This window comes from Salvelinus namaycush, chromosome 31 (genome assembly GCF_016432855.1).
Source record: "Salvelinus namaycush isolate Seneca chromosome 31, SaNama_1.0, whole genome shotgun sequence".
Taxonomy (NCBI): Eukaryota; Metazoa; Chordata; class Actinopteri; order Salmoniformes; family Salmonidae; genus Salvelinus; species Salvelinus namaycush.
The window spans coordinates 25308051-25432102 of NC_052337.1; the positions used below are offsets into that span (position 1 = coordinate 25308051).

The 124052-nt window shown below is 42.9% G+C and overlaps 6 protein-coding genes and 1 long non-coding RNA gene across 9 annotated transcripts; 5 read left to right on the forward strand and 2 right to left on the reverse strand.

The window, feature by feature from the left end:
* The first annotated feature begins 3839 nt into the window (after nt 1-3839).
* On the forward strand, nt 3840-6025 carry LOC120026340. Of its 2 annotated transcripts, XR_005473080.1 has the most exons (4): nt 3840-4030; nt 4780-4958; nt 5183-5434; nt 5590-6025. It is a non-coding gene; the product is annotated as an uncharacterized LOC120026340 (long non-coding RNA). The 2 variants fall into 2 exon arrangements; XR_005473079.1 differs by lacking the exon at nt 3840-4030 and having other exon boundaries at nt 4683-4958.
* A 23436-nt stretch (nt 6026-29461) lies between these two features.
* On the forward strand, nt 29462-31121 carry tmem141 (transmembrane protein 141). The gene is made up of 5 exons (XM_038970781.1): nt 29462-29630; nt 29897-29963; nt 30085-30168; nt 30321-30428; nt 30597-31121. Exons 1-5 carry the CDS (start codon nt 29577-29579, stop codon nt 30662-30664), a joined length of 381 nt encoding a protein of 126 aa, XP_038826709.1. The 5' UTR covers nt 29462-29576; the 3' UTR covers nt 30665-31121.
* Nucleotides 31122-37029: 5908 nt separating this feature from the next.
* On the forward strand, nt 37030-37847 carry LOC120025532 (suppressor APC domain-containing protein 2-like). The gene has a single exon (XM_038970096.1). It carries the CDS (start codon nt 37119-37121, stop codon nt 37845-37847), a length of 729 nt encoding a protein of 242 aa, XP_038826024.1. The 5' UTR covers nt 37030-37118.
* Nucleotides 37848-60258: 22411 nt separating this feature from the next.
* Nucleotides 60259-65618, forward strand: LOC120026286 (suppressor APC domain-containing protein 2-like). 2 transcript variants are annotated; one of them, XM_038971113.1, is made up of 5 exons: nt 60259-60538; nt 62806-62952; nt 63629-63733; nt 64042-64161; nt 64437-65618. In XM_038971113.1, exons 1-5 carry the CDS (start codon nt 60380-60382, stop codon nt 64563-64565), a joined length of 660 nt encoding a protein of 219 aa, XP_038827041.1. In that variant the 5' UTR covers nt 60259-60379; the 3' UTR covers nt 64566-65618. The 2 variants fall into 2 exon arrangements, with proteins under 2 accessions (XP_038827041.1, XP_038827042.1); XM_038971114.1 differs by having other exon boundaries at nt 64045-64161.
* A 6867-nt stretch (nt 65619-72485) lies between these two features.
* On the reverse strand, nt 72486-75292 carry LOC120025909 (zinc finger protein 260-like). The gene is made up of 2 exons (XM_038970627.1): nt 74982-75292; nt 72486-74760 (listed from the first exon to the last, which is right to left on the reverse strand). Exons 1-2 carry the CDS (start codon nt 75178-75180, stop codon nt 73145-73147), a joined length of 1815 nt encoding a protein of 604 aa, XP_038826555.1. The 5' UTR covers nt 75181-75292; the 3' UTR covers nt 72486-73144.
* A 2677-nt stretch (nt 75293-77969) lies between these two features.
* LOC120026408 (PH and SEC7 domain-containing protein 4-like) lies at nt 77970-90295 on the forward strand. Its single transcript, XM_038971268.1, has 14 exons — nt 77970-78105; nt 79351-80042; nt 80383-80443; nt 83986-85318; nt 85497-85577; nt 85707-85875; nt 86009-86098; nt 86230-86273; nt 86488-86660; nt 86859-86929; nt 87036-87181; nt 87560-87704; nt 87986-88132; nt 88248-90295. Exons 2-14 carry the CDS (start codon nt 79506-79508, stop codon nt 88530-88532), a joined length of 3282 nt encoding a protein of 1093 aa, XP_038827196.1. The 5' UTR covers nt 77970-78105; nt 79351-79505; the 3' UTR covers nt 88533-90295.
* Nucleotides 90296-103992: 13697 nt separating this feature from the next.
* LOC120026134 (paired box protein Pax-8-like) lies at nt 103993-115408 on the reverse strand. The gene is made up of 11 exons (XM_038970953.1): nt 115387-115408; nt 110185-110350; nt 109746-109943; nt 109463-109539; nt 109089-109214; nt 108552-108721; nt 108240-108360; nt 107393-107629; nt 106844-106945; nt 105008-105094; nt 103993-104063 (listed from the first exon to the last, which is right to left on the reverse strand). The coding sequence occupies exons 1-11, from the start codon at nt 115406-115408 to the stop codon at nt 103993-103995; spliced, it is 1377 nt and encodes a 458-aa protein (XP_038826881.1).
* Nucleotides 115409-124052: the final 8644 nt, after the last annotated feature.

Consider the following 124052-nt stretch of genomic DNA (forward strand, 5'->3'; position numbering starts at 1 on the left):
TCAATGACCATTAAAAATAATTCCCAGTCGGAGCTAGTTTTTTTCTGACTTCGCAGTTGTCTTGAATGCACTGAAGTCGGAAGTCTGAGATTTCCCAGTTGTTTTGAATGTGGCATTAGTCTTCCTGTTTTCTCTTAGTTGATGATGAATCCTGACAAACATTCACAGATCTAGCATGTAACAAGCATACAGATGTAATACATGCAACACGTTGATTGTTAGTTATGTATGTAGACCGGTTCATAACACTGCACTGAGTTGTTTTAACATACCCCACTATTATCTATTTTTAGAGGGAGGGAGAGTTTGGACCATTGGGTGTCTTTAATTTTTTTTTTTTTTAATGGTAAAGGAAAAAGCATTAATCAGAATAAAGACTAAAGTTGGGGATAACTGTAAAATGAAATAAAATGTTTCTCATTGATTAATGACCCTTGTGGGAGTTTAAGGGACCCTCTTGGTATGACACCACAAAAATGTCTGTTTTTCACATACCTATGATTTATGATGTTGGTTCATTTAGATACAGTGCTTTCGGAAAGTATTCAGACCCCTTGACTTTTTCCACATTTTGTTACGCTACAGCCTTATTCTAAAATGTATTAAATATTTTTGCTCCTCATCAATCTACACACAATACCCCATAATGACAAAATGAAAACAGGTTTTTAGAAATGTTTGCAAATGTATTAAAAATAAAAACAGAAATACCTTATTTACATAAGTATTCAGACCCTTTGCTATGAGACTTGAAATTGAGCTCAGATGCACCCTGTTTCCATCGATCATCCTGAGTCCACCTGTGGTAAATTCAATTGATTGGACATTATTTGGAAAGGAACACAACTGTCTATGTAAGGTCCCACAGTTGACAGTGCATGTCAGAGCAAAAACCAAGTCATGAGGTCGAAGGAATTGTCCATAGAGCGCCGAGACAGGATTGTGTCGAGGCACAGATCTGGGGAAGGGTATCAAAAAATGTCTGCAGCATTGAAGGTCCCCAAGAACACACTGGCCTCCATCATTCTTAAATGGAAGAAGTTTGGCACCACTAAGACTCTTCCTAGAGCTGGCCGCCCAGCCAAACTGAGCAATCGGGGAAGAAGAGCCTTGGTCATGGAGGTGACCAAGAACACGATGGTCACTCTGTCAGCTCCAGAGTTCTTCTGTGGAGATGGGAGAACCTTCCAGAAGGACAACCATCTTTGCAGCACTCCACCAATAAGGCCTTTATGGTAGAGTGGCCAGATGGAAGCCAATCCTCAGTAAAAGGCACATGACAGCCTGCTTGGTGTTTGCCAAAAGGCACCTAAAGGACTCTGACCATGAGAAACAAGATTCTCTGGTCTGATGAAACCAAGATTGAACTCTTTGGCCTGAACTCCAAGCGCTACATCTGGAGGAAACCTGGCACCACCTCTACGGTGAAGCATGGTGGTGCAACAGTTTTTCAGCGGCAGGGACTGGGAGATTAGTCAGGACCGCGGGAAAGATCAATCAAGCAAAGTACAGAGAGATCCTTGATGAAAACCTGCTAAAGAGTGTGCAGGACCTCAGACTGGGGCGACGGTCCCTAGGCACACAGCCAAGGCAACGCAGGAGTGGCTTCAGGACAAGCCTGAATGTCCTTGAGTGGCCCGGACTTGAACCTGATCAAACATCTCTGGAGAGACCTGAAAATAGCAGTGCAGCGACGCTCCCCATACAACCTGACAGATTATATTTAATCAATTTTAGAATAAGGCTGTTATGCATCAAAATGTGGGAAAAATCAAGGGGACTCAATACTTTCCAAATGCACTATATTTACGAAACGGTCAATCTTTCATTTAGCATACTATAATAGTTTTACAAAGGGGCAGTTTGAAGGTGCTGCATATAAGGGTTAGGCTCAGAAAATGATAGCAGGGAATTTATTGTGGAGCTTGTAAAATCAGATCGTTAACTCTTGAAAATGTAGGCTATTGCCTACATCTATTTGCAGGTGTGAATAAACTAGAGTAAAAAGGGGACAGTATGCAAATGTACAAATACACGAGCCTGGACAGTTTAATGTGTGTCTAAGTAAAATGGGATGAATAACCTTTACTCAACGTCAACATGGTGATCAGTGGGCTGGTCTGGTACTGTGCAGCTCTCTGGGACAAGAGATAGGAGCATAAGGAGCCTGTGATGTTTATCCCCTCCCTCTCCTTGCCCAATCGAACCCAACCCAGGTAGAGAAGTGAGAAACCCTCACTATTGAATTAGGGCCTATGTGAAAAAGCGGTTAAAGGATCAACATTTCTTTCTGGAAAAACACTGCGACTGCTACTAGAAAATGTCACAAGTCTATCTTAGTTGCGGTACAATTTGCCCAGAGGCTCGAATGGTGTTATCGTAGCACTAACGGACAGATTGCAATGCTTTCAACAAAACAATATTTTTGCACACCTGAGCACAGTGGATATTTAACTGGACTTAATGGACAGCCTTTATGGATTTCAAACATCTGTATCTGAGCCACAACTCTCACTCAGCACCGACCCAGTGAGTATTTAAAGCTTATGTTAATAGAATTAAATGGGTATTATTGTAAGACAGACTGCATCTTGTTGGAACGCTACACAGGCAATCATATCCAAATCATTAAACTTAGACTCCATTTTTATAGGGCTCCCGAGTGGCGCAGCGGTCTAAGGCACTGCATCTCACTGCAAGCGGCGTCACTACAGTCCCTGGTTTGAATCCAGGCTGTATCACATACGGCTGTGATTGGGAGTCCCATAGGGCGGCGCACAATTGGCCCAGCGTTGGCTGGGGTAGGCCGTCAATGTAAATAAGAATTTGTTCTTAACTGACTTGCCTTTTTAAATAAAGGTTACATTAACCACAAAAGGCACTAAAGTCCTGAAATAATACCACACATGACAACTGATGGCCTGTCCTGACCCATGTCACACCAATAAGTGATATGGAGGCTGGAAGCTGGCTTCCCTTGACTACGCCTGAGTTTAATGTGACTACTGAAAATAATCATGTTTACTGCTACTGTTTGTAATTTGTATAACCATGGTTCTGAGATGCACATACATAATCTCTAAAGCATATTAATGTCAGGCTTTACAATGTGACAGCTCCTGACCGGGGGTTATTGTTTTTCCCCCTGCTCATTCAGGCTTTGCAGTACTGCAGCCTATCTTTTTGGAGTCCCGGTGGAAAGAGGTTGTGCAGCAGCTGCAGGCCATGGCTCCAAAGTGCAGCAATGGCCTTGTTGGGACTCTAGGGCAACTCCTAACCAGACATGATCCAGACATTGTGATGAATGCTGCTGGTGCCTTAGCCTCTTTGGTGTGTGGGTGTGGCAGCCTTACCAGTAACCCTCTGTCTTGAATCATCCCTCTCTCTCAGGTTGAGAGCTCGGCTGGGCGTGGGTGGCTACAGAGAGACCAGGCTGTGTTTGGGCAGGTCTTGACCAGCCTGTTGACCCTGCTGGACCAAGGATGGGAGAACAGTCAACTCTGCTGCCCTGATCCTGGCCAGGCTGTCCCTGTGTAAGGTGGCCTGCCAAGGCTTGTTACACCACCCCTCAGTCCCCAGCACCTTAAGCCACCTGGCACAAAGCCACATCGGACAGAGGCAAGGACACAGGGGGATAAGGTCTTGTGTGGCAAAACACAGCGCTGCCATGATACTGCGCTATTGATCCCAGAATGCCATGCCAGTAGGAATTGTGTTATTGCTTCACTACCTCAGATTGTTTCATCAAATATTGACACTGACAGGTTATCTTGATTTTGAATCCACACCAAGCTCTGTTATTCAAAGGGGTATTGTTTTGTTAATCTCTCCAGGTTCACCGTCTACAAGCCCTGATGAGTGAGGTGGCTGAGCCAGAGGCGGGACAGACGGCCTGTTTTGCATTGAGTTGCCTAGTAACAGAAGATGGACACGATCTGGTGCTGGGTAGCCCCTCCTTCCCCAGTCTGCTTGATTTCCTTCTTTACCGCTTACAAACAGAAAACCAGGACAGTTCCTGGTTCGCTGCCATGTATGTACGTCACTCTGTCTGACACCCTAGGGCCTGGCTCATTCTGTCATCAAGAAGCATTCATCTCGCTGTCACTGTACCATTAGAGAACATGGAAAATATTTCACAATCTATCATAGTGTAGCCAGATAGATACCTGGCTGAAGCACAGCCCCTCACCCTTTCTATCCTCTCTCACAGGGCAGTGAAAGTATTGTCACGAACAGCTGGAATGTTACACGTGAGAGCACAGGTTTCTCGAGTAGCAACTGAAAATTGGCTCATTACAGTACTCTCTGGAACATCTCTGTTGAAGTTATTCCAACAAACCTGGAATGCCATGTATGCTTGGTTGGTCAGTTATTACATAGCTTGAAAAATAGGCTAATATCAATATGATGTCTATTACTGTATTGATCATATTACTATAAGTTTGATTATATATCAATATCTATTAGTTATCAATTATTGGTGGTATAAATACAGTAAAATGACAATGGCATACTCTTTTCAATAGGGATAAACAACACCTGAACCAATGAAATTTACATTTTGTTGTTACTTGCATTTATGTCTCAATCAAGGGAGGCTGCTGAGGGGAGGACGGCTCATAATAATGGCTGGAACGGAGCGAATGGCATCAAACACATGGAAACAATGTTTGATGTATTTCATACCATTTTGCTCCATCCATTACCACGAGCCCATCCTCCCCAATTAAGATACTACCAACCTCCTGTGGTCTCAATCCCATTATGACTCCCCTCCAGTCTCTCTCCAGCTCTCCCTCCATTGGCCAGGAGCTCAGGGAGGAAGTGAACTCATGTCTTAGGAACCTGTAGCTGTTTTCCAAGCCATTGCCCATGACAACTAGACTCCTCCCATTGGGGGCCTGCACTGTGTCCTAGGAGAAGTGTTTCCTTGAGAATGGGCTAGAGATCACATACAGGTCAGCTGACTGCTAAATAAAAATGAGTTTTATTATAGGGACCTTTAAACCAAATAGACCCACTCCAAGGCTCATAATATTTTTAGAGGAAACAAATGAAAAAATAAAAATTGTTACATGGACAAGCAACATTGTGTCATTCAATGTAGAATTGGAAATAGTCAACCAATATCAAAAGGTATCATTGTGTAAGCCGTTGCCTGATACTCTTTTTCGGTCCTCAGCCTTCTGGACAGAGACTGTTCTCTATCTTGGAACCCTAAGTCCTGTGACCTTGTCTGTCTTTATCCTCAAACATGGACATGAACTCTGACTCAGACTGCTCCACTCTACCTCTGATGGGGGCACCTGCAGTGACCCTGTGCTATTGGCCATAGAATCAGAGGATGGAGGGACAAGGCCTGGTCCTCCACAGGAGCTGCGTGTGATTGGATCCACAGCATCTCATGTGCGACGGAGTTGGGTTTCACTGGCGGGTAAGCTAAAGCCCAAGGTGTATCAACTGTATCGTGGTCAAGCGCTAATAGAGCTGGGGTAAATTATGCTACTCCAGTCAATGCAGATTTTACTAACAGCAGCCTTAAACATTTACCATAACACCAAATGTCTTTTGTACATTTCTCTTTGCTAGGGCTATAGTGTGTGGGCTGTCCCCAGGAACCCTGTACCAACTGAGTGTGCGCAGTGGGGCCTGGGGAAGAGGTTGGCCCCTGTGTGGCGGTGAAGGTCCGTACAGCCGAGGCCACCAACACAACATACCACCAACATACCTGTACTGTAACGGCCATCACTTCCAAAGGGCGCTGTTAGAGCCTGCCCATCACCAAGAGGACCGACAGGACGAGAAGTCAAACAGGACAATGACCCTAAGCACACAGCCAAGACAATGCAGGAATGGCTTTGGGACAAGTCTCTGAATGTCCTTGAGTAAATGAGCCCGGACTTGAACCCGATCGAACATCTCTGGAGACTTGAAAATAGTCGTGCAGCAACGCTTTCCATCCAACCTGACAGAGTTTGAGAGGATCCACAGAGAAGAATGGGAGAAACTCCCCAAATACAGGTGTGCCAAGCTTGTAGCGTCATACCAAATAAGACTTGAAGCTGTAATCGCTGCCAAAGGTGCTTCAACAAAGTACTGAGTAAAGGGTCTGAATACTTATGTAAATGTGATATTTCTGTTTGATTTTTTTAATACATTTGCACAAATAAACCTGTTTTTGCTTTGTTATTATGGGGTATTGTGTGTAGATTGATGGGGGGGGGGGGGGGGGCAATTTAATCACATTTTGAATAAGGCTGTAATGTAACAACACGTGGAAAAAGTCAAGGGGTCTGAATACTTTCTGAATGCACTGTTGGTGAGTATCAGAGCATGTTACATATATCATATCTAATTTTATTTGTCACGTTTTCATAAAAAACAGGTATAGACTAACAGTGATTCTTACTTATGGGCCCTTCCCAACAATGCAGAGAAATAATAGAAAAATAACGCAATAAATAAATTCCCAATGATTAACAATAACTCTACTATATACACAGGGTACCAGTACCGAGTCGACGTGCAGGGGTACGAGGAGGAAGATGTGTACATAGAGTGTACAACATATTAAGAACACCTGCTCTTTCCATGACTGTCCAGGTGAAATCTATGATACCTTATTGATGTCACTTGTTAAATCCACTTTAATCCATGTATTTTATTCGGGATCCCAATTAGCTGTTGCCAAGGCAGCGGCTACTCTTCCTGGGGTCCAAACACATTAAGGCACCTCACACAAAAAAATTACAAATAAAACAGATCATATAACATTACTACACCACTACTTATCCACAACACAAAATGCACAATACCACCATACAACAATACCATTATGTGTGGAGTGCATGTGCTAGCTAGCATGTGTCTCCTCACAGTTTGTTGTTCCATAAGGTGTTTTTTTCTTCAATCTGATTTTACTGCTTGCATGAGTAACTTAGTGTGGAATAGAGTTCCATGTAGTACTGTGTGTTTCCCGGAGTCTGTTCTGGACTTAGGGAGTGTGAAGATGAAGGGGAGAAGACGGGTTAAAGAAGGATTTTTTTAAGACTTGAGTCAATTGAGACATGGATTGTGTATTTGTGCCATTGAGAGGGTGAATGGGAAAGACAAAATATTTAAATGCCTTTGAACTGGGTATGGTAGTAGGTGCCAGGAACACTGATTAGTGTCAAGAACTGCAATGCTGCTGGGTGTTTCATGCTCAACAGTTTCCTGTGTATCAAGAATGGTCTACCACCCGAAGGACAACTGTGGGAAGCTTTGGAGTCAACATGGGCCGGCATCCCTGTGGAATGCTTTCAGCACCTTGCAGAGTCCATGCCACGATCAGTTCCATTGTCTTAGTGACGTTGAGGGAGAGGTTATCCTGGCACCACATTGCCGGGTTTCTGACCTCCATGTAGGCTGTCTCATCGTCGTGTCGTGTATTATGCTTTGAAATCCCTTCCTATAACAATAACCCTCTCTGTGTCGATTTCTGTTGTAGGACCAGGCTTATAACAGCACCAAGAGTACAGAGCGAAATCAGAGGAAGCCATTCTCTGACAACAAACTTGACCAAACTTTATGGGGACTGAATGCTGAGTTAAGGCTGCCAGGCTTGCTAGGACAGACCAGATGCAGCTTCAATTAGCACTGGGGTGTGAAGTGAGAGGTGTTGAGGCCTTTGTGCCCAACAAGTGCAGGAGTCTTTCGCAGCCTGCCCCACCCAAATCCAGAGGCCTTTGAAGCCCCTTCCTGCTGTTGAGACCATCCACTGGCATTTTCTACAAGAAGTCTGCCTCCAGAAATAAAAGCTTCTCCCAAGTGGGTGTGACACCTACTCCCGTTGCCTGCTGCACTGCTGCTTGAATTCCACCTGGCGATCTGTTCACCTTCTGTCTTGGCCTGTCTCCCTCTGTCTGGTACAGGTACCCCCGCCCCCCCCTCTCTCCCAAGCTTTCGCTCGCATCGAGCACACACGCACTGTTGGGGCGAGTGACTCTGAACTTACAATGGCTAGCCCCAAGTCGTTATATATTTAATTATTTTCTTGTGCATTTTGCTATTTTGTTTTTTGCCTCATGACTCCTGCATGCTTTGTTGACTATGAACTTTCTTGTTTACCCAACCGTGGGACAGACTGTTTGTTCCCACACTCAGAATTCTGACTCTCTATTGGTTACACTGACTTTTGGCCTTCCATCCTATTCTAACCACCTCTCTCCGGCTTTGTATTCATGTTACTGAAATTGCTGTACAATATGATCTTGTTGTCATCTAATGCACATTCAAATGTCATAAATCAACACTGCAGAGCAACACTCCCCAAACAATTTGATTTGCTGGTTTTAAGTATTAAACTTTCAAATAGCTCTTTGTTGACTGATGCTGGGTGCTATCGTCCTCCTCCAGCACCGGCCTGTACCCTACCTGCCCTAAGCTCTCTCCTGACCCCTTACACTAAGTATGAATGTGTCCTGCTAGGTGACCGAAACTGGGACACGCTTACACCACCTGACCAAGTCCTAAAGCAATGGGACTCCATAAATCTTTCTCAGATTATTACCAATCCTACAAGGTATGACTCCAAACACGCAGAAAAGGCTACTCTCCTCTACGTTATCCTCACAAATAATCCTGATGGGTATCAGTCTGGTGTTTTCTGTAATGACCTTAGTGATCACTGTTTTACAGCCTGTGTTCATTATGGCTACTCAGTGAAACGAGCTTTCCTGATTTGTCATAGACGCGTGCTTAAAAAACTTTAATGAGCAAGCCTTCATGAACTGTCCTCTGTAAAATGGTATAGAATCAGCTTGAGTCCCCTGTCGAAGACACTTGGACCTTTTTTTATATTTTAGTGGTATTGTTAACAAACAAAGAAAATGAGAATTAAAAACAGGTTCAGCCCCTGGTTCGACCGTGATCTTGCGGAGTCACACACATACTCCGGCTGACTGGCTCTCGTTTAGACAAATGAGAAATAAGTGCACTCAGGCGATCTGGAAGGCCAAAGTTAGTTACTTTAACCTCTAATTCCTCCCAAACCCGGATCCGGGAGCACCCCCATCAGTAAAAAAGCTGACTAGCATAGCCTAGCATAGCGTCACAAGTAAATACTAGCATCTAAATATCATTAAATCACAAGTCCAAGACACCAGATGAAAGATACACATCTTGTGAATCCAGCCATCATTTCTGATTTTTAAAATGTTTTACAGGGAAGACACAATATGTAAATCTATTAGTGTCAAGTTGTCTAGGTGTTATAATTATTCCAGCTCTGCCCAAACTTGAAAATGGCTTGCTCAACACGTGAAGGATGCAAAGGGACAACTCAATTCCTTTCCAGTGTTTTATTATGGGTTTGATGCCATTTGTTGAATATGTTGAAACAGTTGATTTGTTGAATAGAGTAGTTGAATGACAGAGGAATAAGGAATAGGAATAGGTTGATAACCTTAAACAGAGAATAAACATGCATTATTTTACACTAAACAATGCATGACACAGCAACAAAGCATGGCTTTGAATAAAGTAAACGTTTAAACAATTTAATCTAGCACTTCTAGCAATTACTTCTGCAGTCAGAAAATATCCACAACAAAAGAAGTCACCACTCCTACCAGAGTTAAACATTTAAATTGTGCTAAGCACTGGATGCAACATAATAAATAATTCCAAACATTACATACCAGTTGCGTCTTTAGGGTTGAACAATGAGCTGGGTGTATGTTGAGGACCAAACATTTTATACCCATGCTTATCTGCCAGGTGCGCATGTAAAAGTAGTCCCTCCAGAAATCCTGGCTCAACTTTTTAGTTCCACCCGTGTTTTTGGGTTATCTGCCCTCTTGAGGCCTGGAGTTCTTTAAAGGAAAAGCTGCCATTGTGCTCATGTTTTGAGTGTTCTGTTTTTTGACGCAACACCTCCCACTTGACCTCCTGGTTCTTGAACCCAAGGAGGTCACACGAACCTCGGTGTTGGGGCAGGTTCGATTTCAGCTATCAGGCTCTTCCTTCTTCAACAGGAAGTAAAACAATGATGCGTCTGACATCCCTATGAAGAACTGTAGCAGGTATTTTAGTTGAGAGTTTATTTTGACTTCTCTTGAGCAGGCTTCACAGTTGGGACTGGGAACCTGGGAAAAGTTCTGACATGCACATCTCTGACGATGCCCTTCTTGTCAATGTTGACACTGATGACTCTGGCTAGTTTGTAGTGACCCCTCCAGGCATTTTGGTCAGCCAGCCAGACAACATCTCCAACAGCCACATTCCTATGTATTGTGTGCCATTTACTCCTCACGAATAGATTGGGCCCAGCTAACTGACTCCACTTCCTCCAGAACCGGTCAACTTCTGTTTGAATAGCTCTCAATCTTTTGTATGGGTAGCTTTCAAAATCAAAGCATCCAAGATCTCCTTTGGGTCCAATCCGTCCAAGCAGAAGGGAATTTGGGCTGATGTATTCTATGCAGTCCTCCCGGCTTTGAGTTCTTGCATCTATGGGCCTCTCATTGGCAAGGTTAGCAGCCATGTAGAGAAACGTTTGAAACTTACTCCATGTGAAGAGTCCTTCTCCTCCCAGGTTGTGCAAAGCCCGCTTCACAGTACGAACAGCTGCTTCTGCAGCTCCATTCCTGTGAGGGGAGTCTGCTGGGTGGATTTTCCAGCTCCATTCTGTCCCATGCTTGGAAGCTTCATTTTCAAGCTCAGATTTACTTAGTTGATCCAAGAAGAGGTAGAGTTCTTTGAGGGCAGGTCTGGCACCCACAAAGTTCTTTCCAGGATCTGACCACAATTTCTTTGGGTGCCCTCTCAGTGCCGTGAATCTTTGGTAAGCCAGTAGGAAGCCTTCAGTCGACTGGTCACTGACAACATCTGTGTGTATAGCTCTGGATACCATGCAACAGAAGACAATACCCCACACCTTGAGCTTGGTTTTCTTTTTCACCTCGTCCTTGACTTCATACGGTCCAAATAAGTCCACTGTTGTGTACTCAAATGGTCTGGCTGGTGTTATCCGCTCGGATGGAAGGTCACTCATGATCTGTTGGCACTTTCTGGCCCTGGCCTTTCTGCACACCACACAGTTGTCAACTCTCTTTTTAGCCAGCTTCCGGCCTTTTATCACCCAGGCTTTCTTCCTCAGCCGGAGGAGTGTGCCTGCTATTTCTTCATGGTTTGCACCATGGGCCTCTTGAGCTAGGAGAGTGGATATCCATGCCTCATATGGTAGCATTGGTACGGCAGTTTCGTCCTCAAAGATCTGGAACCTTCCTCCACAAACTAAGAGCCCAGTCTCTACATCTCTGTAAACAGCGAGTCTGTTGAGAGTGGTGTCTTGAAAGGTTATACCTTCTTGAGCTGCAAGGAACAAGTCTCTTAGTGCATCTTCACACTCCCCGACAGTGAGTACAGCTTGTTTGGCTCTGGACCTCCAGTTTGTTGAAAGAGCGTCCTCCCACTTTGGTTTATCTGAGGCTGAATTCTTGGTCAACATTTCTTTCCATCTCGTTGCGGCTCTCCAAACCCAGGCAATGACTCGGATCAGCCTGGTCAGACTGCTGAATTTCCTGATGTCAATCAGTATGGTTACCGCAGAGCCGGCTGGTGATCTTCGGATCCGAGTCTTGGGTTCATCTGGGTTATTTTGCTGTGCATCACTCTGGTTTCTCTTGGCCTGCGCTCTGGTCAGTACTGCCGAGAAAGCTTTCCTTCGAAGTTTGTTTATGCCTTCCTTGGCATACGCAGCGATTTCTTTGGCTGACTTATGTGGCCACTCTTTCACAGGTTGCCTCAGGAATGCTGGTCCATCCTGCCACATGGAATCTTCCTGGAGGTCTTCTGGGGCTGCCCCTCTTGTTATGATGTCAGCACTGTTCAGGCCTCCTGGGATCCACCACCAGTCTTCTACGGATGTAGATTTCTGGATCTCTCCAACTCTATTCGCAAAGAAAGTTTGATATCCATAGCAGTCTCTCTGGATTGCTCCCAACACAGTTTGACTGTCCAGTAGATGGAGCCATCGTTCAATTTCTATTGGACTGTGCTTTTCAACGTACTTTCGAAGTCGTGCTGCATAGACAGCACCACAGATTTCAGCTTTTACTGGTTCTCCCTTTTGGTCCAATGGTGTGAGCTTTGCTTTGGATTCAACCAGTCTGACTTTGATGCCTTGCTGGGTCCCCCATCTTAAGTACATTACGGCTCCATAGCTCTTGTCACTTCCATCAGAGAATGTTATTCCCCAAGGTTTTCCAATCCAGTTGACTGGTGTGAGGCTCCTGTGAAAGGTGATTTGGCCAAGACGTGTGTATTCCTCAAAGAATTGGATGGCTTCTTCCCTCAAATTTTCAGACAAAGGTTTGTCCCAAGTGTCTCGGGTCAGAGTTTTGCCTCCAGCTTCCTGAAACGCCTTTCTGACAAGAATGGCGCCCTTTTGTTTGGCAGGTGTGACGAGGCCTATTGGGTCATACAGGCTAGCTACCTGGCTCAGCAGTTCTCTCCTCGTCAGTGGGTTTGGAGTTTTCCCTCTCACCTCTTCATCAAGGAGATTTTGGCCGACTCATTTTCTTTTTCCTCTTTGAGAAATTGATTGAAGTCATGAGGTACAGTTTATCCTCCTCAACAAGGTATCCAACTCCAAGGGCTTTATTGTCTCCTTCCCTCATTTGGTTTGGGAGAATGAGTGCTGTGCTTGACTGCGTTCCTTGTTCTCCTGGTACGATCTCCTGCCTCCCACTTTGATTTGACCGGACCCAGGGCTTGAGGACGAAGCCGCCTGCCTTCAGGATCTCTTCAACCCTTTTGGTGTTCTGGTCCAGCTTTTGCAAGTCATTATGGGAAGTCAGGATGTCATCGACATAGGTATCCTCTTCAAGGATCCTACGTTCCTCCTCCAGGTGAGCAAACATGGGCAGTTTGGCTGTCTCTCTCATAGCCAATTGCGCAATGCACCCTGCTGATCGATCGCCAATGTTGACTCTGGTGATCGCATACTCTTCAATCTCTTCCTCCTCAGTGTCTCTCCAGAGAAATCTGTGGAGGTGCATCTCCAGGTCTTCCAACCACACAGAATTGTACATTTTCTTAATGTCGCCGAGGGCAGCATGGACGCCTCTCCTGAACCTGAGTAGTACTGCTCGGATGGGATTGAGGACATCAGGCCCTTTCAGCAGAAGGTCATTCATGCTGACCCCTCTAAACTTCTGGCTGCTGTTCCATACCAGTCGCACAGGTGTTGTGAGAGAGTGCGGGTTTGCCGCCACCAAGTGGCCGACATACCATACTGGCCCCTTCCAGCTGGCAATGAGCTCTTTGGTGAGTTTCTTCGCTGCTCTTCTCTCCACCATTTCATGGACTTGAGCTGTGTATGCTATTCTCCACTCTGGCTCTTTTTTGAGTTGCTTTTCTGTTCTCAAGAAGGTGGCTTCCACCCCACTCCTGTTGTCAGGAAGGGAACTTGGATCTTGAATCCAGGGGTATTTTGTGTCCCAGTGGGGTTCATCACTGTGAGCATCTGCTTTGATGTAGGTGAGGCCTTTCCTTATGATCTCCAGCTCTCTTTCCTCACTCAGTCATTTCTTTGCCTCCTGGTTGACAGTTGCCGCACCGGCATCCTCCACACTTTGGGTCGCAAGCTGCTCCAATGCTGTCCCATTTCCACCAATCCAAGAACTCTCTGTGAGCAACTGTGCCTTTGGTTTCAGCTGTGAACAGCTTAGCTATCTCTTGATACTTGACAGCGGTTGCTCTCATGGATCGAGCAAAGTGTGTTTCAGACCTGTGTGCGGCTATATCCACTTCTTCAAACAGATCTGGGTGTGCTCCACCAACAGTCTTTCCTAGCGGGCCTTCCCACAAGACAAGGTCTCCAATCACCTTCACTCTTTGCGGAGCAAGTCTTCCTTCGCGGTGGCTTATCAGTAGCTCAATACTCTCCGGTCTACTCAGATCTCCTAGATTGACTTCTGGGAAGAACTTCTTGAGTTGCTCAGGTTTGATGACTCTGTGGATGTTGGCAATTTCATTCAAACCATAGCAGATAAGCTCATGAGCTCTTTCCGTGCCCATGGGCGTTTTGACCCTCACTCTGAGGAGATATCTTCTGGTTCTAACCTTCATGGCCATTCCTCCGACTCCATGAACGACTAAAGTGATGTTTTCACTTCGAAGATTTAATCTTCTGGCAGCTCTGTGAGTGATGTAGTTTGTGTCCGATGCCAAGTCGATCAGGGTTCCAATTTTTTGTCCTGCATTGGCAGTTACCTTGAGCAGCATTAGAATAACTGGCAATTCTTCTACTGCACTTGACTCAGTCACTCCCAGCTGATTCTTTTCGACACAGTTTGTTTTCGCAGTGATGTTGGTGAATGCTTTCTTGAATTTCTCTGCCATCTCTGGGGAGAGCTTAGATACCAATTCCTCCTGCTCCTCTGTAAGCATATACCTTCTCACATTGGATTGTCTTCTGTCTGAGTCACTCCTCTTGAAATCTCCATTCAGACAAAGAAAGAAATGATGGTCTTTCTTACAGTCTCTTTTCCTGCACAGGTAAGTGTCTTTGCATTCATCATCTTCTCCATGACAGACCAAGCACCTCTTGCAGGCCCCCAGCTTTTCTACAGCATCCAACCTTTCCACAGGCTTCAGTTCTTTGAAACGCTTGCAAAAGAAGATCTTTTCTCTATGCTTTTCATCTCCACAGACAACACAGCCGCCTTTCCTTGTGGAACGTGTGGACGCATATTTTCTCTCCACACAAGCATATTTCTTTTCTGGCTTTTCACTCACTCCCAGCTGCTCTAATTTTTCAAGAATTTCCTCCTGTGTTTTCAGGAATTTAAGAAGGTTTTCAAAGTGATTGTCCGGCGTGACATTATTCCTCGGGTTAACCATGAAGACAAGCCAATCTCGCTTGATGTTGTCAGGTAACTTGCTTTCTATGGATTTGATCACTAGAGGGTTGTTGATGGCTCCTGTGCCTCCAAGCTCTGTGAGATCATCCAGTGCCTTCTCTATAGCTTGGATCATGTCGATAACTTTCCTTGGCTGATTTGCTCTTAAAGCAGGAATTTTCTCCAGATCCTCAATTATCTCCAAGGCAATTGTAGACTTGTTTCCATACCTGTTCTCAAGCACCCTGAACATGTCCTCAGCAGTATTGTAAGTAGACAAACGGAGGTCTCTGCACATTCTCTCATCTACACTGTCAAGGAGTTGGATCTTCTTTACTTCGACTGAGCCTGTTGGTTCCCCCTGCTTCTGTAGACTCTCCCAGTCTCTCCTCCATCGATGGAAATTCCTTTTATACCCACTGAACCTGGGTAAACAGGTTGGTTTTATTCTCAGTGTCGGCTGTGGAGCTGGCACGGGCATCTGCGCTCTCCCTCTGTCTTTATCCTCTTCTGCAATTCTTTGCGCTGTGAGAAATCCTGCCCTCCTTGCTTCAAGGTTGTTTCTGAATGCTTTCAGATCCTTTACTCTGGCTTCCAGCTGTTCTTTTTCTGCTACTGGAATCCACATCTCCCACTCTGCTAGGCTTGTGATTGCATCTTGGACTTGTGCCTTCGCACCATCCCACCGTAGCTCGAAGCCATCTCTATTTACAGCAATAACAGGTATTTGAGCAACTCCATCACAGGCGGTCTCAGCTTCTTTGATTGCAGACTTCACCTCGTCCTCCCCGTATCTAGGCCATAGGTTGGACTGGATCATCCCCCTGACCTCATCCAATCGTACTTCGCATTCTTGGAATGTCTTCTCAAGTTCAGTCTGCTGCTGCTTGCTCAGGTCAGCTTCTTCACCCTCATCGGTTTCAGCTTCAATGTCTGCCAGAAGTCCAGCCCTGTATTCATCATTTGTCTCACTGACCTTCCTTGCCTCCGACGTGAGCTTCTTGAACTCCTCTCGCAGTTCGCTCTTAGTCATGTGTTTTGCACCTCTGCTAAGGAAGTTTGCTTGCTTGGTAAAAGCACTCTTAGCCAAAGTTCTTTCTTGCTTCAGCTCCTTCACGGTTTTCCCAAGAGTTTCCTCCGCCATTTTGAGATGTAAGCCAATCCTCCAGTCGCACAGGTGTTCCTCTCTGCGACGACAGCTTTCCTGACTTCAGGCCGTTAATCCTTTTGTCTTCACTGCCACGCTGGTTATCAACTGTCAAGTTGTCTAGGTGTTATAATTATTCCAGCTCTGCCCAAACTTGAAAACGGCTTGCTCAACACGTGAAGGATGCAAAGGGACAACTCAATTCCTTTCCAGTGTTTTATTATGGGTTTGATGCCATTTGTTGAATATGTTGAAACAGTTGATTTGTTGAATAGAGTAGTTGAATGACAGAGGAATAAGGAATAGGGAATAGGAATAGGAATAGGTTGATAACCTTAAACAGAGAATAAACATGCATTATTTTACACTAAACAATGCATGGCTTTGAATAAAGTAAACGTTTAAACAATTTAATCTAGCACTTCTAGCAATTACTTCTGCAGTCAGAAAATATCCACAACAAAAGAAGTCACCACTCCTACCAGAGTTAAACATGTAAATTGTGCTAAGCACTGGATGCAACATAATAAATAATTCCAAACATTACATACCAGTTATCTGCCAGGTGCGCATGTAAAAGTAGTCCCTCCAGAAATCCTGGCTCAACTTTTTAGTTCCACCCGTGTTTTTGGGTTATCTGCCCTCTTGAGGCCTGGAGTTCTTTAAAGGAAAAGCTGCCATTGTGCTCATGTTTTGAGTGTTCTGTTTTTTGACGCAACAATTAGCTAACCACGTTAGCAAAAGACACCACTTTTTTTACTCCACCAGTTTTTTACTCCATCAGTAGCTATCACAAATTCGACCAAATAAAGATATAAATAGCCACTAACCAAGAAACAACTTCATCAGATGACAGTCTGATAACATATTTATTGTATAGCATATGTTTTGTTAGAAAAATGTGCATATTTCAGGTATAAATCATAGTTTACCATTGCAGCCACCATCACAACTCTCACCAAAGCGACTAGAATAACTACAGAGAGCAACGTGTATTACCTAATTACTCATCATAAAACATTTCTTAAAAATACACAGCGTACAGCAAATGAAAGACACAGATCTTGTGAATCCAGACAATATTTCAGATTTTCTAAGTGTTTTACAGCGAAAACACAATATAGCGTTATATTAGCTTACCACAATAGCAAACATCACAACAGCATTGATTCAAGCCAAACATAGCGATAACGTATAAACCACCAAAATATATTACTTTTTTCACTAACCTTCTCAGAATTCTTCAGATGACAGTCCTATAACATCATATTACACAATGCATATAGAGTTTGTTCGAAAATGTGCATATTTAGCGGCACAAATCGTGGTTATACAATGTGATTAGTGGCCAAAACTTCAAGCAATCTGTCCGGCGCCATCTTGGAGAGGCACCTAATCTAATCGAAAACTATTCATAAACTTGACTAAAAAATACAGATTGGACAGCAAATGAAAGATAAATTAGTTCTTAATGCAATCGCTGTGTTAGATTTTTAAAATTAACGTTACTGCGCAATACAGCGTGCGCTAAAGCGAGACCGCACCATAATTCATGGCGGAATTATTATTTGACATTTGTCAACATAAGTACAAATTAACAGCATAAAGACTGCTTACTATTTGCTGAGCTTCCATCAGAATCTTGGGCAAGGTGTCCTTTCTCCAGAACAATCGTCTTTTGGTTGAAAGATGTCCTCTTGTCCTGTCGAAATAGCCGCTAACGTTAGCCACCCACTGGAGAGGTGTCCAACTCGTGAAAGCGCATCACAAAGAAATCCAGGAAAATCGCAATAAACTGATATAAACTGCTATAAGTCGGTTTAAATTAACTACCTTATGATGTCTTTAACAACTATAACGAATAAAAACATGACCGGAGATACAGAACTGCTAAAACGAAAGCTTTGCAGGAGGCCATTGTGATGTCCCTGATGCGCCAAGGGCCCCGTTGAAAAGAACGGTACTTCCGTTCCACGGTCTTATATAGGGCCCCAGATTGCGCAATCCACTCCATTCAAATTCTCCCCGCTTACTGACATCTAGAGGAAGGCGTATGCAGTGCATGTAGCCCGATGGCTTACATGGGGACTTATAAACTGACCTCAGAACAGGGACCTCGATTTCTGAAATCTCACTCCCTGACAGGAAATGTGCTGCAGAATGAGTTCTGTTTCACTCAGAGAAATAATTCAAACGGTTTTAGAAACTAGAGAGTGTTTTCTATCCAATAGTAATAATAATATGCATATTGTACGAGCAAGAATTGAGTACGAGGCAGTTTAATTTGGGAACTAATTTTTACAAAGTCGAAATGGCGCCCCCCTAGTGTCAAGAGGTTTAAGGAGCAGTTCTCTCTTTGTGGGTCTAACCCCAAGAAGTTCTGGAAAAGGGTTAAAGACCTGGAGAATAAACCCTCTTCCTCACAGCTGCCCATTTCCCTTAATGTTGATGATGTGGTTGTTACTGACAAGAAGCACATGGCTGAGCTCTTTAATCACCACTTCATTAAGTCAGGATTCCTATTTGACTCTGCCATGCCTCCTTGCCCATTCAACATTTCCTCATCTCCCACCCCTTCTAATGTGACTATCCCCGATGCTTCTCCCTCTTTTCCCCCTGCCCCGCTACAAAGTTTCTCCCTGCTGGTGTAGCGTGGTTCATTCTGCGTTATGTACTTTTAATTAGGACGCTGCCACAACTGACAGTCTGCTAGTGGAATTATTTTTATTTGCCCTGCACACGAAGACACAACACACATTATGTTAACCCTTGGCGCAGTCCTAGCTCTCAGGCACCTTGCTAGCCGAAGGTCAGACAAAAGAGAGCGTCAAAAGGAAATAACATGTGCTGCGTGCACACATTCAATGCACAACAGCACACCATACAATACCATACAAGTAAAATGATACAGAACATAATTCGGACAAAATAAGACATACCTGCAAACAAAGAGAAAACACACATTATGTTAACCCTTGGCGCAGTCCTAGCTCTCAGGCACCTGCGCAAGCACATGGACACTCACTCAAACACTGTCCCAAGTACTCACAAGTTACAATAGATACCCTAGTTAGCGAGCTTTGTGAAACTTGTTAACATAAATCTTTATATTATCCACATTGTAACAAACTTATGGTAGCATAACAGTACATTGTGTAACATTATGACGGTTTTATATTAAACAATTTCGGAGCCAAGGACAACATACCTTGCTAGCCGAAGATCAGGCAAAAGAGAACCATAAGGGGGCACGGAAATACAGATAATCCGCGATGGGCCAAACCAAAATATACAAAACTTTTACAATCACATGTATGTACAATTTGATATGAAAAAGTGTTTGTACACCAAAGAAAAACATTAGCTATGCAACTGTAATTAAATAAAAAAATACACTGAATTATTATTATTATTATCAAATTATTAACATCCCCTCTTGACCTGGCCTATTTGAATTGGTCCTTGTGTGCAACTTGGTGCATAATCTAGGGGAACAACATCACACTGCTACATTCACCCCCATTGTTTTACACTAGATTATAGGCACAAAACAAAACACATTACCTCGAAGGTAACAAAGCAAAGAAAGAAAACATTTCACACCCACAGGGCGACAGAGTAACCCAGTGTAGTCCCTTAATTCTAGACCCACAAATGGTCGATCAGCTGAAAAGCTATCCCGCGAAGGATTAGGAAAAATAAGGGGTAGCTAGTCCCTTATTCAACCGTATACAAAAAATTCCACATACATTTTATGCCGATGGACTACACATAAAGTTACATGAATTGTCAAATATATTAGACAAACCAACAAATCATTCTAAGACACGCTTAGATTACTACATATATATATATAAAAAGAAAAGGTAGGCAATATCCTACCGTCACTGAGAAACCAAGAACTGTTTCATTTCCTGTGTAGACATAGTTTGGATTAGCCTATCCACTGGCTTAATAAGTCTACCTAGTCTAGTCCGAACACCCTCACCCAAAAACCTAGCAGGAATGTCACAGACAGCACTAACCCTGCTCAGAGGTCTGACCTCAGGATGGGGAGTACTACAGATCCTTATATTCGGAGCCAGCACACTTTCAGTTACCGACTCAACACTAGTAGTGTCAGACGACTGTTCAGAATCCTGGTAGATTGTCACAGACCACACTGACGAAGCATCTTCAACCAAGGTAACATCATCTGTCACAGCATCATCCACATTGAATGGAGTTTCGCAATCAGAACTCTTGTAGGCTTCGGGGATATCTCTCTGGTCCACTTCTGCTGAGCACACCTCACTTAAGGGGACTTCATACGGTTGTTCCACCTTACTTCCATCAGCTGGGACTTCACCATCCTCTTGGAGTATCCTCCCAGAAGACTCAGGAAGGCCTGCTACCCAGTTGACAGTCCTGGCGTCACTCCCATCCATTTGGCTGGACTCTGCAGACATCTCAGAGATCACGTCACCACTCAATAGAGATCCGTGACCCTCAGCTCCTCCCACAAAGGCAAAGGCAGAAAGTTGACTTGCATAATCAGGTTCCTATGCACAGTTTTGATGCGTCCAGTGGTAGGGTGTTGGATATGATTTGTTCAGTGAGCTGTTCTTCGCAACCACTATGTACACCACACTCTCCCAGCGATCAGCCAGTTTCTTCTTGCCCCTCTCCCCCTTGTTAGCAAGTAGAACTCTGTCTCCCTTCTGCACCGAGTGACCCTTAGACCGTCTGTTGTAGACCTTGGCTTGTCTCTTTTGTTGCTTACTGGCATGCTGCTGGGCCAATGTCATGGCTTCTCTCAGATCCTCACCCAGAGACTGGACATACTTATCCACATCTACTGTGTTCTCATCCAACAGCACACTTTCAAATATAACATCTACCGGCAACCTAGGGGTGCGTCCGAACATCAAGAAGAAGGGTGGAAACCCAGTAGTCTCATGAACAGTGCAGTTATAGGAGAATGTCAATGTGTTCAACATCTGAGGCCATTTAGCCTTGGACCTAGCTGGCAGAGCTCTAATCATCCCACCCAGTGTGCGATTCAGACGTTCTGCTTGACCGTTACCCATGGGATGATAAGGTGTGGTGTGGGACTTTTCAACACCAGATAACTGAAGTAATTCTGCAATAAGTAAACTCTCAAAGTTAGCACCCCTGTCAGAATGGATTCAATCAGCGAACCCATAAATGCAGAAGAAATTATTCCAGAGAACACGAGCAACAGTCTTAGCATACTGGTTTGGACATGGATACGCACAGGCCAGCTTAGTAAAGTGATCAGTCACTACTAACACATCAATAGACTTGTTGTTTGAATCTTCTGCAGTCCAGAAATCAATACACACAAGTTCTAAAGGTGCCGTTGTCACAATGGAGACAAGTGGAGCTCTTGCTTCAGGCTCAGGTGCTTTACTCAACACACATCTCTTACAGTGGGCCGCGTATTCCTTGACATCCTTCTCCATAGATTCCCAGTAAAACTGCTGTCTCGTGAGCCACAATGTGCGCTGCTGACCCTGATGACCAGCATCATCATGAACTCCCTTCAACACAAGGCCTTTCAAAGACACAGGTACGACATACTGGAATATTTTCTTCTTACTCACTGGGTGTTTTGAGACACAATACAGAATCCCTAACCGCGTGGTAAGTTTTCCCCACTGTCTTAGAGTATAAACTGTTTCTTTAGCTTCAAAGACTCGCTCTCTCCTAGATGGGCGCCGGCCTCTATCTACAAAGAACATGACTCTGCTGATGATAGGATCCAGTGACTGGTTATCATACAGCTCCTTGTGTGTAAGGACAGGTAAAGGGCTCTGACCCATGGCCATCAACTTCTCAAGGTGCTGCACATGTGAAACGGCCCTCACTGTGGCACCATCATCCCATCGGCGATGGGCATGGAGGACAGCAGACACCTCTTCACAGGAAACCAACCCACTGACATCGTCACCAGCTCTACTCAACTCACTCCCAGGAGCCATAGACGTTCTACAGCCAGCCTCGGGCTGCTCACAGGAGAGACGGAACATGTCTTGTACATCATCCACTCGAAGACCTCTGGCTTCCTCCAGCAGGACATCATATGGAATTCTTGTCAGTCGGTGCAGAACTTTGGAGCGGACAAATGGCTCTCTGCTCAAAGCATCAGCAACGATATTCTTGGGCCCTGGTATGTACTGGATATCAAAATCAAAGGGTGCCAGCTTTGCAACCCATCTCTGCTCGCATGCATCAAGTCTTGGCTTTGTAAGAATATATTTGAGTGGATTGTTGTCGGTCCACACAGTAAACTTATGCCCTCGCAGCCAATGGCTGAACTTATCATGAATGGCCCATTTCATGGCTAGAAATTCCAGCTGGTGAGCAGGATACTTGGATTGTGCATGATTAAGAGATTTACTAGCAAAAGCTATTGGCCTGGCTATGGCCTTCCCATCTTGCACTTGGGATAGTACAGCTCCCAAACCACTAGTAGATGCATCAACAGAAAGTAAAAATGGCTGAGAAAAATCTGGATGAGCCAGCAGTGCCTGGTCAACTAGTGCTGCTTTCAAAGCTTCAAAAGCGAGTTGACATTCGGCAGTCCAGTCTGCAGCAGTGAGCCTGCGAGAGGGACCAGGCCTCTTTCTGCCCTTGCCTCTCCTAGGCTTCTTCTGACCTGTAGTCAGCTGAAACAATGGCCTAGCAACCATGGAACAATTCTCAATGTAGTGTTGATAGTATACTACCATACAAAGGAAAGAACGGATTTTGCTAGGAGACGGAGTGACACCATCAGCTTCCATCATCTCACTCTCAGTCACATTTAAAATGGTTTGAACCTTAGCAGGGTCAGTGGCTACGCCCTCCTGAGAAATGATGTGGCTCAAAAACTTAACAGACCTCCTCAAAAACTTGCACTTAGACGGAGACAGTTTAAGATTGTGCTCCTGCAACCGCTGAAAAACCATCTCAAGTCTCTGCAGACTCTTTTCCTCCGTCTTAGCAAAAACCATCAGATCATCCAAATAGCAAAGGAGACTTAGAAAGTTTTGGTCCCCAAAGATGGTCAGCATCATTCTCATAAAAGTAGCTGGGCTGTTGCAAAGGCCTTGAGGTAAACGATTGTACTCGTGCAGACCTAAAGGAGAGGAAAAGGCAGTGTATTTCTTATCCTCTTCATGCAGTGGCACATTGTAGTACCCTGATTTCAAGTCCATTGTGCTGAAGAAGGCATTACCACCCAGCGCAGCCAGTACATCAGCCTGATGAGGCAGGGGATGAGCATCCTTTACTGTGCGGGCGTTTAATTAACCACGTAAAGTCAGTACATAGACGCAAGTCCCCATTCTTTTTCCATACCAGCACCAATGGTGAGGCATACTCGCTGCTGGATTTTCTGACGATTTCCTTTTCCTCCATATCATCCAGTGTTTCCCTGAGTTTTTGGTAATGAGCTGGAGAAAGCCTACGATAAGGTAATCGAAATGGGCGGTCATCAGTCAGCCGTATGCGATGGCAGAACTTTTGCCTCTCCACAATCCAGGCTATGTCTAGAGAACACGGTGTCATACTTCTCAATTAAACCGACAAGTTTGTCTTTCCAGAACTGTGAAACTGGACACTCCTCAACAGACAGGCCTTGAAGTCCAAGATTGCTCAGTATACTGTTGCCATTAACTACACTGCCACCAACTGAACTCTTAGCTGTAAGACTGCCATGTGAGCTGTCACATTGTACTTTTGCCACGTTCTGGTAAGCTGCTTGCTGCTTGACATCATCAAAATCCTCCAATGCAATGCAATGCAAGGGTACACATCTGCCACTTTAGCATTTCGCCTCAGGGTAACTGGCGAAGTTGTTGGATTCACAATCTTCACAGGGAGCCATCCATCACCCCACAGAGGCATAACTACTCTCCCTACTAGTATGTGTCGATTCACACAACGAGACGTGCTGGGCTCGACAACAACAGTACTGCCCACAGAGAGTTTTGTCTTTGGGGGTAGGCGGCCCCACACCAGATGCTCACTCATGGGTTGGAGCGTTACTGCTCTCTTCAACTTAATGGTGCCCACTTTATCTGGGATGGAGTCTCCTCTTCATCTCTCCAGATTTGATAGGAGACGCAGGAACTGTCTGTCATCACACTGGCCAGAAGGACCTGGCGTACCCACCACCCGCCAGTAGCTGTCATTTGATTTGAACTGTCTAATCAGAGACTTCAACACGTTAGTGCCCACAATGAGTTCATCAACCTGCCCATCTACAATAAGCACTGGGACTACATAACTGAAGCCATAAAGCTGTAGTTTTAAGTCACACATGCCCACTGGGCTAGTTTGCGTCCCACCACAACCCACCAGGATGATGTCTGAAGGAGCTAGAAAGTTCCCCTCTACCACTCCTGCCTCCCTCAACCGAGGTACAATATCTGTGCGCAGAGTAGTAGTCATGGACCCACTATCTAACATCCCCTTCAGCTCAACTTTATCCTGTACCAGCATGGTGGTGTAAAACAAACTGTCATTCTGAGTAATTCTCATTGTGTTCTGAAAAATTACTGTGTTGTTCTTGGGTACTGACTCACAAAAATAAGAATAAACAGATTGGATATCATCATCAGTGGAGGAAAAATTAGACTGCCCCACATTGCCCTCAGGATGGAGGCTTTCTAGTTTTCCAGACCTGCCAGTCTGTCCACATCCAGGGCTCTTTCGCTTCCCAGTCTCACTACAGTCAAAGCTCATGTGGCCAGGAGAGAAGCACTTGAAACACAGCTGGTGCATCTGACAGTGAGCTTTGGTCCAGTGATTAGTGCTTCCACAGACAGCGCACTCGCGCTCACGTTTGGGCACTGTTTACGGGGCCCTCTGTTCACAGACTGAGTATTGCTGAGAAGAGCCTTCTCTAACATACTCAAAACATTCTCTAATGTCCCACCCTCAGATACAGATGGGGCCTGTTCTGGTTCACGGCATGTTCTACATGCTTTACGCTCCCTTAACAGTTCATCCAAACGATCCTGTAGCTCACTGGCAGTCCAGTCACAAAGGGATTTGCATTTGAACACTTGGGCCAACTCTTTATCAGGACAGTTGCGTACAAACATGACTGCCAACTCTGAGCACTGATTGGGCAAGGTTCTACCCTCACTTACAAGGTACTGTTCAGCTGCCTCTGCAGCTTTGTTAAGCCTAATCCAGAAATCTAGTGGACCCTCATTAGCATATGGTTTCATTGAATAGAAATCAGCTAATGGCATACCTGAGCAGACAGTATCCCCAAAGTGTTGCTTGAGAACACTGAACACTGCCTTAACATCTGTGACAACAGGGTTGTTACGCATTCAGACTTTGGTCACATCCCGTGCCCTCCCCATGAGCCTAGACATCACCTCCCCAACATTCTCAGACCCAGTGTAACCCCTCTGCTCTAGGTAGACTCCCATTAGCTCCTCCCACTCCAGTACAGAGTACTCATCTGAGCCATCACCCCTAAAGAAAGGTGGAGCACTAACATCTGACTTCACAACCAGATTCAGCTTGGACGCATCAATACAAGTTGACCCACATTGCTCAGGCAGGGGAACTGCTGGGGTTGGTGAGGGGAATGGGCAGGAGAAAGACTTGAAGCCCCAGGCTACAGTAAACTCGCTCTGATAGATTCTCCTATCTCTGAACCAATCTGCTTAATAAGGTCACTAAGCTGACTCGGAGGTGTCCCATTATTCTTGAGGACTGGGGATGATGGTACATCAAGAGACAGAGGTGGGATAACCTGGTCAGGTGGAGTAAACAGCCTACCCCTCCCAGTGCTTGTAAACTTAGGACTAGCAAACACTCTACTCCCAGGAGCTGACTGTACAAATGGTGTAAATGCAAGGACACCCCTTCCTCTACCCACACTAAAATCGCCAGCATAACTCATCTTATGGACTTGAGAGTTTTCCATGGCTCAATAGAGCACTAAAATACAATATAATTTACTGCATACAAATACAAAAAAAAATGCAATAAACAAATTCCCGCAAAACATGCAAATAAACACCAATACCCTTATCTAGTGAATATGCTACATTCACCTTCACTATTTACAGTATACATTCACTTATAGCAAACCATCCACAAGTGCGCACGCGCAGATCGCGCATCTCCTCCACAGCTCCGGTGGAGCTGCCACAACTGATGGTCTGCTAGTTTAATTATTTTTATTTGCCCTGTACACTAAGAGACAACGCACATTATGTTAACCCTTGGCGCAGTCCTAGCTCTCAGGCACCTTGCTAGCCGAAGGTCAGACAAAAGAGAGCGTCAAAAGGAAATAACATGTGCTGCGTGCACACATTCAATGCACAACAGCACACCATACAATACCATACAAGTAAAATGATACAGAACATAATTCGGACAAAATAAGACATACCTGCACAGGAAGAGACAACACACATTATGTTAACCCTTGGCGCAGTCCTAGCTCTCAGGCACCTGCGCAAGCACATGGACACTCACTCAAACACTGTCCCAAGTACTCACAAGTTACAATAGATACCCTAGTTAGCGAGCTTGTGAAACTTGTTAACATAAATCTTTATATTATCCACAGTGTAACAAACTTATGGTAGCGTAACAGTACATTGTGTAACATTATGACGGTTTTATATTAAACAATTTCGGAGCCAAGGACAACATACCTTGCTAGCCGAAGATCAAGCAAAAGAGAACAATAAGGGGGCACGGAAATACTGCAACACAAGCGGTCACTGAGTCCGAGGTGCTAAAGGAGCTTCTTAAAACTTGACCCCAAAAAAACATCTGGGTCAGATGGTTTAGACCCTTTCTTCTTAATTAATGTTGCTGCCCCTATCATCGCCAAGCCTATCTACAAACATTTTAACCTGTCTCTCCTCTCTGGGAAGGTTCCCATTGCTTGGAAGGCAGCCACGGTTCATTCTTTATTTAAAGGGGGAGATCAAGCTGATCCTAACTGTTATAGGCCTATTTCTATTTTGCCCTTTTTATCAAAAGTATTGAAAAAAACTTGTCGAATCAACTGACTGGCTTTCTTTTTTTCTTATTTTTTTACCCCTTTTTCGTGGTATCCAATTGGTAGTAGTTACAGTCTTGTCTCATCGCTGCAACTCCCATACGGACTCGGGAGAGGCGAAGGTCGAGAGCCATGCGTCCTCCGAAAAACAACCCAACCAAGCCGCACTGCTTCTTGACACAGTGCACATCCAACCCTGAAGCCAGCTGCACCAATGTGTCAGAGGAAACACCGTACACCTTCGGTGTGCCCTGCGCCCGGCCCGTCACAGGAGTCGCTAGTGCGCGATAAGACAAGGATATCCCTGCCGGCCAAACCCTCCCTAACCCGGACAACGCTGGGCCAATTGTGCGCCACCCCATGGGCCTCCTGGTCGCGGCCGGCTGCGACAGAGCCTGGGCACAAGCCCAGAATCTCTGGCGGCACAGCTAGCACTGCGATGTAGTGCCTTAGACCACTGCGCCACCCGGGAGGCTTGACTGGATTTCTTAATGTCTAACGTATTCTCTCGTGTATGCAATCTGGTTTCCGCTCAGGTTATGGACTGTGACACTGTAACCTTAAAGGTCCTCAATTATGTTACCATTGCCCTTGATATTAAGGAATGTTGTGCTGCTATTTTTATTGACTTGGCCAAAGCTTTTGATATGATAGACCATTCAATTCTTGTGGGCCAGCTAAGGAGTATTGGTGTCTCTTAGGGCTCTTTGGCCTGGTTGGCTAACTACCTCTCTCAAAGAGTGCAGTGTATAAAGTCAGAACATCTGCTGTCTCAGCCACTGCCTGTCACCAAGGGAATACCCCAAGGCTCGATCCTAGGCCCCACACTCTTCTCAATTTACATCAACAACATAGCTCAGGCAGTAGGAACTTCTCTCATCCATGTATATGCAGTTGATAGTCATACTCAACTGGCCCCTCCCTGGATTTTGTGTTAAACGCTCTACAACAAAGCTTTCTTAGTGTCCAACAAGCTTTTTCTGCCTTTCACCTTGTTCTGAACACCTCCAAAACAAAGGTCATGTGGTTTGGTAAGAAGAATCTCCCCACAGGTGTGATTACTACCTCTGAGGGTTTAGAGATTGAGCTAGTCACCTCATACAAGTACTTGGGAGTATGGTCAGATGGTAACACTGTCCTTCTCTCAGCACATATCAAAGCTACAGGCTAAAGTTCAATCTAGATTTTGTTTCCTCTATCGTAATCGCTCCTCTTTCACCACAGCTGCCAAACTAAACCGGTTTAAAATGACCATCCCACCCATGCTAGATTACGGAGACATAATTTATAGATCGGCAGGTAAGGGTGCTCTCGAGCGGCTAGCTGTTCATTACCATTCGGCCATCAGATTTGCCACCAATGCTCCTTATAGGACACATCACTGCACTCTATACTCCTCTGTAAACTGGTCATCTCTGTATACCCGTCGCAAGACCCACTGGTTGATGCTTATTTATAAAACCCTCTTAGGCCTCACTCCACTCTATCTGAGATATCTAATGCAGCCTCCACATACAACACCCGTTCTGCCAGTCACATTCTGTTAAAGATCCCCAAAGCACACACATCCCTGGGTCGCTTGTCTTTTCAGTTCGCTGCAGCTAGAGACTGGAACGAGCTGTAACAATCACTTAAACTGGACAGTTTTATCTCAATCTCTTCATTCAAAGACTCAATCATGGACACTCTTACTGACAGTTATGGCTGCTTTGCATGATGTATTATTGTCTCTACCTTCTTGCCCTTTGTGCTGTTGTCTTTGCCCAATAATGTTTGTACCGTTTTGTGCTGCTGTCATGTTGTGTTGCTGCTATGCTGTTTTGCCATGTGTTGCTGCCTTGCTATGTTGCGGTCTTTGGTTTCTCTTTTATGTAGCGTTGTGTTGTCTCTCTTGTCGTGATGTGTGTTTTGTCCTATTATTTTATTTTTAATCCCAGCCCCTGTCCCCGCAGGAGGCCTTTTGGTAGGCCATCATTGTAATTAAGAATTTATTCTTAACTGACTTGCCTAAATAAAAGCTGACTATGACCAGTAGAGTAAAGCATTGGATCACACTAAAAAATCGTACATGTTCAGAGAAGAAAATAATCAAGACTGTGACAAGCATGTTCTATTGTAGTTTTGATTATCGGTCTTTAAAAAAAAATTGTATGCTAAATCTTAAACTTTTGCATAATATAGAAATTACAAATGTTTACACAGCAGAAAATAAACTATACCAATACCACTAAGCAAAACGATTTATCTACCCATAAAAGTGAATACAGTAATGCACACTTTATGCCTCTCAACAGTCATTAGTTAAGAGCTGCACTGACGCCCCCACACCACGAGGCGTCGTGAGTCATTTAGTATCACAGAAACCTTCATAAAATTATACTCTTCGGGATTTGTTTTACTCTATGCGGAAGTTGCAAGTTTCATAAGAGTTATGTACACATCGGCTTGTATATGTTGGATATTGTAGTGGTATAATAAATACGTCAACTTAATTAAAGTGTTTATTTACGAAATGGTCAACCTTGGACTCACAAAAGTGGACGATGCGCTTGCAGCAAAACATCCGGTTGGTCCTTTCTCTTTCTACTGCTTCAACATTTTACGCAAGACACTGCTGAATGGTTCCTATAGCTCAGTTGTAGATTACACGTGCTTTGTGCTTTCACGTTTTAAACACGATTATATACATTTGCTAGGTTTTACAGTCTTCCTTGTTCTTCCTTGCTAGTTCTGTTCTCAGATTTCTTACCAGAGCTACCTAACCTGGGACACATATTGAACATCAAATAATCTCTCGTATTCAACCCATTTGCGATCTTTCTTCTCTCTCAGGGTTTACAGCAGTATGCTGCCTGTCAGTCTCATGCCTTCATGAAAGGGACAGGGACCTTTATATTGGGTGAGTGACAGACACTCCCAATGCTTTGTTTTCACTTCATATAATAACTATTTATTTATGCATAAATGCATCGTGGAGCCTCTTTCATGTACCCTAACATTTCCTGTACTCTCTATTGTAGGGACAAGTGGATTATTTCTCATACAAAAAGTTATTCAGAAGAGGCTTCCATATCCTTTGCAGTGGAACCTGCTGATTTCAACAGGTGAGAGTGTGCCTGTGTACTCAAATTACAGAATGTGATGTTTAGCTATAACTTTCAGTAATATAGAGTTTAGAATGATTGTCTAAACGTCAATCATGTCTAACGCTTTGTCTCACCTTGTTCCTTTCATTGCCCCCTCTACTCCGCTTCAGCGGCTTCGTCAGTGGGCAGCTATGCAGTGACACGCTGGGAGACAATGAAGTGCACTGACCTATGGATGCTAATAGAGACAGGGAAAGTACCAGACAGAACACCACACAGTGAGTATAGCAGTGGTTCTACTCTATTCTATGCCATTCTATACTACGTGGAGTAAATCTCAATGCTGGTTGTGAAGACGGACACAAAATAAGAGGGGTAGACATTAGGTCAGCGGTTTATTCAGCTCTCAGGTCTCTGACATCGCTCTGTGTTTGTCTGTATTGCAGTAGCAGAGCCTGCCCCTGAGGAACCAGCTGGGCCGAAGAAGACCCCATATGGAGATGTGATGGAATGACCACAGGACATACTCATGTACAGGCAACCCCAGTCCTCTGCTTCACATCTCACCCACTCAACCCTATCAATAAACACATTTATTTATGTATTATGGTTCAACTGTGTCACCATTGGACAATGTTCTGCCATGCTGGACTTAGTTTCACGCGGGTTCAGTGATTGAACCCTTTATATAGATCAGAAAACCGTGTAAGGGTTTTAGTTGATCATGGCATTTTGTCAGATTGGGCCACCCTGACTTGTGTCCAGATGAGTCCTGTATAGTGCATAGTTTATTTAATATATGGAAAAGGTAAGGGAAAAACATTATTATATGTTATAGAGTGGTCCTTGGGGCTTGAGGGTTTAATAAACAATGTCCATTTGATCACATCCTGTAAATACTTCACCTGTTGTATTCTGCGCATGTTGTATTCTGCTCATGTGACAAATAAAATTTGATTTGATTTACTGGGTTTAATGCAATAGAAATCATGTATATCATTAAGCTTTTATCTCCTCAAAGGTAAACCACTGTTGACACATGAGTAAGGGTCAGATTTCCAGACCAATAGGCTGTGAGATTTGGATTTGGAGCGCAGGGTTTTTTCTGGATTAAAAAGGGGGTTTGGTAGGGGGTGTGGCAAAGAGCGTGGCTACATTTTCTAACACATTTTAGAGGCTCCCATCTTGGAGATGAGAGCCTAAAGCTATTTATCTAGGGCTTCCTGAGTGGCGCAGCGGTCTAAGGCAGTGCATCGCTACAGACCCGGGTTCAATCCCAGGCTGTGTCACAGGGCGGCGCACAATTGGCCTAGCGTTGTCTGTGTTAGGGGAGGGTTTAGCCAGGGCGGGCTTTACTTTGCTCATCACTCTCTAGTGACTCCTTGTGGCGAGCCGGGCGCCTTTTGTCATGCATCTGAGAGATAATGTTGCAGTTTAAAACTTCTTCGGGATCGGTGTCCCTTCCACGGGATGGTAGAGCTAACGTAGGCTAAATCGATTAGCATGAGGTTGTAAGTAACAAGAACATTTCCCAGGACATAAACATATCTGATATTGTCAGAAAGCTTAAATTCTTGTTAATCTAACTGCACTGTCCAATTTTTAGTAGCTATTACAGTGAAAATACCATGCTATTGTTTGAGGAGAGTGCACAATTTTGAACATAAAAAGTTATTAATAAACAAATTAGGCACATTTGGGCAGTCTTGATTCAAAATTTTGAACAGAAATTCAATGGCTCATTCAATGGTTCATCTGAAATGTTGCACATACACTGATGCCATCTAGTGGCCAAAATCTAAATTGCACCTGGGCTGGAATAATACATTATGGCCTTTCTCTTGCATTTCAAAGATGATGTATTATCTTTTACCAGATCTATAGTGTTATATTCTACTACATTCCTTTCACATTTCCATAAACTTCAAAGTGTTTCCTTTCAAATGGCACATCCTTGCTTCAGGGCCTGAGCTACAGGCAGTTAGATTTGGGTATGTCATTTTAGATGAAAATTGAAAAATGGGCTAATCCTTAAGAGGTTTAATGCTAATTTCCCACAATTCTACATATTCTGCCATGGAGCTGAGGATTTTCTTTGCAGTTTTAAAGCTAGTTTCTTTTGCTCAAACAATAAGAAAAATTAATACTGCTAAATTGTTTTGGGAATTTTCCTTTCTCCCTGCAGTCTAGTTTTTATTTTGGTGATTGTTAGTTCTCAGAGATTATATTATTTACAAATATATAGGTCCATTATCTTTTCTACATACTTTATATCTGGTTTTAGTCGTTTAAGTTTACACTTAGTTTTATTTATTTTTACACTGTTTGCACTTAGGTGACCCGAAAAAACGCTTAGGCGGCCCGCCCAAGGATTACAATGGCAGAAAAATCCCTGGAGCAGGATACGAGGGCAAATGTTGTTGCATTTTGACAGAGTTCCACAAAAAAAAAAAAACTTTTTGGGGGGGATTCAAATTTTAAGCTCATGATCCTGTATTATTTTTTATGCCTTTGTTGGCATGCTGTACGGCTGAAACGAACCAATAGTTTCCTAAATTGCCACTAGTGGTTAGTATGGATCATTGAGGTCTTGTAGAATTCCTGCGCATTTAACACAGTTTGGGACAGGTTATACTAGCAGCATAACATACAGTATATCACTAGGTATAATGCTTTGTTTCTCTTTCATTCAGAATTGACTTTATTTAGCAACTCCTCAACTTTACTTTGAGTCAACAGAGGGTATGAGCAGGATGCCTTACAGGATGCGAAACTGTTTGACAAAGGTCTTCTAGGATTGCATTGTAAGGACTGTACTGTCTGTATTCATCCACTTGGTGAATGTGTCTCACACTTTATGTAGGCTAATACTACATCAATTTATTTAGGATATTTTATGATTATAGCTTTTAATCCTTAGTGGATTTTTTTTATTAACACATTTGTGAGTACTTTGCATGATTTGCCTAATTCTGTTCAATTTAAAGTCAATGGAATTTGCGTTGATGAGAGATGGCAAAGAAGTGATGACCGGAGGGAAGGGAAGTCCACACAGACGAGGGTACGCTAATGTGAAGATGTCTGTAATGATACATGACATAATGTTCATTGAACTGAAGCAGTTTAAAATGAATAGGCTAAAACAGATTAGCACAATGTGTTGATTTCCTGTTAGTGATAAGCATTAGTGTTAACGACGTACAGGATTTACCTCTGAAACATCCATTAAATAGATCATGCTTGCTTTTGTCACTTACAGTATATATATATAGTAAATGCTGTGAGTCTGGAGAGGGGGCTTTGGTCACCATTATTTAGACATGCCACCACTAGCTGGCTCACGTATATGTAAAGCCACTCACATCTCGTGCGAATTTGCTCATTTGGTTGAAGAAGAGGCATGAGAGCGTGAAACTGTGACTATTTGACACTTCAAGTCAGTGTATTCTACCTCATGTCCGGTCTCATTGCAGTAACGGCCTATAGTCTTATGTGTGTCTTAATCTTCTCATGTCCCAAATGACCAGCTTAACTCATTCTATTGACTCTGACTGACTTTTCAGGACATTCAAGACAATGTGTACGTCCCACACAATGCATTAGCTGATAATCCAAAAATTATAACACCAAGCTTGATCCGGTGTAGTAGTGGCCACGACATCATTTTGCTCCTCCCTTCCTATAGGTATACACTTTTACAAGCACTTTGCTACACCCGCAATAACATCTGCTAAACACGTGTATGTGACCAATAAAATTGTATTTGATTTGAAGATCGTCAAGGATCTCAGCCACCCGAGCCACAGCCTGTTCACCCCGCTACCATCTAGAATGCGGAGACAGTACAGGTGAATCAAAGCTGGGACTGCGAGACAAACATTCTCTATCTCCATGCCATCAGACTGTTAAATAGTTTCACTAGATGGCCTTCGCCCAGTACCCTGCCCCGAACTTTAGTCACTGTTACTAGCCTTCTCTAGAGTAGAGTTTGTAAGGATTCAAAATATACTGATGCTGGGTAAAACATGAAGATGTAGTATGGTTCAAGCTCCTTTTCTCAAGGCCATTCAAAATCATACCTGAACTAATGCTAACAGGCATATTGGAATTGGTCTGATATTTCTGTCTTCATACATACTAGAGGCACAGTGTGTCATTACTATGTAGGTTGGTATTTACAGTGATTAACAATGCTTCCAAGAACAAGGAAACATTATTCCATAAGCCCCCTGTCACATAATGAATTCAAGACATGCATTACAATCTATAAATACATACTGCATGTATTTATAGGAGTCTGAAGGATTTGGCTAAGATATCAGTCCTTTGCATCATTATTGTTATAAAAAACACAGGATCAGCTTCATGGGTGGTAAAAATCAGTATGGGTGTAAATAGAACACAATGCGATTGTATTGTATCTAAAACCCTACCGTGGCACCATTTGCATAACTGAACTAGTTTCCTTTTCAAATTTGTGCAAATATGTGTTTTTCTCACTTAATGGAGGCCAGTGAAACAATGGAGTCTTTTTACACATAACTATCCGGAGAAACTAGGTGACCAAAGTCCATTACCTTAGGCACCCAGAAAAGTGCTTAAATAAACCCTCTTAACAATACTAGGCTCCAGAAACTCCAGAAAAGCAGGAACAGAATGAAGGCTTGGAAATGGGGGATACCTAGTCAGTTGTACAACTGAATGCCTTCAACTGAAATGTGTCTTCCGCATTTAACCCAACCCCTCTGAATCAGAGAGGTGCGAGGGGCTGCCTTAATCGACATCCACATCTTAAGCACCCAGGGAACAGTGGGTTAACTGCCTTGCTCAGGGGCAGAATGACAGATTTTTACCTTGTCAGCTCAGGGATTTGATCCAGCAACCTTTCGGGTTACTGGCCCAATGCTCTAACCACTAGGCAATCCTTGTCATAGATGAGGATTGGTTTCATTATTTGCGAATAGACATTCACAGTCTAATCTGAAGGCTAAATGAGAGAAAGACTTGGCACTATCTGTTCCCTCCTTTAGCCTCCATCGCTTAAATGTACTTCCACTTTGTCTTCCATTGTGACTCAACTTTGGATAAAAGCCTAAGATTTGAAGCACTTCCCGAAAATAATGCGGTGACCCAGCTCTCAAATGGTTTGCCACATGCACAGTGATATTGCTGAAGGGAGAGACAGAGATACAGAGCACAAGTAAAAAAAAGATATAATGTGTGTGCGTTTGAGCGTGTGAGTTGGCCAGTGGGGTGAGGGTAAACCTATGGTTCTAATAAGTAAGATAAACAATAACAGGGTCAGGGATAATTCCCTCAGTGCACTCATGGTTTAGCTTCCACTCATGAACTGTGGGCACTGTAGTGTGTGTGTGTGTGTGTGTGTGTGTGTGTGTGTGTGTGTGTGTGTGTGTGCGCGCGCGCAGGCTTATGTGTTTGTGTGACTGTGGCGGTGTATGTGCGTGACAGGGAGAGAGAGACAGAGTGAAAGGAAAAGAAGGAGGGGAGGGTGGCTGGTAGAGAATTGAGGATTAAATTGTCTGACTCTGTGAACCTGCCGATCAGTAAAAGAACACCACTCACATTGGCAGTGCAGCCTATCTCTCTCTGTCACGTGCACACACACATGAGCATGCACACGCACGCACACACACCATCTTTTTCTCTAGCTATGCTACTACATAGGAGCGTGCACTAGCTGACCCCGGTGGAGTAGCCAAAGAGGGTTTACTGTTAGGATAATTCCCTCCATTAATGACCAAAGCCACTGTGTGTAGGACTTTCTACTGTATGCAATTGTCAAATCCTTTACTATGACAATCAATTTGATCTCACCCTCAGGCATTCAGTGATTCTGTTCACAAAATCAATATGTTATCAATAATGACTAGTACTGTGTTGGTTGGTTTACAGTGAGAGGAGAGAGTAGAAACAGGGATACATCATAAATGTACCCTATATAAGTTGCAGCATTCCCTGTGACAGAGTGAAACTTAAATTACATAAAATTAAAAGTTGTCCTTAAGGGATGAGAGAAGAATTCAAGTCTGAGCAAGCGAGGCTTGAGGATGAAATGGAAGTGACTTCTCTAATGATGTATCTACATGGAGGAAAGAGGAGATTGCTGTGACTTGTGTTAGTTATAAGAACCTTTTTTCTAAAGATATTTTATGATATGTTTGGTCATATAAAGCTTACAAAGCCCGATATGTTAAACATTCTGAAATATAAGTGGCTTAGTCAGTTAAAACACTTTCATTTATGGAATATAGCGGTAATACAATGCTCTAATCTACAATGTATCACTCGTAGGCTACAATGTATCATACGCCTATTACTACGTATAAACATTACTGTAAACATCTTGGGTAAAGACTGCCTCTCTTTTTTTTTAACAATTACACCCACATGTAGGGTAAACACACATATTGCCTCACTCATAAAGTGGGCAGGGTATGAATCCTTGGGCGAATAACGTCCGGCTCTATGAATAACAAAAGCACAACTCAAACTTCTGCCTTCCACAAGCTCCTACCAATAAGCGCACGGCAATTCTGACGATGACCAATGGCTGCGTCCCTAGACAAATCTGCGCAGACGTTTGAAGGACTGTCCAGTTGAAAAAAAGTATCCTGGAGCTGCAAATGCGGAGAGGGAAAGCAGTGTTTCGTCAATGGAAGACATAAAGAGAAGTTGGTAGAATTTCTATTCAGTTTTGAATAAATATAGTAGGCTAGGCTACTTATTACAAACGAATATTTGTTGTATCACGCGCAAAGTAATAAGACTTTATAACCACGTTATAAGATATATCTTGGTGAGGTTTGAGTTTGCCATTATTCAGTTCAACGATTGACAAATGAATGGCTCTGATAGTGACTGATCGGAGCTGCACATTGAATTGGTCATCGACAATTTACGGTAGGATTGGCACAAGAAGAGAAGGCAAGACAAGCAGAAGCGGTAAAATGCAGCCTAAAGACACGGAATATTCAACAGATGGATTACCCAAAGCATTTTTACAAAGTTTGAGGACACTCTTTGACATCCTTGATGACGGGAAGAGAGGGTATGTGCACATATCGGAGATTGAGAGTCGATGGCAAGGGGCAGATACTCATGATTTGCCCGGCGGGGTGCTGGAGTGCCTGAGGCGGGTGGCCCCACCGCATGGTTGCCTGACATTTGAGCGCTTCGTGGCGGGGTTGCGATACTCCATGCTGAACCCGGACAACAACAACCAAATGAAGGGCCAGTCTGCCGTGCACACGGAACACCCGCACTCTAATCAGCACCATCTGCCAGCGCAAAAACCAGCCCTGCTCTCTGCCTGCTCTGTCGGAACTCGGATTGAAAACAAAGTTATTCCACTGGATTCGAGCAACGGGACCAACAATACGCATCACAACCGCGCGTTCTCACTTCAGAGTCGGTCCAGACATGAGGAGGGGAACACTGGATACCCAGTCACCTCTGCCGCAGGTGGCCCCATGCGGTACACCAATGCGGGTTATGAGAGATCAGGCAGAAGTTTGGAACGGATTCCTATTGTGCTCGAAAGCGGTTCGTATCGAGCAGATTCGGCTCGAATGGTGAAGCAAGCGCATCCACAGCAGAGTCGGGTGAGGTCCATAGAGTCCCTTGCGCTCGAGTCACCAAGCCTCCAAAAACCAAGTAAGTTTGAATGTCACTCTTGATTGATTTCACATTGTGATAAATTAAATAAATATCTGAATGAGTATTGAGTGGGTCTGCAGGAGAGATTAATTATCTAAGATCAGGACCAGTCATCCATCTCTCTCTCTCCCGCTGTCTCTCTCCATGGGTGTATTTTGTTTCTCAGTAGGGTAAGCGATCAGGAAAGACTCAAGGATGTAAAGCTCATTGATCGTCACTCAGTAATACGATCAAGTGGGTTGTAAACCGGTCAGGACTATTCTGCTGCCTCAGTCTCATTGACCCAGCTGTGGACATAGAGTATGAAACACACACACGAGCATTTATCATCGCTATACCAGACACACAGACATCCTCTCACTAAACCTCTGCAGCACAACAGGTTACGTTCCAGGTTACAAAATGTTTAGCATCAAACTAAATCAGTGGTGTTAAGTACTTAAGTAAAAATACATTAAAGTATCTACTTAAGTTGCTTTTTGGGGTATCTGTACTTTACAATTTATATTTTTGACTACTTTTACTTTACTACATTTCTTAAGAAAATAATGTACTTTTTACTCCATACATTTTCCCTGACACCAAAAGTAGTCATTACATTTTGAATGCTCAGCAAGACAGGAAAATGGCCCAAATCACACAATTATCAAGAGAACATCCCTGGTCATCCCTACTGCCTCTGATCCTCTGGGCACACTAAACATGCTTCGTTTGTAATGCTTCGTTTGTAAATTATCTCTGTGTTGGAGTGTGCCCCTGGCTATCTGTACATTTTAAAAACACTAAAATGGTGCCGTCAGGTTTGCTTAATATAAGGAATTTGAAATTATTTATACTTTTACTTTTTATTTTGATACTTAAGAATATTTTAGCAAATACATTTACTTTTGATATTTAAGTATTTTTAAAACCAAATACTTTTAGACTTTTATTCAAATAGTATTATACTGGGTGACTTTCACTTTTACTTGAGTAATTTTGTATTAATGTATCTTTAATTTTACACAAGTAGGACAATTGGGTACTTTTTCCACCACTGGACTAAGTGTCAGCTGCCTTCTGAGCTCTTGATGCATGCAGTCTCGCAGGTTGACATTTATTGTCATGAATCTTGCCCTGGAGGCAGAACTGAGTGATTTCCTCTAGATGGGCCAGCTGCAAAGTCAATATTGGCTATGTGTGATCCACCGCCTCCATTCGGTCTTATGTAGACTAGTAACATTTTAAATTGCTTTTGTTTTTTTACATTGGATAAAAGTAGAGATTCAGAGCTACAAAATTGTATATCATACACTGCAGTTGAGAAACAATGAGAAAGTAATTCTGCTTTGAAAGTTGATAAACTTGTAACCCCACTTTTGAGAAAATGTCCCTTGAATATTTTGGTACACCTACTGGAGAGCTCGTCTTTGTCTACACCTATTCAGCATCGTTCACACACCCTTAAGCCTTAGCCCCACCTATCTCTTTCAAAACTTCAGGTAAAAATACACTTCATCTAGTACTTGGCCTATATCCTAATCTGACTTTGAAAGTGTCCAGATAAAAATATTTTATTTATATTTTATAATTAGCTTATTAGATGATGCTTACCCAGACACTTGTCTAAATTGATGGGTCATGTGAAAGAAATGCTATAACCACCCCCAACCACATCTAGAAAAGTGGATGGGTCGCTGTTGTCTAGACATGTACAGTACACATGTTCATGATATACAATAGATGTCCGTAACCACCCCCAGACATACCTGGCTAACTTGATGGGTCATGTAATCATTCTCTTGCGAAGTAGAGTCTTTTGTTTAGACATGTAGCCAGCTAGCTAGCTAAACAATGAACCATAATCCCAGCCCATAGCTACAGTACAAATGGATTGTCATAGCTAGCCACTATGCATGAAATGCTAGAGTATGAATCTGCAGCTAGCTAAAACTAACCAACTAGGGTCAATGTTAGCTTTCTGAGATACAAATAATATTACTACACAGATCATACACGTAATGTTAGCTAGCGAGCCAGAAAGCTAATGTTTGCTAGCTAACTAACAGTCTTTTTTATTTAATTGAACCTTTATTTAACTTGGCAAGTCAGTTAAGAACAAATTCTTATTTACAATGACGGCCTACTCCGGGCAAACCCGGACGATGCTGGGCCAATTGTGCGCTGCCCTGGCTAGTGGAAAGATTCCTGATTCCTGTACAATCTAACAATTGTATTCATATTTACAGATGGCATACACGTTTGTTATTAAGGCACATGAAAGTTTGCATGTTTCAGAAGGCATTTCTGTAAAAATAAAAATGCATTTTGATAAAATTAAAATGCCTCTCCTGTGAAGTAGTGACTTCTGACATTTTTTATTTAACCTTTATTTAACTAGGCAAGTCAGTTAAGAACAAATTCTTATTTACAAGGACGGCCTACGAACAGTGGGTTAACTGCCTTGTTCAGGGGCAGAATGACAGATTTTCACCTTGTCAGCTCGGGGATTTGATCCAGCAACCTTTCGGTTACTGGCGCAATACTCTAACCACTAGGCTACCTGCCGCCCCAAATACGCCTCGATTATTGAAACGAGTCACATATTGTAACAATTCATGAAAACAAACATTTCCTTTTTGGTCGTAATTTAAGGTTAAGGTTAGGCATAAGGTTAGCAGTGTGGTTAAGGTTAAGGTTAGTGTTAGGTTTAAAATCAGATTTTATGACTGTGGCTGTGCCAGCTAGTGACCACTATGCAGAGCTGCCTCCAAGGCAAGATTCATGACAATAAATGCCAACCTGCTGCAGTCTCATTCCTGCCTTAGTCATCCATATAAGTTCCAGGCAGTTTGTGGTTATACAGTTTGTTTTTGATTTGTTGATCTTGTCAGGCTGATTAGGGATTACATTTTCTTACTTAAATATATATAAGAAACAACTTTTCAGTTATAGTCACAATTCTCTTAACCGTTAGGTTACCTGCCGCATCAGCTCCATACCAATTCCATCATGCATTGCACAGTGGAGTGAACACACTGTAAAAAGTGACTATTTGAATTTAAAAAAAATTGTGTCAACTGGTTACAATTACATGAGTTAGGTTTTCTCAATTGAAAAAAACTACATTTGTTGAAACCAAATATATGACTCAATGCCAACTGTTATATTTGATTATTAACAAACCTACTGTATGTTTCAAGTTGCAACCTGTTTCTTTAAATACTCAACTTACTAAAAAATATCATAAATGCAAATGATTACAGTATATAAATAACACATTTTAGTTGATTTTTCACTTTGGAATTACCCATCTACATTTCTTCAATTGGGTTACAAGCAGTTACATCAATTTATTGTTAATCAAGATATTAAGTTGGTTCCATAACATGAAATAATGACACTTTCTTTGCATAAGACTCTCAAATTAACTGGTTAAAATAATGTAATCCAATGGTGACCATCTCATTAGTCTACTCATATCCACTCATTTTGCATCATGATGATGATGTGGCCGGTGACACTTTGCTTCTTGAAAGTCCAATATCTTAAAATCTTGACTGCTGACATGCAAAACATTTTGGGACTGTATCAACAGTGGACTAATGAAAAAGATACCAAAAGTTAGTTTTTGAGTGGATTTTCCATTTAAAATTCAGTGCTGGCAGTCAACATATAATAATAAAATAATAAAAACAGAACACATTACCTGGAATGACATTCACTCTCACAGGTGGCCAAAAATAACAAACTGAAAGCCACAGACCCAATAGGCCACGCCTCCAACTCTTCTGATAGGCTGCTGCCACTACATTACACGCACTGCTATGCAATGTGAATGTGCATGACGTGTTGAAAACAATTTAGAATCTTTCATTCAATAAAAAAAATCACATTGATCTGTCAAAGTCGTTATTTGATTTCAGACTAATATAATAGGTTGAAAGAACCAAAGCGTGATTTTGGGTCATACCAATCAGAAGAAGCACTTCAGATGAAGAACTGTACCGTCCTACTTTTTACATTGCAGGACAAGTACTGTGCAATAGGCTCCATTTTGAGTCAGCTAACTGATTACCAGCAACGGATCTTTTGATCACATCCTTTCTTTTAGTGTGAAGGTGCCTAATCTGAGCTTGTCATCACAGCCTTCTAACTTCTAATTTGACCTGACCTACACACATGCTAACACCAAACCTAACCCTACACTACACACATACTGCTAGTGTCAGTGTTTATGGACAGCGCTCTTCAATAATTTAGCTGTTTGTTCTCTCCCTCTATGTGAAGATGATAAGACCAGCCACACCGCTGCTGTACATTTTCTAGCCCTGGAACCATTGGAACCACTGCCAAATTGCCACATTAGAACAGAGAACCAGAGCCCACAGCTAGGGGCCACAGCTAGGGGTCAATCCTTCCACACTCGCTGGTATTTTACTAATGGGTGAGCTCAGCTAACTAACCACCATTATGTCAAAGCCCTGGTATGCCTTTTAAATCTCTCCGCTCCAGTGAAGAGTGTGTAATTGAGTAATTGGCCTCCAACTTGTCCAGCGTGAGTCACAGATCATGTCTCAAATTCCTCAGGATGCTTAGCCAGAGTTTAGACTGGGGTCTGGACTGCTGCTAACGGGATCATCAGCCCAACCTTTCCTGGTCCTTTCCTGGTGCCCTCATTAGACTGGCCTGTGTTCACCGAGGTCGGGAAAGCCATGGAGAAAATCCTGCTTTGTCACATGCATCACGCAAGCACGCTCACACACACGCACACACGCGCTTTCTCACACACTCACTCTCTCTCTCTCTAATGGCCTTGCTAAATCCAAGCCTGTCTGTCTGTATAACTGGGAATGTCTGAAGCTATAACTGTGACATGTCCATGTCCGTGAAGAAGCAGCATGGAGGCCCTGGCTAGCGACTTACGTCAGTGCCACAGAGCCACTCTAGAGGAGCCTGTACATGGGATTGGAAAGTGTGGTGAATGGTGATGTTAACTCCCCCAGCAAACCCGCTGGATTAGCGCAGATTACCACACGCAGGGTAATTGAGGCACGGCAGCTGTGAAATCCTGCTCACCCCTGAAGAAGCGGCCATTACCCTGCACTCCCTCTCTCTCTCTGGCACCCTATTCTCTACATAGTGCACTATATAGGGAATAGAGTGACATTTGGGATGCAGTCTCTTCTTGGGGGATGTCCAAAACCATGGATAGAGGTCACGGCTGCCCCTGTGGTACTCAGTGAAGAGGCTGATGTGGTATTGGAGCAGGGTAATGGGCCAGCGGCTGGTGCTGGATTGTGGGCTATGGTTTACAGAGCTACTGACCCCAATGCTTTAGTGTCCTGCCAAGGTTATGCTGAATTAAAGGCATAATAACAATTATCACTCCTCTGGAGCACTGGAAAATAATTCACACACTTTTAAAGGCAGCTTCTGGACAGCATCACTGTGTGGGTGAAATGACATCCATGCTATACGATGCTCTAAACATTAGGAAAGATTTAACATTTTTCATGACTGCAGATCCTGCTGTTCTATCTCTGTATCTGAGCAGTGAGCTGTAGGCAGCCAGACAGGCAGAGGAGGCTGTTGGAGGTTGGACAGAGAGAGAGAGAGAGAGAGAGAGAGCCTGTCAGAGCTTGCCTTCCTGACCCGTCTGACTGCAGATTAGCTGTGAGGTGTGAGGAACAACTCACCTCAGGAAAAACTGGCTCTGGAGCCAGACACAGACACACACAACAGGGGAGGCGCAGAGTACAGGAGGGACATTCTTTGTTAGCCGTTACTGCTCAAGACAACATGACATCACCTGTGGATGGATGGAGCAATAGAAACTGCTATAAAGACGTCCCTCAACTGCCTGGAATGTTATTCATTCACAGCACAACAGAGTTAGAAATGTAGCACAGGCATAGTCAGTGCCATATGTGATAATGTCAATATTTCCATCAACACTGAGTTAATAATAGACAATGCTACAGTATATGTAAAACTATTGTTAGCCTTATATCCAAGCGTTAAAGAGACTCTATAATGAGTGCAAATAAAATGAGCTGAGTCTAGATCAGTTGAGTGTGATCGAATAAGCCTACAGGTTCCCCCGTGGGTCACCATCTTATCTTCAGCTGAGTCTAGATCAGTTGAGTGTGATCGAATAAGCCTACAGGTTCCCCCGTGGGTCACCATCTTATCTTCAGCTGAGTCTAGATCAGTTGAGTGTGATCGAATAAGCCTACAGGTTCCCCCGTGGGTCACCATCTTATCTTCAGCTGAGTCTAGATCAGTTGAGTGTGATCGAATAAGCCTACAGGTTCCCCCGTGGGTCACCATCTTATCTTTAGCTGAGCAGCATTCATGTTCTGTTGGGCAGATTCTGACCCTGATATGATGATTTCAATACTAACTAACTATCTTTCTTGCTGTCTCTCTCACTGTCTCGCTCTTTCTCTTCTCTATACTCTCTCTCACTGACTGGCTCTTTCTCACATGCTCCCTCAACCTAACCTCTCCTCTGCTGTACAATCAAAATAGTTTTTCATCACAATTTCTTGCTGCTGGAATGGAAAACAGTACATGTACCTGTTGTGTTTATGTGTTTAGACCAAATGGGAAATGGCACATCGACAGGGGAAACCATTTCAATCAGCAATGCTGTTATAAGGTGTGCAAATGAGGCTTACATACACTGGTAAACAATATCCTCTTTGGGTGCCAGAGTCCAACTTGAAGACTATCTAGAAGCACTAAACTAGGGGCTTTACATATTTCCCCTAACATATTTGGCCACTCTGAACCCCACATACTTCTGCCCTCAAGGAATTATATCCAGTTACCGATTAACAGGATTTCTGGGAGTCATGATACAACATGGAAGAGTATCATGTTTGTTCTGCTCTGTTATCTACTATCACCTGAACTTGCATTTTCTTCTCATCTCCCCCCTCAGGCTTGTAATTTGTCCACATTCAATACAACCAGAGTGAAACCTCATCTCTCAGTTGATATTGGTTAGCAGGGAGGTTAGCATCCTCGTGTGGCCACCATAGGCACTGCAGGATGTCTCTCACAAAATCAAATCAAATTGTATTTGTCACATGTGCCGAATACAATAGGTGTAGACCTTACAGTGAAATGCGTACTTACAAGCCCTTAAACAACAATGCAGTTAAGAAAAATAAATGTTAAGAAAGTATTTACTAAAATAAACTGAAGTAAAAAATAAATAAAAATAAGAAAAATAACAAATAATTAAAGAGCAACAATAAAATATCAGTAGCGGGGCTATATACAGGGGGTACCGGTACAGAGTCAATGAGCGGTGGCACAGGTGAATTGAGGTAATATGTACATGTAGGTAGAGGTAAAGTAACTATGCATAGATATTAAACAGAGAGTAGCAGCAGCGTAATGCAAATATGGGACGACAATGCAAATAGTCCGGGTAGCCATTTGATTAGCTGTTCAGGAGTCTTAGGGGGTAGAAGCTGTTAAGAAGCCTTTTGGACCTAGACTTGGCGATCCGGTACCGCTTGCTGGAGACTTTGGCAAATTTTAATGGGGTTTCTCTAACACCGCCTGGTATAGAGTTCCTGGATGGCAGAAAGCTTGGCCCCAGTGATGTACTGGGCCGTACGCACTACCCTCTGTAGTGCCTTGCGGTCGGAGGCCGAGCAGTTGCCATACCAGTTGGTGATGCAACCAGTCAGGATGCTCTCAATGGTGCAGCTGTAGAACTTTTTGAGGATCTGAGGACCCATGCCAAATCTTTTCAGTCTCTTGAGGGGGAATAGGAGTTGTCGTGCCCTCTTCACGACTGTCTTGGTGTGTTTGGACCATGATAGTTCGTTGGTGATGTGGACACCAAGGAACTTGAAGGTCTCAACCTGCTCCACTACAGCCCCGTTGATGAGAATAGGGGCATGCTCGATCCTCCTTTACCTGTAGTCCACAATCATCTCCTTTGTCTTGATCACGTTGAGGGAGAGGTTGTTATCCTGTCACTGACCTCCTCCCTATAGGCTGTCTCATCATTGTCAGTGAGACACACACACACTCACAAGATTTGGGGTGGGTTTGTGGTGATAATGTGTTAGTCTGATGTTATCTCTGGTGATTCTAGGCTGGGAGACACAGTTCAGTTCTATCATACAGTGGCAAGAAAAAGTATGTGAACCCTTTGGAATTACCTAGATTTCTGCATAAATTGGTCATCAAATTTGATCTGATCTTCATCTAAGTCACAACAATAGACAAACATAGTGTGCTTAAACTAATAACACACAAATTATTGTATTTTTCTTCTCTATATTGAATACATAATTTAAACATTCACAGTGTAGGGTGGAAAAGGTATGTGAACCCCTAGGCTAATGACTTCTCCAAAATCTAATTGGAGTCAGGAGTCAGCTAACCTGGAGTCCAATCAATGAGACGAGGTTGGAGATGGTGGTTAGAGCTGCCTTTCCCAAAAAAAACTCAAAATTTGAGTTTGCTATTCAAACTCAAATTTGCCTGATATGAACCATGCTTCGAACAAAAGAGATCTCAGAAGACCTAAGATTAAGAATTGTTGACTTGCATAATCAAATCAAATTTATTTATAAAGCCCTTCTTACATCAACTGATATCTCAAAGTGCTGTACAGAAACCCAGCCTAAAACCCCAAACAGCAAGCAATGCAGGTGTAGAAGTACATAAAGCTGGAAAAGGTTACAAAGGTATCTCTAAAAGCCTTGATGTTCATCAGTCCACGTTAAGACAAATTGTATAGAAATGGAGAAAGTTCAGCACTGTTGCTACTCTCCCTAGTAGTGGCCGTCCTGCAAAGATGACTGCAGAGTACAGCGCAGAATGCTCAATGAGGTTAAGAAGCATTCTTGGGTGTCAGCTAAAGACTTACAGAAGTCTCTGGAACATGCTAACATCTCTGTTGGCGAGTCTACGATACGTAAAACACTAAACAAGAATGGTGTTCATGGGAGGACACCACGGAAGAAGCCACTGCTGTCCACAAAAAAAAACATTGATGCACGTCTGAAGTTTGCAGAAGTACACCTGGATGTTCCACAGCACTACGGCAGAATATTTTGTGGACAGATGAAAGTTGAGTTGTTTGGAAGGAACACACAACACTACGTGTGGAAAAAAAAGGCACAGCACACCAACATCAAAACCTCATCCCAACTGTGAAGTATGGTGGAGGGAGCATCATGGTTTGGAGCTGCTTTGCTGCCTTAGGGCCTTGACAGCTTGCCATCATTGACGGAAAAATGAATTCCCAAGTTTATCAAGACATTTCTAATCAACTAAAATGTAATTGTATTTGTCACATGCGCCGAATACAACAGGTGTAGACCTTACAGTAAAATGCTTACTCACAAGCCCTTAGCCCTTAATCATCAATACAGTTTTAAGAAGTAGAAAATAATTGAGGAGCAGCAGTAAAATAACAATAGCGAGGCTATATACAGGGGGCACCGGTATAGAGTCAATGTGCGGGGGCACCGGTAAGTCGAGGTAATTGACATAATATATATATGTGCGTAGAGTTATTAAAGTGACTTATGCATATATAATAACAGAGAGTAGCAGCAGCATAAAAGAGGGGGGGGGGGGGATGCAAATGGTCTGGGTAGCCATTTGATTGGATGTTCAGGAGTCTTATGGTTTGGGGGTTGAAGCTGTTTAGAAGCTTCTTGGACCTAGACTTGGCACTCCGGTACCGCATGCCGTGCGGTAGCAGAGAGAACAGTCTATGGCTAGGGTGGCTGGAGTCTTTGAAAAAATGTTGGTCCTTCCTCTGACACCGCCTAATATAGAGGTCCTGGATGGCAGGAAGCTTGGCCCCAGTGATGTACTGGGCCGTACGCACTACCCTCTGTAGTGCCTTGCGGTCGGAGGCTGAACAGTTGCCATACCAGGCAGTGATGCAACCAGTCAGGATGCTCTCGATGGTGCAGCTGTAGAACCTTTTGAGGATCTGAGCACCCATGCCAAATCTTTACAGTCTCCTGAGGGGGAATAGGTTTTGTCTTGCCCTGTCTTGGTGTGCTTGGGCCATGTTAGTTTGTTGGTGATGTGGACACCAAGGAACTTCAAGCTCTCAACCTGCTCCACTACAGCCCCTTCGATGAGAATGGGGGGCGTGCTCTGTCCTCCTTTTCCTGTAGTCCACAATCATCTCCTTATTCTTGATCACATTGAGGGAGAGGTTGTTGTCCTGGCACCACACTGCCAGATTTCTGACCTCCTCCATATAGGCTGTCTCGTCGCTGTTGGTGATCAGGCCAACCACTGTTATGTCATCGAGAAACTTAATGATGGTGTTGGAGTCGTGCCTAGCCATGCCGTCATGAGTGAACAGAGAGTACAGGAGGGGACTGAGCATGCAGGAAGTCCAGGATCCAATTGCAGAGGGAGGTGTTTAGTCCCAGGGTCCTTAGCTTAGTGATGAGCTTTGAGGGCACTATGGTGTTGAACGCTGAGCTGTAGTCAATGAATATCATTCTCACATAGATGTTCCTTTTGTCCTGGTGTGAAAGGGCAGTGTGGAGTGCAATAGAGATTACATCATCTGTGGATCGGTTGCGGCGGTATGCAAATTGGAGTGGGTCTAGGGTTTCTGGGATAATGGTGTTGATGTGAGCCATGACCAGCCTTTCAAAGCACTTCATGGCTACAGACGTGTGTGCTACGGGTCGGTAGTCATATAGGCAGGTTACCTTAGTGTTTTTGGACACAGGGACTATGGTGGTCTGCTTGAAACATGTTGGTATTACAGACTCAGACAGGGAGAGGTTGAAAATGTCAGTGAAGACACTTGCCAGTTGGTCATCGCATGCTCAGTGTACACGTCCTGGTGATCCGTCTGGCCCTGCGGCCTTGTGAATGTTGACCTCTTTAAAGGTCTTACTCACATCAGCTGCGGCGAGCGTGATCACACAGTCATCCGGAACAGCTGATGCTCTCATGCATGTTTCAGTGTTACTTGCCTCGAAGCGAGCATAGAAGTTATTTAGCTCGTCTGGTAGGCTCGTGTCACTGGGCAGCTCTCAGCTGTGCTTCCCTTTGTAGTCTGTAATGGTTTGCAAGGCCTGCCACATCCGATGAGTGTCGGAGGCGGTGTAGTACGATTCAATCTTAGTCCTGTGTTGAAGCTTTGCCTGTTTGATGGTTCGTCGGAGGGCATAGCAGGATTTCTTATAAGCTTCCGGGTTAGAGTCCCGCTCCTTGAAAGTGGCAGCTTTACCCTTTTGCTCAGTGCGAATGTTGCCTGTAATCCATGGCTTCTGGTTGGGGTATGTATGGTCACTGTAGGGACGTTGTCATCGATGCACTTATAGATGAAACCAGTGAATGATGTGGTGTACTCCTCAATGCCATCAGAATAATCCCGGAACAAATTCCAGTCTGTGCTAGGAAAACAGTCCTGTATCTTTGCATCTGCTTCATCTGACCACTTTTTTATTGACCGAGTCACTGATGCTTCCTGCATTCATTTTTTCTTGTAAGCAGCAATTAGGAGGATAGAATTATGGTCAGATTTGCCAAATGGAGGGCGAGGGAGAGCTTTGTACACGTCTCTGTGTGTGGAGTAAATGTGGTTTAGAGTGTTTTTCCCCTCTGGTTGCACATTTAACATGCTGATAGAAATTAGGTAAAACAGATTTAAGTTTCCCTGTATTAATCCGCTAGGAGCGCCGCCTCTGGATGAGCATTTTCCTGTTTGCTTATGGCGGTATACAGCTCATTGAGTGCGGTTTTAGTGCCAGCATCGGTCTGTGGTGGTATGTTGAAAGCTACGAAAAACACAGATGAAACTTTCTAGGTAGATAGAGTATCTCATGACAAGCCGTAGACCACACTACCACAGGCGAGCAAAACCTTGAGACTTGCTTAGATATCGTGCACCAGCTTTTGTTTACAAATATGCATAGAGTAAATCCCTCTCATCCGACTCATTAAAGAGAAATTCTTCGTCCAGTTCAAGGTGAGTAATCGCTGTTCTGATTTCCAGAGGCTCTTTTCAGTCATAAAAGATGGTAGCAGCAACATTATGTACAAAATAAGTTACAAAAAATGTGAAAAAACAAACAAAATAGTATGGTTGGTTAAGAGCCCATGAAACGGTAGCCATCCTTTCTGGCGCCATTACATTTTAAAGGAGAATGTTAGGCTATCTGTCCGCCAATTGAAGCTCAACAGAAGTTGGGTGATGCAACAGGACAACGACCCAAAACACAGACGTAAATCAACAACAGAATGGCTTCAACAGAAGAAAATACGCCTTCTGGAGTGGCCCAGTCAGAGTCCTGACCTCAACCTGATTGAGATGCTGTGGCAAGACCTCAAGAGAGTGGTTCACGCCAGACATCCCAAGAATATTGCTGAACTGAAACAGTTTTGTAAATTGGAATGGTCCAAAATTCCTCCTGACCTTTCTGCAGGTCTGATCCGAAACTACAGAAAACATTTGGTTAAGGTTATTGCTGCCAAAGGAGGATCAACCAGTTATTAAATCCAAGGGTTCGCATACTTTTTCCACCCTGCACTGTGAATGTTTACACGATGTGTTCAATAAAGACATGAAAACGTATAATTGTTTGTGTGTTATTAGTTTAAGCAGACTGTGTTTGTCTATTGTTGTGACCTAGATGAAGATCAGATCAAATTCTATGACCAATTTATGCAGAAATCCAGGTATATCCAAAGGGTTCACATACTTTTTCTTGCCACCGTAGATAAAAACCTTCATCCACTGAACACAACAGAGTGGGTCAGAACTTCTCTCGTCTCTGGCTTTCATGCCCACCTAGCTCTATGTATTTGATACTAACATTATATAAGAGCAAAGATAGCCAAACACTAACATGTACCTAAAGATGATGTTATTCCTTACAGCAAATGGTTATGTTTTCATTTGATGTGATGGGTACCCAGAACCATATACAGAGTTCCAACAGTATTGGGACAGTGACACATTTTTCTTGTTGTTTTGGCTCTGTACTCCCGCACTTTGGGTTTGAAATGATACAATGACTATGAAGTTAAAGTGCAGACTGTCAGCTGTAATTTGAATGAATCGTGAATAATGACGAGTGAGAAAGTTAGATGCACAAGTATCATACCCCCAAGACATGCTAACCTCTCACCATTACAATAACAGGGGAGGTTAGAATTATTTGGGGGGGTATGATATTTGTGCATCTGTAACTTTGTCACTCATCATTATTCATGATTCATTCAGGATTATCCGTAATCATGGTAGCATCCACATGAATGTAGAAGTGTTTAGAAACATATTCTATTCTTATTTACAATAAAAGTGAATCCAAAATGGCACAATACATTTACCATTAATTTCTATTGGGCACAAAATAATCTAAAACACAAACAAAACAAGCAACATTTCCATAGACATATGGAAATGTCTGTTCTGTCCAAAATTACAACCAACTAGTTGCAGCATTACCACAAAAAATGGAGGAGGCAGGTAGAAGGGGGGAAAAGTAAGGAACTTGTCTGTCGCCCCTGCGTTAAAGACCAAAATTGGTTAAAGAAAACTGTGATAAATAAAAATATATACCAGTTTCATTTAAGGAACAAAAAATTGGCAGCTGTGCCATATAAATTGCAAAATAGTTGGGAACAGATTTTCGATGTACCTGTCACGATCGTCATGGGAAGAAGTGGACCAAAGCGCAGCGTGGTACGTGTTCATTCTATTTATTTATTAACTGAACACCGACAACAACTAAACAAAATACGAACGTGACGTTCTGCAGGGCAAAATAACAACCAGTGCAAAATTAAGAACCCACAAATGAAAGAGAGAAAAAGGACTGCCTAAGTATGATTCCCAATCAGAGACAACGATAGACAGCTGCCTCTGATTGGGAACCACACTCGGCCAAAAACAAAGAAATAGAAAACATAGAAATAAAGAAACTAGAATTCCCACCCTAGTCACACCCTGGCCTAACCAAAATAGAGAATAAAAACCTCTCTAGGGCGTGACAGTACTCCCCCCAAAGGTGCGGACTCCGGCCGCAAAACCTGACTCTAAAGGGGAGGGTCCGGGTGGGCATCCCTTACGGCGGCGGCTCCGGTGCGGGACGTAGACCACACTCCGCCCGCAGATCCCTCCGCTTTGGTGGCAGCCCTGGTGCATAGACCTTCACTGGAGGAACCGGGCCGCAGATCATCGCCAGAGGAACCAGACCACCGATCATCGCCGGAGGCTCCGGACTGGGGACCGTCGCTGCAGGCCCCGGACTGGGGACCGTCGCTGCATGCCCCGGACTGGGGACCGTCGCTGCATGCCCCGGACTGGGGACTGTCGCTGGAGGCTCCGCACTGGGGACCGTCGCTGGAGGCTCTGAACTGGGGAGACACACTGCAGGCCTGGTGCGTGGAGCAGGCACAGGACTCACCAGGCTGGGGAGACACACTGGAGGCCTGGTTCGTGGAGCAAGCACAGGACTCACCGGGCTGGAGAGACACACTGGAGGCCTGGTTCGTGGAGCAGGCACATGACTCACCGGGCTGGAGAGACACACTGGAGGCCTGGTCCGTGGAGCAGGTACAACCCGTCCTGGCTGGATACCCACTTCAATCCAGCAAGTGCGGGGCACCAGCACAGGACGCACTGGCCTGTGAAAGCACACTGGAGGTCTGGAGCTTAGAGCTAGCACAAACCCTCCTGGCTGAATCACCACTTTAGCCCGGGACGTTCGAGGCGCAGACACAGGACGCACTGGGCTGTGCAGGCTCACTGGAGACACCTTGCGCAGAGCCGGCGCAGGATATCCCTGTCCGAGGAGGCGCACTGGAGACCAGGAGCGCTGAGCCGGCACCACCCTTCCTGGCTGGATACCCCTCTTTACGCGGCAGGTACGGAGAGCATGTACTGCACGCACCGGGCTGTGACTTTGCACTGAAGGCTTGCACTGAAGGCACGGTGCGTAAAACCGGAAAACATGGCACTGGAACCGTGACCAACTCCTCTCGCCCCGCTCGCCAACCCGTGTGCCTCCCCCAATTTTGGGGGGGGGGGTTGCCTCTTGTGCTCCCGTCTCTGCCGTAACTGTTTCCATGGCAGGCTTTTGTCGCCTGCCATGATCTCCTCCCATGTCCACTATGTCCTAAACTCCCTTCTCTCCCGTGCCCAGGATCCCTTCTCCTCCTGGCCACGCTGCTTGGTCCTTTTGTGGTGGGTTCTTCTGTCATGTTCGTTGTATTGAGGAGACCAAGGCGCAGCGTGTTATGAATACATTCTTCTTTTAATGAAGGAAGAACACTGAACAAACTAACAAAGTAACAAAAACGACCGTGAAGCTATACCAAACGAGTGCTGAAACATAGACAAGAACCCACGAAACCAAAAGGGAAAATGGCAACTTAAATAGGATCCCCAATCAGAGACAACGATAAACAGCTGCCTCTGATTGGGAACCAATTCAGGCCACCATAGACCTACAATATGCCTAGACTTACAAACACCCCTAGACTTACAAACACCCCTAGACATACAAAAACCCTCGACAATACAAAAACATGTGTCACACCCTGACCTGACCAAAATAATACAGAAAACATAGATAACTAAGGTCAGGGTGTGACAGTACCGATTCCATGGCACATGGTTTATGAATTGACATGCAAAACGACGCCGGATTCAAAACGTAGAATTTTTCTATTTAAATTATTATACAAAATTCTTGCAACCAATAGAATGTTATATATATATGGGGGATACAATCTTCCCAGCTCTGCAGATTTTGCTGTGAGGAGGCAGAGTCATTAGATCATTTATTTTGGTACTGTCCATATGTAGCTTGTTTTTGGTCACAGGTCCAGGAATGGCTGAAGAATTGCAACATTTACATTTACATCATTTACATTTAAGTCATTTAGCAGACGCTCTTATCCAGAGCGACTTACAAATTGGTGCATTCACCTTATGATATCCAGTGGAACAACCACTTTACAATAGTGCATCTAACTCTTTAAGGGGGGGGGGGGGGGTTAGAAGGATTACTTTATCCTATCCTAGGTATTCCTTGAAGAGGTGGGGTTTCAGGTGTCTCCGGAAGGTGGTGATTGACTCCGCTGACCTGGCGTCGTGGGGGAGTTTGTTCCACCATTGGGGTGCCAGAGCAGCGAACAGTTTTGACTGGGCTGAGCGGGAACTGTACTTCCTCAGAGGTAGGGAGGCGAGCAGGCCAGAGGTGGATGAACGCAGTGCCCTTGTTTGGGTGTAGGGCCTGATCAGAGCCTGAAGGTACGGAGGTGCCGTTCCCCTCACAGCTCCGTAGGCAAGCACCATGGTCTTGTAGCGGATGCGAGCTTCAACTGGAAGCCAGTGGAGAGAGCGGAGGAGCGGGGTGACGTGAGAGAACTTGGGAAGGTTGAACACCAGACGGGCTGCGGCGTTCTGGATGAGTTGTAGGGGTTTAATGGCACAGGCAGGGAGCCCAGCCAACAGCGAGTTGCAGTAATCCAGACGGGAGATGACAAGTGCCTGGATTAGGACCTGCGCCGCTTCCTGTGTGAGGCAGGGTCGTACTCTGCGAATGTTGTAGAGCATGAACCTACAGGAACGGGTCACCGCCTTGATGTTGGTTGAGAACGACAGGGTGTTGTCCAGGATCACGCCAAGGTTCTTAGCACTCTGGGAGGAGGACACAATGGAGTTGTCAACCGTGATGGCGAGATCATGGAACGGGCAGTCCTTCCCCGGGAGGAAGAGCAGCTCCGTCTTGCCGAGGTTCAGCTTGAGGTGGTGATCCGTCATCCACACTGATATGTCTGCCAGACATGCAGAGATGCGATTCGCCACCTGGTTATCAGAGGGGGGAAAGGAGAAGATTAATTGTGTGTCGTCTGCATAGCAATGATAGGAGAGACCATGTGAGGATATGACAGAGCCAAGTGACTTGGTGTATAGCAAGAATAGGAGAGGGCCTAGAACAGAGCCCTGGGGGACACCAGTGGTGAGAGCACGTGGTGCGGAGACAGATTCTCGCCACGCCACCTGGTAGGAGCGACCTGTCAGGTAGGACGCAATCCAAGCGTGAGCCGCGCCGGAGATGCCCAGCTCGGAGAGGGTGGAGAGGAGGATCTGATGGTTCACAGTATCAAAGGCAGCCGATAGGTCTAGAAGGATGAGAGCAGAGGAGAGAGAGTTAGCTTTAGCAGTGCGGAGCGCCTCCGTGACACAGAGAAGAGCAGTCTCAGTTGAATGACTAGTCTTGAAACCTGACTGATTTGGATCAAGAAGGTTATTCTGAGAGAGATAGCAGGAGAGCTGGCCAAGGACGGCACGTTCAAGAGTTTTGGAGAGAAAAGAAAGAAGGGATACTGGTCTGTAGTTGTTGACATCGGAGGGATCGAGTGTAGGTTTTTTCAGAAGGGGTGCAACTCTCGCTCTCTTGAAGACATTTACCTACAGCTAACGCTGCAGATAGCAATACTGGGTGATTTGAAAACTCATAGTCAATGGATCATTAAAATAATAATAATTTTAGCAAAAATGTTTATCTTTAATTTACAATCTGTAGAAACTATGAGAATAGAAAGGTTCAGTACTTTTGTGAAACATCACAGCACAGTTGAAAAATGTATGTCAAATAGAAATCCAATATTGATGGTGTTAAGAGATAGCTGGGAGGGGTTGAATGGAGCTGAAGGGTAGGACTATTAACAACAAGATAACAAATGTAAAACATATGGGGTCTGTAAAATGTATATAGGTTCAGAACTTTTGTGAAATAGCACAGTTACAAATATATGGCAAATAGAAATCAAACTGGATGGACATCAGAAATAGAGGAAGGTCAGGACTAAAAACAAACAAAATATAACTATTGTAAAATAGATTGTGTCTGTAGAATGTGTATAGTATGTATAAGCTGGAAGTAGAAGCCTAAGTGTTATTGTTTATTAGTTTACTCCAATTGGGGGAGGGGTGGTAGGGTTTGGGAAATAATAAAGGAAGGTATATTCAAAAACAAAAGTGAAATCGGAAGTTTACATACACCTTAGCCAAATACATGTAAACTCAGTTTTTCACAATTCCTGACATCTAATCCTAGTAAGAATTCCCTGTCTTAGGTCAGTTAGGATCACCACTTTATTTTAAGAATGTGAAATGTCAGAATAATAATTGAGAGAATGATTTATTTCAGCTTTTATTTCTTTCATCACATTCCCAGTGGGTCAGAAGTTTACATGCACTCAATTAGTATTTGGTAGCGTAGCCTTTAAATTGTTTAACTTGGGTCAAATATTTCGGGTAGCCTTCCACAAGCTTCCTACAATAAGTTGGGTGAATTTTAGCCCATTCCTCCTGACAGAGCTGGTGTAACTGAGTCAGGTTTGTAGGCCTCCTTGCTTGCACACGCTTTTACAGTTCTGCCCACAAATGTTCTATAGGATTGAGGTCAGGGCTTTGTGATGGCCACTTCAATACCTTGACTTTGTTGTCCTTAAGGCATTTTGCCACAACTTTGGAAGTATGCTTGGGGTCATTGTCCATTTGGAAGACCCATTTGTGACCAAGCTTTAACTTCCTGACTGATATCTTCAGATGTTGCTTCAATATATCCACATAATTTTCCTACCTCCTGATGATGCTATCTATTTTGTGATGTTCACCAGTCCCTCCTGCAGCAAAGCACCCCCACAACATGATGCTGCCTCCCCATTTTCCCTCCAAACAAAATGATGGTTATTATGGCCAAACAGTTCTATTTTTGTTTCATCAGACCAGAGGACATTTCTCCAAAAAGTATAATCTTTGTCCCCATGTGCAGTTGCAAACCGTAGTCTGGCTTTTTTATGGCGGTTTTGGAGCAGTGGCTTCTTCCTTGCTGAGCGGCCTTTCAGGTTATGTCGATATAGGACTCGTTTTACTGTGGATATAGATATTTTTGTACCCGTTTCTTCCAGCAGCTTCACAAGGTCCTTTGCTGTTGTTCTGGGATTGATCTGCGCTTTTTGCACCAAAGTACATTCATCTCTAGGAGACAGAACGTGTTTCCTACCTGAGCGGCATGACGGCTGCATGGTCCCATGGTGTTTATACTTGCGTACTATTGTTTGTACAGATGTATGCGGTACCTTCAGGCCCAGTGATGAACCAGACTTGTGGAGGTCTACAATTTATTTTCTGAGGTCTTGGCTGATTTATTTTGATTTTCCCATGATGTCAAACAAAGAGGCACTGAGTTTGAAGGTAGGCCTTGAAATACATCAACAGGTACTCCTCCAATTGACTCAAATGATGTCAATTAGCCTATCAGAAGCTTGAGCCATTAAATAATTTTCTGGAATTTTCCAAGCTGTTTAAAGGCACAGTCAACTTAGTGTATGTAAACTTCTGGCCCACTGGAATTGTGATACAGTTAGTAATAAGTGAAATAATCTGTCTGTAAACAATTGTAGGAAAAATTACTTGTGTCATGCACAAAGTAGATGTCCTAACTGACATGCCATAACTAAAGTTTGTTAACAAGAAATTTGTGGAGTGGTTGAAAAACGAGTTTTAATGACTCCAACCTAAGTGTATGTAAACTTCCGACTTCAACTGTATGTATATGTATGTACAGTAGGGAGAACAAGTATTTGATACACTGCCGATTTTGGAGGTTTTCCTACTTACAAAGCATGTAGAGGTCTGTAATTTTTATCATAGGTACACTTCAACTGTGAGAGACGGGATCTAAAACAAAAATCCAGAAAATCACATTGTATGATTTTTAAGTAATTCATTTGCATTTTATTGCTTGACATAAGTATTTGATACATCAGAAAAGCAGAACTTAATATTTGGTACAGAAACCTTTGTTTGCAATTACAGAGATCATACGTTTCCTGTAGTTCTTGACCAGGTTTGCACACACTGCAGCAGGGATTTTGGCCCACTCCTCCATACAGACCTTCTCCAAATCCTTCAGGTTTCGGGGCTGTCGCTGGTCAATACTGACTTTCAGCTCCCTCCAAAGATTTTCTATTGGGTTCAGGTCTGGAGACTGGCTAGGCCACTCCAGGACCTTGAGATGCTTCTTACGGAGCCACTCCTTAGTTGCCCTGGCTGTGTGTTTCGGGTCGTTGTCATGCTGGAAGACCCAGCCACGACCCATCTTCAATGCTCTTACTGAGGGAAGGAGGTTGTTGGCCAAGATCTCGCGATACATGGCCCCATCCATCCTCCCCTCAATACGGTGCAGTCGTCCTGTCCCCTTTGCAGAAAAGCATCCCCAAAGAATGATGTTTCCACCTCCATGCTTTTCCACCTCCAACCACCCCCATGGTTGGGATGGTGTTCTTGGGGTTGTACTCATCCTTCTTCTTCCTCCAAACACGGCGAGTGGAGTTTAGACCAAAAAGCTATATTTTTGTCTCATCAGACCACATGACCTTCTCCCATTCCTCCTCTGGATCATCCAGATGGTCATTGGCAAACTTCAGACGGGCCTGGACATGCACTGGCTTGAGCAGGGGGACCTTGCGTGCGCTGCAGGATTTTAATCCATGACGGCGTAGTGTGTTACTAATGGTTTTCTTTGAGACTGTGGTCCCAGCTCTCTTCAGGTCATTGACCAGGTCCTGCCGTGTAGTTCTGGGCTGATCCCTCACCTTCCTCATGATCATTGATGCCCCACGAGGTGAGATCTTGCATGGAGCCCCAGACCGAGGGTAATTGACCGTCATCTTGAACTTCTTCCATTTTCTAATAATTGCGCCAACAGTTGTTGCCTTCTCACCAAACTGCTTGCCTATTGTCCTGTAGCCCATCCCAGCCTTGTGCAGGTCTACAATTTTATCCCTGATGTCCTTACACAGCTCTCTGGTCTTGGCCATTGTGGAGAGGTTGGAGTCTGTTTGATTGAGTGTGTGGACAGGTGTCTTTTATACAGGTAACGAGTTCAAACAGGTGCAGTTAATACAGGTAATGAGTGGAGAACAGGAGGGCTTCTTAAAGAAAAACTAACAGGTCTGTGAGAGCCGGAATTCTTACTGGTTGGTAGGTGATCAAATACTTATGTCATGCAATAAAATGCAAATTAATTACTTAAAAATCATACAATGTGATTTCTTGGATTTTTGTTTTAGATTCCGTCTCTCACAGTTGAAGTGTACCTATGATAAAAAAATACAGACCTCTACATGCTTTGTAAGTAGGAAAACCTGCAAAATCGGCAGTGTATCAAATACTTGTTCTCCCCACTGTATATATATGGGAGATTGGAAATGATGCAGACAATTACATTGATGGAAGCAACAATCTATCCGCAATATTAAAGCTCCCCCCCAAAAAGCTCCCCCCCCCCCCCCCCCCCCCCCCTTTTTACTACTTTAATACACATATAAATGCATTTGTCTCAATACTTTTGGACCCCTAAAATGGGGGGATTATGTACAAAAAGTGTTGTAATGTCTAAACATTTCACCCAATATGGATGAAAATACCATCAAATTAAAGCGGACAGTCTGCACTTTAACCTCATAGTCATTGTATCCAAAGTGCTGGAGTACAGAGCCAAAACAACAACATTTTCACTGTCCCTATAGTTTTGGAGCTCACTGTACAATGTACTAACCAGACAGTTGATACCTGTGTTCCAGACAAGATCTGGAAGTCAGTTGGTGACCACCCCTTCCTGCCCTCTCTCTGGTCCAGGTATTGTGGAGGCTGGTTTGCCGAGGTCCCAGAGTGAATCAGCCACGGGATTCACTGCCTCCAGACGCCATGGGCGGAGCCGGGATGAGCAGAGACGCCACACCATCACCAATGGAGTGGGTTACGGAATGGTACGTACACACACACACGCACACGCGCACACACACACACACACACACACACACACACACACACACACACACACACACACACACACACACACACACACACACACACACACACACACACACACACACACACACACACACACACACTGTTGCATATGCACAGATTTAAGAGAGGCAGTCAAACAACCATGTTCTCACCGCTAGTGATGTTCAGTGATGGTGGTCATGTTAGGGGTAATTTTATCTAGAGGGTGGAGCTGGGAACAGTTCCATGGATAAACAGGCCTTTCTGCTCTGTGCAGACTTCTACTGCTCTCTGGCACTTTGTTTCTGTTGGCCAACACCCACCATTCCACCCCTCTCCCTACTTCCCTCCCCCTTTTTTCTCAGTCCAACCCCTCTTCTACTGTTGCCCTCCCAATCTCCTGCCCCCCCCATGCCTCCTCTCTCTCTCTCTCTCTCTCTCTCTCTCTCTCTCTCTCTCTCTCTCTCTCTCTCTCTCTCTCTCTCTCTCTCTCTCTCTCTCTATCTCTATCTCTATCTCTATTCCTCTCTCCCTCTCTCTCTCTCTCTCTCTCTCTCTCTCTCTCTCTCTCTTTCTCTTTCTCTATCCCCCAGCCTCTCATTTCTCTGAGCCCTACTCTCTCTCTCCCTCTCTCTCTGTCTTTTTCTCTCTCCTTCCACTCTTTCTCTGTGTTGAGTTGTAGAGGGAGCTGCTCCCCCTCCCCCCTACTCCCCCCTCTGATTGCCTGTCCACATGGTAATGAGCCGGGTCGGACCCAGGGGCCTGGAAGCAGGGGACTCGCTTGGTCCACCCGGCCCAGCCTGGACAGCCGTTTGGGCAGCCTACACCACTGTCTTCATCCCTCTCAGCAGCAGTCTGTACAGCAGCAAGGCACTGCACTTTTTCCTTTGGGTGAGTGAGAACCATTACAGGAGAGAGGAAGAGAAGGAAGGATATTTAGACTGGAGGAAAGTCTTGTTTGGCCATTGAGGAGTTTCCATGTATATATGTCTACTACCCGCTCCAGATGTGTGTCAAGCTGTGTCAATATTTAACTATGGAGTTATGAGCAGAGTCAGAGAGAGATAACAAGTTGTCAACTAGCTGAATGTTTGACAGTTCTGTTGTGTGTCTGTGGTTAATGAGTTGTTGAAGCTAGTGGACAGTGTTAGTGTGGGTTTGTATCAGGTTGTGTCTTGTTGATAACCTGTAAACCCCTGGTTGTCATGTTGTTGCTTTAGCCCTAGCAGTTGTATGTTAGTTTGTACTGTTTGGAGCTGCTGTGTAGACTAGCCGCATGCACATTATATAGAAATAAATCATGCCTCAGTATTGAAAATAGGAGAAAGATTGTTCAGACAACGCTTCTACCTGTATTGGATTTTGGTGATATTGTTTATATGCATGTGGCAGCCCCCGCAATCCGTTTTATCACAGGGGACAATTTTAGGACTCATCATTGTAGTCTGTATAAAAATGTGGGATGGACCTCTGTCTGTAAGAAGAGAGCTGCATACTTGTTCATTTATTTACAAAGCAATCTTCCAGAAACTCCCTTTATATGTAACTTCATTAATTCAGTTTAGAATCATAAGTTACCAAACCCATTCTCAGGAATGGATAACACTAGAGATCCTTTCAGTCTCCACAGATTTTTGTGGAACAATCTGCTGAGTTTTATTTTTTGAACCTTTATTTAAACAGGGAGTCACATTGAGATTAAACATATATTTTACAAGAGAGCCCTGTATACATTCCAATAAAAACATCATAATAAAACATACATATATATGTGAATGAAACAATATAATTCAGCACACAATCAAAATAAACATATTTAATAAAAGCAATCACATTCAACTACATAGAGGTCCCCAATCAATCATTTAACTGCCTGAGTGGCACCAGAACATATAACTGCAGGAAACTCTGGGGCGGCAGGTAGCCTAGTAGTTAGAGCGTTGGGTCAGTACCCAAAAGGTTGCTGGATTGAATCCCCAAACTGACAAGGTAAAAATCGGTCGTTCTGTCCTTGAATAAGGCAGTTAACCCACTGTTCCCTGGTAGGCCGTCATAGTAAATAAGAATTTGTTCAAAACTGACTTGCCTAGTTAAATATAGGTTAAATAAAAAATTCAAAATAAACATGATATTGTACTTTGTGATTTTAGATAAGACAACATCATCAGTGTCATGCCATTGTTGGTGTTGTATGCTTTGTCATTTTAACACTGGTGATGTTAGCCTTGTCAGCCAGCTGGGACATGTACCCCCTCTCCCCTCTCTAACTTTTCTATCATTCCCCTTGCACCTCCCCCCTCTCTCTACAGAGCTGCCCTGCCTGTGGCCCACCACACAAACACACAGCCTGACACTGGGTCACGCTTAATTCCAGCCACAAACCCCCCACCCCTCTCTGTCTTTCTCTGCTCTCCCTCTCTTTCATCTCTCTTTCTCCTCTCCTCTGTCCTCTGTTTGCAGGTCCCATTCAACCCAGCAGGGCCAGAGCTGAAAGGGGAAATGTGTTTAGTATGCAGTGATGCCACAAGAGGTTTATCCTGGCTGGTTATAGTCCAGATCAGATAACAACAACAGTATCAGCACACTTTGACAATACTGGTTGGTTTATGTCATTGGAAAATAGGCCTTTGTACAGACATGGTTTTCCCAACAGTGATAGTGTATGGAGAGAGTGGATGACACATCAGGTGGCTGAATGCCAAGAATGGGGCCTGTGCTGTGCTGGAGGATAAGATGGTCAGCAGAACTCAATGCTGTCTGCCTGCCACTGGGACAGGACGGCCTGTTGGAGTGGCTACTGTTTACCCATTCTTAGGTCTATGCACGGTTGCTATGGCGCCGGGCTGATTGCTCCAATGAATATTGCTCTTCCTTTTGAGGTTGGGGTACAATTCTGGCACAATTGGCCCTGGGCCATTGTCTCAGGACAACATGTAGAGATGTAGCTTTTTGATCATCATAAATGTGACATGCAAGCTTAGCTAATACACAACATTTACCCTGAGATGATTGTAAATTAGGGACCCCTTTTTTGGGACTCAGTATGAGTATAAGCTTGAGGAGCAAGCAGCAAGCATACAGAGTCGCCAAATGACTTCAGGTTAGTGACCCAAATTGATGACCATAGTGAGATAGATGTTGACTCCCTCTTGCTCCAGCTGAAGCAGATGAAGGAGTTGGAACAGGAGAAGGACTCTCTGCTGGCTGGTCTGGACGTGGTGGAGCGGGCTAGAGAGTGGTACCAGACCCAGATCCACAATGTCACAGAGAGACAGAGACACGTGGGCCAGAGCAACCACTGCACGGTAAGGACTGTTCATTAGGCAGCAAACAGAAGAAAACAAACTGAAACAGGGAGTGACTACCTCCTGGACTTGTCCGTCCCGAGGGCCTCCGAAGTGGCACAGCAGTCTAATGCACTACATCACAGTGCTAGAGGCGTCACTACAGACCCGGGTTCCATCCCAGGTTGTATCACAACCGGCCGTGATCGGGAGTCCCATAGGATGACGCACAATTGGCCCAGCGTTGTCCGGGTTAGGGGAGGGTTTGGCCGGGGGGGGCTTTACTTGGCTCATCGTGCTCTAGCGACTTCTTGTGGCGGGCCGGGCGCCTGCAGGCTGACCTCGGTCGTCAGTTGGGCGGTGTTTCCTCTGACACATTGGTGTGGCTGGCTTCCGGGTTAAGCGTGCGGGTGTTATGAATTGTGGTTTAGCGGGTCAAGTTTCAGAGGATTCACGTCTCAACCTTTGCCTCCTGAGCCCATTGGGGAGTTGCAGCGATGAGACAAGATCTAAATTGTGGGGGGAAAAGGGAGTAAAAAATTTTTTTTTTTTAAATTACAAGTAAAACAAATATGAATATGTCCTAATGAACATGACCCAGGTCATGTACAGTATAATTCAGTACAATAGGTATGGATAATATATAAATGATCTGAAACTGTCTGATCTTACTGTTTCTCTTTCTCTCTCCCACCAGGATTTCTTCACAGAATCCCAGAATCAAAGTCGCATGGATGTTCTGCTTCCCAAGCTGCAGGAAGCCAACCGCTGCCTTAATGACCTCATTTCCTGCTCTGGAATGGTGAATATTGATGATTCACCTTGAAATATGACATATTACCTGACTGTGTGTAACTCAGCCTCCTCACTGCCCTATGAGGAATGGTTGTCTCATATAATTGTGCAATTTCTAAGTTCAATTTCTAAGTTCTAAGTTCAAGTTCCAGTAAGAGGAAAACTCTTACTGGAATCCTCTCAGTGGCAATTATATGTTGAAAGTTCATTCTATGTTTTAGACAGAGAGTATAGTCAACCCTAAACACTGGAGTCTTTACTGAAACATGGTAAATAATGGTGAATTATTTATTTATTTCTCTCTCTCCCTCTTAGCAGTCTTTCCCATTCTCTGGCACCCAGCCCACAGCAATCTCCTCCAGCTCCCAGCCTCCTGCCCCTGCCCCACCACAAGCCATTCAGAGACTTAAGGACCAGAACCGCCTTCTCACCCAGGTAAACTGAAGATACTGTTAGATGTCAATTAAATGTACTGTATATACAGTATACTGTATATGTATCCGTCACCACTGTCCCTCTATGATCGTCTAACCTCTACCTGTCTCTTCTCTTCAACCTGCTGCATCGAAGCTCTGTATGTACACTCCTTAAATGCACAATAAAAGCTTGTTTAAACTCTCTTCTCCCTGGTCCATGTCTCCCCTCCTCATTTCCTCCTCCACCACTCCTCCTGTCTCCATCCCTCCATCCCTCTCTACGCCCTGGTGCAGGAGGTGACTGATAAGAGTGAGCGCATCACTCAGCTGGAGCAGGAGAAGTCTGCTCTGATCAAACAACTGTTTGAGGCTCGCGCCCGGAGCACGCATGACAGCAGCACCATGGACTCCACCTTCATCTGAATACAGACACCATAATACAACTGTAGTGGTCTCCAGCTCTATCTGCCCCCCCCCACTCACAACAAGACAACTGTATCAGACTCAACTCACCACTCCTGGCATGATGAAAGCACCTTGAACTTTGACCCCCCACTTGACCACACCCTCTGGATCTCCCCAACCGACAACTCCACTTAAAATGGCCTGCACACTAATCTGGGCCGACCCCTCCTAGAGGAGAGGGACTCCCGAGTCCACCGTCCTCTGATACCTCACCCACTGGGCAGAAAGCCTGGAACACCATAGTCTAACCATTCCTAACTGGGACCTGCCCAGGATTCTACTCCCCCTCGAAATACTCCAAGGATCTATTGTGATCCACTAGGATCCTACCTTATTGGACCAGACTTTACGTTCACCCTCCCTCCCATCACAGTATAAGCTATGTGATTGGACATCATGAACTAAATCCCAAACCCCTACATGGAGCTACTGGATCCCTGACAATCACCATGACAACAGCTCCTGTACAAATGCATTAGTTGGAGGGATTCCATTGGACACACACCACAAAATGTATTTATTTTATGAAACATTTATTCCAGATACTTTGATCTCAGTCACACTTTGGTAGATATTTCTCCCCTTGTATTCCAATATATCCACTTGTGTATCTCAAACCTAATTGAAATGGTTGGTATGATGAGAAGCTGGGCTCTCTTGACCTGGCGGAGCTTACTGGTTTCTAGAGAGCTTTTCCCATCCCCGGGCGCCGAAGACATGGATGTCGATTAAGGCAGCCCCCCGCACCTTTCTGATTCAGAGGGGTTGGGTTAAATGTGGAAGACACATTTCAGTTGAATACATTGTTGGACAACTGACTAGGTATCCCCCTTTCCCTAAGGAGGACAACATGACTGTATAATATCTCATTTACTGTTTGTCACTCTTTGTACCCTTAAGTGAGCCAAATACACATGATGTGAAGCACTAGTATATATAGTCTATTATAAACTGTGTGGTTTGAACCCTGAATGCTGATTGGCTGACAGCTGTGGTATATCAGACCGTATACCAAAGGTATGACAAAACATTTATTTGTACTGCTAATTACTTTGGTAACCAGTTTATAATAGCAATAAGACACCTCGGGGGTTGGTGGTATATGGCCAATATACCACGGCTAAGGGCTGTGTCCAGGCACTCCGCTTTGCGTCGTGCATAAGAACAGCCCTTAGCCATGGTATATTGGCCATATACCACACCCCCTCGGGCCTTATTGCTTAATTACCCATCATCTTAGGAGTATAACAGAATAGCAGCTTGTAACTGTCGTTTTGTTTCCCTTAAAGGGAATGTATTGAGAGCACTAGGAAAGTGACACGTCCTACAAGCCAAGGAGACCTAGTAGAGGAGAGGGTAGGAGAGAAGTTTGCACGTAGAAGAGACTTGAAGATGAGAAGGATGGGTATTTATTGAATGTGTTTGAGCCCTGGTCCCTGGTGGCAGAGGGACCACTGGAACGGGACAGGGTTCAGAGAAGAGTAATGTTGGATTGGCTAGTGGGAAAAAACGACTCCTCCTTGGTTGATAGACTTCAAATGTAATGTAATGTGCTGTAATGATTCATGCGAGACTGGCTTTATAGTGCCACTTCCTCTCTGCCTTCCTACAGAGGTGTCTCAGACCCTTTGTGTCAAAAATGAGTAATGCCATGTTAGTACAGGATGAACAGAATGTGCTTTGTGAGACCTGGTTCGATGAGAGGTTAAAACCAAGCATAAGTACTGCTGCTCTTTCAATGCTGTGCTCATAATGGTCCCACCAAACCAGAATCTAAACCAGTGGCCTCATAAACCACGTAGTCAACTGGGCCCATTCAATCTTAAATCCTCTTACATTTCTAATTGAGAATATGTTTTTTAGTGGCAGTAATTGCTATTTAGCGCAACTATGTAATGATTTTGCAATGCAACTCTTATTAGGTACTGTTGTGATGTCTGCATATAAATACTCTCTGCTGTGACAGACTGCCTAGCTGTCTCCTGTTTGATTGTATGTCTTTGGTCTTGTGATTATCTTGCTTCACATTGTATGTTAGTGAATGCCACGCTATCCTTTCCTCTTTCTATTTAACTATTTCCACTTAACAGTAAAATAAACTTGCCCATAAGGTGCCAGTAAGGTCCTATAATCATTTATCTTGTAGTGTTTCAGCTTCTGATCACTTTGGCTTCGCTCTTCTATTCCTTTGTATTACAGGGTCAATCCAGATGGCGGTCATCAGTGGTAGAGGGTTTTGAAGATTTGATATATTGCCTCTTGTTGCACAAAGTTTACTTGATTTATAAAGCGGTCACCTCTATTCAGGGGGATTTTATAGGATGTCGACTGAAAAGCAGTTGGGTGCAGGTGTCTCCAAGTCATGTTTTACATGGCACAGTTGGGAGCTTAGACCTTTCATATTACTCCTCAATTAATATTCCAACCTCTTTTCCAGCACGGCAAACATTTAGAAAATGAAGTAAAATAGAAAGAATACTTACTTTGGTTAAACAAGTGTATATATGGACAGCACACTGGGAAAAGATAACACATTTGTATTAATATTTGATTGAGTTGTCAGAAAACATGAATTCAATTTGAAATCAACCAAACCTTGTTGTTGATTTGTGGTTGGAACCTGGGTTAAATTTAGAAATCGGAAACATCTATCAAAGAGCCATGTCGATGCAATGTTTACATTATGGGAACAACGTAGTCTCAAACAATGTTTGCCAGTGCGGGGTGTCTATGGAAAATCTAGGATCTTACAACTGCTGGTACACAAATGTCTGGATGAGAAAGTATGTTAGTGAGGAAGAGAACCGGTATTCGATGAGATGTAATAGGGCTCATGTGTTTCTCCTGCGTGGTGGAGAGAATGAGGCCTGGTTGTGTAACGTTTGTCTAGAGAGAGACTGACTGATACATCCTCATCTGATACCCTTTGTTCCCCTTCTATTGTATAACTCCTTGTGTCTGTTGTTGCTTGTTAATAGCACCATTAAATAATCACACACTTATACACTAGCACTGAAAGATGATGACTGATTTTGTTTCCAATTTGTTCATTCTCATCAAATATATAAGTCACTAGTGCCAAGTTGATGGACAGGTTGAGATGAATAACCTTTGATTGTGTGTTATTGTAACAGGAGGGATGGACAGACACACAGTGTAACTAACCAGAAGATCTACCATGCTTAATGATCTGTCTATCAATAAGAATATCATTGAGAATATTAGGCACCACTTCCAGACTGCTAGAAGCTATATAGTCAACTTTCAGATAGAGATCTTTGTATCTTCTCTGTTGAGAGAAAATACATGTGGCTTCTCTGACAGATCAATGACACCCATTGTAGTTGAGTAGGGGGATCTTGCCTCACAGATAACCATCAGATTAGGAAATGCCCTACTACGTTCTCACTGTATGACATAATTCATCCAATATTAATTTTGTACCCTTGGATTTTATTAGGTCAGATCCAGTGGAGGAGATTTTAATAAGGAATATAATTCTGTTTGTCCTGGGCATACAATTCTCAGGAAAAACTTGATTGGAATTGGTGTAATGTCTTTCCAAAGTTTTAGAAATGATGAGACAGCGGGGTTTATTCATTAGAGACATGAGTTTAAAATCTATTATATATGTAATAACTATAAGCAAATTAACAATGAACTTATGACATTCACATTTTTTATTACACTACATTTCACCAGCTTGAAACACAACAACAACCATGAACATTCCTAATTAATTACAATTATCTTAGAGTCCACTGATTCCACTTGAAGCATGAATTCCCACTAATTAAAAGGGCACCCAAAGCAGCAACAACTAAGCATGTTGAGTCAGAGACTCCAAGGGCACTTTTCCTCTGCTGTTCATCTCTCTCTCAGAGACTAACTAAACAGAATGGCAATGGCATCCCAGGGGCATCATGTCGTCTGCATGACTGACTGCTGCATGGTGGGGTCGTGACTTTTACACAACGTACTGTCTGTGGGATAGGAGAAGCATGAAAACAATGTCTGCCATTATGTGTTCTTCAATTATGTGATTTCAGGTTCTCACTTTTCTCTGAGATACTTGCAAGAGAAGGGGATTTAACTCAACTAAATGGCATCTCCTTTAAACTTATCAGTTTCATTGCTGTCATTTTCATCAAAATTGGCAATCTAATGAGACATTTCCTGAAACTGATAACTGAAATTACAAGGAAATTACATTAAACAAAATCAGAATGGAATAATTAAAATGTATATGACATTTGAATGTGGGGACATTTAAATTAACTTTGGTTAGATCTTTTGTCTGCTGATAAAAACAGAACCCGGTCTTGTGGCTGCAGGTGGAGCTCAGAGCCCCGGGCTGAAAGTGGCACGTGTCTGAGACTCTTCCCTTATATGACCAAAATATGTCCTGTATGAACATAGAACTAATGTAGACACAACCTTGGATTCAGTCACGATGAACAAACCTGGGTTGTCTTTCGACAGATGCTGTGGCGAGTTGTAACCATTAACCAAGATAAACACACAAAGTTATACAGAAGTTATAACCATATTCACCCAAACAAATCAGACAGAAACAAATCAGACATACAAATTAGTAAAGGAATCAGGTGAATCCTTCTGGACTGGATCCAGTTGAGTTGATTGACTGTCATTGTATGAAAAGTTTATTCAAATACTTTAAAGATAACCACCAATATGTGGCATCATAGTGAAGTGTAATTTAATTCCAATTTATAATTGAAAAAAGCATCCTTCATTTGTGTAGATGTCTTTATTCCTCTAAGTTACGGTTCTTCCATAATCGTATGAAAATGAAGAAAGAACAATCTGTAGTCTGTAATTTGAGAGGTCATCTGAAAGGTCAAACAAACTCTTTATGAGATCAGTTTCTGACATTAAGAGTAGGCTATTAGGAGCTATTCTATACATCTGTACAGATAACAGGCCAAACAGCACATGCAGGCTATGCATCAAGGAGCCTTTTTCGCCAATGAAGCCACACAAAATCCTCACTGCCAATGTACTGTGTACACCACTGACAGTCATCACGGCTCACGGATCACAAAATAATGCATGTCATGCCCATGTAACAGATTACCCTTTGTTACACTGAATTTCAGAAGTGATCTTCTGGATTGTTACATCAGTTGTTTACCACCAAATTTCCGTCAGGCTCCAATGGCGTGTTGCATCATTGCCAATCAGTGTGAATGGCAATGGCTTCTCACGACACATTCTCCAAACAAACCAATGGAACCATTATACCCACACCTCTCTTTAAATGTATTATTACCATATTTATTATACTATAATTGTTTAATAAGTGACAAAACAGTACTGTTACATAGTGTTTTAGCCATGCAGATGGCTTAGTGATGTGTGTACAGTGAGTTAACGGCCAAGCGTGCTATGGATGCCAGGGGAAACATTTTCCAGGTTTCCACACCCTTATCTTCATGTGGTGATTGGATCGTCAGGATCCCCGTAGTGTTGGGTCATCGGTGAGGGGGTGTTCTCTACACCTTATTTTGAGGTGAGGGCTCAGTCCATACTCACACACTCACAGATGAACACAGATGAAGAACTAAGGAGGATGAGCAACAGTGGAGACACCACAGTGGAGACGCCATACAGTGGAGACACCACAGTGGAGACACTATTCACTGCAACACAGAGCTGAACCAGCTGAAGACATACTGTTCCTTCAAACCAAAAGCCCTGTAACCTACCGGTAAGTCTGTCTCTTTATTTTGCATAGACTGGGAGGTTCTCTCCATTCAAATGTTTTATTACCAAAAGCCATGTAACATACCAGTAAGTCTGTCTCTTTGTTTTGTATATACTGGGAGTTTCTGTCCATTCAAATATTTTCATAAACCATCAATAGGCTTCTTATCAGTCGAGCTCCAGCTCAGGTGTCCAGAATGTAGACTATTATTAGAAACAGGATATTTTCTCCAACAGAAGAACCAAAGATTTTAATTAAATTGTCAAGCATAGTATATGAGTCTGGGCTTTAGCTACCGTACATAGGAATATCTTCTAGGAAACAGAGTACATACTGCATGGAGTCATGGCAAGTCTCAGTCTTTATTACGTGCCTAGAAACTAAAACGGGATTTACTCACAGTTTACGTTTAAACAGTGGTACATATTACAAACATGTGGCAAGGGGAATTATTCAATATCAGACAACTAGATTCTGGAATTAGGTAAAATGATTTCTTTTTTAAGACAGATATTAAGTCATGTTGATGTTCTACAGTGGGTAAAGAGAGAAATGAAGATGCTACAGGAAAGGTTATTTTATTACAAAGCATGACCAATGATATGTCAAAGTGTTCAACTAGCTGTTAAAGAAGTTGTGCTAAATCTGACAAGTTTGTATTATTTGTTTGTCCAGATTTAGAGTTCTTGTCCTGTGTCCACTGAGTCTCCCACTAGTCCAGTCATCATGGAGGTGTTCTTCAACTCGTCTTTGCTCTTCATCTCACACAGACCATTAAACTCCAGCATAGGGGACAAGACTGTATATGAGCAGTGTGACGGCATGCCAGCCGTGCTTCTCTTCTACCTGGTGCTGCAGTTCATCAACATGTTCTTGGGGATCCCAGCCAACGTCATGGTGCTGTGGCTTCTGCACAAGAACAAGAGTGACTCCACCACCTCGGACATCTTCATTCTGCACCTGGCCATCCTGGACACCTTCTTCTGCCTCATCCCCCCTCTGGAGCTGGCCAACATCGTCTACCTGACCACCAGCAGCACCTGGTACGTGCTGCGCTTCTTCTACGGCGTCAAGGACTCCTCTCCACTCTTCCTGTCCTGCATCTGCCTGGACCGCTACATGGCCGTGCTCCACCCAATCACCTTCACAGAGCTCAAGGACCGCAGCCACCGGCCCGTGCTTGCCGCCGTCATGTGGATTGTCACGCTGGCTTACTCCACCGCCAAGTGCGTGGGCAACATCGTGAACTTTGACAAGGTCTTCACAGTCATGATCCTGGCAGCATTCGCCTTCATGGTATTCTGTAATGTCGCCATCCTATGGGCCCTGAGGCAGTCTGGGCCAGGCCGTGACGAGATGCACCCTGTCAAGAAGAGAGCCTTTAAAATGGTCCTCATCATATTGGCAATCATTGTTTTGAACTACTTCCCTCCCGTGGCTCTGTTCCCCTTCCAGCAGTACTTCTCCCCGGATGTATTCCAGTGCTACATCCACTACATTGCCTTTGGCTTCATGGACATTAGCAGCAGTATCCAACCTGTGCTTTACCTGTCAAAAGAGAAAATACTACCACAGAAACCTGGCTGCTGCTGTACCAGAAATACAGCCAACTCAGGATGATCCCTCAACACACATACTGTACTGGTAGAAGTCTGGTTATTGTGGTGGGAAGTAGTTTTGGTCCAAAACTGACAATGTAAGGTATTGTTGAGGACACAAGATGTAGGTAGACTACCAGTAGACAACTATTCTCAGATTTAAGGTGAAACAAAATTAGCATATGGGCAAAATGGTTTTTTACTTCCTTTATATCTTTGTTTTCACTTTCTTCATACTGCATATATGGGGATGGAAATGCCTTTGAGAAAATAAGCCTGTCTAGAAAGTAAATGCAATACAATTTTGAGCATACTCAGTTCTTTTGACATGTGTTTGTATGCCGGTGTCATTTCATATGTTATTTCTGTTGTATCAAAGGTGTGTAATGAATTAGTAATAAAAAATATTAACACATACTGTATTATGTCTTAGAGGATTATGCATTTGGTCTGTATACCAACTGATTTGAATGCTGGTGTCAGAATGATAAAAGGTAAACAATAAAATTGTATTAATAAATACAACACTGTAGAAACTGAGGAATAGAGGTATTTGGTTTTGATAAATTATTTTAATTTGGACTAACAGCAGAATATATTCCATATTAAGGATAGATCCTCAGTAACAAGTCAATTTTTTATGTATCATTTACCACAATACATCGGCCTATTAATTACACTTTGAATAATAAATCATTTCGAAGGTTTGGCATCATTCTTACCAAAATAATCCAATTTTCTACCATAACATTCATGTCTTAAAAGTATGGCTTCTAAAACCATTAACTGTGAAAATTAGTGACATGTTCATAGATTAAATTAAATGGTTTGTCTCTAGGTAAAAGCCATTGCAACCAATCATTATTTACACCTTGCACAGCCTAAAATGCATGACACTCTTTTAAAGAAAATCAACATTTTGTTGATCGAGAATATGCCTTAAAAGCTATGTACAGTGTTAGAAAATAACATTACCACTTTATACATAGAAAGTCTAACACGAATGACAATCATTACCATACTTCATTACTGGCAAGAATGGCTCTTAGGCTACATACACTCAAAGCAGTTTCCTGTCCTACTACTTGAGGAAATCTAAGCTTGAGCTCTTGTGAAATTCAGCATAGTGTTTCTACAATGTACTGATACATCAACATTAAATAGCCATATAGAGTGCACTGTAACACATACAGTAACATGACATAACAGTCTTAGTCTTCAGTCTTTATTTCCAGGTTATGGGGAACATCAGTCCCACTGGTACTGCTCTCATTCTCCTGAGTCCTCAGCTCCTGAGTCCTCAGCTCCTCAGTCCTCAGCTCCTCAGCTCCATGAGTCTTCTGGTGCTTTTTGAGGGATGACTGGTCGGTGTAGGTCTTCCCACACTGGTCACAGGGGTAGACCTTCTCCTTGGTGTGGACCTGCTCGTGTCTCTTCAGATGGCCAGACCTACTGAAGCTCTTCCCACAGTAAGAGCAGCTGAAGAGTTTCTCCCCTGTATGAGTCCTCAGGTGCAGCTTGAGGCTGCTCGCCACACTGAACCTCTTACCGCACTCTGAGCATGTGTACGGTTTCTCTCCTGTGTGCATCCGCTTGTGTATGGTGAGGTGGCCTGCCTGGCTGAAGGTCTTCTCACACAGGTCACAATGGTACGGCCTCTCCCCTGTATGAATCCTGTAATGTGTTTTCAGGTCCCCCATACCATTGAACCTCTTGCCACACTGTACACAGCAGTAAGGCTTCTCACCAGTGTGAATTCTTTGGTGTATCCTCAGGTTACCTGCGTTGCTGAAGGTTTTGGCGCACACAGTGCAACTGTATGGCCTCTCTCCTGTGTGAGTTCGTAAATGGACTTTAAGCTGGTTGTGTTCACTGAAGCGTTTCCCACAGTGTGGGCAGCAGTACGGTCTCTCTCCCGTATGAACACGCTTGTGTATCCTGAGCTGGCCCGGGTGACCGTAGTTCTTACCACAGAGGTCGCAGCTGAACGGTCTCTCTCCCGTGTGAGTGCGTTTGTGGGACTTGAGCAGGTCTGCTCGGCCAAAGCGTTTGCCGCAGTAGTTGCAGCAGTGGGCCTTCTCGCCACTATGAGTCCTCAGGTGGATGTTGAGGGAGTTCACTCGACGAAATGTCTTCTCGCACTGGGTGCAGTTGTAGAAGCCTTGTGCGTTTTTAGAGGGCTCTGCAGAGTTCAAAGTGGGTAAAATGTCCTCCCCACTCGTCCCAGCAGGGTCAGATCCCATGTCAGGGTAGTATGTCAGGAAGGGGTCTTCTTCTGGTTCAGCCTCTCCAGTTACATTGTGACACAGCCTTCCCTCTGACTCAACAAAATGGTCGCACTCGTCTCCCATCTCCATGGCCATGTGACTGTCAGACACTATGGTGACTTTTACGTCACTGTCGCTGTCTCTAGAGTCCACATCTGTGTCCAGTGGTGACTGAAGGTGTTCATCATGCTCTTCAGGAATGATGTAATTCACCTCAGCACTCTCTGTCTTCATTTGCTTAGAAGCCAGGTTGAGAGGAGATTGGGGCTTTGAGAGGTCTATGGCGTAGTCATCCTCCATATCAGGTTCTGTCTTTATGTTTTTGAACATTAGGGCAGAAACGTTTTGGAGGCATTCTGGTTCCTGCTGAGCTGCTGCATCTGTAAAAGAGACAGACCCTCTGCTCCGAAGCATTTTGTCCTTCTGCTGTCTCCTGGAGCTTCTTCGCTCATCACCCTGTGTTTTGATTGGCTTCTGGGATTGGCCGACAGCTGAATGGCTGGAACAGGTCTTCCTTGACAAGTCAGGGAGGTGAACAGCATCCTGGTTACTTCCAGGGTCTGTGCAAAACAAAACACATGTTTAAGTAAAAAAAAATGTAAACTGTTATCCATGGTTGCCTGGAAAATGACATGTAAACATGCAACAGAGTGAGGGTCAGCTTGGCTCGGTGGCCATATTGAGGGCGGCTTGTACCTCAAGTTTGGACAGCTAGGCCTACCTCGCAATTATGCAACCAGGTGTGCATAATTTTTAAAACAACTGTGCATTATGTACGTACCCTTAACTATCGAATCCTTGTTGTCTTGATCGTGCAACCTTTGTCTAAGATCTTCATTCTCAGTTTCAATTCTTTGTAATTTACCCTTGTACTCAGACAATGTCTGGTCCACTGACTCCAATATGTCACTCACTGTGGCTTTAAAAATCGCATTCAGAGACGACTCCAAGAATACTTTTAAATCTTTTGACTTGGCCATAGTTTACTAATAAATAGGATACAAATAAACGATAAACATATTTTAATACCTTCTAAACTATCTTACAAGATGGGTGTGTATGATGTTGCTGCCGTGTACGGAACAAAGCAAATCAGTAATCGTCGCGTGAAAGTGACGTACCATTCCTTCGTTTTGTTGTTCTCTTTCCGTAGTGCCTTTTTACCGCCTCCGCAGTTTAGGAGTACGCATTGCATGTGTGTTTGCCGTCTATTCAAGCGTAGTAGCCTCCTGGCAGGTAAATGTACGTTTAATATTCATTAATATGACATACATTTAGTGCATTCTGTCGAGGGGAGCTTGTAGGGGGTTGTTTGGTGATTTGACACGTGTTTACTGTTCAAGTAGCTAATGTTCAAGAAGCATAGATCCAAGTTATACTACTTGTCACAACAACTAGCTCTTCATGTGGTGTCCTACTGTATGTAGTGCTACAAAACAACATCATTTAGGAAGTCAACACATGTAAAGTGTTTGTTTACCTTTATTGTTATTTTGAGGTTTACATGGAACAATCCTTATGAAAAAACAGAGGGAATGTTGTCTTGTAACAGCGTCTTCTTCCTCTGTAAGTAGACCCGGGGAATAGGGTCCAATGGGACTCATGGCTTACATAATTATTTGCTTAAAAGAATGCCTGCTGTGTTCTGAGGCTCTACCAGTTCACTCCCTTGTGTCAGTCTGAGTTTCAGGAATGAAGTTCAGACACTCCCCTAACCTGTGTGGGTGCCTTTAGGCTGTGGGCAGAGGCCCAATGCTCTCAGGTGTCTTTGTGCGCTTTCTCTGACTGCCAATCACAATGTGCCTTTTCTTCCTTTTTGTTGCCTCTTTTAGCTCTCTCATTCCACTCCTCCTTCCCCTTCCCCTGTCTTTCCCAGGCATATCCGTGTTGCAGATGAGCAGAGAGTGGCGGAAGTCTGGGATCTGTTGCCTGGAGATGAGAGGTATCTGTCACAGAAGAGTGAATCAGGACTTGTGAATTGCATGCGTCCTCTCTCTGTGACACCCCAGGCTAGTGCTGTCTGAGAGAGGCTCTAAGACTTGTTTGTTGTGGGTCTGAGTTGCAGCACCCAGATTGACAAGTCACTGGAGGGATTACGCCGTGTGCTGTAAGCCGTCTATCTACATGGCAATAATTAGTTTTTTTTCACCCAGACTGACTTAAAGCCCTACTAGCTAACTGATCATATGATACCCCTTGAGAAAGCTTGAAAGGGTAAGTCGATATCCAAGTTTACTATGAAATTGGCAAGTGTTACTCTGTGAAACCTTGGTAGTTTTTAGGGACATTATTAACTTTGTAGATCTAACTGTGTATTTGAGTTTTTAATGATCTTAGCCATGTTCTGCTATGTCTAGTTTCCAGACAACAGTAGTGCTTATTATCTAGAGTTTTTCCACACATGAATAATATACTGTATTTTAACCATGTTAGTCTGTTGGTATATATGGTTTCATTCAAGTTTGTGGTTTGATTTCTGCATATTTGTACGTGTCATGTAGGGACTTTGGTTGTGTTGTTTAAGAGTCAATGTGGTTACAATCAGCTTGGCATCTCACTCTGATAGCCTGTGGGCTGCTTCAACACCTCTAGACTAGAGTTTCATGCAAAGTGTATGCTAATACAACGGTCCACTGGTAGGGGATACCAACAGATCCACATAATTACTGGGACATCCACAAGTTCATGTAATGGTTCATCAGCTGCGCTAAACCTTTGCCATTGTCTTGTTGTCACTGTTCCTTATACTTTCATTCCCTAATTTGGCTAAATTATTTTGGTAATTTTAAAGGACACAACTGAAATCTCTGTTTTATCAATGTACGTTTATTCCTCAACTTTAAAAATCTGAAAACTTAATCCCCAGCATCATTCAAATCTAAGTACACAGATTAGTGTTGTTATTACACAAAATAATAGATAGGCCTATATTGTGCATGCAAGGGAACAATGTTCCTCTAATTAGATTTCAAGTGGAACCCATGACCTCCTGAATAGCTTCAAATCTTATACCTAAGGAAAGTTGATTACTGTAAAATGTTTTGTCCAGACTCCAATGTAAGAGTAAAAGAGTTGGTACAATACGTGTGGGTCTATACAATCTCAATGATCTGAAAATCTCAATCGCAAAAATTCAATGAGGAACTATGAGGTGCAGAAAGAGAGTGTCTATTGATCATTCTAACTTTCTTCCACTCTTTGGTATTGGTAGATGGAGCGCCAGCCCAGCAGCCTGACAGGAAATGAGAAATGAGCACCCAAACAGGAAGTGTGGCCAAGCATTGTCCCGGATGTCGGTTATGTGACGTGAGTAGACTATTGAAGAAAAGATTGAGAGAGTGACAGAGAGAAATGGAGTGAAAGTTTAAAATGGAGGGAATAGGTGTCCAGTATTTGTACCATTTCCACATGAACCTACTTTTTATGACAGCGCAATTCTGAAGACTTGAGGCTTAAAATGAGGCTTCACATGAATCGTTACCAAAATGCTGTGTTTAAATCAGATAGTGTCCTTGGTATGGATCAACAACATACTACTGTATATCTTCACTGATATTTTCAGGGTCTGTCCATGGACAGTGACATGCATGTACATACATTTACGTACATGACATGAATGTACATTGCGATAGCTCAGGTTCATGGTTAGCAGTAGACATGAATATTCATGGCATCTGTTCACACCCCAACCCTCTGGCTCTCAATCTCTCTATCTTTGCTCTCCACCTTTTCTCTCTCTCTCTCATTCGGAGAGAATACTCTTCTGTGGTCAGGAAGTAAATGCGCCTCTTTAATGTTTCAGCAAAAGTCATTGCAAGGCGCGTCTGCCATGTCACGCCAAAAGAGAGAGAAGTAAACAGGGTTTATAAAATAAATTAACAGTGTTTGGTATACAGAAGTGAATGGTGAGTGTTGGCTTACGTTTTAATATGTTTTAGAGGCTCTTGGTTTGTTTGTCACTGAGCCATGGCTGTTTGTGTGTGAGAGTGACATGAACTGCTACAGGTCTACATTTAGGGATTTTGTCTTTCTGTCAATTTAAAGAATGTTAATCTCACACCTTAGTCCAGTTTTAGAAAATGTAAATGTCTTACTGTAAGAGTCTTAATATATTAGTCAGGTAGACAGTATTGGTGAGTAGATTTTAGACAGCAGGCAGCAGACTGGTATTTTCTCTTGGATGTACTGCACCTGTTTAGATGGGCTTTCCTTTCATAGCTGCGCAGAATATATATACAATACCAGTCAAACGTTTGGACACACATACTCATTCAAGGGTTTTTCTTTATTTTCACTATTTTCTACATTGTAAAATAATAGTGAAGACATCAAAACTATGAAATAACACATATGGAATCATATAGTAACCAAAAAGGTGTTAAACAAATCAAAATATATTTTATATTTGAGATATTTCAAAGTAGCCACCCTTTGACTTGATGACAGCTTTGCAAACTCTTGGCATTCTCTCAACTAGTTTCATGAGGAATGCTTTTCCAACAGTCTTTAAGGAGTCCCCACATATGCTGAGCACTTGTTGGCTGCTTTTCTTTCACTCTGTGGTCCAACTCATCCCAAACCATCTCAATTTGGTTGAGGTCGGGTGATTGTGGAGGCCAGGTCATCTGATGCAGCACTCCATCACTCTCCTTTTTGGTCAAATAGCCCTTACCTCTCAACAGTTTTCTTAGTATTAGCTTATCTAGTAATTTCATAATCACCCAAGTTTGGTAGCCTATGCTGTTTGAGGCAACACTTTCTGGCCATGGCCATGGTTGTTCTTGTGGTGGTCACAATGTATCACTGATCAAATGTTCTCATAAGGTTCTCAAAGATTTTGTTACAGGGACAGACATTTTCACATGCACATTTTATTGTATACAGGGTTTGATAATTGAAATATCAGCCTCAACTTCTAGAGTTGCTTTTTTCTTTCTGAAGGCTAATCTGGGACATTTCTGGGGCCGGTCTAGACAGGGACAGGCCACCAAAATCAGGGACTTTCCCTGGAAATTGGGGACGTCTGGTCACCCTACTCTACAAACACTACTTTGGGAATTTATGAGCAAGGAGTCAGTAGTTACTCTGGGGTTTGGATGAATGTGTGTTGTGTAGTCATTTTATTGTACATGAATGTTCTTGCTTACTAGGGCAGCACCGGAAGCTGTAACCAACCACAGGAGTCTACCATGACAGCATCATTGTGACCTAATTCCGAGATGGATAACCTGCCCTGCACAGAGTAATGAGACTGAACTAAGCTGAACCGTATCTCTCTGCTTAGGACTGAGTGAAGAGAGAGGTTATGGAGGAGGCTATGGTGTGCTCTCCTCTCCCAGACCTCAAGGAGCCAGACAGCCAGACATGGACCTCCATGGAGCTCCTACCACCGAGCAGGCCCCTGGAGGAGTCTATTCGGTGGGGAGAGATGGAGAAGCAGGTGAACGAGGCAGACAGGGAGAAAGAGGACAACTCTCCTGAAACTGGAAGGATCTCTGAGGAGCCAGAGGAGCACTGGGACTCCATGACTTTACCTGTGTACCCCATGACCTGTCCCAGTGTCCTTCTGTCCTTTGCCACAGTGCAGTGGGACATGCCTGACCTTTCCCCTGACACACCCTTCCCCATGACTGACAACAGCTTGGCCGATGAGCTGGATTCCAGTGGAGCAGCCAGTCTGGACTGGACTGTGAACCCGCTGTCCCTCCTCCACCACCACCAGCAGCAGCAGCATCAATCCTGTGTGACAGTGATAAACATAGAGCTGTCTGTCCAGGAGAAGACAGAGAAGCACAATAGACCGGAACAGCAGTTGCCTCTGGAGAGTGAAAACTCCCATCCGGTACGTCAGCCCAACAGGGAGGGATTGTGGTTATGTGTCTGTTTGAGATGATAGCATTGGGTACAATGTGTGTGCGTGTGTGTGTTTGTCTGTCTGCGAGAGTGCAAGAGGAAGATCATATTTAGGGTGATAAATACCAATACTTCTGTGTTCATAGATACCAGTATTTAAGTTTCAGTCATAGGCGTAGAAGAGGTGGATGGAATATATACCGTTATACATATCAGTCATCTGAGACCAAGGTCCCTTCTGTCTGAGTGCTGATCATCCCACGTCTTACTTAATCACAAGTTCTCCCCGACTCGATGTTTATTGTTGACAGTTGCTGTTGCAATTCCAGGCATGTGATACACCGAGCCCAGATGTGGAGGCTTCAGCACAACAGCTATTTGAGGAACATGGTGAGTGCAGGCCCTAGTCATTGTCCACAAAAAAATCACAGGCTAACTCTTATGTTAGCAACGGTCATCGATATTGTTAAACGGTTTTTAAAAAATGGATTCTATTAAATGCATGAGTTGGACAATAGATGAGGATGCTCCAAACTTATAGAATAAAAAATCATAGCTTATATAACATTGTACTGACACTGACAAAGAATGAATGACGTTCAGGCATTTTGGTGGGAATTCAGGTATTCAATTTATAGTAGAATTTAACTTTTTTTATGCACTCACATATAGAAAAATGTTCTTATATCAGTTTTTTTTAAATGCATTGTGATAAAATAAAGAAAATTATATGTGCCTCATTTGCATATACAGTACATTCGGAAAGTATTCAGACCACTTGACTTTTTTTTACATTTTGTTACGTTACATCCTTATTTAAAAATAGATTTTCCTCATCAATCTACACACTATACCCCATAATGACAAAGCAAAAACAGGTTTTTAGACATTTTTGCAAATGTATTCAAAATGAAAAACTGAAATATCACATTTACATAAGTATTCAGACCCTTTACTCAGTGCTTTGTTGAAGTAGCTTTGGCAGCGATTACAGTCTTGAGTCTTCTTGGTTATGACGCTACAAGCTTGGCACACTTGTATTTGGGGAGTTTCTCCCATTCTTCTCTGAAGATCATCGAAGAGCTCTGTCAGGTTGGATGGGGAGCGTCTCGCTGCACCGCTATTTTCAGGTCTCTCCAGAGATGTTCGATCGGGTTCCAGTCCAGGCTCTGGCTGGGCCACTCAAGGAAATTCAGAAACTTGTCCCCGAAGCCACTCCTGTGTTGTCTTGGCTGTGTGCTTAGGGTTGTTGTCCTGTTGGAAGGTGAACCTTCTCCCCAGTCTGAGGTCCTGAGCATTCTGGAGCAGGTTTTCATCAAGGATCTCTCTGTACTTTCCTCCGTTCAACTTTCCCTCGATCCTGACTAGGCTCCCAGTCCCTGCCACTGAAAAACATCCCCACAGCATGATGCTGCCAGGTGATGAGCGGTGCCTGGTTTCCTCCAGACGTGACGTTTGGCATTCAGGCCAAAGAGTTCAATCTTAGTTTCATCAGACCAGAGAAACTCCAAGCGAGCTGTCATGTGCCTTTTTCTAAGGAGTGGCTTCCGTCTGGCCACTCTACCATAAAGGCCTGATTGGTGGAGTGCTGCAGAGATGGTTGTCCTTTTAGGAGGTTATCCTATCTTCACAGAGGGACTCTGGAGCTCTGTCAGAGTGACCATCGGGTTCTTGGCCACCTCCCTGACCAAGGCCCTTCTACCCCGATTGCTCAGTTTGGCCAGGCGGGCAGCTCTAGGAAGATGCTTGGTGGTTCCAAACTTCTTCCATTTCAGAATGATGGAGGCCACTGTGTTCTTGGGGACCTTCAATGCTGCCAACATTTTTTGGTACGCTTCCCCAGATTTGTGCCTCGACACAATCCTATCTCGGAGCTCTACGGACAATTCCTTCGACCTCATGGCTTGGTTTTTGCTCTGACATGCATAAAAACCTGTTTTTGCTTCGTCATAGATTGATGAGGGAAAACATTTATTTAATCCATTTTAAAATAAGGCTTGAAAATAACATTGTGCCAGCAGAATACCACCCTGCATCCCACTGCTGGCTTGCTTCTGAAGCTAAGCAGGGTTGGTCCTGGTCGGTCCCTGGATGGGAGACCAAATCCTGCTGGAAGTGGTGTTGGAACTCCAATAGGAGCCACCCTTTCCTCTGGTCTAAAAACAATACCCCAATGCTCTGTGTAGGGTGCTGTCTTTCAGATGGGATATTAAATGGGTGTCCTGACTTTCTGTGGTCACTAAAGTTCCCATGGCACTTATTGTAAGAGTAGGAGTGTTAACCCTGGAGTCCTGGCTAAATTCCCAATCTGGCCCTCATACCATCACGGTAACCTAATCATCCCCAGCTTACAATTGGCTCATTCATCCTCTCCCCTGTAACTATTCCCCAAGTTGTTGCTGTACATGAGAATGTGTTCTCAGTCAACTTATCTGGTAAATTAAATAAAAAAATAACAAGTGTGGAAAAAGTGAAGCGTCTGAATACTTTCCAAATGCACTGTATACACTATTTGCATAAATTACTAAATGAATATAAAGGGGTGGAACAGGGCTGCAACCACTAAAAACTTGCCCTGTCACTAGTCTTATACCTGTCACTAGGCTTATTATACCTGTCACTAGTCTTATACCTGTCACTAGTCTTATACCTGTCACTAGGCTTATTATACCTGTCACTAGGCTTATGCCTGTCACTAGTCTTATACCTGTCACTAGGCTTATACCTGTCACTAGGCTTATACCTGTCACTAGTCTTATACCTGTCACTAGTCTTATACCTGTCACTAGTCTTATACCTGTCACTAGGCTTATTATACCTGTCACTAGTCTTATACCTGTCACTAGGCTTATACCTGTCACTAGTCTTATACCTGTCACTTGGCTTATACCTGTCACTAGGCTTATGCCTGTCACTAGTTTTATACCTGTCACTAGGCTTATACCTGTCACTAGTCTTATACCTGTCACTAGTCTTATACCTGTCACTAGGCTTATTATACCTGTCACTAGTCTTATACCTGTCACTAGTCTTATACCTGTCACTAGGCTTATTATACCTGTCACTAGTCTTATACCTGTCACTAGTCTTATACCTGTCACTAGTCTTATACCTGTCACTAGGCTTATACCTGTGGCTAGACTGCCTCATTAATTATTAATGACTGTTGTTGTCATGTAACCTTGCATAATTCAACAAGTGTGTCAAGAGAAGGATACTATGCAATTTAAAATAAAAACCGCCTGGCTCTAGATTACACCTATCAATACATACTTTACATTATTTGCGAAATCAGACACAATTTAATAATCCAAGTGTTCTTTTTTGGAAATTGCTTTCATTTCAGGGCATCTAATTTGAAAAAATCAACACCACATCAAAATCAAGTTATTTTTCTCCTCTTTCTTGTGACGTAAGTGTCGAGACGGTGCGTTAAGTCTCAGACGAAGCATTGTTTCAGATACAGCGGAAAGCCAATGTAATCCATTGAGCTCATTTCAGCCATTACCGGAGTGTGTTTGATGGGTAATTACAAAAGTTTCCGCAGTCGTTACGTTAAGAGAAAAAATCAATGGCACAAGCAAGAGTATGAAAGAGTCACCTGAGTAAAATGAAAGCAATCAATCCAGCGAGATGAGTTAAGTGACAAGTGGATTTTGCACCCCCTAAACACAGGAAATATATGGCTGAAAAGGAGAGATCCTTAGGTTGGCGGGCCATGTGCGTTGCCACTTATATTAGCACACAGCTTGCATTTTTTCCAAACACTGATCATTCCACCCCAATTAGAATTTTGTACAGTTTATTGAACAATTCTTGACATATTCTGATAGATGCTACCATTTCAAATACTTTTGACTTCTCGTGCCACTTTTACTTCATAAAGTACAGAGTGACTTGGTCAATGTTAATATGGGTATCTCTGTGTTCAGACTCTCTTTCAGAAAGCTCTACACGGCAGGAGACAGAGAAAGGGATGGGACAGCCTGTGACAGAAGATACTATCCCACCCTCTGACAGAGCTCCTAGCCCTGTACAGACAGGAGAGTCAGAGACTGGGCTGGATAGTGAGAGTCTAGACACTGTACTGGGAGAGGAACAGGAACAGACTAGCAGAGTGCTAACAATACTGATCAATTCAGAGCAAGGATCAAGCTCTACGAACTATGAGAAGGAACAGGCTGTAACTAATTTAGCTTATAATGGAGACGAGCAGAGAAGTGACGAGCAGACAGAACAGACCGAGCAGTCAGAGGGGAGGGAACAGTCAGATAGTGAGGGGGAATCAGAGACTATAGAACTCTTAGGGCACCTGTTTGAGCCAGCTGAACTGAAAGAACAGTCAGAACCCACAGAGAAGTCTGAACACAGTGGGCAGTCCGAGCCTAACCACACAAAACAGAGTGAATACAAAGACAACACCGAGACAACAGAGCAGCCAGAAGAGTCTGAGCAACTTGTAGAGTCCAACCAGGTAGAGCATTCAAATCAGTTAGGGGAGGAAGAACAGCAAACTGAAGAGACCCATTTACAACATGCAGAACAGACAGACGAGATAGACCAGTCAGAACAATCAAAAGAATCAGAGCAGACGGATCAGTCAGAGCAGACAGAATGTTTAGAATCAAAACAATTGCAACAGACACAACATTCTCAACAAACAATGTACTCAGAGCAGACAGAATTTTCAGTGCAGACGGAACCACAGACAGAAACATCACGGCAGATGGAACACTCAGAAGATTCTGAGCAGTCAAAACAATCAGGGGAGACAGAACAGACGGAACAGTCAAGGGATTCTGACCAGTCAAAACAATCAGAGCAGACGGAACAGTCAGAGCAGACGGAACAGTCAGATCAGACAGATAACAAACCAGTACATTCAAAGCAGTTAGATCTATGTTTCCATTGCACAGAGGAACTTGAACAGTCAGACCATACAGAAGAGCAGAAACAGTCAGAGATTGAACAGCCAGCGCAGACTGAACTGACTGAGTTGACAGAAGAGGATGCGCAGACAGAGCATTTCAAGCAGGTAGAAGAATTGGAACCAAAAGAGTATAAAGAGGATTCATGTTTGCCGCCCAGGGAAGGAAATTTAGAGCAACTGGAGTCTCAGGTACAGCAAACAGAGGCCTCAGAACCAGTGGTGGTCCATATGAATGGTGGAGTTTTGGACAGGGAGAAGGCCTGCAGGCTGGCTGAAAGACTCTACAGGCTGGATGGGATCCACAAGACAGATGTGGTCAAACACCTGGACAAAGAGTAAGAACTAAAGGCTGCAAAACATGGAGTGGCCAAACATTACATTACATGGTTCTTATGCAGTAGTAACTATCAGGGTAATGATCTAGTAAGTACGTTCAGAGTTTCTTTCGCAGAAGGTGTCACCTTGAATCATGAACTTGACCTGTCCTTGTTTCCCTGCTCCTCTCTAATTCAGCAATGGCTTTAGCCAAGCTGTTGGGCAGGAGTACCTCAAGTTCTTTGACTTCACCGGTCAGAGTCTGGACCAAGGCCTGAGGTAAGTCCTTCACACGTCCTAATGAGATTTCTCCTAGTTCACTATAATAGTAACAAGTAATGCTCTTAAATTAACATATTCCATTGATAAATCATCTTCTACCTCCTCTATTTTGCCCTCCTCTCCCAGGTCTTTCCTGAGGGTGGTGGTGCTGATCGGTGAGACCCAGGAGAGAGAGCGAGTACTGCAGCATTTCTCCTGTCGCTTCCAGCAGTGCAACCCTCACACCTTCTCTTCAGGAGAAGTACTCACACTCACCTGTGCTGTGATGCTTCTGAACTCTGATCTGCATGGACAGGTGAGTCCCCACTGCAGTGATGAAATACTGTGGCAAACGTGTAGATATTTGGGCCTTTCACTGTAAGGAAATGGTTGTGTGGATTGTGGGATATGTACACATTTAAACATAATGTTTTTGTGTCTGTCCTCAGAATGTGGGTAAAGCCATGTCTGTGTCCAGCTTCGTGTCCAACCTGGATGGGATGAATGAGGGTGAGAACTTCAGCAAGGAGCTGTTAAAGGTAAGATTACACTCCTCATTCTAAACCTACTCAATATTTCAGTAGAGACTGTTAAGTGTCCTTATGTAAGACTTAAGTGTCCTTTCAGTGCCCTTCTTTCAGTGTCCTTCTTTCTCTTGTTTCTTTCTCAGGCTCTCTACAACACCATTAAGAACGAGCCTCTGGAATGGGCAGTGTAAGTAGTCTGACTTAAGAACAAGGAAATGGGTAGCATTATTCTAAATTATTTACCACCAGCTGTTCAGTATCACAGTATTCTGTTACTTTCTCAAATATATTTTGATTTTGTTTCACCTCTCACCTCTCACCTTTCATATTTTAATTCCTCTTTTATTTAATCTCCATTGCTTCTTCATTCCTCCCCTCATCTCTCTATATGCCCTGTGCAGTGATGAGAAGGAACTGAAGAGCTCCATGCTGTTGGTGGAGGACGCTAAAGAGGACGCACCCTTGCGCTCCAAGAGCAACCCGTTCCAAGATGTGCCTCATGACAAGAAGGCCACAGTGTTCAAACAGGGCTTTCTCAAACGCAAGGCCCACGCTGACATCGATGGCAAACGCAGTGAGTTAGATTGTGACACTGTTTGCACAAAAACATAGGAACTAAAATGTCAGGGCAATAAACCATGTACAAGAGCATCATAGTGTTTTGATTAATCTTTTGATGATTCATCAGTCTGACTAAATGATTTAGTGTGTGAGTGTGTTTGAGAAGCATCCTTTGACCTCAGGAGTGATGTAATGTAACTGTGTGTGACAGCTCCTTGGGGGAAGAGAAGCTGGAAGACCTTCTATGGAGTGCTGAAGGGAATGGTCCTCTACTTACAGAAGGTTAGAGTCTCCTCCTCCTCCTCTTTCTTGTCAACTCCTCCTTTTCCATACTTTCCATTGAACAGCCTCTTGTTGTCCAACCCCCCCCCCCCCCCCCCACCCCCAGGATGAGTATAAGATGGAGTGGCAGAGTACAGAGGAGGTGGTCAGTGTGCACCATGCCCTGGCAGAGCAGGCAGCAGACTACACCAAGAGACCACATGTCTTCCGTCTGCAGACTGCCGACTGGAGGATCTTCCTCTTCCAGGCCTCGTGAGTCTTGTGTGCGTGTGTGCGTGTGTGCGTGCGTGTGTGTGTGTGTGTGCGTGCGTGCGTGCGTGCGTGCGTGCGTGCGTGCGTGCGTGCGTGCGTGCGTGCGTGCGTGTGTGTGGTAGTGGTAGTGTCAAAGAGAAACAAGAACTATATCTATGTAGTATTGGAATTGTGAATTTACGTTTGTTATACATGAGACTAATGTGTTTGATGGTGTGAAGGAACAAACAAATGAATCAGGATGCAACAGTCCGGTAATCCCATGACTTTGCCTTTAATTCACATGATATTTTCTTATACAGTATATAAAACTAATATTAGATATATGTTAACTAATACAGTATATTCTATGTACATGGACCCTTTGTCGTCCTTCAGCTCCACAGCAGAGATGAGTTCATGGATCAGCCGTATTAACCTGGTGTCAGCCCTGCACTCTTCTCCTCCCTTCCCTGCTGCCGTGGGCTCTCAGAGGAGGTTCTGCAGACCCATCCTGCCTGCCTCCCAGTCTGCTCACACACTGGTACTGTACTCACCACACACTTTCACACTCTTGGTTCACTCCCCATAGTCCCTGTGTCTTTGTTTTCTAATCTAATGCAATATTTTCATCTTTGTAAATTGTGATATTTAGGGGTCTAGTAGTACGTTGAAACTGTTATGTACTACAGTTGTGCTGAGGCAAGTAGGGTAATCTGATCCTTGATATGTGGTTAGGGATCCTAGATCTATGGTTAGGGACACCTTGTAACTAGTGTGTTGTGAGCATGTTCACTGAGCCTGGCTCTCTGCTGCCCCCTGCAGGAGAGACAGCTGCAGTCCTATGCTCGCATGCTGCTGTCCTTCCAGGAGGACCTGGCCTACCTGCAGCAGAGTCTCCCTGACAGCCGCAGGGCCAAGGCCAAGGAGCTGGAGGAACACCGAGTCAGAGAGGAGTACCTGCAGCATGAGGTATGTGAGAGGACGATGAGTCTGCGTGGTGTGTGGGTATGGGTTTGTGTGTGTGTGAGTATGTTCTTGTTTGGTCTTTAACTCACAGTCTCTCTCACCCCACCTCTCCCTACAGAAATGTCGCTACGAGGCCTATATCCAGATGCTGGAGGTCTGGAAGGGTTTGAACCAGTCAGTCGACACTGAGGTGGGAACCAGCGAGCTCAGCCTGTTTGACAGAGCTGTGTGTAAGGATACAGTGGATGAAGAGGGAGAGGAGGGAACCCTGAAGAAGTCCCACTCCAGCCCCTCCCTGGATCTGGAGATGGCCTCGCCCCACGTGGTCAAAGTCAAACGCAACATCTCCGAAAGACGGACCTATCGCAAGATCGTCATACCTCGACGCAACCGGGACATATGAGAAAAGGTGCCCAAAAGGGATTAAAATATGACTCTTACATGAGTTTTTAAATGGCTCTTTTTAGGACATAGACACAATGTGTTACTTCTAAGCACTGTCCTTTTAGTTTTCATTTTCGGCAAGAAGGCAAAAGTCATCCAAATAGAATGAATCAATCTCAGGGAACTTGTCTTTGTTACATTTGCTTTACATAAAAGTATTTAATTAATATTTGTGGACTTTCAATTGAACAAAATTAATTAAACCTCAGAAGTCAATGCTCCCTGCTGAGACAGGTCAAGAAGAGTGATAATGTTTGTCTCTGAATGATTTTATTCCCTTTAAAATGCACATGAACATATCTACACCTCTGAATTTGCTGTGATATGTTGAGATTCGGGTTTATTTCTATTAGAAATGTATCTCTGCAGTTACAAAATGTTACTTGTCTGCGCCATGTGGTCTATGTATGCAGTGTGCAATTGTAACCTCAAGAGGGTGCTATACAACAGCATATTACACATGAAGGCATGTACAGTTTGAAAAATCATCAAAATTATGTCAATATGCTCATTTTAGTTCTTGTATCTTTTATGTAATTTTATATAAACATATTTGGATTGCATCTCCATGAAAGACTAACACTAGCATAATATTACATTAGAAGTATCACAATTATTTTCTGAGAACAAAGTTTATGATAGTTAATTTATTTCAATCCCAATTTGCCTTTTTGAGTTTAGTTCAATTATCCATGCCAATTCTTTGAGCGGCCAGTCACATATCCCCTTGTAATAGGAATGGCATAAAGGGAATTAATAGCAGACAAAGACAACTTTTTGATCTCTCTCGGTGGCACATGGAGGATTTCTGGGCCGTTTTGTTCTCTTTCAGAGTGACATCTTCAGCCGCGGTCAACCTGGAGTGTCTCAATAAAGAACAGGATGTTTCAGAAGACCCCCACATTGCTCCTTAATGTCACTGTTGTGGATGACACACAGGAATGTGATGTGACAATAAGTAACACAGTTAGGGGCACAGACAGTACAGAAGGGGCTAACCTTGTCTCACTGGGCTGGTCTCTTCAGGATCAAGATTGGTAGCTTTAACAGGAACATACCTACGTTCATAAATAAATTATACATACATCATTTTATTGGGAACCAACTACTAGGGCCCAGAGTTTTTCTTGTTCAGGTCACTTGGTAAGGATAAAGGAGGAGCCCTGATAATGCTTATGTGTATGTATTTTCTGTGAAAATAGTTCCTATTCATTTATTTTAATAACAACAGACTATTAAGATGAAGTCAGATTCTAAAGATGTGGATGATTGATTGAGCAAATGATTGGCAGGAGCATCAGGCCATGGCAATGCGCCAGGTGTGTCTGCCTGATAAACTGAAAAGACGCCATCTTGGAAAACCTTCATATTATTGGTCTGTTGTACATGAATTGTAACAGTAGGAGAAATCCAAAATCCTGCTGTTCTGGGGCAATGTTAACCTGTTAAAACACATGAGACCTCATTTATCAATCATGCATAGGCACAAATCTAGATGTAAATCATGCGTGGGATTATTTTGACGCAAAGTGTGAGATTTATCAATATGACTGGTTGATTGAGAGTGTGCGTAGATTTACACACAGCCATGACCATGCATACGCACAGGGCCAAGTGGTGGAATAAGGGAACTCCTTGTCAAGAGTAGAATGGGGGAAATGTATGTTGAAAATGTGTGAAATTGTGAGAGTAATAATTAAATAAATGTTTGATTTCATAGTATTTCCATTGTGAATTCCTGCAAAATATCTTGACATGCTGTAGCCTATAATTTGACCACATCAGTGCATTTGTTACGATAATCCATATAAAGTACAGTCTTTTGTTAAATTAGAGATACGTGTGAAAGTGAAGCTATTGTTGAAATATTATAGAAGACAGACAATGGGAAATTGAATGAGAAATGGCTTGCTCTGTTTGAAGATTTGGCCCACGCTGCATTTCTCAGAGAGCATGTTTTTAGAGACAGGTGGGACTTTTTCTGCAGAAAGTACAGATTGGATCATCCGATATCATTTCCCAAAACCAATGTTATAGGATTTTTGAGGATTTAAGACCTACTTTAAAAAGACAAACACATGCTATTCCGGTGCACATCCAAGTCTTATCTGCCAAACTAACCCTGATTCAGATGACCACCCTATCCATGCTAGGAGACGTAATTTATAGGTCGGCAGGTAAGGGTGCTCTCAAGCGGCTAGATATCCTTTACCATTCGGCCATCAGATTTGCCACCAAAGCTCCTTATAGGACACATCACTGCACTCTATACTCCTCTGTAAAGTGGTCATCTCTGTATACCCATCGCAAGACCCACTGGTTGATGCTTATTTATAAAACCCTTTTAGGCCTCACTCCCCCCTATCTGAGATATCTACTGCAGCCCTCATCCTCCACATACAACACCCGTTCTGCCAGTCACATTCTGTTAAAGGTCCCCAAAGCACACACATCCTCGGGTCGCTACTCTTTTCAGTTTGCTGCAGCTAACGACTGGAACGAGCTGCAACAAACACTCAAACTGGACAGTTTTATCTCCATCTCTTCATTCAAAGACTCAATCATGGACACTCTTACTGACAGTTGTGGCTGCTTCGCCTGATGTATTGGTGTCTCTACCTTCTTGCCCTTAATGCTGTTGTCTTTGCCCAATAATGTTTGTACCATGTTTTGTGCTGCTACCATGTTGTGCCACTGTCATGTCGTGTTGCTACCATGTTGTTGTCATGTTGTGTTGATACAATGCTGTGTTGTCATGTGTTGCTGCCATGATATGTTGTTGTCTTTAGGTCTCTATGTAGTGTTGTAGTGTTTCTCTTGTCGTGATGTGTGTTTTGTCCTATATTTTTATTTTAATCCCAGCCCCCGTCACTGCAGGAGGCCTTTTGCCTTTTGGTAGGCCATCATTGTAAATAAGAATTTGTTCATAACTGACTTGACTAGTTAAATAAAGGTTAAAGAAATAAAATCCACCCTCTGGTTTTTGACAAGAGCTTTCAGCGGGAGCTTGCCAATTGGCATCTCACAGCCCTCGAGCCAATGTTTTGGATGCAATCATCAGCAAAACTAACAGTAACACAAACAATTTCCATAGAGAAGCACACAACATGTTGAAGTCAAGATGCGTTTCTTTGCCATGATGCCATCAATTGGTTCCCAAATATAAACAGAGCAATAGATGGCACTCACATTGCCATGAAATCACCATCCCAAAACAATTTCAACTATGTGAAAAGAAAAGGCTTCCACTCTTTATGTGCAGGTGATAGAAATATTTGATGCGGAAAAGCTGCTGCTGAATGTGGTGGCAAGGTGGCCAGGGGGAACGCACGACTCGTTCATTCTGCAGAACAGCAATGTTGTCCTATACACCTACAGCTGCAACCTGGTCTTAGAGCATTTCATATTATTCTGTACATAAATCCAAGACCCTCCATTTAGTACGATATGTTACGTTTCATATGGTATGTATTAATTTGTGGATGTCGATCACCCATTTCATATGATATGTTACGAATTACTATTAGTATAATGTTACGAATTTGCAAAATGTGCTATATGTTAAGAATTCTAGCTAGGTGGGTAATGTTAGGTAGCTGGCTAGCGTTAGCTAGGCTAGGGGTTAGGGTTAGAGTTAAGGTTAAGGTTAAGTTTTGGAATTAGGTTAAAGGGGTACGGTTAGGGTTAAGGTTAGCTAAAAGAGTTAGGGTTATGGGAAGGGTTAGTTAAAAGGGTTAAGGTTAGGGGAAGGGTTAGCTAACATGCTAGGTAGTTGCAAAGTAGCTAAAAAGTTGCTAATTAGCTACAATTCTAAAGTTGTACGTGATGAGATTTGAACTCGCAACTTTTGGGTTGCTAGACGTTTGCGTTATATGCCCACCCAACAACCATACTTTAGTTTTTGCCTTAAGTAACAATCTGTCTTATGTAACCATACCAAGCATAACATATCATACTAATTTGAGTGTCCCGGATTTTAATTTACTATGTTACGTCTAGTCTATGAGACCAGGCTGGCCTAAAGGAGGGGGCTGTTGAGGATGGATGGCTGTGGAGTGTTGCCTACTCATTTGCCTATTAATTTGTCCTGATGGTCCTCTTTTTGTAGGTATGTTTTTATTTTTATTGGTCAAGCCACAACTGAGTGAGCCAAATAACACCTTTTGGTTATACTCAATCTCGGACACTTGCACCTCTATTTCAGCCCCTTCACCCCTAAAAAAAGGTTGTTTTTTTGGTTGTGCCATTGTATTTCATGGTACGGCGTTGTATATACTCTACAGGCTTTGAATGGATGATTTTGACCATATATGGTTAATTAGGGGGGTTTTGAAATACAAACATCCAAGGTACTGCAAGAGCACTGAGGCTGAGAACAAATTGGAATTCATCAATAGTTATCTCCTACTGGTGTGCATATAACGCTGGTAGGATTGTTTGATCAATCACACTTTTTAGGCATATGACCATTCTAAATTCAGTTCTAAGTAGAATAGTTTCTATGCAATATTGATAAATGAGGCCCATGGACTTTAATACATTCACATATGGTTTCTTCTTAATGCATACAGGGAAGAAATTGCAGCGCATACTTTGGCTTTCATCAATGGATGGGTCTTGACCCAGGCTTTATGCATGGCCTCTGGACCATGACAGCAGCAGTGGTGCTGGGTTGGAGTGCCATCTTGCTCCACTCCACACAAAGAGTGGCCATGGCAGTGAGGCAGGCAGGACTCAGGCTTGCATTAGCAGAGGTTAGGGCCATACTTCAGATGGAAAGGTCCTGTTTTTGTTCCGCCTTCTACTCCCCATTCTGTGGACTGGAGAGCTTTGTGGCGCTCTGTCAGGGCTGGTTGGGTAATTAAAAAGGCCAGGCCAGAGTTGTGATCATTAGGGGCTTGTCCAACGGTTGCATTGGGCAGTAGGCTCAAAATAAGCCCCTCCATGCATAAGGTGTGACAAATGCACACAAACATTCATCCTGTTCTGAATGCCATACAACATTCCAAAAGCTCTAATATAGACACACACACACACACACACACACACACACTGTATGTGTCCCTTTGCTTCCTTTTCCCCATCTGTCTCCTGCCTCTGCACTATATCCCTCCCGACACACATTGTCCTTCTGGTGCTGACGCCTCCCACGCTCTACTTGTTACTTTTTATCTTTTATCCACACTAACCCTTTATTTCTCTCTCTCGCACCCCTCTGTATTCGATTTTGCTTTTAACTCCCTCTACCTCTCCCCCTCCTCTTTTATATTCTTGGTCTTTCAGTCGCTCCACTCTTGACTGCTGGCGTCGTGGTGTGGCTTTCTCTGTGGTCCAGCTCTTGAATTCTCTCTTTCTCCCTGTGATCTTTTCAGGAGTCTCTTTTCCATTTGGACCCTGGTCCCCCCTTCACTGAACCACTCTGTCAGCTCCCTCTGTGCCACTTGAGGTAACGAGTCTCTAGTGCGCCTCTCGACCCCTGGACTGTAACACACACACACAAGGAGCAAGAGAAAAGGTGCTCCATTTCATAGTTATGCTGTTTCGTTAAGTAACTCTATTGTTGATCCATTTTATTGTTTCATTTCAGTAGATTCATGTTCACCATCGTATTTCCTATTGCTCTCCTCCTTCTGTTTTCTTTTGTCTCTTTCATAGGTGACCAGATGAGAGGGCATGGAGGCTGGAAGTACAGGAATAGCACTGGCTACATCTATCCTTTTCTTATTCCTAGACAACACTCTATATGTTGTTTTTCCCCTTTTAGACTCACAAACCAGGCATATTTATTTTATATGCTAAGCAGACCCAGTCCTAACATGAATAACACTTCGATGTTCTACTCTTTCCTCCATACCCTTTTGAATGGAAGCCTTTGTACCCATGGATTCTCTCACTGGAACAGTTAAGGTAAAGTGCCTGGCTTAAGGGCATTTCAATGCATGACCTAACTTTGCCCTCTCCACTTCCACACACTCCTGCCTGTGACAACACTCCCTGGGCAGGGATGCAGTGCTTCTCAGACACACTAGCTGCAGACAAACATAACGATACATAGCGTTTAGAGGCAGCAGTACGCTGCCGTTAGAGCTCTTCATCTGGGAAGCAGGACCAACACTGAATATATGTTGACTGTATTTTTCTTTTCAATCTAAGCTTGACTGATCTTTAATCAGTAGTTGTGATGGGGTTTAATCTTGGTGTTATTCATGATAGATCTACAATAGTCCTTTATAGCAAATTACATGTTGAGTGTGAGGAAAGTATGTTTTGAAGCGTCTGATGGAGATACCAGTGTTGGTCTTGGTTGACTCTGTCCCCATGTCCAGAGTTCAGGACTCTCCCTCGGGGCAGTACCTGATACCTGGCAGATTTTATCCAGGTGGGTGTATATAGGTGCGTGTGTGTTTGGGTCCGGAAGGTGTGTGCTTTGAAAGGTGCGTTTCTCTTGATGTCTCCAGTCAATAGTGCTTCCTGCCCTCAGGGCTGTGTGCTAATAGGCCAGTCAAACAGAGGGCACCTGTGTTTCCCCTCCGATCTACCACAGGCTCAGAGAGACCGTTTGTTTGACCATTTCTTTCCTGTTTGACCACTGCAATTGTTTTAAGTCCTTCTATGGTTTAATGGACCGATGAGATCCTTAAAGTTGCTGAGGGTGTTCATTATACATGTTTGAGGGAGCAGAACTGTTTTCATGTGTATAATTGAAAGTATAACTCTTATTAAAATCTGTTGATTAGTAATCACATAAACTTTTCTTAGGTTATTCTGACAAAGAGGAAATATGCCAATGGTGACATCATAGAGACCATTCAGAATTGGTATAAAATGTTAATTCCAGGACAATGAGCTCATTTGAAATAGTTCCAGTTATTCACGTTGGTTTGAAAGAGGAGGAACCTTTATGTAACAGACCAACAGGGCTCACATTAATGAACGCAGCGCCATCCAAATCAATGAATTAAGGTGATGTGTTCACTCACACAGTCTGGGTTAAGTGCTTTTCTCCAAGCCACAAAGCCTGTCCTCACAAAGGCGTCCGGCAGACAAGAGACCCTCAGCGCAACCTTGCAGCCTCACCATTCACAGTTTAAAACAACAGCAGCCTGTGTTTCATTTAGGCAGACAAATATTGTCTTGTGCACAATGCTTATTTGCGAGTCTGAGTTGGTTCACCAGTGTCTCAGGCCCAGAGATAAGTGGTGAAGTTTCCAGTTGACTGGCGCGGGACAACTCTGACCCGTCATTCCACTGATTGCCACACACTCCGCTCTGCACTGCCTTTTTGTCAGCAGCTCCTCCAGGGGCCCCTATCTGTCTCTTAGTTTGTCCCAGTAATGGCTACACACACATGCACCACACACATGCACTGCACGCACCACACAAACACACACCACTCTGTCCCTCTCTGTGTTAAATGTAGTTACCCCAAGCCCCCAGCACTCTCCCCATCCTGCTGGCTTTGTCTCCCCTCAGCTGTTCCGGCCGGGTGCCTGTATTGTGCTGCCGGGCTCATTACTAGAAGCACTGTGGCCCAAAACCTCAACACTAATAGGCCCACTGTCGCCCAGAACCAGGATTGGGATGGGGAGGATGTGTGTGTGTGTGTGTGTGTGTGAGAGAGAGAGAGATGGAGAGAGAGAGAGATGGAGAGAGAGAGAGATGGAGAGAGAGAGAGAGAGAGAGAGAGAGAGAGAGAGAGAGAGAGAGAGATTAAGTATTTGTGTTGTAGTTGTAGTTGTTTGTGGCGGTATTATGCTGTTTTCGACTCTTTGGCTGTAGGATTGTTAATGTTTAACAGTTGCTGTTATTATTTCCCTGGCAGTCCATCAGCTGGCTCTGTATGTGGAGGCTTTGGAATTTGAATTTGATGCTTTGGGGGGGATTGCCTCATTTTGCTGCTGTTAAAAAAACAGAGGGGACATATACTTTAAAGCTCCTCTGTGTCTCTGGATGTGATGTGTGTTTCTGTGTGCCTGTAAAGGAAACTGAAAAAACTGTGTTCCATTCGATTGATGTTAGAGTGGCATCCCACTTCAACAACAATGGAGAAGGGAGCATTGTCAAAAGTAGACAGGACAGGACAGATTGTAGAGGAAGGGAGTGAGCATGAGGGTTGCAGCTTGGACATAGGATAGAGAGGTGTGAAGAGAGAGAGAGAGAGAGAGAGAGAGAGAGAGAGAGAGAGAGAGAGAGAGAGAGAGAGAGAGAGAGAGAGGGAGAGAGAGAGAGAGAGAGAGAGAGAGAGAGAGAGAGAGAGAGAGAGAGAGAGAGAGAGAGAGAAAAAAAAACTGCACGCTGGGTATGTACATAGTCAATGGTAGGCTTCGAAGGGACTCCTACGTTAGCTCATGTCTTGGCAGTAGTACTGTAGACAACTTTATCACTGACCTCTACCCAGAGTCTCTCAGAGCGTTCACAGTCAGCCCACTGACACCTCTATCAGACCACAGCAAAATCACAGTCTACATGAACAGAGCAATACTCAATCATGAGGCATCAAAGCAAAAGGAACTGAATAATATTAAGAAATGCTATAGATGGAAGGAAAGTAGTGTGTAAACCTACCAAAAAACAATTAGGCAAGAACAAATTCAATCCCTTTTAGACTACTTTCTGGACAAAACGTTTGACTCTAATAGTGAAGGTGTGAACTTGGCAGTAGAAAACCTAAACAGTATATTTGACCTCTCAGCTTCCCTATCAAGTCTAAAAATGTCAAACAGAAAACCGAAAAAAATTAACAACAATGACAAATGGTTTGATGAAGAATACAAAAACCTAAGAAAGATATTGAGAAACCTATCTAACCAAAAACACAGAGACACAGAAAACCTGAGCCTACGCCTTCACTATGGTGAATCACTAAAACAATACAGAAATACACTATGGAAAAAGAAGGAACAGCACATCAGAAATCAGCTCAATGTAATTGAAGAATCCATAGACTCTAACCACTTCTGAGAAAATTGGAAAACACTAAACAAACAACAACACAAAGGGTTATCTATCCAAAACAGAGATGTATGGGTAAACCACTTCTCCAATCTTTTTGGCCCTACAACAAAGAACAAAAGGCAAAAACATATACATGATCAAATACAAATCTTAGAATCAACTATTAAAGACTACCAGAACCCACTGGATTCTCCAATTACATTGAATTTACTAGAGGAAAAAATAAAAACCCTCCAACCCAAAAGACCTGGGGTGTTGATGGTATCCTCAATAAAATTATAAAACATACAGACCACAAATTCCAATTGGCTATACTTAAACATGATCCTTAGCTCTGGCATGTTCCCCAAAATTTGGAACCAAGGACTGATCACCCCAATCCACAAAAGTGGAGACAAATTTGACCCCAATAACTACCATGAGATATGCGTCAACAGCAACCTTGGGAAAATCATCTGCATTATCATTAACAGCAGACACTTACATTTCCTCAGTGAAAACAATGTACTGAGAAAATGTCAAATTGGCTTTTGACCAAATTACAATACAACAGACCACGTATTCACCCTGCACACCATAATTGACAAACAAAACAAAACAAAGGCAAAGTCTTCTCATGCTTTGTTGATTTCAAAAAAGCTTTTGACTCAATTTGGCATGATGGTCTGCTGTACAAATTGATGGAAAGGGGTGTTTGGGGAAAAATATAGGACATTATAAAATCCATGTACACAAACAACAAGTGTGCAGTTAAAATTGGCAAAAAAACACATTTCTTTCCACAGGGGGACAGGGATGAGACAGGGATGCAGCTTAAGCCCCACCCTCTTCAACATATATATCAACGAATTGGCGAGGGCACTAGAACAGTTTGCAGCACCCGGCCTCACCCTACTAGAATTTGAAGTAAAATGTCTACTGTTTGCTGATGATCTGGTGCTTCTGTCCCCAACCAAGGAGGGCCTACAGCAGCACCTAGATATTCTGCACAGATTCTCAGACCTGGGCCCTGACAGTAAATCTCAGTAAACCAAAAACAATGGTGTTCCAAAAAAGGTCCAGTTGCCAGAACCACAAATACAAATTCCATCTAGACACCGTTGCCCTAGAGCACACAAAAAACGATACATACTTCGACCTAAACATCAGCGCCACAGGTAACTTCCACAAAGCTGTGAACGATCTGAGAGACAAGGCAAGAAGGGCCTTCTATGCCATCAAAAGGAACATAAAATTCAACATACCAATCAGGATCTGGCAAGAATTATTGAATCAGTTATAGAACCCATTGCCCTTTGTGGTTGTGAGGTCTGAGGTCCGCTCACCAACCAAGAATTCACAAATTGGGACAAACACCAAATTGAGATAGCATGCAGAATTCTTCAAAAATATGCTCCGTGTACATTGTAAAACAACAAAAAATGCAGGCCGATACCCGCTAATGATCAAAATCCAGAAAAGAGATGTTAAATTCTACAATCACCTAAAAGAAAGTGATTCCCAAACCTTCCACAAAAAAAGCCATCACCTACAGAGAGATGAACTTGGAGAAGAGTCCCCTAAGCAAGCTGGTCCTGGGGCTCTGTTCACAAACACAAACAGACCCCAGAGAGCCCCAGGACAGCAACACAAATAGACCCAACCAAATCATGAAAAAACACATTGGAAAGAATTAACAAAAAAACTGAGCAAACTAGAATGCTATTTGGTCCTAAACAGAGAGTACACAGCGGCAGAATAACTGACCAATGTCACTGACCCAAACTTAATGAAAGCTTTGACTATGTACAGATTCAGTGAGCATAGTATTGCGATTGAGAAAGGCTGCCATAGGCAGACCTGGCTCTCAAGAGAAGACAGGCTATGTGCACACTGCCCACAAAATGAGATGGAAACTGAGCTGCACTTCCTAACCTCTTGCCAAATGTATGACCATATTAGAGACACATATTTCCCTCAGATTACACAGACCCACAAAGAATTAAAAAACAAACCCAATTTCGATAAACTCCCATATCTATTGGGTGAAATACCACAGTGTGCCATGACAGCAGCAAGATTTGTGACCTGTTGCCACACAAAAATGGGCAACCAGTGAAGAACAAACACCATTGTTAATACAATGAGGGAGGGAGGGATGAGGGAGGGCGGAAGAGAGAGGGGAGCGAGAGAGACAGAGTATACAGTAAATATAGAGATGTCATGACTCATCTTCGTCAGTTGCTGAGTACTGCCCTGATTACATTGTATTGCTTGCCAGTTATCATTGATATTGTGTGCTTTAAACCATTTTTCAAAAGCCAGCTTAGCCTTTGATGGTTCTTTTAGTGGTAAATTAAGGCCATGATACACTCAGTTTTTGAAGGGCGTACAGTAGCCTAGGCCTATGTTCAAAAGAAAAACAACACATTTATTGAAATAAATTAATATAGTAAAAAAAAAAAACACTAGGCCTACATAACAAAAAAATGTGCTATGGTAAAACTAAAGTAAACTAAACAAAATGCTATTTCAGTCAGTAATTCTATAATGTATGAATCTTTATCCTGAAGTAGGCTATCACCCTCAGTTGAGCAGTGAATTTCAAACACAGATTCAACCACTAAGACCAGGGAGGGTTTCCAATGCCTTGCAAAGAAGGGCACCTCTTGGTAGATGGGTAAAAAAAACTGACATTGATGATCCCTTTGAGCATGGGGATACCTTTGAGCAAGTTATTAGTTACACTTTGGATGGTGAATCAATACACCTAGTCTCTACAAAGATACAGGCGTCCTTCTTAATTCAGTTGCCAGAGAGGAAGGAAACCACTCAGGGATTTCACCATGAGGCCAATGGTGACTTTAAAAGTTATGTAGTTTAATGGCTGTGATAGGAGAAAACTGAGGATGGATCAACAACATTGTAGTTACTCCACACTAACCTAATTGACATAGTGAAAGAAGAAAGCCTGTACAGAATACAAATATTCCAAAACATGCATCCTGTCTGCAACAAGGCACTAAAGTAATACTGCAAAAAAATATATCAAAGCAATTCACTTTTAGTCCTGAATGCAAAGTGTTATGTTTGGGTCAAATCCAATACAACTCTCCATTTTTCCAGTATAAAAAAGAAACGGTATGGAGCTAAGCACAGGCAAAATCATAGAGGAAAACCTGGTTCAGTCTTCTTTCCACCAGACACATGAATTCACCTTTCAGCAGGACAATAACCTAAAACACAAGGCTAAATCTACACTGGAGTTGTCACGCCCTGACTTTAGAGAGACTTTTTTATGTCTCTATTTGGTTTGGTCAGGGTGTGATTTGGGGTGGGTATTCTATGTTCTTTAGTTCTATTATTTGTATTTCTATGTTTTAGCGGGGTAGGGTTCTCAATCAGGGACAGCTGTCTATCGTTGTCTCTGATTGAGAACCATACTTAGGTAGCCCTTTTTCCCACCTGTCTTTGTGGGAGGTTGTCTTTGTTTGTTGGTACTATAGCCTTACGCTTCACGGTTGTTTTTGTATTGTTTATTGTTTTTGTCGGCGTCATCCTAAATAAAAAGGAATATGTACGCTCACCACGCTGCACCTTGGTCTACTTCTGTTGACGGCAGTGACAGGAGTTTTTTACCAAGAAGACAGTGAATGTTGCTGAGTGGCCGAGCTACAGTTTTAACTTAATTATACTTCAAATAGAATGGCAAGACCTGATAATGGTGGTGTAGCAATGATCAACAACCACTTTGACAGAACTTGAAGCATTTTGAAAAGAATAACGGCCAAATGTTGCACAATCCAGATGTGGACTTACCCAGGAAAGACTCACAGCTGTAATTGCAGCCAAAGGTGCTTCTATAACTTCTTCAAGTTATTGACTCGGGTGTGAATACAAAATTTGCAAACATTTCATAAAACATGTTTTCACTTTGTCATTCAAATCAAATCACATTTTATTGGTCACATACACATGATTAGCAGTGCTTCTACACCTGCATTGCTTGCTGTTTGGGGTTTTAGGCTGGGTTTCTGTACAGCACTTCGAGATATTAGCTGATGTACGAAGGGCTATATAAAATAAATTTGATTTGATTTGATGTTATTGCGGTATAGCGAAATGCTTGTGGGATAATGTGTGTAGGTGGGTGAGAAAAAATATATGTTTAATCAATTTTGAATTCAGGCTGTAACACAACTAAATGTGGAATAAGTCAAAAGGTATGAATACCTTCTGAAGGCACTGTATGTGGCATGTAGCCTATTACATTCGACAGCTCACATTCAAGGGTTAATAGCGCGGAAACTCACTGATGAAGTTGAATATAAAACAGTAGGGCTAGGGGAAAATCAAGTCAGTAACGAATTGATCCCTAGTCTAACATTAAAAATAATACAATTCGAGACAAAACGGGATTGGGTCCCTTTCGAAACCAAAATACAATTTTTCCAGAGATAGCCTTTATGTATAGGCCTACTCTCCAACATCGTGGGGTTTGGTATTTCGTATTGGCTGTATCCACGGCGGAGAGGCAATCCGTCAAGTCCCGCGGCCTTTGCTGTGACGGTGGGTCCAGGTGGGCTGTGGCACCGCCGAACCATGGCCTCGTTACGGCGGTATAATAATGAGGCCGCAAAGAGGGGAGAAATAATTGCAAATAAAACTACATGATGCAGAAAATAAAATAATAAATTAAACAGATGTGCGTGTGTTCAGGATCATTGATTTCGTCCTCTTACGTTTCCAGTAAATTGCTGAGTTGCAGAAAATAGGTAACATTTAAGAGTTTTGCAGTAGAACCATATAGGTCCTAATACTACTACTACTACTACTACAACTAATAATAATAATAATAATGATGATGATGACAATGATAAGTTATTCTGTTATAACTATTTAATTCACAATGTACAGTATTTATTGTGCACAATGGGAACCCTACGTCCTACATCCATGGCAACAAAGTAGGCCTACTGTCTTTGTGGAGAATTTAATAGCACAAATAGGACACAGTAAAGTAGTGTGACTGTGAAGTAGTAAGATATGGTCGGATAATGTGCCTAATAATCCCCAGTTTACAATTGGCTTATTCATCCCCCTCCTCTCCCCTGTAACTATTCCCCAGGTCGTTGCTGCAAATGAGAACGTGTTCTCAGTCAACTTACCTGGTAAAATAATGGATAAATAAATAAATAAATAAAATCATTTTAAAATAGCAGAACAACTATTTTGACTGTAGGCTAAATGGCCTTCACCTATTTTACACCTAAAGATTTTCACTGATACTAAATCCCACAGAATTGGACCCAAGTTCTAAATTCTGCTTGTGTGACACAAGCCTACATAATATTCCAGTTTTGTGATTATTACACAATAGGAGTTTTGACTTGATTTAGTAAGATGTCCAAAAAATATGCAAGGCAGAATCACTTTGTCATGCTTTATTTTATTAAAATAATTCTTTAGAAATTCCGTATTTACATCTTCAATAATATTAATAACAGTATAAGAAAAAAAGTGTTTAGTCACAGTTCTTACGAAACATCAGCATTACAACAAACTCGAAATATCATTGAAGAAAACCCCCCAAATCTTTCATGAGTCATTAATCCCCACAATATTCACCCCCAAATCATCCTCATGATAAAGTTGAATTTTTTTCTTAATAGCAGTTTGCAATTTACTATATATACATATTGCCAAACAAGAGTAGCGTAACCCAGACAGTTCAATTCATGTAGCACATTTTCTTTGACAAAGACATGAGGACATTTTGCTATGTTAATGATACCATGTGTGACTGTATTCCTCAGTTAGACTATTGGCACTGCATTACATTTAAGATCTGGAAGGTTTTGCTGGGTGGTGAGCTCAAATAGGCTGAATTTTGAATTCAACACAGAGAATCCTGAAAAACATACACTAGAATGTGAAAGGGACATGTGTATTGTATAAAACTGTTGTAAACTTGATGCAAATTCAGGCCTAACTTCACATAAAAGCAGTTACCGCACTGACACCACAATTCATCCTATGATGTCACCATGAAGTCAAAAATGCATGTCAGAGTTGTAAAATGTGCTAAAAATAAAGTCTTTGGTGAAACAGCTTTGGAGCGATGTATACATGATGCAGGATTCAGGGCGTTGCCACTGGAAAAGTCATAGAAATCAGTTGCCCAAATGTATTACAGTGTTTAGAATGTCATGTGTAAAAGTGTAAAGTCATCCTGGATGAGGCTGTCATTAAAAACAAATAAATAATTAATTAGTTAGCCATGAGAAGGTATTGTCCATGAGTTCATGCTCAAGCACTGCTGGTCCAGTGTTGCCATTAAAAGTCTCCAAAGTCCCTTCAATATTTTTACTTCCCTGTCCATTATTGGGAGACAGTCCAATTCTCATCATAGCTTCCTATCCCTTGCTGCATTTGCCTATTGGTCCCCATTACCAGTCCTCTTCATGAGGGTTGGTCCATGGGAGCTAGAGATGGTCGTAGGCTGCAGTGGATGGTGGAGCTGTGCGGGAGGCCGAGCTATAGTAATAGGGTGAACCTGCAGGGGGCGACAGAGATAAAGGAGTTTACTATTGTGGTTTGTTTTTTTAGCTTGGCTTTGATGGTGTTAGGAGGGACAATGCAATGTAAAGCAGGCTTTCTTTATCCTATCCACCACATGACAATAGCAGATGGTTCAGATGGAAATCTGCCCTGCTTGGATAGTATGTCCCATGAATAAAGCTGCCTGCTTTGCCATCTCTCTTTTAAGGATGGGTCTGCTACTTGATGGAAGAAATATCGCAGAAAGTTTTGCGTTATGCATAGAATTAAGCATTTACAACACACAAGCATTAATACTGTTTATTTTCCCTTGTGTCGTTAATAACTGGTGAAATCAGCTAGGTCAAGGTGATACGAGTTCTCAGGCTAGTCAGCTCCAAGAGAGTTACTATACACGAATGGGCGGCAGTGGTTTGAAGCCGACCTCCTGGTAATTGGGTGACTAGTTTCCATGGGGACTAGGGGAAATCATGATACATGTGACGTGACTGAAACCCAAAATTTGGCTGTACATGATTTCCTGGTTGGAGTGAGGATATGTATTTGCTAATTTCCCATTGATACTCAGGGTTCATTCATTGTATCTTAGGTTCAAAGCAATAGAATAATGTTTAAAGTATAAACTTGACATGACATGAAAGGTTTGTATTCAACATTTCAAAGGGAAGCTTTAAACAAACATTTTAATTGGAAGCTGGAACTTTTATCTACAACAATTCAGTCTGATCCGTTAGGTATATTCTGAACACTTTCATTTTGTATTTGTTCATGAAGATCACGTTCGATCCAATCATAACATCAGCTTTATAAACAGTAAAGTCCTGTGTGGAATCATACATCGTTCCAGTACACAAACAACACTGACTACAGTACATGCTTCTAATACTTATGAAAGGTGTGAACATAGGACAGCACTGTGCCGGACTGACTGTGACTCACCCAAAATGCTGGAGTTGGTGAATCTCCAAGCTTCACTGTAGGAGGTGTAGGGGGAGTGAGTGTAGGTCTGACCAGAGTAGTCTGCACCTATAGGACAGGGAACAAAAAAACAACACATGCATCAGATGTACATTGAGACATATATACAGTAACCAACATCATTCAGTAAGAAATTCACACATGTACTTGTAGCCTATAGACAAAATTAAATTACAGTCTAGACAATATTATGCATTATATTTCTTAAAAAGACACAACTTCCTCAAAGTTTTATTTTGCCTTCATTTGAGGGTGTTTGTCCTCTTGCCAGCATCTGCTGAGACTTAGCTCATAATTCACCAACGGTTAGGGTAGCTTGTAAACCATTAATCTATGAGCCAGGTGAATGGCTGGGGGTAAAATCCCTCGACTCATTGATGCGTGTGGCTAGTCTCCACATCCTCTCTATAGCATTTAACCCTCCCCTCCCTGTCCCTCCAAAATGCCCTCCTCTCCTCTCTATCCCTCACTTCCTGCTTTAGCCTTTCTACCTTTCTCTCTGTCCTCTTTTCTTATTCTTCTTTTTTTTTACATTCCAATATCTAATTGGTAATTATGTTGGCTGGATTGAATCCCTCCGCTCCCCCCCAGACCCCCCCTTTCTGTGAGTAATTGTGTATGAACGCTTCCTCACAGCGAGCCCACCAGAAAAATAATAAATCAGACCCTCTCATTTCGCGCTTCGAAGGGCAGACTTCAAATAAAAAAGGCACACACACACACACACACACACACACACACACACACACACACACACACACACACACACACACACACACACACACACACACACACACACACACACACACACCACAAAGTGCTCTCTCTCCCCCTCTCTCTCTCCCTCTCACCCGGGCCCACTCTGCCACCCTGTGGCCCCCCACCCTCTCCCCGTCTGGTGGGGCCCCTGGTTCCCATGGCGATGTGTGGTCAGAGGGGCGGCGTGGGGGTGCGGGCAGCAGGGCGGAACCCCCAGCCTGTTCCCTGTACCCCCTAGGCCCTGGCTGCACCGCCGTGCAGTTCACCAGCCGAGCAGGCTACTTATTAACCACCATGCCTTCCTGTTAATCTCCAATCCTCCCTCCCAGCACTTATCTCTCCCTCTCTCACTCCCATCCTTGCTTTTTTAACGCTGGTTTTGGTCACTGCCTTACCCCAAAACAATGTTTTGTTTTTTTGTCTACATTCTTCTCAGTGGTGCTTTGTCCTCATAGCATATTCAGTTTCAGCTTTCCCCAAAGGGAAAACCCAGATGGGATCATGTTTGGGTCACAAATAAAACTATGAACTGCATTTAAGGGCCCAGTGCAGTCAAAAACATGATTTCCTGTGTTTTATATATATGAGATTGGAATAATACTGCGAAATGAATGCCCTTTTAGTGTAAGAGCTGTTTGAAAAGACTGCCTGTCATGTCAGCCTGTTTTGGTTGGATGGAGTTTTGGCCTTCCATGGTGGCATCACCATGCGGTAAATTAGTTAACAGACCCATAAGAAAGAAAGTTCCAAACCTCTCTGCCAATAACAGCTCATTTTCTGTTTTCCCCTCCCCACTCAAACCACTCCCAGACAGTCCTAGCAAAAGTATGGCTTAAGAAATTGCTCATTGCTAAAACAATCACAGTATGGTACTTCATTTTTCACCAAAAATGATTTGATATTGAGATAAAAAGGTCTGCATTGGACCTTTAAGTAAGCTCAACTGAAAGGAGAGACATCATTCATTTATTTCTCTGAAACCCCATCTGAGATGCCATAGCCTGTCTCAGTGTGAATGTCAATGGTTGGGAGTCTTACCTGCTACCATGCCAGTGATGGCGGAGGATGAGTAGCCTGTCTGGCCACTGGAGGGGATGTGAGGAGGGTAGCCGGGGAGAGTGGAGCTAACCATGTCCCTTCCTGAAACAGAGAAGGACAAAACACACAATGTCAGCTCTTCTCAGGAGGTTTCATATACACATGAAAAACAAATACATTCTTTGGCCCCCAAAAATATGTGTCATGTACATGAAATCATGCCAGTTACCATTCCACCATATTTATTTTTTATTTTTTTATTTAACCTTTCTTTAACTAGGCAAGTCAGTTAAGAACAAATTCTTATTTACAATGACGGCCTACCCCGGCCAATCCCCTACCCGGACGACTCTGAGCCAATTGTGCGCCGCCCTATAGGACTCCCATATTCTATCATCATATACAGCAATTGATGTTCCTGTACAGTACTGCAAATGGGGTTTGGTGTGTTGTGGCAGGTGACATGATAAGAGAGTGTAGTCTACCAGTATACTGTCCATATGAACCCCCTACAGGGAGTGGCAATGGGTGAGATGAATGCTTCATTACCTGCTATGAGAGACTGGCTGCTGAACTGGCTGTACACTGGTGCATGATGGGAGAATGAGTTGAAGGCATGGGGGAAATGGTTGGAGCTGCTGCAGCTGCTACTGATAGACACAGGGGCCTGCAGCGATTGCAGCTCCAGAAAAGCTGAGTTGGCCACCACATTCGGAGAGGGGCTTGTGCTGGTCACCTCTGGGGACATTTCCTGTTTCAGACAAAGTGGGAGGGGCTGTAGGGGGTCTGAGGTGGCACGGCCAGTGGTTCGGTGGATGGGTGAGAAAATGAAATAAAATGGAATTAACTGATATGAATGGATTAACAAATACACAGCAGCAATAGCCTGTTAGCTGATTGAAATGAATGATGAGTGAATGGGTACTACATCGTGTTTGATGTGTTTGCGAACTGCGCTGCGGATAGACATACAGCACATCTTGTACATCTGTTTTAAATTAAACTTGAAAGGGTGCTTTGGGCAGCTCGTGATAATACGCCAAATTAATTGTACAACGCATCAGCAGGCACGGCAAGCTAAAATGCGGCTGCACTGCAGAGATAAACATCAACTGCTATGATAGCTCAGTCAGAAACCAAGATCTATAATCAGATTGATGACAACCGCAGTTGATACAGTTTAGAGTATACACGCCTAAACAGACTGCTATTACATTCACAGATTATGAATGCATTATTACGTTCAACATAACTGTCTTTGTGAATTGGGTCTTCAGATATGCTGATGGAAAACAATGCTCCCATGTGTCAGCGTATTCAGTTTGCCCTCGGTTTCATCTTTAAGCTCTGATATTTGTGCAGGGTGAGAAGGCAGCATCCATCGTAAGAGTTTTACCTGCCACAACAGTGTAGCCCTGGTGCGCTGCCAGATTCCGACCAATAGCAGCACTCGATGTTGAGAGGCTGGTCTTCCCGTCTTCTAGACTTCCATTGATGAGCGAGAGAGGGTACACAGTCTGTGGACGATAGATCGGATTAACCATTTGTGTGTAAGTGTGTGTTGCATGTGTGAAAGAGAGAGGGAGAGAATAAGAAATTGACAAAGAGAAAGAAAGACAAAGAGAGGGATAGAGAGAGTAATTTTGGGAGTGGAGTTAATCAGGATCCACCATCTCTCAGTGCCAATGTGTCATGTAGGCTGTTGTACCTGCTCGGTCTTGCTAGCTGCAGCAGAGCTGAAGGAGTCTGGGGGGTAGTGGTGGCGGTCGAAGCCACAGTCCAGGTGCTGCGGTGGGAAGTGCTCTGGTCTCAGTTGCTTTCTAGGAACGCCCCCGCTGCCCTGAGAGTCCACACTGTGTCTACAGCTCTCCTGGTCACCTGAGAGAGAGAGAGAGCGAGAGCGAGAGAGAGAGAGAGAGAGAGAGAGAGAGAGAGAGAGAGAGAGAGAGAGAGAGAGAGAGAGAGAGAGAGAGAGAGAGAGAGAGAGAGAGAGGGGGGGGGGGGGGGAGAGAGACAGAGAGAGACAGAGAGACAGAGATACAGAGAGAGAGAGAGAGAGGGAGAGAGAGAGAGAGAGAGAGAGAGAGAGAGAGTGTGTCATATTGAGAAGCTGCTGAATCTATTTGAGTTTGTGGGGAGGTCTCATTCAATTGGGAGTGTGAATCTTATTGAATCTAATTGAATACAATAATCTTAAAATGTGAGAGGAGTATTTGGGATTGCACGAGAATTTGAGGGTACTTACTGTCGTCATGGCTCCTCTTGCCCTCCTGGCTAGGTTGTGGTATCCCCAACAGGCCACTGATGGAGTAGGTGGAGCCCAGGGAGTCGGACTGGGGTGACTCAGGGGGAGTGACGGCTGAACTGGGGACTGACAGACAGACAGACAAGGGAAACGGACCATTATTACTCCAATATTATCGTTGACCATTAGCGCTTAATCTTACGGACCATTACGCATGGAGTTTCTTTAGGCTTAATACTGCATGATCAGATCATAATGCTGGACCTTAGTGAAGGCGTGTGTCTGTGCTTAGAGTGGGGGGAGTGTTAGCTCTTTGTTAATCACAAGGGTGGATGTGAGTGTGTGTGTGTACGTGTGTCTATGTAGAAACTCACTGAGTATGTGTCCTGGGCTTAGGCCTTTGCCATCCAGAGGCAGATTGAATGGCTGCTGCACCTTGGTTCGGATTATTCTGGAATAAAGAGCCTGGATTAGAGAACAGTGTAAAATCTATTGAACCACTTCAGTGGGTGAACAGTGAAAACTATTTTTCTTCTGCCTAGTTCATTTCTAAACACTTGTCTTACATTACTAAAGAGATCACAATTGTTATTTTAAAGGTCCACTCTGTGATATGTATTGGTTTACACATAGCATAATGTAGAGGTTAGTCATTACCTGTTGATAGAGCTGACACTGGGCACGGTGTCGCTGTCACACACTCCCTCTGCCAGCAGCCTGTCTCTGATCTCCCAGGCAAACATGGTGGGGTTCTGACGTTTGTAATCTGCTATTTTATCAACCACCTTAGGAGTGGCCACCTTCGGCTTGGAGCCCCCAATCACACCTGGCTTGATGCTGCCAGTCTCGTAGTAGCTGGAAAAGGACAGAGAGGTTTGCTACATAAGAGAGCAATATAGTGAATGTGGATGGTCATCATTTTGATTGAACAAAAATAAGTGTTTACGATACCAATTCCATACTGTATAGTGAACCCAGAATGTTTAAATAATGGGAGACCGTGGTTCTTGTTCTAAGTGTCTTGAGAACACAATGGAGGGCCATAAACAGTATAACCCCATTGTGTAAAGTTGCAAAAGTTCTATGAGGTCCTCACCGTCCCAGGATCTTGCTGACACAGCCGTGGCTGACACGGAGCTGCCGGGAGATGTCACAGGGACGCACGCCCTGGTGGGCCATGTCCACGATGCGCTGCCGGATCACCTCCGGAAGCGGACGGCCGTTCACAAACATTCCGCCTAGTTGATTAAGACCCCCATGACCTGGGGGAGGAGGGGGGATGAAACATACATAAATGTCATGGAACCTGAGCCCACTACCACCCACGCTACCACCCACACTCAGCACTACCTCATACAGAAGATACACACACACAGGGAGGGCTGACTGAAACGGGTTCTGAGCTGATTTTACTTGTCTTCAGGCTATTTGTTTGGTCTGAAACATTGATTACTTAGCACCTAACATTCTTACATAGATAGGACTATGACATACTACAGTCAGGTAGAACAAAATACATTCATTAATGAAATAAATAAAATATTATTTAGGTGTCTATTGGCAAAAATATTTTCAGAATGCATAAAAAAATAGGATAAAAAAGTGGGTCATTTGGATTTGTAAGAGAAGATGTAATTGAACCTGTTGGGAAAATTCACCACAAAGTAAACAAGAATGATTGAAGGACAATATATTATTTATCTAATTTCTTCACAAAATTGTGTATGTCATCAATCAAAAAATGTAATTTTTTTTCCTGGAATTTGTTAAAAAGCATTGTTTTCAATAAAGTTAATTTAAGTTCGTTTTTTTATGTTGAGGAGAGGAGACAAGCATGTCTGGCGAGTTCAAGTTGACATGTAATTGATATGAACGTTGGATCATAAAACAGTTAATCAAAATATAAGTAACCCTAACCCGGGTATAAAGCTCAGTAGAGCTATATAAAAAGAATGACTTCAGCGATGTGAATGATGCATATCAGAACATATTTTGTAAATGTACCATGCATAATTCATTGTTGTTTTAAAAGAGTGGTAAAAGAGGGTAACTGACCAATTAAGTCGGATCTAGCTAGAAATTTGACAGCTTCTGGTCTAGACAGCTCTGTGTAAGTCTTCCACATTCTAGATGTTCTCAATCCTGGTTCTGACCTCTAGATTCCTCTCTCCGGGTTTGGGTTTCCTATGGGACACACAAGGCAGCGAGAGCAGGGTAGTCATTCCTCGCAGAGAAAGTAAGTTTATCCTAACTTTGATATAAATTAATGTCACATTAAACGTTATAATGTGGATAGATTTAGATGTATTATTTTTGTCAGAAGTTTGGGGCCTATAAAATGGCATAATTTAGGCATATTCTAGCACGCGACGTGGAAAAACAGCTCACATGCACAATGATCCCCTATTGCCTTAATTTCGATTTCAACATACCCTGAAGTGATACTGTCTAGGCCACAATTCTATAGCCTAAATAACACGGTAAATTATTTGTCATCGTGTTATGTTTTGGAGTTTGTTTTTCTACGATTTGGTTAGTTATTCGTTTGAAATTGTTGTATGTTTGCGAGGTCAACGGGCTCCTCCTACACAGCAACGTTCAATGTGAAACCAGCTCTTTGATTGACATGTATAACACGTTTATAGTCTAATGGGAAAAAAACATTACAATTACGCAAAATAAATGTTAACCATTTGTTATTTATATATTAGACACTTTTACATTGTGAGCAAGTCGACCATTTCCAATGACTGTTTAGGTCAAATATCACTCAAATAGGCTTTCAATAACTTGATTCACCCCACACAAATGCTATAGGCTTCTCATCTAGCCACATCGATGGGCGGCTGTCGGTAGTCAGTTGGTATCATACGGTTAGTATTCTAAAGACAATATAGGGTGATGTAGGTTATATGGCAGATTTGTCTGTATTTGAACTATAGGGATTTAATGAAATAGTGATTCCTATTTGGCCTAGGCCTACACAACTCTCATGTTTCACCACTTATACGCTCAGGATAATGCGCATATTAATTTGTAGAAGAACATTTATTCCCTTGTGTCCAAGCTGAAAATAATACCATAGGCCTGCACCAGGGAATAGGCTACATGTTCTAGTTAAAGTTGACCGTTTAAACGTAAAAAAATAAATACAAAAATCGACTTATCCTTTATGTGAGGACTTGGAAATGCAGCTGTGGAGAGGTTTGCCATTGCATTTTGAAAGTTGTCAGCAGCTACTCTGTCTTTCTATGGACTGCATCAGTGACTTTGTAAGAATCCCATTGCTTTTAATTTAACCCATTCAGCAGCTTGCTTCCCCTGGCTCTTTTTTCAGTCCTTTCCCAGCTTTCATTTCCACATCAAACGGAGGCCGGACGAGGCTGGGTGGGGAGCAGGAGCACCATTAACGGTGCTAGCGGAGTGTGTAAAAATCTCCCCGCCAAGCTTCACCAACCTGCAGGATATTAAAGCCAAGCAACCCCAAGGGAATAAACACACGCATATACACAAGCGCGCGCACACTCTCTCTTCTCTCTTTTCTTTCACACATACACACACATCCCTCATACTGACTTTTTATTCTAATTGCACAATTATAAGCCTATATGGTCTCCATATATGCGCCATTTATAGATATGCCAAAACTTCGTATTTAGGTTGTTTCCCTTTAAATAATTCATCTTTATGGTTTTCCCCATCAAAGTGGATTCGAATTTATAATCCTCTGTAAAATGTACAATTTTATTAGTTCTAGACCTCATATTTGTCACTGTCAGTAGACGGCTACCACCCGGTAACTAACTCTGCCATGCACCTTTGAGGCTACATAGTCATGGAACACTGGTCACTTTAAATAATGTTTTACACACTTCATATGTATATACCATATTCCAGTTAATATTTTTTTTTGTTGTTGTAATTTAGCAGTCGTGAGTTCATGCATTGCCGTACATTTTTCGTATTGGTGCCCCGTGGAAATCGAGCCCATAACCCTGGCGTTGTGAGCCCCATGCTCTACTAACTGAGCCAACTGTACATACACTTTTCTCTAGGTATACTACATATTCTATCCATATACTGTTCATATTGTCTATACATCCCATCACACACACACGCACACATATATATATATATATATATATATATATATATATATATATATATATATATATATATATATATATATATACAACAATACACACGAATCTATATGTGTGATGGGATGTATAGACAATATGGACAGTATATGGATAGAATATGTAGTATATCTGAAGAAAAGTATATATACACACATATATATATATATATATATACTCCGGACTCCTCCTAATATTACATTTTTTCTTAATTCCATTCTTTTACTTTTTTAGATTCGTGTGTATTGTTGTATATTGTTAGATATTACTGCAGTGTTGGAGCTAGGAACACAAGCATTTCACTATACCCGCAATAAAATCAGCTAAATATGTGTATGCTACCAACACAATTCGATTTTTGATAAGGTTTGATTTGAATTATACGGGAATTAAGCCTTATGTTATAGGCCTACTATAGGCCTACCGTTTTGGATGCATGTTTACGAGAACATACTCTACAATGTAACATAAGGTGCCGTCAAAACGCCTGAGGAAATATCTGCCATACGTTTGTTGTTGCTTATATTAAATAGAATATACACGAAATATTGTAGAACCTCTCACTTTCATGAAAACCATGTTGGTTCCATAAGAACTTCAATAATGCAGCATTTCTGTTACACTGTTTTGTTCCTATACCCTTTGGTTTTGTAAGCTATATCCCACTAACTCACCATTAGGTTATGGAATCAATGTGTGGCCACACTGGTCAAGATTTACCCATTATTTAGTCTAAATTCAAAATAAGATCGTTTGTCTGTGATTTGTCCAACATTGCTTGATTTCCATTACAATTACTGATAACACAAGAAATGAAGACTATGTTTCACATAAGCAGGTGTTTGCTCCTGCGCTCACAGGCCATAAGCTACAATTATTTATCAACCACTAATTTAGAGATCGAGCCTACATTTGACAACTTGGTTGACTATTGACTATCCTATACTCCCAACAATTTTAAACAATATGTATTATGTCACCTTTGTATGTCACGTAATTTGATTAGATCCATAAACCAAAAAACCATTGAGGTGCAATGCGGCACTATAACTTCTGAACGGTTATTGTAACCCCTGACAGAGGGTGCTATGATAACATGAAAGAAGATGGCGCGTCTGAGGCGACAAGAGGGTGTCATAATTTATGCCGCGGGGTAGACCGGATGAAACGTAAACAAGCCATACCATTCAGCTCCCCACGATTCCATCATTAACTCGATTGAAGTGACAATGACCACGGATTGGCCCAAATCTATATCTGACAGCTAAAGTAACGTCCAATTAACTTCCCAAGCCCTCCACGAGAGAAGGAAAATCTATTAGTTCACCCTAGCTTTCTGTATAATGAACACACACACGAATTATAACACCATGCTCAACGTTCAGAATTGTTGGTCAATCACTGATAGTTTGCTTTCGTATAGGCCTAAATGTTACATTCATAAATGGACATAACTTTTACAAAGACCCTGAAATGAAGGTAAATAAATCTAAAAACAATGTAGACCGATAAGGACAGGTGCTCATTAAGTTATTCAATTAGTGATCCTTATGGCTTTCATTGATTGAGGTTTTTGGCTTCCAATCTCTACTCTGATGCATAGAGACCAATTACTGTATAAACAGCCAGGGGCTAATTCTAGAAACCATGCTAATGTGTTCTATAAAATATATTCCTACAAAACAGTCTGTTTCTGTTCATAAAGTCCTTACTCAACATGAATAAGGTCAATTTATTAGAATGAAAACACAAACAATATTTAAGGGTTTCCTAATTCAAGGCAGCCGTAAGCCAACATTTCGTTGGTGCACAAATCCAGTTTATTATCAGCCTAATCACCCAATTACTTGAAAAGCAGTTCGTTTTCATGCCATTAGAATTCCCCATGAATAATGTTAGATATTACGACTGAAACTTAACTGGAAAATATTGACAGGCACTTATTCTGTTGTCAACACCTATATGAACGTACATTTTGGACGGCTGATTTCTGTCTAGGTCTGTATAGGCTACAGCCTCCAAAATATTTAGTCATGCCTATATTACATTATTTTGCTTGCTTTGACAATTACATATTTTATTTGTATGAATGATATCTTCTCTTTACCGGCCAAAATATAGCAATACGAGGGAAGGGGGTCTCAGATCTTGTGTTTTACCTCGTCCGGTGGTGTTGGACATATCTCTGAGGTCTTGGTCGTTGGGTGTCCTTGCCAAATGTAAGAGGGTCCACGCGCTCTCTCTCTCTCTCCCAGTTAATTAGATGTTTTTAGTCCATGTGGGGCCACGCTTGGCATGAATGTGTTCCTGAGTGCACTCTTAAATGCTCTGCAAGAGGACATTGTAATAGTTAATATGGGTTTCTTATGAATATCGTGTGGTGATGTTGTGTTTCTTTAGTGTGCCTATATTATTGTCCGCGTTGCAGTTTTAAGTTGAGTCTTCCGTTCTTTATCTCTTAACGCCCTCTTATTTTCAAAAAAATATATAGGTCTGTAATAAACCAAAACAAAAAAACACTTTTCACTGCTTATCGTAGCCTATACTCCATAGTAGGGTAGCCTTGGATATTTGTTGGGACTACTCTCTCACATTACTCAGCGAATCTAACCTGACTCGGTAGACTAACTAAACGATCAGCCAATACACTGCTCATTGTTAAGCCACACATTTACAACCATTTGTTAAATATTTTAACAACCATTCACATTTGCTAACACAGTGATGTATCACATGAATAGCCTTTTGAACATTGCTTTTACAATCTAAAGCACATAATTGGTGCAAAGAATTACCTTCGCCTTGCAGAAAAAAGGTCTGGGCAGATATCCTTATATTATTATCCAATGCTAGACCACACTGGAGAAAATGTAACCTCGGCCGGGGAGATCCAAGTCAATCGTTGATAAAGCGTCTGTTATGATGCTCTCTCAACAGTCAAGAAAGAGGTGGTGTAACTATTTAGGATCTGCTACTAATTATGTGCGAGGTTTTATCCAACAGATGCTCTCCGAGGCGCGCAGTGGAGACGGTGCGCCGCGGCCATTGGATGATGGAGTCGAGCGGGGTGCAGTAGAACGAAAGATGAGGTGTGGCTATTTGAAAAGAGGGTGTCACCCTTCCCAAAGCCACATGGATGACTGATTTTGTGGTTTGAGTGGCATTCCACCCAACACAGCACACTGACTGAGCAAAACAGCAACGTTTACGGAAACACTCGTCAAGGAGCGGGTTTGTTTTCATTCACCCCCAGCGACAGCTTCGCTTTGATTAGATTGTGTACAAGATGTGACACGATTTCCGGGGGTCTGTGAATTCAGGTTCATTTGGAGTACACTGTTTTCACACACAATTTGGTAGGTCCTACTTGATTTGTTGTGATCTGTCACAATTTCTGCTATCACACAACAGGTATAGGCCTATGTCCCCTTATTTGAGTGATAAAATGATGACTAAATAGGCCTACACCATGTCAGGGACATGGGTGTATGGCCTATATATTGAAGATGTTTAAATCATAAAGTTTAAGTGCATCAGATATAGTGTATTACATAGACCTACTTACAGTCATAATTGAAGTATATCTAGGCTAGCTTATTATTTCGTTTCAGGGGACAGAATTAAATTAGGATGACAAAATAATGGATCAAATAAAAGGTTGCATAGGCTATTGTTAGTATTTTATTACTTTTTACACAACTTTCAACCAATTAAATATGGATCAAATAGGCTCTGGTTGACCATAATCATTTTGCTTGCATTATTACCTTTTGCACATTAATAGCCAACATGTCTGTTCCAATATAATTGCTTATTGTCTTTGTTAGAATAGCCTTTTTCAATTGTGTTTTTATTACTATTTGCATATTATTATTATAATGATAATTATTACATTATAACCACATTATGACTGTTTTTATTCAGTTGTTACACGTTGGTAGATGCAAAGGTAAATCCCCTACAACATAGCCTAATCTTCAACATTATCGCCACCTTCAGTCAAAAAAACAACTACTCGGTACTTCATATGAGATGACATTATTCTATTACCTTTCACCCACTTGCCCTTAGATTGCTTTCTGTGGTTGTTTGTGTCGTTGTCGGTCAGACAGTGTTACATGGATTGTGTTCTATCCCTCTAAGCTCCTGAGCAAAGCCTACTATCCTGTTCGTCTCTTCGGTTACCGTCAAGAAGCGCTGTAAATGCCAATGCTACATTTCTAATGGCAGACGGTCTCTTACGTAATACTGGTCTATAGACAGTTCTTTAGGGTCAAACCAGTTAAAGTGCCTATCCAATTTACACTGTTCAGACATTACGTCTGAAAATCCCACGTCTGTTCTATTTTAAACATGTTGGTTATGATATATAGCCAACATATTTATTGTTTATTTTACCCATTCACCACTTAATCGAAGTGAGTGCGCTCCATGAAATATGCGCGTGGTTCTTCGCAACAGGGTGTCGGTGTCCCTCTGCGTTCCAACACTGTTAATGTTGTTCTCATGAGCTTGTAAAACAAACACAACACCACTAATGACTCTCGTTTATGGCCCCATGTCGCCTAACATGGCCACAGTGTCGTCTGCCCAGCAGAAAGTACGGGCTATTTAACCATATGGCTCGTGGCACCAATTTACAGTTGTTTTACAATTTTGCCAGTTGAAACCATGGCAAAATTGAGTAGTCAAAAATGCAACATTTTGCCATGGAAATTGGTTGGAAACAGAACAAATATGTTTGGAGCAAGAGTAGGTCCTTCAAAACAATCTAATAGAAACTTCGATTGACCTAGGCCTGTTAGTTGCGAGATTAGGCTACGACCTATAGGCAAGGAAGATAGAAGAAGGGGACCTTTGTGCGCCCCAAACAATTTAACATCATTGGTCAATGCACCTCAATTCCTTATCTCGTTAGGCTACAATTGCTGAAGTCATTCTCCATCTTCCCCGGCCCGCGGTGCAATGTAAATACCATTACATCAGTGCCGCTCCGGGACAAAAGGGCGAGTGTTTTGAAATAAAAAAACTGTCGAGGGACTAAAGCGAAACATAACATTAGATGGAAGTAGAGAATTCCTCTATAAAGTGGAGAGAGAGAGCGCGAAGGGCAATTGCCTGGGGAGGGGAGAGATGGAGAGAAAGAAAGAGGGGAGACAGAGGTTATCGAGAGTTTAACAGGGGATTAAAACTTCTAGATGGGTATCTAGATCTGAGGTGTAAATTGTAATAATGTTAAATTTCAGGGGTTTTGTTATGTGGCTTGCTTTGAGGCAAACTGGCCGCATGAATATACACCCAATGTCTGTCAGATGACTGGGTCATAGGGTACCCATTAATAATAATTATTATAAAAAATATAGTATGTTCATCTTTATTAGTCTACCTTTGAAACTGTTAAAATAATGATATGACCCTCCCTCCCCCTATCCCCCTAGCCCATTTTGGTACATCATTCCATCACTTCATAGTAGTCCTAATATTATAGTGATGATGAGGATGATGAGGATGAGAAGATGGAAGAGGAGGAAGAAATTGAAAAAGAAGAAATAACATAATTAGGCCTCCATCAATTTAATAACTACATCGACGATTATGATGGTGATATTCATGTTGTGTGTATTGTCAAAACTTCGTTCAATAACTATGATAAATTATTCACCTAAAGTAATCTGTTATATTTCCAATAATCTCATAACTCCTTTGACAATTAAACAGTGCGACTGCATTGTTATCACGAGCCTCTGCAATACAAACCAAAAAATGGAGAGCGTCGCTCTGCGGGGAATACAATAGGCCAATATATATGGTTTCTAAACTTTTTGTAAATAGTCTATAGTCATCTATAATCATATCGAAATACAACCTGAAATATTCAAATAAAGAATATAGCATATGCAATGAATCTGGTTTTAGATAAACTCGTAGACAATTTCTGAAAGGATTCTTCACCCAGGCCATATCAACAAGACAGTTTAATTTGCAACTTGATTGATTATTAATAACCCCTACTTCCATTGTTCTGCGAGACGTTAGAAAGACAACCCGCAGATGCTTTTTCAGGTCTGCACATCCTGTACAGTGCATGCCCTGCAGTTCAGAACCACTCTCACATTTGGTTGTCAACATGCAATGGAGAAAAGCATTTCGCCAGAGGATATTCTCAAGCTCTTATGCGATTTGACTCTAGAATGGACCGACACAATAAACTTAGCGCTCCGGTGGAGCCAGTTAATATAAAGTCAAATGAAACCTGAAGAAAAAAAACATACATTGATCAAAGAAAAATACATCTTTAGAACAGTTGTAGGATAAGAGCACAGCCCACCTTCAGCAAAAATTCCCCAAAACATTGCTTGCAAAAGAATAACGTCTCCTCAGTCCAAAGTTGCTGTGATTTTTCTCAATGAATACAGTTATTATGGCTATAGCCTACTTTCTTTAAATGCATGTTTTTAGATGAATGGCTCAACGATTACTAGCCTACCACCGTTTGCAGATTGGACGAAGTAGTGTTCTTGAAATAATGTTGCTTTATCTCGAAAGGTATAGCATCAATGATCACACAAAGTTAAAAGAAGAAGCATTAAAGTCTATGTTTTAATCGGAATAATTAATTCATATTTTAACAGTAACATTTCACCACTGCCAGAATAATTGACGTTTTCTGAATTTCAATCAGAACTACTCTTTCCATTGTGCTACTTTTCCCTGAGGGCAATATTGAATTACTTTTCTGTACAAAAATCTAACATGGATAGGCCTACAATACCTATATAAAAATCGCTCACTTACATACGTGATACTCTGTGACTTTTTTAAGGGCATGAGGCCAAAGAAGATGCACGCCCCAAATGTGTCGGGTGTGTCTTGTTGATAGTTGCGAACTTGCGACGGGGGTCTCCGGATTTAGCTCCCCCGACCAACTTTGGACCTGCAACAAAGTTCAGACCCCGGGGTGACAGGTGCAAACCAGAGTGCAAAGGTTTGGAAAAGCAGTATCAATTCTGGTCCAAAAGAGAAGCTACAGATATAAAATGAAACCGATTCACAAATGACGGGCCTATAGAGGCTACCATAATATCAGGCCTGTGCTTTTCAACTGAAGTGTATCATAAGTGCATTGGATTTAAGTTGTAGCCTCAAGCAAAACAATTAATATTCCATAATAACAAAATATTTCTCCACGTATTAGGCTAACCTTTCTTAAGCTTGACACTTTACACCGGTAAAAGGCATGTTGTACACCATGCAACTCAGCTGAGCTATTTTTCACTGGAGAATGATTTTGAGAGACCATAAAGTGAACACCACGAAGTAGACAACTGCAAATTATACATTTTTCAAATATAGGCTATGACATGACAACTGATAAACCCAAGAGTCCCTACATTTAATCGGTGTAAATTATAAAAATTTAAATATGAATTTTCTATAGGGCTAGGCAAATGCTCAGCCTATACTAATAGGCGTACAATTTTTCTAATTTTCGTAGTGTACACACTGCATAGGTCTAAAAGGCAGCCCACAAAATAAGAATAGACCGAACTGTATCGAGAGAGTGGGCTAAAGAACAGGCCAGACTATTCAGTTGATAGACATAGTTTATAGGCTGTTTTTTCTCATACCACCAAAATTGTCACCAAAATTGTCATTTTTCTAACTTAACTTTCCGTTGTGAAATTCTTGTCAAACTATTTTACAAAAACTAAACGACCGTTTTGTCTTCTTGTCGATGTCTCTCCACCTGCAGAGGTGGGTGCGAAGTGAAGAAAAGTGAATTCGCGTGCACGCGCGTTTCCCGTCCCGGTCTCTGCGTGATGCATTGCCTCCCTTTGCTCCACGAGGCTCCGCTTGTCACTCCGCATGCTCTGCAAGATGAATGGGCTCATGTTAAAGCCCACTTTATAGCAACTTTTATAAATATACCCTTACGCTTGTCTCTTTGTTGTCAGCGATTCGAGATGAGCCAGATAATTAGATTATAATAGCTGAAGAAACGCCTCAATATTGCTGATTCCATTATCCCCTTGCAAACATTTTTGCCTGCTTTGGTCCAAACTGAACCATTTCCACCAGGGTCCTGTTACAATTCCAATGGCATTCTTATTTTATTCAATGCACCCTCTATTTTCCATGGATTTACATTGTCCATAGTACCTTTTTTTCTGATGTTCCAACATGTAGCATTTTCTATTGTTTTTATTCTTCTTTGTTGTCTCCTTAAATATTTAATTTGTGTTAAAGGGATAGTTCACCCAAATTACAAAATTACACATTGATTTCCTTACCCTGTAAGCTGTCTATGGACAAGTTATGACAATCCATGTTTTGGTTTAGTTTCCCTGGCACTGTTTCCACAAGGTAACATATAATGTGATGTCCAAATCATCCGAAGCTATTTCAAATTGATTGTGAAGCTTAACAAAGTCCCTTTTAGATGTTTTGAACATGTATGAAAAATGCAAATATCGGTCCCATGACTTGAATGGGATTTGTGCCACAAATGCTAAAACATTAGCATGTGGAAACGGTGCCAGGGATATTAAACCAAAGCATGGATCGCTGTCATACCTGGTCCATAGACTGCTTAGGGTAAGGAAACCAATATGTCATTTTGTAATTTGGGGGAACAGTCATTTTACATGTATGTCAACCATGCAGTAAATGCATTGCATAGTTTAGGCCTACATAAAAGTATCCAACTAGAATTGCAGAAGCTTTACAATGTATATGTGAGGGGACACAAATAGCCTACTGCTCAACTATATCACGAGGAGAGCATGAGCCCCCCTTGAAACCATTACAAGATGTCATTAATGCGTCCATTGATGCATTCAGTCATTAATGCTTAGTTGGGCTATGTAAATTAACAGTATGTTGCCAATTGCCATATGTGATTTACCTACTTTTAGTTAGGTACTCAGTCACTCTCTCGACTGACCCTCTGATGTATATGTTGCAAACAGCGACCTTTTCCTGTTCTTTGGCGTTTGCCTTTTCTCGCATACCTCCTCTTACCATCTGTTTTGGTACCCCTCTATTCTGTCTCCATCTTTCTATCCTCATCTTCCTGTGTTTTGTGCACCGTCACCCCCCTCCAGCTTTGTCTGCCCAGTCCAGCCCCCTCTATTGTTCACCCTCTGCCTCCCATTTCCACTTTGGGTCTGACCCCTGACCCCACACCCTGTTCCCCTCTCCCCCTGGCACCCCAAATCTTCTTGTTCCTCTGTTGACTGCTCCCCCTGAGGTTTTGGGGCTAATAACTGTTGCCGGCAAGCTCCTCACAAAATCCCAGCGTGACGGCCATTGTACAGGCCACAATGGCACCCAGGCGGTAAAAGCCATTAGCCACGGAGCGGCTTGCCCCACATTAAGCCCTACCTGCCCTGCCATCCAGCCTATTTGGGCTCTACCTTTCTCTCTCCTGTCACTCTGCCCACCCTTCTCTCTTTCTCTCCGTCTATCTCTCTCTTTTTCTCTCCATCTCTCTCTCTCATTCTCTTTCTCTCGTCTATTGTGACTGGCATCAGTTACTTTACGTCAGACTCGCAGGCTTGAGGCAGAAATCTCACACACTGAATGGTGTCTGCCTGGTCTGTGGTATAGTAGTAAAATGTTTGTCTTTTTGCGCATAGCAGCTTATTCAAAGGATTTTTGTTTGATTCATGTATGCTTTATTAAGAAAATATGTGGACCTTTCCCTCAGAGATTTCTTTTAATTTCAAGGCCCAACCTTCAAAATGTATACCTCATTAACCACATGAAATTGTTTGGGCAATGATTTTCTTCAGCTATTTAAACACAATCCTAACTACAGAATCCCCTTTTAAAAAGAGGACATATGGATGAAAGAGAGATAAATTCAGTCAATGAGATCAGGGCTACTCCTTATACAAAGACAACAGCTAACATGTGAATGTTGAACTTACATTTACAGTAATATGTAGACAGACAGAGAGACAGACAGGCAGACAAAGTATAAGCAAAGGGAGAGTTGGATGGTCAGAGTGATTGGTAGTCCCCCTCTTCCTGCCTGTCAGTCAGGGTAGTGGTTTCCATAGAGACTGACATCACAGGGTGCAAAGCAGTTGCCTGTATGTTTGGGGGGATGGAGTTGAGAGGACACAGGTGAAGCCATGTTCAGGTGGTCCACTGTTCAGGTGGTCCACTGTTCAGGTGGTCCACTGTTCAGGTGGCAAACATTCTACACCAACGGAGAGATACTTGACAAATCAATTTACAGTCCAACACAACATAATTGGATTATTTATCTAGATAATGTTTAACGTCAGTCAACTCAGTATTTAATCAGCCAATGGAGTGCAAGGGAACAGCCTATAGGCTCTGTGAGTCTGAAATGCTGTTCATGAAGAAGATACAAGAATCTGCAGAATCTCCACCCACTCAATTTGATGTGTAGAGAAAGGTCTTAGGTGAAGTTGGCCATAATAGAGGGAGGAGGGTGCAGCTGTGTTGATGAAGCCATAATGTGTGAGCAGGAGATTTTGACACATGGAATGAGCCAGAGGGCAGAAGGTCAGGTAAGGACTGCCACAGGGTCCTCCTGGGTTCACAAAGACCCCCAATCCTTTTCAGACAGGCCTGAGCAGTGTCCCTCTTGTGCCCCAATTCCAGCAGCATCCTTCACCCCCCTCTGGGAAAGACAATAGGCCAAAACACATCAGCTCCTCCTTGTTTGATGGGTAACTCTTCCCTTTTTCATATGTAGACCTCGCAGTTAGCTGACACAGACAATTCCAGGAAAAATGTGGGGCCCTATGGCCTATTACAAATAACAAGGGCCATGAGTTTTTCCTAATCA

Bases quoted from the DNA above. Each gene is read 5' to 3' on its own strand.
- LOC120025532 (XM_038970096.1), top strand. From the start codon at position 37,119: ATGCAGCCTAAAGACACGGAATATTCAACAGATGGATTACCCAAAGCA.
- LOC120026408 (XM_038971268.1), top strand. From the start codon at position 79,506: ATGGAGGAGGCTATGGTGTGCTCTCCTCTCCCAGACCTCAAGGAGCCA. The intron at 85,319-85,496 runs GTAAGAACTAAA...TCTCTAATTCAG, and splicing joins GTCAAACACCTGGACAAAGA to CAATGGCTTTAGCCAAGCTG. The intron at 86,274-86,487 runs GTAAGTAGTCTG...TGCCCTGTGCAG, and splicing joins GAGCCTCTGGAATGGGCAGT to TGATGAGAAGGAACTGAAGA.
- LOC120026286 (XM_038971113.1), top strand. From the start codon at position 60,380: ATGGTAATGAGCCGGGTCGGACCCAGGGGCCTGGAAGCAGGGGACTCG. The intron at 60,539-62,805 runs GTGAGTGAGAAC...CTCTTGCTCCAG, and splicing joins CACTGCACTTTTTCCTTTGG to CTGAAGCAGATGAAGGAGTT. The intron at 63,734-64,041 runs GTGAATATTGAT...TCTCCCTCTTAG, and splicing joins TCATTTCCTGCTCTGGAATG to CAGTCTTTCCCATTCTCTGG.
- LOC120026134 (XM_038970953.1), bottom strand. From the start codon at position 115,408: ATGTCCAACACCACCGGACGAG. The intron at 110,351-115,386 runs GTAAAACACAAG...CTCCTCCCCCAG, and splicing joins GTCCAACACCACCGGACGAG to GTCATGGGGGTCTTAATCAA. The intron at 106,946-107,392 runs GTAATGAAGCAT...TCTCTGTTTCAG, and splicing joins CAGCCAGTCTCTCATAGCAG to GAAGGGACATGGTTAGCTCC.
- tmem141 (XM_038970781.1), top strand. From the start codon at position 29,577: ATGGTCAACCTTGGACTCACAAAAGTGGACGATGCGCTTGCAGCAAAA. The intron at 29,964-30,084 runs GTGAGTGACAGA...TCTCTATTGTAG, and splicing joins GACAGGGACCTTTATATTGG to GGACAAGTGGATTATTTCTC. The intron at 30,429-30,596 runs GTGAGTATAGCA...TCTGTATTGCAG, and splicing joins ACCAGACAGAACACCACACA to TAGCAGAGCCTGCCCCTGAG.
- LOC120025909 (XM_038970627.1), bottom strand. From the start codon at position 75,180: ATGGCCAAGTCAAAAGATTTAAAAGTATTCTTGGAGTCGTCTCTGAAT. The intron at 74,761-74,981 runs GTACGTACATAA...TGTTTTGCACAG, and splicing joins CAAGGATTCGATAGTTAAGG to ACCCTGGAAGTAACCAGGAT.